At 45.9% G+C, this 142,016-nt stretch overlaps 2 protein-coding genes across 3 annotated transcripts; one reads left to right on the top strand and one right to left on the bottom strand.

The window, feature by feature from the left end:
• The first annotated feature begins 27,407 nt into the window (after window positions 1-27,407).
• Window positions 27,408-75,869, top strand: BMP2K (BMP2 inducible kinase). Of its 2 annotated transcripts, XM_054295950.1 has the most exons (16): window positions 27,408-27,778; window positions 45,779-45,897; window positions 46,232-46,337; window positions 47,992-48,134; window positions 48,422-48,543; window positions 49,535-49,616; window positions 50,226-50,358; window positions 52,521-52,624; window positions 54,053-54,132; window positions 54,927-55,087; window positions 56,369-56,529; window positions 57,131-57,226; window positions 57,901-58,082; window positions 58,870-59,027; window positions 62,026-62,139; window positions 71,364-75,869. In XM_054295950.1, exons 1-16 carry the CDS (start codon window positions 27,631-27,633, stop codon window positions 72,791-72,793), a joined length of 3,339 nt encoding a protein of 1,112 aa, XP_054151925.1. In that variant the 5' UTR covers window positions 27,408-27,630; the 3' UTR covers window positions 72,794-75,869. The 2 variants fall into 2 exon arrangements, with proteins under 2 accessions (XP_054151925.1, XP_054151926.1); XM_054295951.1 differs by lacking the exon at window positions 62,026-62,139.
• A 1,151-nt stretch (window positions 75,870-77,020) lies between these two features.
• On the bottom strand, window positions 77,021-83,537 carry PAQR3 (progestin and adipoQ receptor family member 3). The gene is made up of 7 exons (XM_054295961.1): window positions 83,283-83,537; window positions 83,038-83,200; window positions 82,043-82,198; window positions 81,143-81,340; window positions 79,682-79,772; window positions 79,231-79,379; window positions 77,021-78,810 (listed from the first exon to the last, which is right to left on the bottom strand). The coding sequence occupies exons 1-6, from the start codon at window positions 83,465-83,467 to the stop codon at window positions 79,237-79,239; spliced, it is 936 nt and encodes a 311-aa protein (XP_054151936.1). The 5' UTR covers window positions 83,468-83,537; the 3' UTR covers window positions 77,021-78,810; window positions 79,231-79,236.
• Between the last annotated feature and the right edge of the window lie 58,479 nt (window positions 83,538-142,016).

The following is a 142,016-nucleotide window of genomic DNA, read 5'->3' as shown; positions in this document are numbered from 1 at the left end:
GATATCCTTTCCACAGTCTGAGTGTGATTTGGATTTCTCCCTATGTGCATTCCCTATTGGGGCAATACCTTTGGCTACCAGTATTGCAATTAACTTCAGCTCACAGAACTCAAGATAACAATGCTCATAAAAGAGCCATGAAAGGCAGTGTGCACTGAGCTGCACAGAAACCAAGAGGTCTACAGCAAGTCTCAGACTATTTAAAAACCTTCCACTCCTGCTGCTTTATTGCCTATGCCCCTAAATGTTCACCAACAGCTGTCTTTTGAGCAGTGTTCTTCCAGCAACACAGGTCCATATACTTCCATGTTTTCTATAGCAAGCTCCACTTAGAACCAGCTGCAAATGCACTGCCAAAGAAGCAGTTACCTGGATTATCAGGGCACCAGGATGCAGCACCCAGTTTCACTCCTGAACAGACTCAGTGTTACAGCATTTACAACTGTGTAAACATCAGCAGAATGCACTCATGGAATGATCTAGAGTGAAAGCCAAGTGCTGTAGAAAGATTATAGATGAAGAATCATGCTGGCTAGCCTGCTTCAGGGTAAAAAGGAGCTTCCTTAACAATTAGACATGATATTCTCCAAGCAAATAAATTCTCCAATATTACCCAAGCAAATAAATCCCAAATCTTCCCCCCATCCCTTAAGCACTTGGCTGCTGACAGCCTCTCACAGCAAATGCTCTCTGACAGTAAATCACCCCAGCTTGTGTCCTGCTTAGTGAATACACCAGATTTCAAGAAACTTTGGCCTGTGAGGTAAAATGAATCCAAATTCCCCCTTTCGAATCCTTGGCAAAACCAAAGCTTGATGCCATTACTGAGTGCCTGTCAGCAACTTGTATAAGTGAGCTCTTTAATAAGATGCAGAGCTTCCTGCTACTGTTCAGCATAGTGTGTTCCGTTCTCACAAGGTGAGGGGAATCTAGTGAATTTATCACAGAAAAAAAGGGAATTATTCTGCTTAGTAAATACTTTTGCTCCCTGTAGCCCAACATCTGGATTGTATTATCACTGAAGCCAAACCACTTCACAGATTAGGCCTAGAAAAACATAAGGGAGCTACCAGATGGATGTGTTTTGCAATCCTCTGCTATGGTGTCAGCTTCAGAATTTGTGCAAACCATGTTTTCTGAATGTCACAGACAACCTTTACGTAGATAATATCCATCATTTTCCACAAATTTTCTTTCCATAAGTCATCTGCTGTTTATAGCTCACGCTAAGGGACATACAGCCTATCAATAAACAGAACAACCCACCAGCTATTGCTCTGATTCTCACCATGTTGCTCAACCACATGACTCATCAGGCTCATGTGTACAGCTTTAAATGAAATAAATCAAGGGACTAAGTGAAAAAAAAAATATTGCACCAAACAGAACTGTGAACTAAAAAGCTTTCAATATGTAAGAAGCAACAGGACAGCTAAGTCCTCTGCAGTGATTACAGACTCATGTTGGATGCAGCAGTCACCAAAGTGTGATGACAATTTACGGAGCAATCAAAACCTGCCTTGGAGCTGACCCTAGGCGTGCAGTGTGTTGGTACATGCAGTGGTACCTGGCACTTGGTGCCCAGGACACCCTGGCTCTCAGTGTTTTACTGAAGCCCTCTGCTGTTAGCCCTTGCAGGGAGGGTGGCAGGTCAGCACTCAGCACACCTGCCCAAAGGAGCAGCAGCAGCAGCTGAGCTGGCATGTCCAGCTCCCCATCCACAGGCAGCAGCTGAGCTGGGATGTCCAGCTCCCCATCCACAGGCACGGCCGTGCCCCAGGCATGGGCACAGCGCACAGGGGGCCAGAGAGCAGGCCCAGGGCACAGCAGCCTTGTGAAGGCAGCTGTGGCACTCAAACTGCGCCAGCCATTCCACAGCAGTCAGACAAACCCCGAGGTACAGCCAGGACAAGGACTAAGAACACTGAACCAACTGCACGGCACCTACAGGAGAAGGCAATGCCTGAACCAAAGCAGGATTGCTGGGCCTATGGGCAGAGGGTCAGGGAACCGGGGGTAACTGGTGCCCTCAGTGCTCTGAGAGCTTTCATGTCAGTGTTCTAATGCCAATTGTTATTTTACTTATGAAAAGGAAAGGAAATACAGAGATGTGAACTTGAATCAAACCACCTGACCCAGACAAACGCTTCCTGTACCCTAACAGTGCGCTGCAGAACTCTGATGTGCCATTCTCCATACTTCCTGTGGGAAGGCAGCCCCAAAGTACAGCAGATATACTGCCCTAGCCCTATAATTTAGCCATGCTTCAGGAAAGAAACAACAGGGCTACTGAGCTGCAGTCCAGAAGAATGGAGTAATATTTGCCTCTGTGGAGTTTGTGATGTTCTTTAATGTCTGTCAAGTTTTCACTGTGTGGAAGTAGCCCTTGATTTTTCACTAAAAAGAGATGAAAATGTCTTTATGTATCTTTATATCATCATTAAGCTGCTACATTTAGCAAGAGATTTTCCCAAAGTACCTCAGAGGATTGGGAGATTCAGTTTCTCTTGGTTTAATTGAGTAGTCAAATCCCCAGCCACCTTTCAAAATTGTGTCTTTAAAGCTCCGATCATGCATGGGTGACTCAGCTAAAGAAATGTAACACTTTCTGAACTTAGGAAAAGAAATTACTCTATTCAAACCTCACTGGCAATCCCCTGGGATGAGAAAGGAAGCACAACCTTGTCTAAGTATGAAAAGAGAAAAGGTCTATGTAAAGAACACCAAAAAGCTACCCGTGGCAGAGCAGAGCAATCACAGATTTCTCTTTAAAATCCACAAGTGTAATGCATTTCCATACAGCTCAGACTTCATTCATGAACCTCCTCTTCAGATTCCGTCTCAAAAACAGAGCAAAACCATTTATGGAGCTTCTCTTTTATATTCTTGCTTTAGACATGCAGTGGGTGTTCTTGCTTTTTCACCAGGGAAAGGAAGGTTTGCCTAATATCCCAAATAAGAAAGAGATAATAACATCAACAATTAAATAAAACAGACACGCAGTGTTCTGTTCCAAGATTTACAGAATGAAAAAGAATGAAAAGAATGTGTCCTTTCCTCTTCTGTCTTAGAAGCAAAATGAAAGTGACAGGGGTGAGATTCCCCTGTGCATGAGACAAGTCACCAGAAAGACAAATAAGTGGAGGCTGGAATCATTTGACTTTTCAGGCCCTGAGATCTCTCTCCTCAGAAGCAGCCAGCATAGCAGGGATGGATGTCCTTTTAGCTCCTGCATTTCTCTGACTAGAACACGCCATGACCTCAAGCTAACCACATTCTCAGTAATAGGGAACACAAATATCTCCTTGAGCACGGGAACACCTACCAGGTGGCTCCAGGAACTGCCTACAAGGCCACCCTAGGTGAGTGGGGTTCTGTGCACCACGCTGGCTGCACCTCCCTTTTGGGCTCAGACAGCAGCCACAACCAAGCTGTACCTTTTGCTGGGGAAAGTCATCTCTCTTACACACAAGTGGGCACACTCAGGTAGTTCTGTTCCTAGGTGAAAGTTAGCGTGCACAGACTTCCTCTAGGCCTTGCTGACATGCAGGCCCTGGACAGAAGGTAAAAGCTATCTGAAGTGTCCAACGTGCTAATGCTGTGCTCTCGGGTCTCACTGGCTCCCCAGAATCCCCTTCAGATCTGTTCTTACACAGGGGAAATTTTCTGTGACTCACATCATGTTCTTTCATTTCCTTTTTTCTAAAGGAAATCCTTACTGTCAGTATTTAAGCAGTTTGATAGGGCTCTGCTCCACTCAGGAGGGCTGACAACTTTACAACAAAGCATTTATTAATTGGAAGTCACAGATTAATGGAAGGAAAATTTTGTGTGGGAGGGTTTCTGTGATGAGAAGGATTCGTTCATCACCAGAAGAAAATGTTTCCATCTTGTATTTGGGAACCTGCTCTTTGATCACAAATGAGAGGGTATTACAAAAGCAGAGCATGGTCAGGATATTTGTGTTGAAAAAACATGGGGTTTTAGTAGTCTTCAAAGTGCTTTCTACCCCCTGCCCTAAGCCAGCTACTAAAGGAGCCAGCTGTGCACTGCCTGCCCTGCTCCCTTGGCTGTCTACCCTTGCACAGTGTGAATGCCCTTTCCTCACTGTCCCCCAGCCTGCTTGGTTCTGTTTGGCCTGGGTGTCTTACTGGGTGCCTTTAGTGCCATTCTGTAGCTACCTTGTGGCAGTGGTTCTCTTCTCCAATACTAAATTGTTGCCCCATAGCTCTGGGAAATAAATAACTGGGTTTAGGGGATGTGAGCTTTCCAGCACTGTTGGATATTTCAGCCTTCCCAAAAGCTTGGAAGTCACCAGCAGTGTAGCACATGGGAAGAACTCTTTAGCAGTAGATCCTGTTCTGCCAGTGCAGAGTCACTTGTCAAGGACAATAGCTCTTGGCTGAGCATTAATATGACAGAGTTGGGCGTGCTGCCAAGGAAAACACTCCTTTGTGTTCTACGCAATGTTTCGCTGGCCTGTCATTTTGAGATCACCACTGACAGCGAACTGAAAACTGCCTTTCACCATTATTAGAAAGAAAAAGAAGACTACTCAGCAAAATGGATAACAGGCTTTGCTGAAGCCCCAGAGCAACAAAAGCAGTTTGGGTAGATGATGTGTGTGTGTACGTGTGTGTCTGGGCATGTGTGAGCCTTGCAGCAGCTGCCCTCTGTGCTGGAGGAGCCCTGCACGGGAGGGAAGAAAGCTTTACCCTCTACAGAACGGAGGCTGGAGGGAGCCTCTTTACACTGGCTTCTGAGAAAACTCAGAGATGATGCTGGGTGCACAACACAAAGGGTCTTTCAGCTGCAGAGATGTTGACTACAGGGCTATCTTTGTACTCCGAAATTCTGCCTGTTTGTTGTGCCGTGGATCATGGGATTATCTAAATTGGCTTTAAGAGGCTGACTTGCTTTTGCACAAGAGGCGTCCTGGCGTTTAACAAACTAAGTAGGAAGTTACGACTGAGGTCCATGAGGTTTCAATTATTTCTTGAGATGTCAGAATTAGGAGGAACAGTGCTCATTGATTCTCATCCTGTCATTCATGGAGAGTACCTTCAAATGCTCAGAGAAAGGCTGTCTGAGGGCATAAAGATTGTCATTCACAGAAGGAAGGAGCTGTGTGGCTGCCACCGTGCAGGGCATTAGTGGTATCTGTGACTTACCTGCCACCACAACCTGATATACAAACATTGTTTTGTATGTAGACACTTGCCACTTCTGGCCTTTTCTTACTGCTCACACTTTCCTTCTCCTAGCCCTTAAAAGGAGTCTGCTTCCTCTCTAGTTACACAGGCTTTAAAATGAGGTAAAGCAGATGAGCAGTACATTACTTCTAATTGGGACTGTTCAGAGAGGTTCACGTGATCCCATTGATTCATTTTCTCTTAAAACCTATACATCAGAAGACTTTCTGAGAGTCCTGGGGAAACTAACATGCTGATGAAGTGTTGCTGAGGCCTTTGAGGCTGCTGCTGAACCACATTCCCTGGTGTGGGATCCTGACAGCCAAAAATAGACTGGGAATGATGCTGCATGATGTAGCTGTCTGGTCACCAGACAAGCTGCTTCTAAAGTAGAAGAGCACGTGCTACTGAAGGATTATTAGCATGCCTCATCTACTTCTAGAAACCACCTGAAAGGACACAAGCAGCCTGCACACATGAAATGGAAGTGTCTGTGTTCAGGCTGCTCCTTGGCAGCCTGGTTCCTCTCTCCAGCTGCTCGAACGGGGACAGGGACAAAGGGACAACAGCCTGTGTGTGGCAGCGTGTGACCTTCAGACTGCTGAATCTGCAGAAAGCTGCTTTTCTTTTGCCTCTCTACAGCTGCATGGAGGTTCATAGCAAAATGTTTTTAAGATAGCATTGAAGCATTTCCTCTTCAGCAGGAACTTCCTGTTTTGCCTACGTGGTCTGTCTCCATGCTTCTCACTGCCCCCTCCTTTCCCTTCCCTGTCTGGAATGGATCTTGCTTTTTGCACCTCTGGTGCCCATGTGCTCAGTGCATGAAGGGAAATGCAACTTCCTCTCTGTCATCCCCCCAAAAAAGCCTCTCTCAAACACTGCATGGTTAAATATCAAGGTGGTTTCAAAGGATGAAAATAAAAATTTTCTGTAGCTTCCAGCAGATTTTAAGATTTTGTTGTCAAGCCATTTTCCCCAGATATTTGATTAGATTATGTATAAATATGAAGAGGATGTATCAATATGAAGAGGACTTACTGAGATAAGCAGGTGTTTGTGTCTCTCAGTGCACGTGTACAGAGAGACTCTGAGTTCAGAAAGCATGAAACATCCTTCACCCATGCTTAACTGGGAAACTCTGCTTTCAGAGTAAGTTAAAACACCACTGGATGAGACATAGTATGCTACCATGTGTAACCAGAAGACTGCCAGTGAGGTTTGTTTAGCCATGTCCTGTCCAGAAAACATATAGAGACCTTAGAAGTGAAGATTGTATCACAGTCACAAAGAAAGCTTTGCTGCTCCAATCCACACTATGGCTCAAGAAAGGTGGCTCCCTACGGGATGGAGCCCCAGGTCTGGGGAGGAATCATTTAACTTTGGCTACAGATGCCCGTTCTTTAGTCCAAGCACCGTGCACCCAGTAACCTTTACACAACAGCACTTGGGACATCCAACAAACTGTTGTGGAAGGATGAAAGATAAGGATTTTGTACTGAGAGCCAAGAGCTCCAGGAATGAGAACAGCTGGGACTACCAGTTATACAAGTGTGTTGCACTAGGGGGGCTCAGTGATGTGGTAAGTTCAGATCTGTTCTAAATCGTTAAAAAGAATGCTATTCTCCAGAGAAGAACTAATTTGGGGGAGCACTGCACCTCGAGACTAGTGAGGTGACACCCCAGCCATGGGCTGGGTGACTTGTACTTCCCAGCAGGGTGGCTGTTCATGCTTAGAAGAGATTATGGCATGCTGTTCCTTCCAGGCTGCAGGTAGGACTTTGTAACTTTTCTCTGGCAGAGGAACAGCCAGACTGCACCTAACACGCGAGGTAGAGATTTCCCTGAAGGATTTATGTAAGTGGCGAGCAAATGACTTGCACTTCAAAGTAACAATGCTTCAGGGACAAAGCTAAAAGAGCTCAGAGAGGCAATTGGAGAGTTAATCACACCTTTGATGTATCCTTATCTTATCAGGATATGCAGATATAAGGCCTCTGAGAGGCTGGCCAAGTGGTAAATTTTTGGTTGTGTAAACACTGAGTCGATGGGCCTTGGTTCCTTAAGGTGAGCAAGTTCTGGAGGACTTTAATCCTAGAGCAATAAAAAATTAACATGACGTTTCAAACTATGAACTGTTAACTAACTCCCCCATAAAGCAGCAGACACAAGCAGAGGGGACTAAGGCTTGGAATACACACATGTTGCATCCTTGGGGATATTTCAAGTCCTCCCAGCTTCTGAGGTTCAATGTCACTGTTTCCAAACTCAAGTGGCTGCTCTCGGTACACAAGATCCTGATCCACTTGCTTCAGTTCCTATGGGAGAGCCAGCACTGGGGCTGCTTGCCTGCATTATGCTGTGCTGGAATTCAGCAAAGCACTTTTTCAGTACAAGGAGGCTTGTCTTGTGGTGTCAGGAGGCATGAGCCGTTGCATCTGTTTGCTTGTTTCAGCCCTCCCAGGAAGAAGTGTTTAATGAGGAGATAACCACTGGAAGGCTTGAAGGCTTTACTCTTTTTTTTTTCATTCCTTCTAAATTATCTGCTTAGCAGCTGAAACCAGGATGTACTGTCTACCTTTGCAGCTTGGAGATGTTGCCACTTAATCCGAGCCCAGAGATGGGCATTGTAATCTTTACTGCCACAGAAGCCATCTGCCAAAAGTATAATTTTGACAAATATTGAGGGTTTGTCAGCCTCATGTGCAAGGTGCTATCACTTGCTCTCAGACGTCCTACTTGAGGAAAAGAAAGGATGACTGAGCAGAGCACATGTGAAAAGAGAATGTCCTGGTTGTCTGCATTCTTTCAGATCACCTTAATTTTCCAAGTGCCCTGCAAAGACAGCCCAAGTGACTCTTAAAACAACTGTGTGATCAAGTCCTGAGAGCATACAGTGCTTTCTTCAGCTTCCTTGACCCTTGGCAGCTGAACTGGACCGGCAGCTATCAGTTCTCCTGGGCACTGTGTTCTTGGCAAATCACTAAGCCCAACCAGTTATGGTTCTATGGGGAGCTGAGAGCAGAGGGAAAGGCTCGATTCCTGTTGCAGTGCAAGATTCAGAGTCCCTGTCTCACAGCCTCTAATTTCATTAAAGATTTCTGTCAGCTCAGGCTACCAATGAGCTTCACTAATTTAATTTCACCCCTTTAAATGATAAGGGAAAAGGCCTTTCCTTCCAGTTTGCTGGAGCGGTACAGGCCGAATGGGTGGCGTGGCACATGGGTGGTTAACTGACTTGTTTTCCCATCTGCAGGGGAAAATGGCTGTTCCTCTAAAGCTATTGCTGTGTGCAACAGGCTGCTGTCCTTCCTGACTCTGCATCCAGCAGCAACTTCCTCCCTTCAGATAAAGTGAAGTTTATCTACAGAATTCTTAGCAACTGGAGGAACAAGCGAGAGGGGCAATCATGAGATCTGCTGATAGGAAGCTGAGCATGCCTTCCTTCACAGGGCCCACAAGAACAATTTCCCCTTCGGAATGGCAAATCAGTGTTCTAGCACACAAGGCTGGCATGCAAAGGAGGTTAAAGCAGCCCATTAAATGCAGTACAGCAGAAATGTTAACAGGGTACTCAGCCTTGGCTGGTGTACTGATGGTGGGATAAACAAATAAAGAACTTTGGGGCTTATGTTCTGCTTATGACATTTGAATTTTGTGATACATTGTATAGTCCTTGAACTGCATTAGTTTAACTACATATACAAACTACATACACATGAACCACGCACTCAGTGTCCAGGCCCACTCTTTGGTCAGGAGTCAAAGATCAGGGTTCTGAATGATGGGACAAATTTAGCTTTTAATTATGCTCTCAAAGACTTTCCTCTGTGTGTGTCTCTATTCAGAGGCATTTCAGCACTAGGTAAAGAACACTGGCCTTTTTCCCTTCCCTCAGAAAGGAAAAAACTGAAATGGAAACCAGTTTTGAAATGCTACATAAGTAGGATAAATTGGAAAATGGATTAGAGAGTTTCTGAATCCAGCTTTCTGACTGAACAGTGAAGCTAGCAAGCACCTGTTCATGTGGAGTTCATATGACACTGATGTCTTTAGGAGTAAGACTTTAAGCCTCACTAAGCCAGGAATTTCAGTTTGGTTCTGTATTTCTAGAATCACTGTGTTCTCTTTGCAGATCTTTAACCTATCTTATGTCACTTAGCACCAAACTGATTCTGCCACCTGTGAAGACTTGAGATGACAGTCCTTGAGACAGCTGTTTCTTCTGCTCTGCTAGAGACTCAATGTCCTTCTAAAGTAGTAGTATAAGTTGTCTTGAAAAAGGTAACATAATTTACTTGATGGAAAGAGGATTTAAATCCAGCACTTAGTGGCATTCTGGCCTTACTTTGTCTGTCTAACAGAAAATGAGTGGCTTTGTTCTGACAATAGAGTGCTCTGATACTCATTTTCTCAGACTGGGATCAAGAGTTGTACATGACATTGCTGTTGTGCAGTGGGCAGTCAGTCTCTGCTGCATCAGAGGCTACACAAGGCAAAAAAGTAATTAGGTAGTAAATAGCTCTGAGATTCCTGTGGCTGTGCTCCAACACTATCAAGTGTCTGCTGTTCTCCAGTGTCTGGCAAGCTGAGAGCACTTGGTGGGGACTGTGAAAGGGTCACTCTTCACTGCTCCTAACTGTAACATAAGTGCAGGACCCTAAGGTCTTTGGGACACCTGGAGATGTGAGTTCACCTTTTGAGCCATGTTTCATAAGGACCCACCTCTGCTGCCAGTCGGAGAAGGGATCCTGAGGAGGCCAGTGCAAATTCAAAGTGGGAAGGAATCTAACAAGGAGCTTAGCACTTGTTCTTTCTGTCCCTAGGTAAGATGGATTCGTGAGTTATGGGAGAGGGAGGGGGAGGAGGTAAGACATGCAAGCAGCTCTAACCAGCTGGAACTAGATCTCTTTTAGCTGGACAGTTACAATTTGTCAAACAGAAACAATGCCCAACTGTTCACCCTGTGAGTAAACAGGACCGGAACAAAGCCTCAGCTGTATGTGTGTGTGCTTGTGAACCTCCTTGCACTTACTTTGCTGGCTGTCCATGTGCTGGTCAGTCAGTGTGTGGCTTGTACCTTTAATCAAGGACAAAAGGAGAGGGATGGGCAGGCAGTGACAGGCAAACATAACCCTTCCATACACCAAGGGATCTGCAGTTTGTTTGTGCCAGGCCTATGGTCTGTCTCTGGTGTATATGAAAGATCTCAGTCTGTAGTTCCACATGTTCATAAAAGCAGAGTTGGAAAGCAAGTTCACATGAACCAGGACAAGCTACAATTACCTCATGGAGCTCTCCAAACAAAACATCTATAAGTGAGGCTTATAAGCACAGCTAATTTGGTTTACTAATATGGTCATTAGGACTGCATGCTGAGAGAGAGTGAAATGAGCAGCTTGGTGCTCCCCACACAGCTTAAGTGCACCGCAACGCTGGTCAGCTGCACCGTGTCACCTGGCACCCTCCCTGGAGAGTCACCCTGCTGCCCCAGTACTCTGAAATTCCCTTTCCGTTTTGTACAAGGGAACCTCTCAACTATTTATCTTCAGCTAGCAAGGCATGGAGCTGGGATTGCTGATAGGCAATCCACTCCTGTGCTCTTGGATCACAAGACAGCTCCTCTGTTCAGATTGTGAAAGCTGGAAACAGTGAGGTTGATGCTTTATTTTCCAATGTCCTTTTCAACTGTGGAGTCTCAGAAGAGCAACAAGATGTAACTCATTTGTCACTGCTCCTAGTGATGGGAAGGAAAAATGAGGGGAATGTGTCCCATGGTGCTGGAGTGAATTGGAAATGGAAAGGCGAAATTCTGGTGAAATGAAATACATTAGTCTAATTAGCCTGTCCACTTAATTAAAATTATTTTCTTTGTGTCAGTTTTTCTGTGTTAAATGATATGGAGGGGGAGAGCTGATGTGTGTCTGTTTAAGAGCATCTGGAAGTCTCCGACATTACGAGGGAAAACAGGTGGGATGGTGAAGTATCGGATAGAGAAAAGGAATGCTGGAATTAGAAAAAGTATTGGAGTGATAGGGATTGGACACTCAGTTTAATTTACTTGCAGACAGTGAAGGATTTCTCATCCAGGTAGAGAAAGGATGATGCTTCAGTCTGGATGCAGCACTGAGAATAACAGGCAAAGGAATTGCCCTCCCCACAGGCACAGGGACAGGCTGTGTCATTAAGTCCCCGCAAAGAGCACATTAAAATCCCTGCTCATTTTCTGTCTGCTTTCCAAGGTCCTCGAGGAAGCTGAAGTACTGCGTTCTCTAGTTACACCCTGGCCACACTGTTGCGTTGGAGCCTTTCAGCGCTGAGGTCTCTGTCACAGCAGCAGTCTCCTCCTCAGCTGCCACCTTTCAGTTTGTTCTGACCACGGAAGATGATGCCAAATGGCAGCATAAACTGATCCTTGGCTCACAGTATTTGGCAAACCAACCCTGGAACTGATTAACCTTTAACTTCACTTATCTGTTTAGCAGCCTGGCTCTCTGAAGCAAGAGACTGGCCCTGGCAGCAGCAGGCTTGGGAAGGTGACGCTGTATTGGCCCATACTGAGTCTATACTCAAAAGGTTTCCTTAGGGGTGTAAGGGAAGTGCCTCAGGAAGGCTGAAGAATGTTGCTTCATTGGCTTCTTTTCTGATGTGCATGGGACTAAGTTTGCCAGTATCCAAAGGCAAAAGAGGTTTCTGAGGCCCTATATGATCAAAAACACTCTGGGAACATTTAAATAGCCAAGGGCATGCTTTAATGGACTACAGAAAGTTCCCAGCACAAGTGAGACTAAACGAAACTTGCATACCCTAACCAGGCACCCAAACTTAATACCCTGGACTTAATACTTGGACTTAACACCAAGGTGCTCATGCAGCAAACAAATGGTCTTCACCATGCAAATCCGCCTTTAGATCAGCCCTACCCTCTAAGGCACTCGTGTCCCTTTTCCAGCCTGCGTGTCGCAAGCCTGGAGTTGTGCAGACTGGGGAATTTGCTCAGTTAATCACTGCAGAGAAACCAAAAAGCTTTTGAAAACTTTCAAATTAAAATAAGTTATTGTGTCAGAACTGAGAAACAGAGCACTGCCAGGCTTCTGTTATTGGAGAGAGCAAGAGCAGGACAGGGGAGGAGGGGGACACAAAGAGACAGCACAATGGCAGCCAGTGGCGAGTCCTCCTGTGGAGCAAGACCGTCTCCTGGCAACGTGTGGCAATTGGTGGATGGAGAAAAAGGAGCCTGAATGAGGCGCCAGGGTCCATTTCAAGTGTTTTGGAGAAATTTGCTATTCACTTATTGCAGACCTGCCTAGCTTATTAATAATGCCTTCTTCTGCTGTAACCCTGGCTGCTACAGAAGCGCTGACAAGATGGGTATGCAGGGCACAGATCTGCCCGTGGAAGAGCTGGGCAGTGCTTTTTGCTTGGCCCTCTTCTGGACCAATTCCTTGGCCTTTTGTTGCCAAGTATTTGGTTGCCATGCCAACTTTTTAGCATTAAATCATAATCTAAGCACAGCAGGAGGCCAAAAGCCTTCTCAGGTCTAGCTCCTGTCCTCTCCCCTGTGACTGTACAACTGGTTGTGTGAGCAGGATTGGCTAAATGCTTTGATGGCTTGTCAGCAACAGCCTGGATGAAAACCTACCGACAGGGAAATGACAGTTCCCTTTGGAAACGGGTACAGAGGTTAATGGGAGTTATGCTGGGAAGATTTCTGCCTTCCCAGCTCCGCCACCTGTCTGAAACCAAGCCCTGTGTGTCACTCAGCTTGCAGTGCTCTGCTGGCACAAGGTGCTGGTGAGCTGGAACAGGCTTTCGTGTTTCAGGCTTGCTTTGCACTGCCTCATTCCCTTCACAGCAGGACTGTTTCTGCGCTATTAAAGACATACTTCAGACTGTCAGGATCAAGGTATTAAAACAAGAAATATGATGTTGGTAACAATGTGTATTAGCTCATTAAAGTGGTGAAATATGTTGAATGCACAGACCATGTGTATTATCCTCCCTTAATAGGTGAAAACCAAAGCATATACTGATGCTGAAATGGCCCTAAATAAAAAGTATGATTAGTTAGGCTGTGTTATGCAGAGAAGAGGTGAGGCCTGAGCTCTCCCTCCCAACTGCTTAAACTGTTTTGCAGCAGAAAGCTTTTTGTTTGTCCCTTCAATAAAGCTGAATATCCACAACTTGCAAATTATTATTACATGAGAACACAGGCCAGAAAAATGGAAAGAGAGTTTTGGACCAGTTTTGTCAGGGGAAGGAACTTGACTGATCCTGCCTAAGCCTTAGGATTCCCATCTGAGATGTCAAACATCACTGGGGAGCAGCACTGCTTACAAAGTCTATATTCTTTAAACACTTCAAATCTCACCCTTAATGTTGGTGGATGTTGTCCATAGTTTCAAAAATAAATGGAAAACTTCTCTTTCCCTCCCTCTGGCACTGCAATACTGATGTGAAGAGCATCCCAACAATACAATTACATTAGGTTTTAAATTTTGCTGTAGAGGTTCCTGCTAGTCAAATATCGCTTGGGCTGTTCTTTGCCTGCAGCATGGGGTGAAAGAGCAGGTCTGCTTGCTGCTTTCCTGTGAGCTGCAATGCAGTTCAGTAACAACCAACATGATCCCCAAGTCACTCTGCTGCAGAGTTTACCTGATTTATCACTTCAATTACTTTGCTAAAATGGTATTTGGATCCAAAGACACTGCTAGGCACTGCCTGGGCAAGAAAGAGCAAGAGTTAGTTTTTCTGGCATTCAAGGAATTTTCTTGTTGGTTCGAAGAGAGATGAGCTCTTGAGAAATGAGATGAGCTCTTGTGTAGTGAGGGAGCCTGCTAATGCTGCTGAACCAAGCAGATCAACTTAAGGCTGTGTCCCTTTCTGTGAATGGCTGAGGGAAAACGATCCTACAGCTCAGGTGTCCTGAGAAAATTTCTGTGTGCTTACTGATTTTTTGGCATTCAGAGGGCACATGTATGTGATGCTGCCCAGAGCTGATGGCATTTGTTTAGGTTACATACACATGACCTGCCACCCCATCTCCTGCTGTCCTTGTAGCTGGTCAGAGAGGGGGCACAAAGCACTTGGGCTGCTCTGTTCTCCTCCTGAGCCACAGTGAAGACAACTGTCTTTCCCTGGCATGGTGGAAAGCAATGGAAAATCTGGCCCTTGTGCTGCAGAGAATAATGATCTTTTCTTCAGCTCTCTTGTCCAAAATGTCATCTTAGATGTAAACTGAGAACAAGAGAAGGAAAAGGACTGATGGCTATGCAGAACAGAAGGGTTAAGTGAGTGCATGTTACCACTTTGATCTGGATAAACCTTCTCATCTCTGTGTGCTGGTATAAATGACTGTACAAAGAATAAGATACACCACTAGGGGACAAGCCTGTTAAATAGACATACTTGTGGAAGCCCAATATTTAAGGTCAAATGCAAACTGATAACTTTTTGCCCTGGTCTGCTGCCCCTGGCCACTGAATTTATGCCATGTTTACAATTAATACTGGACTTGCTCCCACATTCCAATTCTGTTCCAGAATACTCCAGCAACTGCTTCATAGAAACGTGGAGCTGTGTTGCAGGTCGCAAAGGAAAGGGAGCCCAGCAATGGGTCTTTCTAAATGGCACCTTTTATCTAAAGTACTGGTAATGCAGGGGTTCCATCTGCCCCTAAAAAGGACATAATCCAGAGTTGTGTAAAATGCAGGATTCTCTGCATAATTCCCACAGCAGTAGATGACAGTGCAGCAGTTGGTTTTCTTTAAAAGACAAACATCATGTCAGTTTACAGGAGCTCTGGTTGTCAACCAAGACCTGTTCTACTGGCTGCTACACTAACACAGAATACAGGCAGTGCTTTGAGTGTCCAATTTCTGTTTGGTTTTGATTCTATAAATACCTAATCAAAGGTTCCAAAATGCACCCACTTTAAGACACATGTTCTTAAAGAAAGTACTAATTTTGTGGTGGATGTTAACTGTAAAGGCACATGTCAGGAAGCTCTGATTTCATGCTTTCTAGATAAGTTCTGTTTAGCAGCTTGGACACAGCTTGCTCCTTTCAGAAACAGAAGCAGTCTAGTGAAGCATAAACAGCAAAAGGATTTGGTAGTTTGATCATAATTGGAAGCAAAACTTGCATGCTAGCTGTACGTATATTTTTATCTCCCTCAGCTTTCATCTGATGTACAGAGGGTCTCAAGTAAAACAGTAATTTCTGTTTGATTCTGTATTCCACCTGTACTTTTATACTGTTAGTCCTGACACATGGGAAACACTCCTGAATTTTTTTTAATGTTGTCTGACCAGTGTCTTCAATGGTAGTGTTCTGAAAGGGATGTGAATGTACTGGCAGTACATGAATACCAGTCCCAGGAAGAGACAGCCTGGAGTTTTGCCACAGCTTTTGGCATTGCCAAGTCAGCTCTTGCCAATGGGTGACTCCTCAGGACCAGGTTTCCTACCTGACTTCATTAATTATTTTTCAGTTATTGAGCAGTACAATATGGTACTGGAAATGTAGTGAGAAATCAAGAAAATACCTGTAACATGGGTAATTGCTGCAATACAAAGGTAGAGACTGTAGAGAAGGAGGTGCAGGGCTTTTCTTACTGTACAGAAATAGAAGCCAGCAAGCAAAACTTCCATCAGAGGAAAAAAGCAAGTGAGAGAGATCACCTTTACGCAACAGCTCTGTTTTGCAGAGATGTTGGCATGATTACACAAGTGTAAGGAGGATCAAAGAGGCAGTCTCGCAGATGACAGCAGCTCTTGCCAAATACTACTTCTTTATAGCCTCTGCTTTAGGGAATTCTGACAGCCATGCTAAAGCTCTCTACTTATCAGGTGGTAGGCTAAAGGGAAACTTGTCTTGCAGGCTTCACATGGTAAATGCAAGTGCTTTCTTTGCATAGGGAGTACGCTGTCTGCCGTAAAGATTATACACTATTGTACACCTGATTACAGGGACAACCTAAATAGATTTTCCTAGAGGATTAGAGCTCCTGGTACATGGGACCTTCAGGAGAAACAAATGACAAGTGAGAGACTAGAGGAAGCAGAAAAACCCTGTGGGACTGGGATATTTGAATGGTCAGTCACTGATAATGTATCACCAACATTAGCTTCAAGAAAAACTTCCATATATTCTGGGGCCAGAGCCAGGCAGACCTGGCATGAGCTTTAGCTATAAATTATCATAATCCTCCGTGTGTGAATGGAAGCATGAACAGAAATGCCACGTCAGTAAGGAATCATGGCTAACCTGGCTCTCCCTGTCTTGGTGAGTGGAGAGGACTGCAACTGGTTAGCTTCTCACCCATCCTGGAATGGGTCAGAAGGCCTTGGTCAAACAGGCCCCAGGAGCTGAGCAGCAGCGTTACACCTTGCATTGCTAACAAGGGTCTGTTACCAGTTGGAGGGATGGGGGTTTTGCTGAAACATCCGCTGTTATGAAACAGTTGGATTACGTGGAGAGGGGATGATTTTTGTTTTGTCAGGCAATGTGGCTGAAAAAAAGACTGTCTCTAGCTGGGTACAAAGTGCTTGCTGTGCATTAAGCTCCAGTAGGCTTTTTGGATAGCAGCTGTTGGAACATGCACCCATTTTTTCTTTTGTGCTTCCCACTGCGTTTGGTAGCAGCTGTCAGTAAAGCCATCATCAGGCACTGGACACAGCCGGACCACAGAACACTAAAAAGGGGCAGCTTCCAGGGCAGGAAACAGACACACTGAAAACCACCAACAGACTGTCAGCAATGCTCACTTAGCAAAGAGGAAGCTGTCCTTGGGCAAGGCTGTGTACTCAGGCTCTGGCTGACGAGCTAGTCTGGTTTTCAGCCCTTGCAGAATGCTGTGTGCACTTGTCTTGATCAAATCAGGTGGGAGCGGGAGGGCAGCGCTGGTTGCTGGTTTAGGCTCTAGGCAAGCCACATGATGTGGAGCAGGCTGCACCTTTATTAAGTGAACTACTATCAGTGGACAGGCAATATTTCAGGGGTAAGGCACACAAGGCTGTGTTCCAATCCTACACAGAAGCAGTAAATTCCAAACCCAAGCAAGTTGCCCAGAATTGCACAGGATATGTAACCTGTCAGGCCCTCTGAAGGCAGCTAGCATAGGTGGGGTGCTGACAAAGTAGTTAAATCCACAGGGAATCAGTGGGAGAGCCCTGGGAAAAGAGACTGCCTGGAGAATAACTAAAAACTAAAATGCTTGCTCTCGAGCACCTTTTGTCTAGGCTGTTCCTCATTGTGCTGGAAACACCACCATCTGCCCTGGCCACTCATTCAATGCTTAATTGTCCTTGCAGCTACACAACTTGTCCATGATGTTTAACCTAAATTTCATTTGGTATGATTCAGGTACCCCTATCTCTGCCCTGGTTAAAGGGAAGGTGACTGTGCAGACTTCCCATTTGCTATTTTTTGTCACTAACAGGCTGGCTCTTTTCTGGGACAAACAACTCCTCCCACTTCATGTTCAGTCACAGGCCATGCGGTTTCCAGGCATCTGATGGTTCTCACTGATACCACCTCATTTTGAAGGGCAGTGTGCCCCTCAAACACAGCACTCCTTTGGATATGGAATGGAAGGGTCACCTCATATCTCTTGGATCCTCTATTTGTGTCTTCAAGCCACACTTAAACCTAGTTCTGCTATTCTGTGGTACAAGCAGGCCTTCTGGCCAGCGTCAGGAGTTAGAAGCATGACCTCTAATTTTCTTTTTCCCCGGGAAGCTGTGACTTTTGCCACACAGTTGTTAAATCAAGTGCATTATAATGTAGTAGACATTTTCTGGTAGACAGAGGTGCCTTCTGTAGCAAGCCTACATTAAGATAATCTGGGCTCCGTATTCTCCCATGTCTTAAAGCATTTTATGTGCAAAGCAGAGAGTTCACAAATGCAAGCAGAATCTTCTCAGAAGGAGTTAAGGCTGGCAGAAGCCCACCTAGAGATTTTGGTACCTTATCTATGGAATTATGTATTCCCAGCTGAACACACATTACAAAAAAAGATATTGAAGCACAGATGCTACTGTCAGTAAGGACCTCTTGCTGATAGAAACAACCAGGAGGAAATGTAGGAAGGTCCTGCTTTCTTAGGTCACAACCAGTGTTTTTCATTTCCAGATAACTCCAGAGTTATTAACTGCAAAGTGTCTGGCTTCATTATGACAGTGAGGCTTGAAAACACTTTTGGAAATGACATTTACTGAGTCAACAAATTCAAAATAAATGAAGCACAACTGAGACATTTTTTCCTCATTTCCCAAAGTGTATCAAACATGAGAAAGCTAAGAAAAAAACATTTCCCTCAACAGAAGCCAACAGGTTTTGCTTTTAAATAAATGGACTGGATTTTTTTGAAAAAATGTTTACATCTTAATACTGCTTAAAAATTCTAGCACACACGGATATGTGTTCTGCAGACAGATGAGCTCTTAGGTAAACCACAGGATTTACATAACAATATCAGACTATACTGCCATGTGAAGTATAATTTGGTAACTGACACTGACTCATCCAGGCTTTGAACGTGCATCACACCAGATGCCAAAAAGGAAAAAGTATACAGCAGATATCGAAATAATAAGGACACCTTTTCCATCACCTGGAATGAAGCACTAAAGTTAATACTGCACTTTAATGACTGAATAATTAATCAGCCTGCTTGAGGTAATTGTGAGTCTTGTTGTTATCAAAGTAGATGTCTCCTTTGCATCTACCTGAGTTATTAAGCTCCATGACCTTAGTGGAAAAGGGTTCTACAGGTTAGTCCAGTATTACGTACATAGATAAAACTGTTCCTATGTATATTTATGTGTATCTGCTGTTTTATAGTTATATCTTTTTCCCAGAGGCAGTTCAAATTGTCTTTTGGGTTTAATTATCCATCTTTTTTTGAATAAAAATACAGAGCAGACTAAATAAATAGTTTTATCTTATTCATGTTTTACATGTCAATATCAGGGTCATGGCCTTATCAACATTGCCCAGTCCAATCTTTACCAGATTTCCTCCTCCAGCCTTTTACAGGGGTTTCATACAGCAATGCTAACAGATAGTAGCTTAACAGATAAGGTGACTTAGATCTGTAAGTGGGACTTGACTGATTTTTTTTCTAAACAGTTGAGTCTGATACAGGGCAGGACAGCAACAAATTAACATGAATGCCCTGCTGCACTCCATGGATACCCAGGGCACACAGGCAGCAGGGAGAAATGATCTCTTTGATCACAGATGAAGCACTTGAGCAGAAGTTTGAATGAAGACTCTGCCCTGGTGGATTTAATTACATCAGTTTAGAAACTGCTTGAGCGGTGTGCACACAGCAGTGATTTAATTAAGCTACGTCTGAACCGGTCCTGCTACGCTGGAGTGAACGTGAGCCCCCAGAGTTTAATCACTACAGACAGTGGCAAATATCTGAGGCATCAGCTGATGTGTACCGTGTTCTCATCTCTGCCAGATCTCACTGCCAAACCTGGACTTGGCACGGTGCACAGCTGGGCTGTCCCTCAAATCGTGCCCTTGCTCCCACAGGGCAATCAGCTCTACCAAACCTCCACGGACTCTCTCCTTCCTGTCTGTCTGTGCTGATGTCCCTCTGGTGGTGCACTTGGACTGGGAGTCTGTAGGAATCACTCATGAATGATGAACCCCTCACCCTGGACAGCCAGGCCCGCTGGGTGCAGCATCAAGTGCTCCTGCCTTGTCAGCAGCAACTGCATTTACAGGGACAGTGCCCCGGTTTTGTTCAAGGCTCACTGGATTGCTTTTACTCATCTCCTCTCAAGGACACTGCAAGTCTGAATTCGTAAAGGTTATGAGCATTACTATGGTTTGTGACAGCTCTGTTTAAACAGTAGTGACTAGGTGTAGGCATTTCCTAGACATTAATCAAAGGCTAGAAGGAAGTGATAAGCCAGAGTCCTGCAGGGAAATTGTTACTGCAGTTGCAAACTGAGAAAAAAACCAGGAAAAATGCAGAAAGGATATTTTTAAAACTGATTACACAATTTTATAGGCAAAACCAATACAATTGGAAAGCCAATGCATGCTCTGGAAAAAAAGTATGTCTTGAAGGCTTGTCAGATTGTTTCAATCATCTTTCAACTTCCTAGTCAACTTAAAAAGTGAACTTGGAAAACATTTTACAGTCTTGCTGGGTTTAGCTCACAGTCACTTTTCCCAAATATATCCTGTCACAAATCCAGATTAATGGCCCTATGCAGGTCCTTCTGCCACACAAGTAGTTTTTTCTTTTACTGTTAAATCTAGTTTTTATGTGCTTTTAAGCTAACCTGTACTGTTTTATTGACTTTGCAACAAAACTTGAAATAATGTCTACGGTAAATTCCACATTATAGCAGCTTGAAGGCCCATTCCAATCAAGCACAGATGAACAGGAGAGTAAAAGAAAGCAGCCAGCACATTGTGGGCTGGAACTATTAGATCTAAAGCTCATAACATCTCTGTTACAGGTTACATCAAGTTCCACTGAGTCACAGCATTTCCTTGTCATGAATGCATATGTATAAATACTGAGTTCAGATGAACATACTCAGCTCCACTATGTGCACCTACAATTCAACTTCAACCTGCTCTGAACAAACCCTTATCTATCAAGCCTTTAAAGAGAATCAATAGAACACGGAAAAATTTAAAGCTTTCACCACCTTTTTGATGGGGATACTGCATTTAATGAGTTTTCTTCTATTGATTCCTTACACTCTAATTACAGGAAAGGCTTCCTCACTGTCTAGTTTAAATTTTCTCTCCTGTAGATTAGGACTAATTATTCCTGTCTTCCTAGTAGTAAACACTGACAAACACTGACCAATTTCTCCTATGTAACAGCCCTTACATCAAAGGAAATGAACAGACATCCAGCATAGTTCTTCCCCTCAGGACCATCTCTCCTATCCAGGACAGAAAGTTACTTCCATCTTGTGCCCAAGACTCCCTCTTGCCATTTAATGTGCACTTGGGCCCAAGAATTTATAACTGTATTTATAAGTGGGACTTGAAAGGTAGGAGTCAGCCAGCAGTGACATCTGTAGTCAGTGTGGTTTCACGTGCAGCAGCACACAGCGTTCACTTGTGACCCAAAAGCCATTTTTTCTTTCCAGGCTCTCAGTTCCAGGGAGCTTTTCCCCCTTTCTGGAAGCTTGTAAGACTATATCAAGAGCTAAGAATTTTTAGTGTAAGGACTAATGACCAGAGATATTACTGCAGCTGTCTACAACTCAAAAAATACATGGAGGGAGGGAGGGAGGGAGGGAGTGAGAGAGGGAAAAGGCCACTGTTCATTTTATAGAACAATTCTCAACAGTAAAATCTACCTCTGCAAACAGTAAAAGGATTTGCAATAAAATTATTTCTTGAACCTCAATGCCTGTGGCTCTTCCACGACTTTTCACTGCTGCAAGTAATTCTGGGATGTATCAATGCCTCTGGGGGTTTTCAGTGACACCTGTATACTTTTTACGAAGTAATGCATTTAGTTCTCAAAAGTACTTAAACAAAGGATGCTGCAGTGAAATTTGAATGCTGCTGGAAGTAGGATACCATTCAGGCTAATCACTTGTGCTTGACCTTCACCTTTTGTCCTTTTTATCTCAAAAGCAGTTGTAGAAGCAGCAAAGCAGTATTAGTGTTGGCATTTGGGCACTTTAGTTTTCTTGTAACAAAGTTTAGCTTTCAGGAAGGGAACACTCTGCCCCGCCCCAGATCTCTGAGTACTGTCAGCAGGCCTTTTGTGAAGTGTATACCACGATTAGGAACCGCTGAGAAAGGCCACGTGTTCTAGTCACGTGAGTAACTTTTTCAAGGAAGAGAACAACTTTGTAAGACTTACTCATTGAATTAGCTGGGATGGCAGCCTTCCTTAAAAAGGCTGCACAGGCCACACTGCATTTCTATAAAATAAACTCCTTAGACATTTTTAGGACTGCAAAAGTAAGTAGGGGGAAGATCAGGCGTTGCTTCTAAGTAAGAATGACAGTAACTAGGCTGATGGTGAGCTGGGAATGACCAGGAACCTGGACAAGGGAAGGCAAAGAGCTCAACTGCAGGAGGCCAAATTCAGGGATCTCAGAAGGCTCTCACACAGTGAGCAGGAACATGTTACCCTATCAAATGAAGCCAGAGCCTGGTCATCAGCACAAACACAGGAGACTGCTCTGTTCCAGAAAGGAAACAGACTATTATTAATGTAAAGCAATTTACCAGGTCAGATGCAAACATTTCTGAGCCCCTCAGAAGCTCTTTGCAATTCCTTCCCTTCAGATTTCTACCAAGGACTCTTACCAGCACATTTGCCTGTTTTCCCCACTTTGCCTCACTGAATGGGCCAGGGGCTGTCATCTCAACAAGGAATTTATATTTTGTTTGGTACAAACGCTGGCTGCAGTACAGATGACCGAATCTCGTGTTGCAATAAAAGACTCTTGACCTCAGTGTCAATGAGAGCTGTGCTGGGTGTCACTCACCACAGCTGATGGCAGCTATTTGCACCTTGAATATTTTCACCAGCTGGCTCCTCAGTTTGTTTCCATTTTAAAGATGGAAATCAGCAGCTTAGTTTTTTCCACAGCTCCATTTGTTTCTGTCCTGATTAGAAGAGATGATAGAAACTGAAAGGAATGAAAATTTGTCTCTCTTCACAAGGTCGCTGCAAAGCCTGCAGGGCTGCTCAGACCCTCTGAACCAAAGCAGCCTTCAGAGGATGCACTTGCTTTCTGACTGATTTGTGCCACCTCTCTGCTCCAAGGGATTCCACTCCTTTTCTTTGCTTTTTATTTCCCCACACATCCATATTTTCCATGCCAAGATATTTCACAACATGCCAAACTCTTTCTGCAATTTTGTGTATATAATTTTATATTTATAATAAAGCAAAGCAAAAGAGCCTTTCATTACTACTCCTGGCTTTAAGTGTGGAGCTGGGATATGACTTCATCCTAGAAAAAATGCAAACCCAAACCCAAACCAGTTGTCTCCTGGGGTTTTCTTAGCTTTTAGCTCATCATAAACATTTTGTGTGGTTTCAGTAACTGTGCCTAAACCAGACTGCATGAGGGTCAGCAGTACAAAACTAAGACACAGGATTTACTGAGATAGAAAGTTTGCACAGCTACTTAAATGTGTAAAATGATGTTTCTCACGGCTGTCAGGGGACCAGAAGCAAAATAGCAGAACAAGGAAGCAGTAAGAGGGGAAAATGAATTAGAAGAGCTTATTGGGCAAACCCCCTCTCTGACAGTGTTTTGCTCGCACTGACTGAATTATTACAAAATAGAAAATAACCCTCACATACCCACATAAGACAAAAAGCCAATTTGCTGCAATAATTGCTGAACACTTGAGATCCCCTATTACCAATTTCTTTCAAAGTTTTAATACATAAAGGACATCTTTCTATAAAACTAGATTTTTTCCGTTTGTTTCTGACACTCAGTTTGGGTATATAGAATGAAAAGAGTTTATCCAGAAGCAGCAAGAGACATTTCCAAAACAACACCCACACAAAGGAAGTTTTCTACTTCTCTTTTGCCTTAATAAATACTTTCTGTAATGGATTTTCAATATTTTTGCAGGAAGTTGTTTTATCCTCATGGGATTGATTTAAAACAAATTCATGTACTGTACAGAGGAAAGAGTTATGAGAAGGGGGAGATGTGAGGAAAGCAATGCTCGATAAACAGTAATCAAGGTGCCAGCATTTGAACTATTCAGTTTAAAGAGGATTAAACTGTCACGTTTCACACTCCGAGCGCACGTGAAATATCTGGTGTTGCATGTTCACACAGTGTTCTCAGCTAGAGCTTTCCTCCACAAACCCTTAAAGGTTTTACAGCGGTCTAGCTAAACACAGCACTGTTTAATAGATGGCAAAGTGCTTCACACAGGGAGGGGAGTCCCTCTGCTCCAAGCTGCCCCACTGCGCTCCCAGGGACAGGACAGCTGTCCGAGCTCTGAGGCGAGGCAGTGCCCACGGCTGGGAACCGAGCTGTCCAGAGCTGGGAAACAACCACAGTTATGGATATGCTCTCTGACAAAGCAGTGCCTCTCGCAGTCCGCACGTGGAGAGCAGTTACTGCTGTACTAAAATCCCCTCCAGACCTGCTCCTGTGACACTAAGTGGGACAGAACCTTTGTGCCAAACGGGGCCAGGAAGTGGGTCATTTATATGCCACACAGATCTGCTGCCACACAACTACTGAAAGTGAAGGAATGTATCTACATTTTAGACCCCAAGCAGTAAAAGGAAGGAAGAAGCAAAACTTTCCAATATTGTGGTGGAGACATACACAGCAGGTGACCAACACTTTGTTTTCATGCAGTGAAAGTTCAGTATTGGCTCCACTGTCATATTGTTTTGGGTTTTTTTTAATGAAATCTGAGTACCTCCTATGATTTCATGATTCATCAAGTTGACAGTTTAAGGAAAAAAACCATTACACAGGCCATCATCCTCCCCCCCACCCCGGCCCCGAATGATCTCTCCTAAATTCAGGATTTGTATTTCTGATTTTTGTTCTTTATCACCAGATTTTTCTTCAGACCATGTACTGTTTTACACCAACCAGAAAATATCTGCTTATGAGTGCTTTCAAGGTATTAAAACTTGTTTTGTTTGTTTTTAAGTAGTGCAAACACCTTTCTGATCCGTTTGTCTTGCTGCCAAACGTGTTGCATGAAGTAGGTGGGGTTTGCTGCACACTTTGCAGATGCAGGAGGCCAAAGCATCCCTGCTGTGACTGAACCAAAGGAGAGGCTTCACCTCAGTACAGAGGGAGCAAGGTTTACCTTGGGTTTCATACCTTCAGTGAAAGACAACTCACAACTCCTCCTTTCTGGACATTAATATAGCTTCTAGAAATGTCACCATGTTGCTCTGCTCAGGTGAGGATTTAAACAAAAGAGAGGGGGCCTATTCACATTTGTAAAATTATCACTCAGTTACCTGCTTGGAGGGCCTGTATTTTTAAGTGAGTTGTCAAAATCCTCCCTATTATTGAACTTCCTTGCTCTATACTTAAAAGGGACTCCTTAACATGAAGACATGCTGGCATCTCACAGGAAAAACCCATTTGGTGCTAAGGCTGAGGCGAAAGGTGCTGTGGAACACTGTGAGGCAGCAGAGATTCCTGGAGATTCCTGCCAGGAGACCAGCCAGCCCTGCAGCCACTACAGGCTCAGCAGTGCAGCTCAGTGTGCACTGCTGACACACTCATGCCCAGGAGGAGACCTCTGTGTCCTCCAGGATGCCAAAACAGAGATTAGCAGTGTTAATCCCAGTGTAACAAGAGGGCTCATTTTCTCTGGCCCATAAATAACTCCTGCAATAATTCAGCCTCTTACTTTAAAAAGAACAAGAACACATGGGTGGGGATGGGGACACCAAAGCCAAATAAAACCTTACCAGGTAACCTAAAAGCCAGTTGTACTCTCAAAGTCACAGCAGCTTTTAGCAAATACATTATTTTTACTGAGCACCACCAAAATCACAGCGGTCAGTGGCACCAAATGTACATGCTCGTAACCTAGCTGCATTTTTTTCTCAAAGAGATCATTAAATGTTTAAGAGGCATAGCCATATCTCACTGTAGGAATGCCCTCAGTAACACAACACTCCTGCTTATGTCATCTCACAGAACTCTGCTCCTTTCATCTACACTGAAAATTCATTTCTCTCCCAAGGAAAACTGCAAATTAATCTCTGTATGCTGTTGAAAAACAGATCTGCTGTTGCAGATCTGCAGTGACCTCAGAAAGGGGACTGCCCATGCAAACAGCTTATCAGTTCTTTCCATACGTGACAGGTTGTCCCTTCAGTACAGACACATTGTCATTTTCTTACCCACTAAAATTGTGGCAACATGGTTAAGTTGAAACGAATTTGGTTACCAAAACATCATCCCAAAGATTTGTACTTCAGACCTCTCCGTTTTTACTGAACCAGTGGCTGTAAGTGATATCCATCCAAAACTTATCTGTTCAGCAAGAAAGGTTGTCTTGTTAAATTACCACTGCCAACGCCAAAAATCCAGCTTCATTCATTCCTATGAGCGACTGACTGTGGAGGGATAGAATGTAAGAAAAAAAATGCAGAAGGTAGTCTCACACCTGACAAGTTGCAGCTGTATTAACCACCAAACATTAGGACCTGGCCTGCCCTTAATAGGCCACAACTGTGTCCAATAATAAGACAAGTGCTACAAAAGGGTGGGTTAGGAGAGAGTTGGAGTTTGCTGGCTGTGCAGGGGTCAGTGCTGTGAGGAGCTGACCATGAGAAATCACGGAGAAGGTATGAGAGATTTGAAATAAGATGGCAACAACTGATAGAGTGTTCTTTACCAGTTTTGGTCTTACTGTATGTTTTCATTTGGTTAGGAAAAAACACAACCACACAAGTACTACATTTTTATTTGTACAGGGTGGGGGAGGGACTCCCATGTGAAATCAGCCTGTGAATCAGTGGTGGTAAATTCCCTGGTTTGTTTTGTCAATGTCAGCATACTTCAATAGAGGGGAAATGTATGTATTAAATTTCATTGCTGATGGCTACCTGTTCAGACCCATCATTTCAGCCCTGTCCCACCCCTTCTTTTCAGTCACCCTCACACCTCTGCACAGAGTATATGGAATTCGTACCCATCATCAACACTTTTCACACGTATTTCACAAATGAAGGGATTTTTAGGTTAGGTTTGTGAGGAACCTCGGGAGATCATCCAGTCAGGGCCGGGTCACCTTGAGCAGGTGACATAGGAAGCAGCCAGGTGAGGAGAGAAGGGGACTCCACCACCCCCCTGAGGTTTCCCTTCGAAGCACTCCACGGACCCAAGAGGCTCCAGAGGCCCGGGAGTGGGGAGCCATTTTTACCGCCGCAATCGTTACCACACCGCTTTGCTTCCCACACACTCCTTCCCGAGGGCACGTCCCGGTCCGTGAGGGCAGCGAGGGAGCAGCCTGAGGGTGGGTTTTGCGCGGTGCGCGTCCCCCCCCCCCGGGGCCCGTTCCCCTCAGCGCCTCCCGCCATTTCCCCTGAGGGAGCGCGCGGCGCCCCGCGAGCAGGAAGCCGCGGGGGGCTCGCGCCTCGCTCCCGCGGCACGTGCAGCGCCGGCCGCACTTCCGGCCGGGCGGGTACTGTCGTGAGGGGCAGGGCCGCGCCTGCGCCGTCAGGCCGCGCGCCGGCGGGGCGGCCGCTCCCGGCACAGCGCGCGGCGTCCCCTCAGCCGCCCCGGCCGCCCGGAGCTGTGGCTGCTCCTTCCTCCTTCCCCCCCCCTCCTCCTCCTTCCTCCTCCCCTTCGGGAGCCGGCGGCGGGCGAGGAGAAGCGAGTGGCGCGGCCGGCATGTGAAGCGGGGCACCCCCTGGCCGCCGCTTGCCTCCGGTTCCTGCCCGGTTCTTCCTGGGGCTCCGCTCGCCATGAAGAAGTTTTCTCGCATGCCCAAGTCCGAGGGGAGCGGCGGCGGCGGCGGGACGGCGTGCAGTGGCTCCGGGAGCGGCGTGGCCCTGGGCAGGGCGCTGGCGGTGGGGCGGTACCAGGTGACCCCCGAGGAGCCGCTTGCCGAAGGTAAGAGCGGGCCGGGGGCGGCGCGGACGGGCCGGAGCCGGGCCCTCCCGGCCCCGCGGAGTCGCTCGCCCGCGGGGAGCGGCTTGCGGGGCTTTGGGCTGAGCTGCTTCGGCCGCTCCCTGGGCCGGGGGCTCGTCGGGGCGCTCGGGGTTCCCCGGCTCGGTGTCTTGGGTGAATGAGGCGCGGTGAGGTGTCAGCGGCGCCTCCGTCAGCTGCGTGTTTTGCTTTTGCCCCCTACGGTGAGGGAAAAGAACGCAAACAAACCCGACAAAATAAAATTCTTGGTCTTTCTTGATGTAAGGCAGCAGATTGGTGTCACGGTCACGGGTGGAAGTGCAGTGCTGGCAGGTTGTGCTGTGGAGCCTCTCCCCTCGCTGCAGGGTTCTCGGCTTGTGCTTCTTGGGGTGAACTTGCACTTGGTGTCGTCGGACTTCCACTGGGACCGAAGGAAGAGTTGTGTGGGTTTTTGTAGCCATGGGGTTGGCTGGACTTTCTCAGCTGTATTGCTTCACTAGGTGCTGGCGTGGGACACCATCAGAAAAGCCATTTTTGAGTTTTGCACTGTGTGTGGGAAACACTGTGGTGTTTGTCTGCCAGAACTGGTAATTGATGTGATGTGTAAAGAGTAATTTGCTTCCCAGGTCACTGAGTTTAGGGCTAGTTCTGTATATTTCATAGTTACTGAATGTTTACAATGCACTGCTTAGGATGTTGTGGGTGAAATAATATATCTCTGTCGATTTCATCAGTGTGTCGCTTAGACTTTGTAAGTATATTTATGTGTAAGTACACTAGTTAACTTTCACTGATTTTATGCATTTCTTGATGGAGATTTAAGATGTGGTTTTAGCAAGTGCATGCAGATAATATCACTAATTGGCATGGGAGCACAAAAGTGACACTTAGCTTTTCATTGCTGTCTAGGAATGATTTTCATAGAAAAGTGGATTTGGTATGCAATATTTGGAATGCAGTGTTTTGTATTTGGGGTATGAAGATGGTGGCAGGAATTAGCCACCTGCATACCTGGTTGGCCTTGCTGGGAGCTACTTCCAAGTCACTGGAAGAAGGTCTGACAGCAGGTCATGTCTTGGCTGGGCTGATAGCAACATGGAGATTAAAAAACAAAAAGACAATGAGCTCTTGAACAAATTGAGGTGGTGTCACAGAAAACGTATGTAGTGGAGAGGAGAGAAATTTTATAGTGCTTTGTTTGGTGTTGCACATTGTTAAAAGTTTTCTCATAATGTTCTGTGTTTAGAGTCACTACAGATTATGGTTTTTTTTTTTTCTTTTCTGTAGCTGGCAGAAACAAATTGACAGCCCTTGGGGGCCAGGGGAAGTCCAAATTTATCATGTGACTGTTGTGTGAATTAACTTCCTACTTTCGAGTCTGAAAGATGTTTTCTACTGCTTTTTTTATTCTTCAGGTTTTATGTGGTGTTTTGAGTATAGATGCTTAGGACGAGAATTGATAAGGGTCGGGGCAGTGGAAATTTGCTGCATCCTGAGAAAAGTCTCCAAGCTTTCCATGGAGCGGGTCAGTAGGGAGGAGCCGAAGGGGCCTGGAGGATCAGAAGGGAACAGGTGGCACAAGTGCAGGGTTGGGGGAATAGGAGGGGCCGGGCTCTCCCAGCTCCTCTGCCTGCCGGGGAGCAGCTGGGCTGTGGCAGGGGGTGTGTGTGTGCCGCGGGTGTGTGCCGGGGATGGGCTCTCTGATTGCGTGTCCCGGTGGCGCTCGGGTGCTCCGAACTGACACCAGGCTTTATGGCTCAGGAGATAGCGCTTTATCCGGGAATAACTCGTTGACGATCAATCCCTTGCCTCAGTAGCAATTAATAGAAAGAATTGTGTGTTACTGCTGCTACATTAGTCATACTGCTACCTGTAACTAATGCTGAACGCTTTACAAATCCCCTGGTTAGTAATCTTTCTCATGGGAGGGCAGAGGAGAAAAGTTTTTTCCTGTCCTCTTTGCACAAGGCATTTTTTTCTTTCAGTTTCTGAAACTGAGTTTAACTGAAGCTTGTGAACTTGTCAGGTAGTTCCTATTACTCATGCTGATGAAATAGCTTTTAAGATGCTAATGCCATCCAAGTTAGAGCTTGTGTTATGAGGCATTAATGATTGATCTAGTTAACGAATCTAAAGATCTTAACAAATCTATTTAATAGGAGATACAGCTCTGTTCTGTTAGCAGAGGTGTGCTATATTGTTTTTATTAGCTATTAGAATTAATAGCATGATATGTCTCTTTTATGCAAGCTGTTTAACCCCCACCCTCTTTCCAGCTTTTGCTCTGAGTAATCTTAGGAAGGCAGCTCCTGGCATTGTGGAGGAATGAGGCTCCTGGGAACTGGAGGACTGACAGTGGTCATACTGAAAAGCTGGGGTTGTAATGACCTTTCTGGGTTGCAGGGCTGGATCTTGGTGCAGATTTCCCATGTTGATACAGGTGTTGCCCTCTAGATGTTTTTCTGTAGTCTTTGACAAAATGGTTTTATTGAAGTGTTCTAAAGGCAAAAGTGTGGAGCATTATTATCCAGTTGTTCTGAATAAAGTGTAATGCTATCTAAAGGAAATGCATCTTTTTGACTAAAGAGGGTGTGAAGTTGAAGAGCTGTAGTCTTCACCTATAGTTAGGCTGTTAGGTGGTTTGTTTTGTTCTAAACTCACCTGATCTGTGATGACTTCTTGGCCTCCATAGCCTAGTGGTCAGTATGCTGTTTGATGGAGGTATGTGTTTTTACATTTTATTTCTCAGAGATGGGGGGAAAGCAGTTAATTTGGCTGAAGGTTTGATGTAGAAAATTAATTCTTGTCCATTTTGAGAGCAAGGTAGAAATATGTGGAATAAATGCCTGATACAGAGTGAAGGCCTTGTCTGTCTTTTTATTGAAGCAGAGTATTTGCAATGCAGCTCAGGTTGGGAAAGTGAAATCTAATGAAAATACGGGGAGTTCTCTGTTCAAAGTTTGAGGTGGTGTTTGGGGAACTGAAGTTATGGGAACTCCAGTATTGAAAAAGACTTTATACCTCAGAGATTGCAGCAAACTGGAAATGATGAGCTATGAAACATGCTTAAAAATGTCAATGCAGAACAGCTTATGTTGTGAAGAGTGAAAATGAAACTTAAATTAGCAAGTTGTCAAAATATTGTCTTACATGGGGAGGAGATGGAAAGTTGCGGCTTGACATAGTGATACTACTTACTTGTTTGTCTTGACTTGGACTTCACTAAGTCCTTTTTGCTTAATAACTGCAGTAAAAGTGATTTTTCTGCCTGTTAGAAAGGTAGGCATTGCAAGATGCTCATTTGTCTTAACTGTCTTGATTGCTTGGCAGGGCTTCAGATGGTGAAACTGAATAAAGGCTTTGCCAGGCTCTAAGTTGTATTTGCACCAGGAGCAGACCAAAGAGGTTATGGGAAGTGTTGTAATTGAATATATGGGTATGTTTTTAACAAGTGCAGATGAAGCAAGGAAGAGGCAGTTACAGCTGTTAAAGAAAAGGCCAGAGGACTCTCCAGCTTCCTTCTCAAAATTGACTAGATTGGTTTGGAAGCTGATTTGTGGATGGGGAAAGATGGTCATCATCTGCTTTTTGTTTTCATTCAGAATTGGTTAGTGGAGTTGTGGGGCATATGCTGTTGTATCTTAGCAAAATAAAGCAGTGCTGTGTAGTGTTCCCCGCAGCGGTTCACGCTCTGTCCAGCCAGTGCACTGCTGAGGAGCGTGGAGGTGAGATGCCAGGCTCCTCGAAGGAGACCTGGGTAGTTCTGCGTGCCCCAACTCTCAGAGGTACCTAGAGGGGATGCAAAGCAGCTCTTCTGCTCTGGACAGCAAAGAGTGAGCACGACACTTGGCTGCTCTTGTGCTCTGACTTTGCTGTGCCCTGGGGTGTGTGGAAAGAAGCGGTGTGCTAGTGGGTACAGTGGTTTATTTTTGTCATCCAGGCTGATAAAGCGGTGAGTCCGGGGCTGTGTGGGGCTGGGCCTCTGCTGCTGGGGCTTGGGAGAGTGTTGCTTTTCCAAGTGACCTTGTGTCTAGGGCTAGAGAGGCAGAGGAAAGGCCACTCAAGTGGTATGAAGTTCATCTGTTAGGTACTTTAAGTATTTATAAGTTGATTAGTTCATCTTTGTGTAGTAGAATGCTTGCTTTTTTTAGTAGATATGGTGGTTAAAGCACAGTTTTCTGTGAAAAAGGGCCTCTCAATAGGGAAGGTAGCTTGGTTCCTTCTAGGTGGTGTGCAGAGAAACAACCAAATTCCCAGGAGGTTCAGTAACAAACTGCTCATTAACCCACAGAGGGTCAGCAGCTCTCTCCCCATCTACCTGCTCTGGGGGTCAGCTTGCCTTTCTCCCAGACAAAACCTTTCAACAGGTCAGGGTTGCTGCAGGCCCTGGGTCAGTCACCGCCATTTTGGGGCAGGGAGGGAGTCAGTGAAACCATTAGAGTGTGGGGCAGGGGAGGAGCAGTGGCTGTCTGACCCTGCAGAGCTCACCCTGTTAGCCCACACAGTTCCCACCTGGTTATTTTGAGCCAGTCAACTGTTCCTCCAGTGTCTTACACCAGTGAAGGAATGAGGTGCTTGTAAGTTCTACTGTCCTACTTGGTGTGTAGTCTTTGTAAGTACTTGACAACTCTTGTGATTTGGTTTGCCTCTTACATTCATACTGTTCTAGTTGAGGCCTAAGAAAAATGTAGCCTTAGTTGAGAGGAATCCAGGTCCTATTTTGTGAGCTCTTGTGCTGTGTTTGTAGGTAGTCACGCTGTTTAAGTTCTTCCAAACCGCTTTTGAAATTGGGGTTGTGTTGAATGTTCTGTTGTGGTTGTTGTTTTTTCTACCTTATGTCTCAGCAACAGCAATTCAGTTGGTGATCCAAGTAAACGAACTTTGTGTTGTGCATAAGTTTCTATTGGCCTTTGTTTACCCCCACCTCAATTAACCTCTTACACCATCATTTTTGGTCTCCAGAGCAAGGTATTGTGAGGATTTGCAGCTCCAGCAGCTTCTGTAAATTTGGAAGCAGGCTGCAGTATGGCTGACACTGCTTCATCTCCTCTCAAGGTGGAGCTTGTTTGTTGTTCTTTTTTCTGGAGAGGTAAATAGAGAGAGATGCCACTGTAATGGATCTGTGGACTTTAGTACTTCCAAGTGTTTCCACGAGGTGTGGCCCCAGTTTTTAACTCTGGGAGAGCTTATTTCTCTGGCAGGTGTTATGAATGTACTATACCTGGTGCAGCGTTACTTCTGCTGGGGTGTGCAGGTGTTCTGTGAGACAAGAGTGACATGTACAGTACTGGTCTTGGTTAGTTTGGTTATTGCATGTGACTTGCTGCTCTGTGGAAGCTGCTGTTTTATTTTCAGTTGTAATCTAGTTGGTTGTTTAGGTGGATTATGAGCTGGAAGGCTGTCTGGAAGGCTAACTTGTGGCATTTGAGTTGGTTTGGTCATGTCGATTTTTTTCCAGAGTGAAACATTTCTGAATCTGTTTGCACATGACTGTAAAGGTCAAGCCTGTTATTCTGTCTCAAACAGTTCTGCTTTGCTAATAATGGAGTAGCAGATATGGTTTGTTCCAGTTCAAGATAGAAGGGAGAAAAAGCAGAGTGAGTACTTGAAACTGACTTTTGTTTTGGCTGAAAGCATAATACAGTACACATGAAGCTCTTCTACACTCCCCAAAATAGTCACAGCTGCCTTACATCAAGTGTATCTGCAGACTGGCAGGTGCTGAGATCCTAGACCAGCTTTTGATTTCTGCGTGGTGAAAGATGGGGAGTCTGTGTTGTGTGTGGGGATTTTCTTGGGACCTCCTGAGCCTCATGAAGGCAGCTTACATGGAAAAAAAAGAGCGTTGTTTGGCTAGCACAGCATGGAGCTGTGCTCTGTGTAATGAGCAGGCAAACCAAAAGCAGTTTGGGGATTTGTATGTGATCCTTGTGTTACACATTCCCTTGTCATGCAGGTAAATGTGTTTTCATATAATGTAGCTCACAGAATGAAGCTCCAACTCAGTCACACATGTGGTGTGCTGGGCACTGTGGTGGCACTTGGGCAGAGCAGTTGCTCTTGCGGTGTTCTTCAGAGCTGCTGTGTGCTTCTGGGACACAGGTGGAGAAAGGAACAGGTTGGGAAACATCTGTAGGCTGACAAAGGCGTCTATTGTACAGCCAGGGCCAAGTTCAGCTTTTAGGGCACGTGGTCTAATGCTCTTTGATTATCCAGTTATTAGTGCTTGCGTGCCCTGCGGACACTCCTTCCTGCATTGTGTGTATGGACAGGTGGTGTTACACCTTTAACTGCACACAGGTATGGTCTTTTTTGAGGATGTTATCCCTTTTTGTGCGGCCTGCAGTAGTTAAGTGAAGAGGAAGTAGTAATTCCAAGCTAAGTTTTCAGGCTAGTGGCTGAGAGTCAGATGGTTACAGGAGAAGGAACTTGGTTTGTAGCAGTGTCATGTTAATATCACTTTCCTGTGCCAAATTTTGAGGGAAAACAGATGTGATGATGTGTGTGCCATCTACTTGCCTTCTTCCTTGCAGATGCATATTGATAAAGAATGTTAATGTTACAGTATTCCTAAGGGGAAGGTAGGGAAGGTATGTGTGCAGATGTGCTGCTGGAGAAAGCTCTTGGACACCCTCACAGGATAAGGCAGCATGGGAGAATGGAGGCTGTGTTAGCTGTGTCTGAGAAGGACATGGCATAGCTTTTAAAAAGGCTATGCAGGTTCTTAATTTTTTTTGGGGTGTGTTTTACTGGTTTAACAGACTTTTTTAGAAATTAAATCTGTGTCTGGCATGTCAGCGTGGAAAAGAAAAATGGTTGGATAAAAGCAGTAGAACTCCTTTTCAGACCTAGGTTAGCTAGGAGCCAGTAATTGTTGGAGGAGAGTATGTGTTTCTCTGGGCTGTTGTCAGTGTGGTAGCAGAGCTGTCAGTCAGTAACCCTTATGTTACCCACAGGGAAGGGTTCCTGAAGTGGTTCTGTGCGTGGAGAACAGAAGTTAATACCAGGGATGGGCTCAGTGTGCCAAGAGCAGCACAGTCACTGGCACACTTGGCTTTGGCAGCAGGGCAAAAAGAATGAGCATGTCGTATTGCATAAGCATGTTAACCGAGTGAGCTCAGCTGCCCTTCCAGCTGCGGCAGTTGGTTGGCTCTGTAAATGTGCACATATGCTCTTTGGATGCCACCTCTGCTTCAGAGGGGAGGTGTTGGAGGTGCTCAGTTGGGTTGTGCTGCTTGTCTCTGGTGTTGCTTTGGTTTACAGTGTTTTGTTTGTCTTCATTCTCCTAATTCCTTAACCTTGTGCTATATTTTGCTTGCTGTAGCTATTTTTTGCCTCTGTGATGTTCTAGCTAAGCAGGCTGCCGCAGTTGAAGGAATTGGTGTTTGTAAGCTGAGCTGTGTCAACTGACACTATGAATGCTCTGTGCCTGCCAGAGGGCAGTGTGAGAGTTGGGTGGTGCCTTGGGGACTAACCCAGAGCACAGGCAGGGTCAGTCACTGGCCTGATTGTAACTTGATTGCGTCAGATGCCGTCCTTTTCCTCAGAAACCGTTAGATTTACAAGCATCTGTTAGGGAATGCAAGCTTTTCCTCATTTGTGTTCATGGACTTAGTTTAAAATCTGTTCATGTGCTGGATGAGCAGCTGCTTCCTGATGTGTTTGGGATATTTGCCTGTTGGTGATGCCTGGAGCTGACAGTGTGAGGGTGGTGGCAGGTCCCAGTGGTGCCAAGCAGCAGTGCCCTGGTGCAGGTCACGTCATCGCTGCTCGGTTGTTGTGCTGAGGCAGGGATGGCTTGTCCTGCGTGTTCTCCTCCAGCGGATGGGGACGTGCGGCGATCCTGAAACCCCTGCTCTCCTCCAAGGGGAGTCTGTGTTTCTCTGCATCACTGCCTAGCTGCTGACGAGAAAGGAGCATGAATTGCTCTGCTCCTGCTTCCCTGGTTGTCTTGGGAATGGATTTCAGTCTCCTTCAGTGTTTGTCTCCTGGTTAAGGAGGTAGGAACCTTTCCCTTCCTCTCCACATTTGCATGTTCCTTGCTCATGCTTGTCTGGGTTGGTTACTTTTTTCTGTTTCCAGTGGGATTGTCTTGGGTATGGGTGGGTTCATCTGTGAAACTGGGTCTCTGAACAGAGGCAGGATGGAAGAAAGTAGACAAATGAAGGTTGCCAACTGGAAATAAAAAAAACCCCAGCTTTGATCCTAGGTGGCTGTCATGATGAAATAAGGAATGCTTATTTTGGTCTGATAGCAGAAAACATGCTGCTTTGTCCTTGAGCATCACATGTTAAAGCACTCTTGTCTAGTGGAACTGAAAATTGGCACACTTGGGAGTGTTCTCCCTGTAAAGGTGGAGGAGTCTTCCCTTAGTGTTGCTGATCATTAGGTCTGCTTTCCTTCTGAGGCTAGTGGTGAAAGTACTGAACAACTGATTATAGAGACTCAGGTGAGGGTGAATGTCTCTGAGCAGTCTTTATCTTGGTCTTCAAGAGGTATCAAAGCTGGTAATGCTGCAAAGAGCATCACATGGCTCTTGGAGAGCCATTACTCCAGAGATGGAGAAACAAAGATGAAGGGATTTGCCCCGAGTCATATGAGTCTGTACAAGAGATATTGGAACGTCCTGGCTCTGTGATAGCTTCTTCCTCATCCCTTCTGTAACACTGTGCCTTAATTGCCACATGCAAAACTAAGATAGGAATTCTGATGTTACAGGCTTGAGGAGATTTTATTCAGAGTCATGGGTATGTTTGGCTTCCTTCCAAACTTGCATGTTATTTAAATGGGTGGATTTGTTCCTGTGGTGCCTAGAAACTTCAATAGGCAAGTGTCTACCAATCATGTGCCCAAACATAGGGATGGTCCAGTTCCTGGTTTGTTTCAGTTCTGTTGAACTGACTCATTTTTAAAAATTTGTTACTCTGGCTGTGATTATCTGTGCATCTTGTCTGTCAGTAGCAGTTGTAATGAGTAATTGTTGCAGCTTCTTATGAAACAAAAAATAGCTTTGGAAGTGAGTGATTAATATGACATTTTCTTATGTTCTTTTGCAATTCCTGCAGGTTGAAAAACTGAATGTGCTTTTATTTAGAGAAATTGTTGCTGAACAAGTTTTTTCTTGTTCTGGATGATTAACTTGCATATAACTATGAGAGTGGTGCAGAGCAAATAGATCATTAAAGAATGTAAGGCACTAAATTCTACTCTGCTGACGTGTCTGTATAAGAACCTGACCTGAACACAATCTGTGTTGATGTGACTAGAACAGGAAGAGTGAATGAAATTTAGTGTGTCAGCATTAGACATGGGGGTCAGGTCTGGTTGTGTGATGTGCAGGAAAATTAATTGTTTGGAGAAAAGCAAATGAAATAATGGTTTTCTTTGGGCCTTGCTGTTGTGTCTCGGTAGAGCTCAGTAGCACAGTCTGCATCTATGGAGTTGAGACCTTTAACTTGCCATGAGTTTAGGTGAATTGTCACTTGGCTTTTACATTGTGAGAACTTGTATAGGCAACAGGAGGAGGATTTGATCCCAGAAAGAGCTTCTAGAGTTGTCTTAGGCAATCTGAAGATAGAAAAGCAAGTTTATGTTGTTTTGGCAACTCAAAAGAAGTAGTTTGCTGCATTTTATTTGGTCTAGTCTTGTAGTCTTAGAGTTCCATCCATCTTGTTGTGACTTTACAGTATTATCCTTCCAGCTTTGTGCTTTTCTTCAAATATTTGATTTCTCCATTAAACATTTTATGCTTTTCTCATGATTTGCTGTTTTGTTAAACTGACATCAAATTGTATGGCTGTGTTTTTAAGAGGAGGCTTTTGCTCAAGGACATCTTTGAGTATAGGTGGTAATTGAGTCCTAGCACTTGCATTTTCTGAGATTTCCCCAAACCCATGAATTTCCAGATTAGTCCATTTAATAAATATCTGTGTTATTCTGAGTTACCACTGTTGACTGGCTTCTCGAAACATGGGAGTTGTATGAGAGATACTAAATGATTTTGATCATCTTGATTCTGCTATTTGTAATCCTGTTACCGTTGCAGCCTAGCATGTTTATTTAAAATTATCAAGCTTAGACTGTTATGAAATTTAAGTGTATTGGTTTTTTAAAATTGTCAAATATTACAGTGTGAAGTTTGAAATCCCAAGCACAGAAGTGCTGCAAGGTCTTGAGAGATGCTTTATATGCAATTTGGAGTGTTCAAATATATTCAGCATGTACCAGGTAGACGTTCAAGAACTGCCTGTCCCCATGCAGGTGCTAAGCAAGTATTATTGCCTAAAATGGCTTATAATTCTGTTCATTGGTGTCAGCAGGTCGGATCTCAGGTATTGTGCTGTTGTTGCAGGTTACTGGTCCCCTGTTGATCTTAGACTGGGTAAGTCTGTATCTCAGCATACACCTTTGGTATGCTGGAGTTTAAACATGCATCAGTATTTGCAAACAGCTAAAGACTGTGAGGTAAGATAATGAAAATCCTTCTTAATTATCCATATTGGGTGTTTTAGCTCGAATTCTAGTCATGCTACTGGAAGAAATGATCAGTGAATTATGCTCTGATGTGAGGGTGAGTGAGACTGTAGGCTCTTGCCAGCGGGGAAGAGATGGTCTTCATCTTGCTCATTTGTATGTGTGAGATGCCTTGGAAAAGGAGGAAAGCAGAGACTCTTGCAGTGACATCTGCCTCAGCCTGAAGTGCCGCAGGCGTTACAAACGGCTTGGTTTGTGTCTGCGTGGCCTGGTGGCTCTCGTCTTTGTGTGGCAGCCGGAGGTGGCACCGCTCCAGGGCGCCGCGAAGCAGGCGCTGGGCCGGGGCCGGGCTCTGTGTGCCGGCCTTTGTTCCCGTGCCGCGGCTCGGGGGCATTCAGCGTGCTCCTAGGCGTGGGGAGCTTGGGGCGCCCTGCTTGGCTGGGCGTTCCTGGCTCTCCGCATGGAAATCACAATCCCAGCAGTGATGGCAAGGAAAATGAAAGGCCCGCTAGAGAGCAAGTTAGCGTTTGGTAGAGATAAGGTGTTTGTTTTCTTAACAAACTTTAAATTACTGGTTGGTAACTATGTGGTATGGCAGTTAAGTTCAGTTCCAAAAAAGTCATGAATATTGTGTTTGCATATTGGCTATGGATTATCTACCTGCTGATTTAAGTAACTTGTAACTATATTTGATTTTTTTGATTTTACTGGACCTAAAATCAAGCTTTATAAAAAAAATTAGCGAATGACATTTGAAATTCATCTAGGAAACAAAATGAGTTTATGCTTGTAACCTCACCATTGTAGAATGGTGAATTCTGTCCAGCCTGTATGCACGGATCATGTCCTTGTGGTTTTTCAGCTCACTCTGTTTTCAGGTCAGACTAAACTACAGCTGGAGCTGAGTTCAGTGAGCAAAGACAGGAGATGGGGAAGACATGCAAAAGATAAAACTGCTGTTCAAATTTTTCAGGTTTTGTGATTTTTTTTGTAAACTGTGCTAGTGGATGCTCATTGCAGGTGTCTTATCAATGTCTTGGGTGAGTTGAAAGGCTTTCTCATGACAAGCACAGGTGAGTAAGTAGATGTTAACAGTAATTTTCATAGTAAATAAATTGAACTGTTGGTGATCTGCTGGCAACCTTCCTTGGTCTTTTCCTTATAGACAGCAAGTATTACTTGACTTAAATACAGACTTCTGTTAAACACAGTTGCAGAGTTAAATGCATTAGTTGTTTGGTTTTTTTCCCAGTGAACAGAAGGAGGTGGTGAGGGTGTAATACATGAAAGTAGTGCAGTGGTTGTGACTAAATCTCAAGCAGCTTGATTGAGGATGGAAATATGGGGAAGTTTTTGGTCTTTTTCCAGCCAGGTATGAGAAGGCATCAGCTTTACCCTAAGAAATAAAATATTTTGTCTTGAGTGCATAAGATGCATTCCTTGCAGGGTGTAGCAAATGCATGGGTTTTTTGGTTTTGTCTGTTTATTTTTTAAAAGTGTGCATTAAGTGAGCTTTGCAGTCCATTTGCTTTCATCTTCCTTAAACTTAGTTTACTGCAGGAATTGCAAATGTGTTGGGGAATTTATCTGCTTTGGGAAATGGGTGTTTTTTGTTTCTCTAGCAGCCAAGTAGCTGAGGCTGTCCAGCAGGGGATGCCATGGAAGCGTGAAGCAGTCAGACATGCTAGCAAGTTGCCTGGATGTGGAGAAGCAGGTGGGGTGGTGATGGCCTGTACTGCAGGGCACAGAGCTCTGTTCCTTTTGCTTTTGCTGTGCTGAATCTTAAGCATCTCAGGGATGGCCCTTGGGCATGTCTGGTGCATGGGTGCTAATAAATACAGAAACTTTTCACAAAAGTCTGTAGCAGACCTTAATTCAGCTTTCCCATCTCGCTCAGTCACTTAAGTGTCTTGGATCCCCCAGGCAGTCGCTGGTGCTTCTGTCAGAGCTTTTTTGTGAGGTTGGCCTCCAGCTGATGCTGGCAGAAGTGGAATCCAGACCTGCAAGCCTGGGGCAGGGCAGCAGTGCCATTAGCAGGGGTGTGTGTGGCAGACCTGCCTGCTGTGGCGGCACAGTGTTGTCCTGCTGGGATGTGATTCACGGCTGCTGTTTTCCCAGTGCTGCTGGAGGAGCGGATGCAGATTTGAGAAAAACAGTGCTACTTGTCTAAACTGGCCCTGATAGTCAGCTTGTTACATGGTGGGAATTTGTGTGGGCAGTGGGAAAGGGAGCAGTGGTATGGCCCTTGGAATGCATTGTCTGCATGCTTAAAATAAAGTGGAGAAATACTGAACTCTGAAATGTGTGTGTAGAAATGGAGTATTTTAGAAGTAGGGAGCTATTTCTGTTCTTGTTTTGGCAAATGCTGAGCTCTTGAGCTTGGGAGCAACATCTGTCAAATCTTCAGGGTGGAGCTGTGTCTCAGCCTTGTGTTCAAGGCTGAGGCTCATGGGGTAAGCTTCACTGAGAATGCCCTTGCCCATGTGCATGCTCACAAAATTTACAGATGTACATGTAGGGAAAGGTGGATGTGTGTCTGTGATTGATGTTTGTTAACGCTGCCTTTATTGAGCTGCTTTCAGCCTCATCCTCTCATGCAGAGGTGCTTCAGCGATGGGAGACAGAACTGTTGTCTCCTTCTCTGGTGGAACTTGTGGCAAAATCTAAACATTTCATCAGAAATTTCTCATAAGGCTTGAAAAAGGCATTTTAAGTTTCTGTTGAAGGTTACTCCCTCAAGAATCACATGGTGTTTGGAATCTGATGAGAAATTTGAGTGTTGGAGTTCTGTGCGTTTTTAAAGGTTTCGCTGTCAAAAACAGGTGGAAAGCTGCACAGCTTTAAGAATTAATATTTTCTATGCAAAACTCAGGTGGGTTTTGTGTCTGCTTTTAGTCTGCCACTCCTGCAAGTACCTGCAATGCACCATCTGTGCTGACTGACACAAGGCATTGCCTCTGGAGGGAAGGACTGCCATCCTTGTGGGGAGGAGAGAGGTTCTGGGAATTGGTGCAAGTGAACCTACCCCAGCAGGGTCCAGTGGACATACAGAGTTATGGATGTTGTGGCAGCACACCACCAGGGAAATGGAGCAGCAGCATGGAAGAGGGGGCTCTGTGGCTCCAGAGCTGTCATGGAAGGACACTTGAGAGCCTGAGTGCTGATGTGTGTTTCACACACCTTGAAGGTGGGAATCAAAACTGAGCTGCAGGAAACAGCTCTTGGTGTGGGTTTGTCTGCAACTCTGGCAGAAAGGAGCAGACTCCAAATTCCTGGTAGAATAGCACATGGTTATATTGTTTGATGCAGGTTGAAACATTTTTTTTCAGTCTTCCATACAAAAGGGGATGGGATATGAAGAGCTGTTTTTCTTGGGGTTGTGCTTTTTTTTGTGGAGAAAGACTAGTTTTTTTTAGACTTTCTTTGTAATGTCCTTTGATTTTGGACACTGATTTCTTTTGTATTGGAGTACCACAGAAGCTATAGAGGTTAGAGTTTGGGGGGAAGGGAGGATGCTTGGGGTTTTTTTGTTTGGTTTGGTGGTTTTTTAAGATTTGGTTTTTTGTTTTATTTTTGGTGGGAGTTTTTGTGGGTTTTTTTGTTTTGGTTTGTGGGGTATTTTTCTCTTGTGGAAGAAAGATGCTTAAAACATTTAATAAAGTCATACTGTTCTCCGTCATTGCAGACTTGCAGTAAAGGTTTTATTAGTTTGTATTGCTGGGAGCCTGTTTCAAGGCATTTGTGCTTGAACTGGTCTTGTTCTGTGTTTTGAATAGATTCCTAGTCCATAAAATGGTTCTTTCCAGTCTGTTGGGCTTGCAGCTCCAGTGCTTGGAAGGCTATGCAGTCCTGGGATGTGTCACTTCTGGAGTGAGTTGGCTCAGGCTGCAGGTCAGCCTGATCTTGAGAATGTCTCTGCAACTAACAGGGAGCAAACATGCACAAATGGCCCAGGCATCAAGTGATTCTCCTAGTAAGTTAGCAGTGGAAGTGTTGAGTGAAGAAATTTATTCAGGACACAGATAAATGTACTGAAATCATCATTGGAGGGAGGAGTATCTGGAATGCCAAAGAGACAGACCTGGTATTTTAAAGGAAATTGGCATCTAGATGGGTAGCTGCTTCTTGCAAAATTGGGGAAGAAGAGGGTATGTGTGGGTAGATGGGTCACAGGGAGATAATTGCACTTGAACCTGTTTCTCTGGCTTTGTGGAGAGGGACACAAGGCTGTCTCCTTGACCAAGCTCATGTGAGGCTGAGGGCCTGTCTTGGCAGTGGGTTTCAAATTAGAAATAACCTATCCTTTTGGTTGTTGTTAGGCTTTGTTAACAACAGCTTTACACTCAACTTTATTAAGAACAGCTTTCCACAGGGAATGTAAAGCCAGTGTGGAACTGTGCTGTGATGGAGGCAGTCAGGTTGGCCTTGGAACCCCTCTTAGCCCCTTCCCAGCTCCAAGGCTTTGTGTCCTCAAAAACTGTCCACCTGAACCCAAGATCATACTGAGTTGTTGAGGAAGTTCCTAAATACCTGTCTGTATTGCATAGGCACATGAGAACAACTAGGATCTGTTGGTGTACACATCTATTGCTTCTTTAATTTCAGGTTTTGAAATGTACAGAAAAAACATGTGTAACTGAAAATATACTTTTGTATACTCATTAGCTTTATCAAAACTTATTTTTCAGGATTTACTTGTCTGAATAGAGATGGATGCTAAAAACTCAGTCACCTCTCCAAAACATCCAAGTTTTAATGGATTTGTAAGGAACCATTTACAGTGTAGTAGCTGCCATTCCTGCTTCAGCTTTTACAGATGTGGTTAGTGGCTGCTGTTTGTTACTGTAGAGGTAAAATCCTTCTATGCCAGAATTTCTGTACTGTTTGTCTGAGATTTGAATACATAGTCAAGGGTTTCACTACTTGGAGAAACAACATTTGATGCTTTTGTATGTTTCGAAAAAAAATCTGCATGATGTAAAAAAAGGTGTTGTCTATATATACACATAATGTCTAACAGTCTGAAAGATGGTAAAGTCGCTGGAAGATTTTTCAGCCTTATTTTGTTCTACCTGAGTAAGCAAATAGAGTGCTTAGAATTCTGACAGCTCCACTGTTTCCTGGTTCGAGTTTCAGGAATGTAACATGATAAAGTGTAAATGGCATGTTGAGGCCTGTGAAATTACTCAAGGTTGACCTTAAATATACATAGAAAAAAACCAAACACATGTGGCTGATGTAGAATTTCATTAAAAACAAACAAACAAAATAACTAGCCCAGAAAAAAGCCCCAATCATTGCTGGCTAGCTGATAAGGTGATCCCAAAAGTGCATAGTTAAGGTGACACAAAGGTAGTTCAAGTAAAGGAAGGTAAGAAAGATGTGTGAGCTTTTTAAAGCGTTTAATTGTGCTAAGTATCTATTGGCTTATGTAACTATAGGTTCTTTAGAAAGGCTTCTTATGAGGCATTCCAGGGAAAAGTGCAATGTGGCTGTCCTTGGGAGGATTTAAACTTCGAGTGACTTTGGAGGAAATCCGACTGAAAGAGATGAAGCTCCTTGTTGTGTTGAGCCCCACACTGCCCCGGTGGGAGGGGAGAGAGAACAGGAAGGGGAGCTGTGAGGAAACCTGTGAGCTGGGGCAGGACAGGTCACCCAGCCTTGCCCAGGGTTGTGCCCCTTGACTCTTGCAGGAAAGGGTTTTTATAGCAGCGCTATTCACTGATGGCAGACCATTCAAGGGCAGGGATCTGCTTCTTGCCAAACCAGGACCAGGTCTGCTTTTTCAGTCCCTCGGGTTCAACTGCTGGCCGATATCGCCACCTGATGGCAAGAGCAGCCTTAGGCTCGGCATTTAGGGTTCTGCTGCTTTCCACTGATGGTTTCTACCTGGGCCTGTCTGCTCCGGCTACATCGGAACAGTTGTCAGGGAGGCTTGAAAATACGGAGTTCTCTTTTGTCCTCCTGCTAGGCAGAGAGAATTTCATGGCTGTAAAACTGGCTTAAAAAGTCAAGAAGTGATTATTACCTTCTAATCATGAGTCTTTTGCTTTACCTGATTACTGCTTTATATTTTTGGTCAGATATTGGTGCTTAAAAACCAGGTAGTTTTATTGTGAGGATAGTACAAAAACTCTTCTGCTAATGAAGGTCTTGCACATCACTCTGGCAGAGCTCCAGGCTGGAGCCCTCTATGATCATTTCAGTGCCAGCTGGAGTTCGGTGTTAAGAACTTGAACTGTTAAGAGTAGGCGTCCTGTGAATTTTTTAAAAAGGCCGTGTGTGAATAAGGATGAGGTTGTTGAATTAAACTTGTGGTAATTCTGCTTTGACAGCCTACCATCTCATTTGGCTAAATGAGAATTAGGTTAAAAAATAAATACTTAATCTTCAAGGGGAATTGATATAACTTAGCTTCTTGAGTGGCAGTGATTATGTGCTTGCTTGCTCAAGCACATGAGACTTGCATCAAATGAGGTGCACTGTACTTAAGCAACATGACTTGCAGATGCTACTGGGTACCACGAAATGTGTGCATTTCAAGTGGCTGCCTGATCATTGGAGTAGTTACTTGTGTCCTGGTGGTGTTCCCAAGCTCCTGCCCTAGTACAGAGTTCCTGTGGTGCTGCTTGGCTTTGGATCAGACAGCACTTCAGGAAAGCAGGGCTTGACATGGGCTCTGCTGCGAGGTGGATTTCCTCGAGGTGTGGGAAAGCTGTGCATGTGGGCCTTGAGGTGATGCCAGCGTGCCTCCTTGAGCAGCAGGCAGGACTAACAGGAGGCAGCTAAAACAACCTGCTGGGTTTCACTTTGGTGTCCTGAGCACTGGGAAGTACTTCCTGTGTAGGTTGTTTCACTTGTGTATTTCCTGCCTCCTTGATTAATCTCTACCAGTGAAGAGAGAAAAAACCCTTCTGGGGAGCGGGCTCGAATCTGTGGTCCCAGTTCATGCTGCTGTTGGATAAGAATGTTTCCAGTGGGAGTGGTTTTAAGAAAATGCTTCATTCCAGTGCGCACATTGAGTGTGGTATAAATAAAAACACTTCTCTAGGGCTGGCTGCTTGTGCTGTTGAGGCTAGCCTGAAAAGTCACATCACTTCTTCAGTGTCTCTCAAGACTTTTGCTAAATATTTTTATGTATTAGAATGTGTGTTTAGGGCATTAATGTACCTTGACTCGATTCAGGTTTTTGAATGACTAAGTACTGCAGGGTTGATGTCTCAATACATGGTGGTTCTTGCTTTATGAATTCATTTGAATGTGAAAGTGCTTTTCTGATGCTTTCATGTAATGTTGTAAGACAGTAGTGAGACTTCAATGGTTTTGCTTTTGTCATGAGTATTTGATTTAAAAGAAATGGGTTGAGGTAACAAATATTTAACTTGGGAAGTGTTTGTTACTAGTCACTCAATGACCGATGTAGTCCTTGTTGCTCATCCTTGGGATGTAGTGATGTTGAGTAGATGTGTACAAGAAGCTCAAGCTGCTGCTTTTTTCACTTGTGTTCTCCAGGTGGCTTCTCCACAGTGTTCCTGGTGCGCACGCCCAGCGGGACGCGCTGCGCACTGAAGAGGATGTGTGTGAATAATGTGCCAGACCTCAACATCTGCAAGAGGGAAATCACCATCATGGTAAGGCCATTGCTTAGAACTGGAGAAAGTGTCAGTTTGTAGTGTACACCCAGCAAATGCCTCTCCAGTGTTTCTAGGCACCTTTTGCTTTTGGTACTTGCTCCTGATTTTCCACCACTACTTACAGAAACTAATGCTGGCTTTAGGGTTGGTGCATGATTAATTTCTCAATATTTGAGTATGTATTTGATACCTCACGTGAAATGTGTGTATTCCTTTTGGTCAGTATGTCTGGTTCCCAAGCAAAAGGATTTTCTTCCAGTGCTGTAGTGGCAACTGAAAATTGCTCTTTGTTTTCTCAGTACTGAAGTGTAATATCCGTTTTCTCTTTCAGAAAGAGTTATCTGGGCACAAGAACATAGTGAGTTATTTGGATTGTGCTGTAAACTCACTAAGTGATAACGTGTGGGAGGTGCTCATCCTCATGGAGTACTGTCGAGGTAAGAGTCATCACCTAGGTATACGGAGGATAAGGTTTGTACTATCACCTGTGATTTTGATTAAAACTGTTCCCTTGATGTAGGGGGTTAACATGTATGTGTCTCAGCTGGAATCTAGGTAGTTAGTTTCACTTTTCTGCTGGCATTGCTACCTAGGCACTGGCCAAAACGTAAAAGTTTTGCAAAGCTTTGTAATTAGATATGGTTACAAACAGGGAAATTAATTCTCTATGTATGAAGTGCAGTTGTGCTGTTCTGCTGGTGGTGCTAAGCAGCAGGTGTCTGGAATTTAACTCAGTAGGAAAGATTAGCAAATTTTCACCACTTTGCTCCCTCTGCTATTTTTGTTCTAGATGACAACACTGAAGAAGCTTTACCTGACAGGTGATTTCCTACAAATAGGCTTAGTAAAGTTCAGGTTGATAGTGCTGTCCAAAAAGATGTCAGCCATGTGTTCCTGCTTGACAATGTAACTTTGTTTAAAACAATACCTAAGTCAGAGACTGGCTGTTCTGGGGTTCTGTTCCCCTCAGTTCACATATGTAGGGTATAAACTTGCCTATGAGTTTAACTTGTGAAGTTTGTCTAAAATCTAGGGAGACTGAGTGCAGACCTCCTAGTATGAGATGGTGGTTAACCCAGGTAATTGGTGATACTCTGCCCCAAGTGCTGCAGCACAAAGTAAATACTCCTGGAAAGAAGCCTCCCATGGTCTGTACTGCTCGACCAATACTTTGAGCTGAGGTGCATGTGGGTTATATTTGCAGTATAAGCAGTGAGCCTTACAGTTTGTGCAGTCTGTACCATAAGGAGCCAAAGACCATGTAGATTAATGTAGATTTTGGGGAATGGATTAAAGAGAACTTGAAAACTAATGGCCACATTTTTGGCCCTTTACCCTGCTTGTATGGATGAACTTCTGTACCATTCTGGGAGCTCAGTTCTGACTCACTGTTGGTAGTACTGTTTCCCTAATGGCCCTGGTAAATAACCCTGTGGATGTCAGCTGTCAGACAGCTTGACAGTGGTAGGCTTCCCGTGCTGTAAGCATCCTTGTTTGACAGAATGCCCACTAAGGGCCTGCTGTGTCTCTGCAAGAATCCTTCTTCATCCCTGTGTGCAGCGAGCATTGTGGTAGGAAGAGCTTAGTGGCGTCTGGTACAATTACTGCAAGGAACAGGGAAGTATTGATTGCCAGTCTTAAAAGAAACCTAGGGAAAGGGAGGTCTTCTTCCTTGGAGGATGAGTTCAGGGCTTTGTTTCCCTGCTTCCCCTTTCTTCCTCCTTTGTCTCCCAGAAAGACAGAGGGTGTTCAGAGAATGAATTCATGAACTCACTTAGCGTTTGGGTTATGAATCCTAATGCAAAAGAGAGTTTTTAGGTGACATATTGGTGTGATGGGTTCTTTTTTTGTGTTTGCAGCTTTTGGTTTCAAACACACTTCAGCCTCAGGGACTTGGATTGTTTTCATTTGTGCCAATAATTTTTCTCTTTAGGGCAATACAAGAGTGTGTGGTTGGGAAATAAGGTTTATTTTGTTCAAATACAGTAACTGAGGAAAACTTTCTTGCATCATATTTGTGGACTTAATGCATATAACTCTACTTCTGTACCTGATAGGAATTACTTGAAAGATATTTCTCCTGTTTTTTAGCTGGGCAAGTTGTGAACCAGATGAACCAGCGTCTGCAGACAGGTTTCACGGAGCCAGAAGTAATGAGGATATTTTGTGACGCCTGCGAAGCTGTTGCCCGGTTGCATCAGTGCAAAACACCTATAGTTCACCGGGATCTCAAGGTATGACCTTCACTGTAAGAAAATCCAGGCTAAAATCAGGGATCTGCTTGAAGAGGGTTGAGGATATGGGAGAGTTTTCTGTAAGACCAGTTTCTAGTTGGGAGCTTGCTGTTGGTGAAGCTATAAACAGACATTAACTATAGGACATCACCTATTGCTAAAACAAAGTTTAGCAGTTGATTTTTGGGAAAACTTCCTGTTTGTGTGTGAGAACATGTAGTAACGCTTAACCTGGAAGTTCATGCTTTTATGTTAACCTACCTGTTGTGTGTTGGTTTTCTTTGAAGGTGGAGAATCTGTTGTTAAATGATAATGGGAACTACGTTCTCTGTGACTTTGGCAGTGCCACTAACAAATTCCTGAACCCTCAGAAAGATGGTGTTAATATGGTTGAAGAAGAAATAAAAAAGTAAGTTCACTTTTAGGTGATCTGTCATAAGCAATGACTGTGCTGCCAGGAAACTCCATATATTATAATGTGGTGTGCATGTATCACTAATGAATTGAAATTAATAGCTGATCTTGAATTCATTTTGGCATAAATGCAGTAAAAGACTGCAAGTATTTGATAAGATTTCCTCTGTTTATTCACAGATTGTTTTTCAAAACTGTGATTCTTAAAAATAAAGTTGTTGGCAAAAAGCATGCTGTTGTGAAAGTCAATTGTTCAGAAATATAGGTCTGGCTCCTGGCCATTTTAGGAGTTGGATATTTTTCATTTGTGCTTTTTTAATACTGCTAAGCAAATACTTGCTAAGATACCAATAACTGATGTAAAGAAGCCCTGCAGTGCATTTATGCTGCGTCTCATTTGCAGAGTATGGTCTGTGTCCATTCTTCTGAGACTGATCAGAAAAATATTTCAACTTTTCTTAGACACACTTGTGAAAACATGTATTATTTTGATTTTGCCCTTCTGGCCTCACTGTGTCAGAGGGATGAATACAGGCTGCTTGTTTTCAAGTCATGAAGTGATCAGAGGCTTTTTCCCTCTCTGAAGTATTTGAACTACCAGCTGAGTTGTTTTGGGGTGTTAGTGTTCTGAAGTCTGCATTCTGCATGTTTCAGTGTGGGATAGGGACAGCCCTTGTAGGACTCAGCAGTCATTCCCCTCAGGTGACTGGCTGTGTCTGCACAGTCACTCCGGCAAAAGTCTGCTTTGGGGCAATAACACTAAAAGCCAACTTAACCTGACTTAATGCTTATTTTTGTGTATGATAGTTCATACTGCTGCTCCTGATATTATTTGTGATGCTGCAATGGGCTAATGATGTGCATCATGCAAGACAATTCCAGGCACATGTCTGAAACTTTGTGCTTGGTATGTGCATCGTGGATCAGGAAAACACCCTCTTGCCTGTGATGCTAGATTTTTAGCTATGTCCTCTCTATGTTTCTAGGTACACTACACTATCATACAGAGCTCCTGAGATGATCAATCTATATGGAGGAAAACCCATTACTACCAAGGCAGATATCTGGGTAAGCAAAAATTTGGATAGTATGATCTATGGGACTGGTAAAGGAAGGGGGACTTAAAACCTGTATTGACTGACTGAAAAACTAATTACTGGAAAATTAAACACATTGGGCAGCTATAGAACACAACAGTAGAAGTGTCTTGGGTACTTAGGTTTTTGTAAATAAAATGAATCCCAGGTTTTTGTTTTTTTTTTTTACTTAAAGGAAGGGGGATGTGATTTAGAACATCTCTTCTTATGTTGGCTCTGGTTTCTCCTTGATAGCCCCCAGTGATTTCTTATGGAAACCTCTTGCCAGAATGATCAAGAAAGGTATTTTTAGTAGTTGATGAGCAGACAAGGAATAAGATAGGAAATTTAGTGCAAAGAGTCATGATATGACGCTGAGAATGCAGCACTTGGTGTGCTCTGGTTTGTACTGGGTGTGCTGCAGGAATCAGAGCAAGAGCAAGTGTTGTTAGGGCACCTTTGTCACATCAGCTGTCTTCCAAAGTGCAGCTCCCACACAGCACGTGAACATCTCTGTGGCCAGGGGCAGCATTGTTAGTGCTGCCTTGTGGTAGCAAGGGCTTGTTCTCATCCCCTGACAGGGCTTGTGTTTCTTTTACAGGCACTGGGCTGCTTGCTGTATAAGCTGTGCTTCTTTTCCCTTCCCTTTGGAGAAAGTCAGGTGGCCATTTGCGACGGGAGCTTCACCATCCCAGACGGCTCGCGGTACTCGCACAGCGTGCACTGCTTGATCAGTAAGTACACAGGCACTGCAGCAGCCCCTCCAGCTCACCAAGCCAGCAAAGCACAGCTCTGAGCTGCTGCTCAGCACCTCTGCTGTCAAACCCTGCCACCTCCAGCTGTGCCTCTCAACTCCCCAAGAGCCCTTGAAGCTCAGGGGAACCCTTGGGTTTCTCTGGGACTCAGGGATGATTTTTTTTTTCTTTAGGTGTTAATAAATCCCAGAGGAATAGGGGGAATGCCAAGACTGCTTCTCTTTATTGTTTAGCTCTGTTTATTAATATTTTTTACCCTTAAGTGTGTGTTTTCTGTGGAATGTCAGACTTTTCTGTCCAAGTTGTGCTTAGATAAATTTGAAGTGCTGCTTTAGCATAGCAACATCAGTGTGCTGAGATTAATTTCACTGGGGACAATTTTAATAGTAGTTGCATGGTTTATACTAGAACAAAAATCTGGGAAGTTTTGTGCAACCCCAAGTGTCAGATTTGAGCTCTGGCAACAGTTTGGAAGCACTAAGTGTGTTAAGGAAAATTTTGGACATGAAGCAGTTCTGAGGCTTGTGATTTATCCATTACCCAGACACAGATGTGGGAACTAATATTTACAGTAATCATCAGTATTGTCCTTGTTTTCAGCTTAGAGTAGGCTCCCTTGAAAGAGTGAGATGGACAGCATATGAAAAATTCAAAAGGTTTGAATAGGAGCTCTTATAACTCTAAGCTATGGATGCGTTGACCACACAGGTTATGCTTTCATGTAATAAGCAATACCAAATCCAAAACACTTTTTTGAGTACACATTCATAATTGAGAAACAGCAGTAATGACAAGTAAGCACTTGCCTTCTGCCAGTACTGACAAAATGAGATGAGTTTTCAAAGGACTTAAGTAGTTTTCTCTGTCGCTGTGTTACTTTTTTTTAAGAGAAGTACAGGTTTTAATCCTTTCTCCTAGGTATGAATGCAATTTTTTTAATTCGATGAATGACTGTGCCAAGATGAGCAGTACTGACATGGAATGTATCTGGGTGAGGCAGAATGTCCTTATGTAAACTTCCCTTCTTTCCATTTGGAGTGGAAGTCATAAAAAGCTGCACTTGGTCATAAAAGGTATTTCAGGGACTGTGGCTTCATCTGAGCTCTTTTACAAGGCATGACTGGGGAGGAAGAAGCTCCTCATGCCCCACCCCATGAGTTAAACATTTCAGAATCCAGTGGCAGGAGTCACTTCAGTGAGTGTTCTGATTCCATGTCATGGTGCTGCAGCTGAGTGCTGGAATCTGTTATTTTGTAAAATCTCTTAAAAATTAAACTTGCAGTGAACTATACAGGACAGGAAATAATAACTTTGTGTAAAATTCTAGGATCTGTCTGATACTATTTTTCAACCTATGGAGGAGTTTTGTAAAATGACATGGTAGGTTGGCTGTTCTACTGAGCATTTGTGCAAGTGTGCTTCTCTTTGCTCATCAGAAGTGAGAAGTTGAATTTTCATAGTGTTCATTTACTTCATAGCAGAATATATTTTTAGAGGCCTAAGTTTTTTAGAAAGTGTATTTCACTGTTTATTTGCTTTCTGGTTATCTAGGCAAGATTGCTGGATTATATATACTGTGTTATATTTGATTTCTTGGGAAAGCAACAAACCTTTTAATTTGGGAAGCCAGTGTTTAAGAGGGAACATAAGGAATTTTGTCTTGTCAGGGAAAGGTCCTTTTATTCATGAAACTGTATTTTTTTTATATGCAGAATTGTTCATAATCAATGAAACCTACAGAGAAAAGCCTGATGTAGTAAGATGTGTCAATCTTGTTTTAGCTACATTGAATTTTGTGTTAATCCTGGAAAATGTTAGTGCAGTGAGTTGGTTTTGTGCTGTTTCTCTCTGCAGTTACTAATTCCTACTTCAGTTAAGTTCCCTTTTGCACAGCTGCGTCAGCCTATCGAGCAGCATGCATGTTCTGCAATTTTTTTTGACTCTATAAACTATTTGACTGGACAAAAAGTATCTTGGGTGTGGGGAACTTGTTTTAATAACACTGCAAATGACTCTTGATGGTAAGCTGATTTGGTGCAAATGCTGGCATTTTTCCTTGCTAGTTGCTGTCTCAGCAGTTTTTTGTGTCTCAACAGGCTTTTTGTGATCTAGCCAGTGATAGGTCTTATCAATTTTTGCAGGATATATGCTTGAACCAGATCAAGAGAAGAGACCTGATATCTTTCAAGTATCTTACTTTGCCTTTAAAATTGCCAAAAAGGAGTGTCCAGTGTCTAATATAAATGTAAGTACTCTTGACTTTACTTGTATTTTCAGTGTGTTATGTAGGTAATATTGAGAAGTCAGGGAGAGGAGCTGAGAGATCACATCAGTTCTGTCACTTGCCTGGTTCCTCAATGGTAACACAGAGCAGAGAACACGTCAAGCTCCTGTTGTGTGCATGCAGTATGAGTAAATAAAATATAAATTTAAAAATCTCTATAAATAAAATGTTCTTAATTGCAAGGGTGTAGCTCTGTGGGCTATATTGATACCATTCCAATACCTGGCTTAGGATTTTAGCCATTAGTAATCACTTAACACAATCAATATGAAATAGACAGATATTACCTTGTTGACAGTAGAAGGCTGAATGCTGTAAGTGGAGTGTCAAGAGCGTGTATATTTGCTCTTGGATAAACCCTTAGCTTAGGCATCCTTAGCAATTGTGGTAGTCCATTGGAAGGACTCCAGGGAGCTGGAAAGCAAACAGAGCAGTAGTTGAGTCAGCCTGCCTTCTTAGCCTTGCTTTCTGCGGGGGTCTGAGCTTGGTCTCAAAGATCACCTGCTTCACAGATATAATTATGTCTGTACTAAAATGGAATTTGGGGACTTTAGCTAATGTTGAATATTATAAAGTGGCTCTCAAGGCAAGCATCAGGAAAAATCCATCTCAAAATTGAGTTTACAGCAAATATTGGTTGTAGCAATCTGTCTTCAGAGGCAGACCAGTGAATTTTCTGAGATCCCTTTGAATTCCTTTTTTCCTTTATCATTGTAGAAGGATGTCTTCAGTAAATTTGAATGTTGCCTTTTGGCAACACAGATTAAAATAAACCAGGAAGTCTTGAAATACTTGATAATAAACTGTCTCTATTTGTGACCAGATTTAGATTTGTATTTATGTGCATTTGTCATGAGAGAGGATTGGTGTCCTCCTTTGCCCCAAACTGTCATATTTCTCATAAAACAGTCTAGGTGATGTGGGATTAATTCAGGAATTTTTCAGGTGGGGGTAAGGTAAAAGCCCATTGAAGCTTTGGTGCTGTATGGTTTTCTGGAATTTGTGTTGTGGTGGAGGAGCAGTGTGTGCTAAAAACAGTTTCCTCCAAAGATTGGTCTTTGCTTTAGAGTATGAGGCTGAAATGAGTCTCTGTGCAGTCACACAAAGTGCTTGGAGACCGTGTTGCACTTTGTTGGTAGCTGGCAGTGTACCTGAAGAGAAGCACCTGACAAAAGAGTCAGACCAGTCAGGTCCCGCTTTACTTCTGCCACACACTGAGAGGATGTAGAGATACTGATAAGGTAAACCCTTTTCAGGTACAGCTCTGAGTTCTGCATGAAGCCTTGGCATGTGGAGGTCTTGAATCCAAATATTCCTCTTGAATATGTATCAAATTTTTTTCTTTCAGGATTTTGGTTTTTTAATTTATTCAAATTTGTTTTTCCCAAGAATTCTCCTGTCCCCTCAAGTCTTCCTGAACCCATGACAGCTAGTGAGGCAGCTGCTAGAAAAAGCCAAATAAAAGCAAGGTGAGCAGGGGGATGTGACTTTTTTCTCTTAATGTTGTTAAGCTACATGTTTGTTTAAAATCTGTTTTCATATACTTATGAATAAATGAAGTATTACCTCAGTAGAAGTCATTAGATAAACTTGTGTTTCTAAGAGCTTCAAGTCTGTTTGGATTCCACACCTTTGCTTTTTTCATTATATTGAAAAAAGAATCCATGGAGGGAAACCGATGTTTTGAAGGTAAATGGGTTTTGTTTTTGAGAAATTGAAATTTTTATGGAAAAATATTCACTTTTTTGTCCTTGTTAATAAAAACAAACTCAAAACCATGGGAATTCTTCTCCATCCTTCTGTTTTCTGCTATGATCTAGTGTGTATGCACATAAGGCTGATGCTGGGTAAATCCTTTACCCTTCCTTTCCTTGTCAATGGAAGGTATTTGGATTTGAATCTGCCAGCACGTGTGACTCAGATATTTCTACATAGTTATAATTATCAGCTTCATTTGCAAAAAAAGAGGAACAAAAACCTAAGACATTCTCAGCAGTAGAAATAATTTGAAGTAAAATAATGCTTTCCTTTCTCTTATTTCTTGTACATATGAACAGTAGTCCTGTTTCTAACTGTGTTGTGGACTCAAGCACAGGACTGGAGTTTTAGGGAATGAATTTTAAGGTACTTACATGCAGTGCTGAAGCAGAGTAGCACATTATTGAGTCATAACTCAGCTGTTAAGAGATGTACTGTGTCAAATTTGAAGTAGAAATATTTGTCTTTTCATCAAGTATCTTACATGGGAAAATTGTCCCTTCAGAATAACAGATGCTGTTGGACCAACAGAAACCTCAATTGCACCACGACAAAGACCAAAGGCCAACTCAAGCACTGCCCCTTCCAGTGTGCTGACGATCCAGAGCTCAGCAACTCCTGTCAAAGTACAAGTTCCTGGGGAATTTGCTAATCGTGGGCAAAAAGGTAACTTCAAGTCTGAGGATGGACCAAAATAAAGAAGCAATTATGCCTTTCTTCCTCTTCTTGCTCTACCAGAGATAACATTTACAACTCAGTTTTATCAGTCTTATTTTTTTGCATACCAAAAACTGAATCTTCAGAAAGATTGACTGTGTGAGCTGTAAATTTGAGGTGCTGCAAAAACTAAATTCAGACTGAGAAGTGCAAGTGTTTTTTCTTTGTGCTTAACACTGGTTTTTCAATCAACTTGCCCACTGCAGACAGAAGTTCACGCTTGTTTTGACTTGTGAATAATTTGCAAAAAGTACACAGCTCTTCTGTATCAAACTGGGTTTTTTGTAGCAGCAAAAAGATTCTCCTGTGCCTCAAGAAGTCATGAGATACCACCAACCTATTGGTGCTGTTTGTAGGCTGGAAACATGTCACTTCTCTCATGACTGACAGATTGATTCCATGTGGCACTGTGGGTGCAGGAGGAGTTAGGGGAGACTCATTTGAGTGAAATGGGCTTTGGAAAAATCCTTGTTTTTTCTCATTCAGAAAGAGTTGTGGCTGTGATAAATACTTACTGAAATAGTTGACCTTTATACCTAGGACACTTTCTAATTGCATTTTATGCTGTTATGTGCCTGCTGCAGAAGAGGAAAGAGTAGTTTCAGGGATGGTATTGGAAAAGTCTCAAAAGGCCTCTGAGAATGTTTTGTCCCAGGTATAAGTAGTTTTTGCTAGGTGGGATCCATGTAACATCCAGCTTGAAAAGCTTTTCCTGTTATGACAAGGAACAGATCGTTCATGGGCACTTCAGAATGTAAAACACATCGTGATAGAGAGAAATTTGTGGTACTACCTGCCTCTTAAAAGGTGCAGAAGCAATTGAGTGGCAAAATTCATCAAGTGCTCTGTTTAAGGGAGTTTGATGGATGAGCTAATAGTTTCCTTAGGGGGAAAAAAAAATCAAAGTATGCCTGTGTTGAATGCATACAAAGCTGCATGCTTTGAGATAAGGGTTTGAGATCCTGCAGTGTGTAACTTAAATGCTGGTAAAGCAAAATTCTGGATCCCAGCTTGCTGTCATGAGACCGGGGGAAGCTCCCAGCATCTTGCATGTAGACATGGTTCATTTGCAGGCTTGGAATTACTTGTAAAGAAGTCAACTTGGTATTTACTGGTTGTCAGACTGGGAAGAGAAGTTGAAAGACAGTGTCAGCTTGAGGTGAAAAACAGCCAGGGACAGCTCTGGCTGAAGCTGGGGTGTCTGGATGTCATTAGTGTTGTCTGTCACAGGAACCACTCGACCAGGGAATGGACAAGACATCTCACAGTCCCAAGGGACCACCCCTCAGCAGCACAGGGTCCTCCAGCAGCTGCAGCAGGGAGACTGGAGACTGCAGCAGCTGCACCACTTGCAGCACCAGCCCACCATGCAGGATGCTTATATCCAGCAGGTACAGTCAGATCTGTTAGGTGTTGGAGACTCATTGTATGTGTTCATAACCCTTGGGATCATTCAACAGTTCTGCTGATGCTGCCTGTACTTTTCCAGCTAAAACAACTCCTGTTCCTTTTTGCTTTTGCTTTGTTCCTTCATTGGCCCTGTAATGTCTGTCCTAGAAAGTTGCTTGCCTTGTGCTGTGTTCTTGCAGTTTGATCCTGAATTCCATCTTTCTTTGCATCACTACTGTGGGATTTCAAAGCTTTACCCATGTGTAAAGGAGCTCTGGATACATGTTAGGAGTGATTATAGGTGATGATGTTGCGCTTGCAGTAGATGCACCAGTTGTGCGGCTGTACATGCACCAGTGCTGAATATGTTGTCTGATTTTTTTGTTAAGAATTGGCTGGGGAGTGGAGGAAGGAAAAAGCTTCCAAACAGAGTGGTTGAAGTGCAGTGACTGAATTGTGAGCTGGCTCTTGATTATGAGATACCTTAATTAAAAAATGCTGTGGAGTCATAGATGTGATAGTCAGAAGAAGCATTAATTAAAATACCAGCTTTTTTCTGAGGGGGGCATCATTACTTTCTAAAGCTATTTTTTGTCTTTCCAGTATCACCAAGCAGTGCACCAGCAGATGGTCCAGCAGCAGCTGTTGCTGCAATCTGTGTACCAGCAGCAGCCTGCCCAGTCACAATATCCTGCCATGGTAAGTCACAGAGAGAGTACAGTCTTAAAATATGGCCTGTGCTTGTAAATCTGCTCTTGTGTAGATGCAGTAAGAGAAGTTGTACTGAGCTGTGGACCTGGTTAATAGCGTGCAGTTTGGCATCTAAAATAATAATTAGTTGGTGGGAAGTTAATCCAAACCAGCTTGTCTGGAGTTGCACTTGTGTATTAATAATAGGATGGGATCTATCCCAAGTTTCATAAGGTCTGTCTGTGCTCCTTTGAAACCTACTTGGTTAATGTTTCCAGTACCAGCCACAGCAGCAAATACATGTTACACAACAGAGTGACTGAAGATGATGACATCCAATTGTTACTTGAAAAGCAGGAGAGTTAACTGCCATAGCCTGTTTTGTAAAGATCAGGAGAAATTGTCCTGAAATCTTGTATTATGATTTAAGCATAGAGTATGATGGACACACAATTAGCAGTGCTGCAGTGACATATATTTGGGTTGCAATAATGACAGAAATGTGAGTGGTAATAGGCTGGAGAAGAGAAGCTGCCTCCCTGAGCTGTTGGAGCAGTTTCTGTGCCCATGTGTTCTGGAGGGTGGAGGTGGCTGTGTGTGGCTGCAAGAGCAGCCCTGATAGTTGGCAGAAGAGTTTCAGCCAGCCCATGCATCTTCTGGTAACACAGTCCTGATCTCCTCAGGTGCAGCAGTACCAGCAGGCTCTCTTGCAGCAACAGATGCTTGCTCAGCAGCGGGCACAGCAGGTGCAGTCCCCTGAGTATATCACTTCTCCACAAGACTTTGCACCAGCCTTAATCTCCTACCCCAGGTCGCTCCCAGTGCATGGTGGAACAGTGGCGGATCCTCCCTACCCTACAAACAGGTGAGAATTGTGGCTCAGCTGAGCCTGGGGGTTACTCCTGGCTTACATTTCTAGTTGTGGTGAACACTGCCAAATCCTTCTCTTAGAAGTTACTTGCTTTGGTAATAAGAGATTACTTAGAGCAGTTGGACAGTGGGTGTTCAGTGGTAAAGGATATTTTGGGAGGAAAGTGAGACAGTTTGTCAACAGATGAGCTGGTATAATTTTTAAAACTATTTCTTCCAGTATTTCTTGTTCACAGATTTAATCCAGGAACCCAGTGCTAATCACTTCACTTGGGGTGGTCAGTGGTCTATGTTGAATGAGGTTATGTGCTTCTGAAGTGAGTTTTGAACACCCTGTTGAGAGCAGCTTTGTAGTTGGCCTTGATGTGCTAGGGCTGCCAACTCCTGTGCTCAGAGGTGTGACCTGAATATGTAACACCAAGTACACCTCAGAAGAGATACAGTCCCTGAGGAGTGGCCCTCAGACCTGCCTTTGCATAATAAATGGTAATAAGTGATGACTTTTGCATTAATTCTTGTGAACAGCGGTGTATGTAATAAAAAATCCCCTTTGACTTAAAAGAACCTAAAGATCTGTCCAGTTTCACTGATGTTAGAAACCAGGTTATATATTTGTCTAGGTTCCTATTAGGCTTCTTTTAAATCAGCCTTCAGCTTTTTTTGGGATGAGCTCTTAATTGCTTGTGTGTAGGACTTGGCATTGTGAAGCATGTCTCAGATTTTGATCCTGATAACCAATCCTGTTGTGTTTCTCTATTTGCTTCCTTGAACTGACTCTACAGGTCAGGCATTCCTGATGCTGAAGCAATTGCCAGTTACCCCAAGCAGAACATCAGTAACCCACCTGATATGTCAGGGTGGAACCCATTTGGAGAGGACAATTTTTCCAAGTTGACAGAGGAGGAGCTGCTGGACAGAGAGTTTGACCTGCTCAGATCAAGTAAGGGACGCTTGAAGGCTTACTTTGCTTCCCAGTAAATGAGGGCTCTGTGGTTGCTCAGCAGTTCCAACACCTGCCTGTCCAAGGACCGTGCAGGCTGTGTACAGAACATTCTTTCTGAGCATTTGAGGGCACGGTTGGGCCTGTCTTCCTTTCCTTTTCCTTTTTGAAAACACGTGCAATAGGAGCTCACCGTCTGAAACTGGTAGTTACTGGCTCAATTACTGCAAAAATGGTAGTATCTTAGCTCTTCTACACTGCTTGTGTCACCTGCATTGCCAAGAGGCTCTCAACAGCAGAGGTATGTTGTCAGATGGGAAGAGAATTTTGGCTGCTTGCTTTATTCCTTTCCAGCTTTTTTCTTGCACACCAGAGCAGAAGATTGTGTGGGTCTGATATGTCCTTTGAAAATGCCTGAAAGAAAATTGATCTATTACATTATGTTAATGTTTTGTACTGTCCTTTTTGAGTGGCTACATGTAAGGGCTGGTTTATTGTACTGATATGGCAATAGTTGAATAAACTTTTTCCTTGTGAAGTCAGTTATCTCCATGGTTTTTACTTGGAATTACCTTCTGTTCTTAATCTCTGAACATGTGCTTGTTTGTTGCTCTTCCTATAACTGGCCTTGTTGAGATCAGATTTATTAGTGGGACTTGGAAGATGTGACAATGTTAAAAAACAGATTGTATATGCTTGGCTGTCTATCAGCAAGTTTCTTGCAATTAAAAGTACAGTAAAGTTGATTTTTGAGTAACTGGAAAAAATACCTTTGCCTTCAGTTGAGTGTTTTTCCTATTGGATGTGCACTTTGCACTTTACCTGTTAATCCTTTAGGAAAGTGACTGGGTGGGTTTGTTTGTGAGGCTCTGATTGTTAGTTTTCCCTTGTATCCTGTGTGGATTGAATCAGATTCCTGTTTTTGAGCTGGAAATGTAGCCTGCACACATTTGACAGTCAAATGTCTCTCTGGTAGCTGGGAAAAATGGCTTATGTACTAGCTGAAACTTAGCGTTCCTTCCAAGTCCAAGTTAAGGATTGGATTCAGTAATAGAATAGAAAATCTGTAAGCAAGCTCCTTCCACATGTGGCCCTTAGTTTTTTGCACTTGTGAATCTGGAGCAGGTCAGTTTGTACCGAAGCACAAGGCCACCCTCTTTTGGCATCTGTATTCTGAATTCAGGACTGCTGGCACTGTTTTTATACAAGTTGGATGAGATTGATTTGGTTAAGCCACAAGTTTTGAACAAATGCAAGGACCAAAGGAGATAACGAAGGTACATTTTGGGCTCAGTTCTTCAAGTTAATTCAGTGCAAAAGAGAGCTGGATGTGATAACTTGCCTGATATGCTGTATCTGAAAAGCAAACCAAACCCAACAGCACAGCTCTGCTCGGTAGTAACCAGCATTAGGGATTTTAGTTACTCACACAGAGAAAATGCAGAAATGACCCCGAGTTGCTCCCTTGCCGGCAGCACACTAGATGGCAGCCTTGTCTGTAGGGATGGGCTACCTTACAGCTGCTCTGAGCTCATGGGGCTTGGTGTCCCTCGGGAGGGGGAGCACTGCTGGTTTGTGTCTGGCTGTGCATGCAGGTACACACGTCACAGCCTTCAGAGACCTTTTAACCTGGCTATTTGTTACTGAGGGTGTCGTGCCAAAGATCATGTGAGCATACGTGGCAGCGTTAATGCCTTTGCTGCAGTCAAAGCAGCAATAATTATGCTCCTTGTTGTCTACTGGTGCTTTCTCAGACTTGGCTGGAATAATGGGAGATCAGGAGATTTATTGTAAAATTAAGTCTTGTACCTATAAAATTGTTTCAAACCGTGTGAGACTTAGTGGAAGTTCCTTAGATATGCATTAAGGTTGAAGGCTGAGTTCTCTTTAGGTGTAGGTTATCTCCTATGTGGGAAAAAGGCTGTTGAGTAATAAGTATCTTCTTTGCCATCCAGAGAAAAGAGAATTGTGGATGCAGAGTTGATCAGTGGTTCTGTTTTTCTTTTACTAAAGCCAGCTGCTGTCCTGTAGTTTATAACTCACATACAGTGGTGTGTAAGTTGGTGGTGCTCACTAGTGTTCAAAACATGAATTCTTTCTTTCTTTTCTCAGAAGCCTAGTTTGTATTGTTGAGCTGATGCTTTTTACATAAAGGTCTTTCTAAATCTGACAAATATTTTTAAAGCTTGCATGTTTGACAGTAACACCTAAGTAAATATGCAAAGCCTTTGTTAGAGGATGAAGATGTTGCCACAATTTGTCAGGCTGGCATTACCATCGGATTTCATGTGTTGAGGGGCTTAATGTCAGTGTGTGCAGTGATGGGTACTGCTGGGGTGATTAATCACTTCTCTCATAAAAGGGGATCCAGTTCCCAGGACAGAACACATTGCTTATACTTGGTGAGGGTTTTCCTAGTAGAATGGTGCTGGTTGCAGTAAGAGGTAATGTGCAATTGGATGGATCTGTCAACTGAGCATCTTTGTGGAGAGCTGTGACACAGAGTGACAGCTTGGAGCTCCTGGCTCTTGTTGTTTCTCTGTTGTTGGTGTTGCTGTGATCATGGGTTAGTGATGGGCCAGAAGTGACATCTGATGCTGCATTTCTGACAGCACTGTGAAGAAGTAGATTTCTTCCACAACTCTTGTAACCACTTAATCATCTGTGTAGAACTGGGAGCCAAGAAAGTGAGTCTGCTTCCTTGCTGAGAAAGAACCCCCAGCCCAGCTTCCATAGCATTGCACAAAGGCTTGGGATCACCCTGGTGCTCCTGCAGGGACCGGTGTGGGTGCAGAGGCTCTCAGGCACTCTGCCTGTCTCCTGGCAGTAGGAAAGAGCTGCCCAGAGCAGCTATGCAGGCAAGAGCTGTGCTGCTTACAAGCATACAGGATAGTCCTCCCTCACCCTGTACAGTGCATAGCTTTGCATAGGTGTAAGTCCTTCTGTTTTTATTTTATTTTACTTTATTTTTTGTTCTGTTCCATTTTGTTTTTTACAGACAGGCTGGTGGACAGGAGAGCATCTTCAGATAAGAGTGTGGAGCCACATGCTGCTCCACAGACAAGTCCTGCTGAAGATCCCTTTGGTTCTGTACCTTTCATTTCTCAGCAAGGCAAGTTCCATCTGTGACATGATTACCTCGTAGCTGTATGCATACATACCTGTAGGTGTATGTATCTGCTGAAGTATGCACAGCAGTTCAGGACCAAAGAATGGCCAAGGGCTCTGCTGCCTCCTAACAGCACTTGGGTTGAAGGGATGGTTTGGTCTGTTCTTTGCCTCCAATTGAAGTCACCTGTGCATCCAGCTCCTGGTGCCTGTGGAGCCTTGGGACCAACTGTGTAGGGTGTGGCTCTCTTGAGCCAGAGCAATGGGCATCACCTGGGCAGAACCACAAGGGCTTTTGCTGAAGGGAAATTGCTTGCTAAGGCCAAATTTTGCCACTTCCCTGTAGTCTGCTTCTGACTCACACTGTTTCTCTAGTTCAGTTGTCCAGCCAAGTGAAGACAGTTGGCATGCTTCTATGCATTTAATGCACAGTTTTGGTACAAGTTGAGTCAAATGCAAATATTTTACATTGTCTATACATGGGGAGGGTGGGCATTTGTTGTTGCTTTTCAGTTCACCTTTGACTATGTTTACCTTGAATGGAAGTAAAAATAACGTGTTATGTGGGCATTGTGAGTGGGAAACTGCATCACTCTGCAACTTAAGCAGCAGTTTTAACATTTGGTTGATCAGCACTTTAGTATTTATTTTGGTACCTTTGACGAAGTAATGTGGTGGTTGAATGGTAAAAGGAGGATCAGTCATTTCTGCAGCCACTTGGATTTTGTTGTGAGTTCTTATGTGATAAAGGTGCCTTAGTATGACATGTACAGACTGTTCTTATGGAACTTCAAAAGCTCAGGTAACATGCCTTAAAATAAATCAGCTGGGGTCAACCTAAGGTAGTATCTGTGTTTTCTTTCACTTCGGTCCTGCATTCTTGGAGATGCTTTGGTAGGGCTGCAAGTGCTTACAAGGGCTCTGGTGCTCCACATGGTGAAGGGTGGGCAGGGTAATGCTCTTGTCTTCTGCAGAGCCTTCGGTGAAAATCCCTGTCCCTGCTCCTGTCCCTGGACCTGCATTCATTCTCCTTGCTGTAGGACTGTGTTCTTAGCTTGTACTGGTGTTTTGCTCTCTCGGGACAAGTTTGCATTCTGTCACCTTGTTCATGGTCAGTAGTTCAGTGCCGTGTGAAAGCCATTTAATGAAGAAGGGTTTGCTCTGCAGGTGCTATTGGGAAAGGTTTCTCTATCATCTTCATTCCAGAGGTTGCTTTGAGTTAGAGGTAAGCCTGAATTCACATGCAAAACAAACAGAAAATAGCTTACAATCCATTTAAGATGGGGGCCATCAGTTATTTTGTATTCATACCCTTGTGTCCAGAGGTTATTGTATTGCCTTCCTCATCTGCCATCCTGGAAGTGCATTTGAATGTTTGCTGCCTTTTTTAGCTTTAGATTGTAACAAATGTCTTCACTGTGTTTTTTCATATGCTTTACTTTTATTGCTTGGAATCCAAGCTCTAATTCTTGATACACTAAAAAAAAAAGGAGTTGCTTCTATTAAGGGGAGGAAAAATCCCCTGAAATTCAGTCATGACTGAAAAACCAGGCTGTTTGAGGCATGTTGAGCTGGTTGTATAATGTTAGCCGTGGCACTGGAAAAAAATTGTGCACTTTTCTATAGCCTTTTCTCCTGTGGACTTTTAACTGGCACTTAAACAAGACTGAATATTGGCTTGGTTTCAAGAAAGGTACTGTTAATGATGTGTTAACTGTGAGTTGCACTTAGTAAACAAATCAGGTAGAAAAAATATTTAAATGTTAATATTGATCTTCTAAAAGCTTATGTTCTCCACTGAACTATTCTTGGTGATGTCTTGAGAAGAGGAGTTGCAAGACATTTAAGAAATGAAGAAAGCTGTTGACTTGGATATATTTTATTTCTAACTGAGGACTTTCTGGGGCCAACTTGACAAATGTCCCTCCCTGATATTTTGATTTCTGCTTGTACTTAACACTGTTGTGTGAATGTTCTTTCTGGTTTGTTCCTTGTGATTGTGAAACGTGTAACTGAGCAGTAAACCACCTGTGTCCCTTTCTCAGGGCATCCAAGGGCAGGTGGTTGCTTGGCAAGTGGAACAGAGGATTCATACCTTGAGTGCAATTCCCGTGTTTACAAGAGAGACTCTGGGATCTTGTTCAAGCACAAATTTCATTTCCTTACTGTAATGTGTCTCAGGCCAAATGGGAGTTGTGCAACAGTGTTTGCCCAGGGCTCTGGCCACTGAGTTCTGAATTGTTGAATAACAATGACATGAAATGGTGACCTTATCAACATGGTATCTTTAAAGTAAATAAAACTGACTTTCTTGAAGAATGACAGTTCTTACTGAAGTTGTGTTCTACTGTAGTTGCCACAGTTCCATCTCAGAGGCTGGGGTTTTTCTGCTTGGTTTTCCTTGCTCTGGCATAGGTCTGATGTATAAATCGTGTGCGTGTCCTGTGGCTGAGTAGAGCCACTCAGAACATCACTCCTGTTTTGGAGGCCTAAGGGTTCTCTGCTGAAAGCAGCTCTTCACTCAGTAATTAACTGACTTGTGTCACCTCCTGGGGGAGAGCAGCAAAATGGTGAATGTCATGTGTCATCTTTGAACCCACCAACATCAACTGCTGGTAATCTGGCTAAGCAGGTGTCACCAGGTATGTTCACCTCTGTCTGGGAAGGTGAGGCAAGGGAGCAGCAGAGGCTGGAACTGGAAACCTTTGATCATCTGTGGGCTGCTGTGACTTGGGATATTTCCTGTGGAGCTGAGAGTGCATTTCAGGCTGTCACTGATTCAAGGGTCACCAGGAGAAGAAACCTGCAACTGGATGGACTGTAGCTGCCTGTCTGTTAGACCTTCTGTGCTTATTTTTGTCCAGTGGGAATGGAGAGCCAGCAGCAACACTTGTGTCCCTTGGTGTGCACAGAGGGAAAGGGTTTGAGATGAGCTAACAGGTGTTGGGTTCCTCTTAGTTTGGGGAATAGAGAACCACTGTGGAAGCTCTTGGTGTCTCTCACCCTTGGTGTGTATCCTACTCTTCTCACAAGTAAACTTGCTACTCACACTACTTTATGCCTGAATTATTGTGGACAATAGTAGTGCCTTAAGACCTGACATGACTGGAAAAGAAACCTGGCCTGGGAAAGAATTCAGTTCTTGATCTGATAGAAACAAACCCTGCATTGCTAACTTCTTAATGAAAGAGAGAATTAACTAGCCAGCACTGGGGCACTTTATGCACTTCACATGTGGAAAACAGGTTCTGGTTCTGGCATGTCTGAACTGTATGGTGACGGTGCAAAAAGCATCTCCTGTGGACAGCATTTTGGAATGGAAATGTTTGATTCAAGTGTGTGAACCAGCTTGTGTTGTAATCCCCTTTGTTATTATCAAGTGTTTCAGAAGCTTGGGAGAAGGATGCTTTGTGGTACTCTCAAATGTAAGAAGGAAGTGTCATGAATATAGTACAGCTGGCTGGTAAGCTGTACTTGGTGCCTTTGGCCATCTTGCATTTATTCACACTAATGATTTGTGGGATGAAGATGGGCTAGGATGGCCTTTTGCTTCCCTCAGCTTAATACTGCAATTCCCAGAAGGAACACAAGAATTGAGGTAACACTCCAGGTTTCATGGATGGGCTGTGTGATAAGTGGAGATGTTGGGCAATGTTGCTTGAAGCTGTTTCAGGCATTTGGCTCCTGTGGAAGAATCTCCGTGAGCTGTCGCCTGGGATCTCAGGATGGAGTTCTGGTTCAGGTCATCTCGTTAACAGTTGTGCTGAATGTTGTACAACTCATGTGTGCTGTAGGTGTGATCAAGTCACTTGGTTTTTGGGTCTCCGTGGTAACCCCTTCCAAGCCACTGCAGGCCTGTTCTTTGTGAAGGGACTGAATAAAAGTGAGTACAGTTCTGTAGCAGCTTCCTTCTGCCTTCCAGACTTCCCACACTTGGCAACCTGGTGATGTCTTCCAATGGTAGCTGCAGGTGTCTGCCTTGGGATAAGAGGGGCTGTGTTGTGTGGCCTGTGTTGTCCCAGCTCTGTGGATCTTGCAGCAAACCAGCTGGCTGTGTGCCAGACGCAGTGCCATAGGAGTCATCCGGAGCCTTGGACAATCCCTGGGAATGCCCTGCTGCAGTAGGTGCTGCTGGATGTGCACAGCATCACAGCAGACATGTGTCATGTCCTGGCAGGAGCAGACATGGGGGATGATGATTTATTTAGTGGTTTTTTGTGTACTGCTTCCAACAGGGTTTCAAACCTCTGCAAGTTCTGTACCATGGCTGTGGAGCCCTTGGACAACTGTGCAGTCTGGGCCTTTCAGTGAGACACAGAACTCAAGAAGAACTTAATAATACCAGACCAGAAGAAACAAAAAAGACTTGAACTGCTTTTAGAACTTGAAAAACTCAGCTGGCAATAGCTCGTGTTTCTTTGGCAACTGATGTTGATGGTTTAAAGGTGCCCAGCCCTGTGTGCAGTGATCTGGGTGTTGTAAAGTGTTTCAGGTTTAGGTAACTTGGCAGAGTAAGTTCTTGTCAATATCTGTATTCATTGAAAGCTTCACTGATGTTATTCTGTACCTTCTTGACTGTGGTTTCAGTTATTCATAGTGCTTGCTGATTGCAGGTTCAGGATATTTCCCTGTATCAAGATCATCTAAAACCTCAGCTATTCTAGATACCCCTTCCAAAGTAACCTGAAATTGTTCACCCATCGAAAGTATAAATGGTATGTCTAAGTTCTGCCAAGGGTCTGCCTTTTCTCTCCAAAATTCTTTATTGGGGATTTTTTTCAAATCTTGCAGCAGTCATGGGCACGTTGCACTATTTTTTTATATTGCTCTTTAATCTCTGGAGTAATTATTTAAAAGAATGTCAGCAATAGTGCCAGACACAAGCGTGGTATTCTTCCATTTTTGTTGCTCTTGAAAATAGAGGTGGTAAGACGTATAAATCCATTACAGTATTGAGCAGCTGCTGCCCTGGCTGTTGTCAGAGAACTGGTGCAGATTTAGTTGCAGCCTGCTGCTAATCCTTGGGCTGACATGTGGCAAATTGTTATGAAATGATGGTGGCAGTATGTTCCCAATTCCAAGGGAGCTTAAAGCTCTTATGCCCCACTCTTGGGCTACCCCCACGATACCCTAAAAAGAAGAACCAGCAGAAGGCATGTAATTACTGCAGTTGTTAGAGGGAATTCATCCTCTTATAATCCTGTGTCTCGAAAAAGAACATCAGAACAGAAAATTTCCTTGAAGACTGGGATCTTCTTATATGATTAAAGATCTTCCACCTGGCTCGCATTTGAGGCAAGAACAATTGTTCCCTACAAGCTGCAAACCTGATTAGAAGTGTGGTAATCTGAGCAGCACATTGCAAACAGATGTTGCCCCCAGTGTGCAGCAGTGCTGTATAAATATGTATCTGAATGTCTCTGCATGGTGTAGCCTGACAAGAGTGCATGAAATCAATGTGACACAACACTTGAGGCTGGAAATCTGTTTGGCCAGAGCATCCAATTGTCATTAAGCGGGGGCTTTTCCCTTTTGGGGGATTGCTTGTGTGTAGTGCTCTCTTTCATTTGCTGATTTCATTAGCAGTGAAACAGGGGCAACTGTAGTGTAGAAAACCAAACTATTCTTAGTTTAAAATATGGTAGTTCTAGTGAGGGTATTTTTGTTTGTTTGGATTGGTTTTGGTTCTTGTCTGATGCGGTTTGATCCCTGTTCCTGGGACTAACATGAAGCCACTGCAGCTGCAAAGGTGGGTGCAGAGATGGTTTGTTCCCTCAGAGTTGGCCAGGTAGGGCTAAAAGTGTGCAATATGAGCATCTTAGAGTAGTTTCTGCTTGGAGCAGGTGGCTCTGGTTGTTTCTATCCTCAACACACACGGGAGGATAAAGGAAGATAGTTGTTCTCTCCTGACACACTGCAGTGTGGGAGCAGTGATATCACTGTTCTGGAAATCCTCTTTAGAGTACAGAAGTTCTCTTCAAATCTACATATCAGGAGCAGTTGCTGTTCACAGCATCATCTGTGTGCCACTTGCCTTCCAGGTGACATGGTCCATGTAGGGTCATACCTGCTGGCTCTGAAACTCTGATAATAGTGAGCTCCTAGTGAGGATTTGAGTTTGTACTCACTGTTGGATAATTTCCAGTCTGTACCTAATGCCTAGACACTGGATTTGTGCTGCAATAACCAAGTCACATTGTTACCTCGCACAAGGAGACTGGACAAGGAGCAATCTCAGTTGAAGAGGTAGAAATTTGGAAGCCTTCTTCAGAAACCACTGAGCTGAGATACAGTTATTGACTGTGCTGTGGTGCTGTTAGAACAGGAAAAAGTCGTCTTGCTGTGTCTTGGAGTGGCCTCAAAATTAAGATATTTTGGACCATGCTTTCTCATGTGCAGGGACAAATATTTACCAGCCTGCACCTAAGGCTTCCCCTTTCCTGCCGACTGCCTCATTCCTGCCTGCACGAAGTCTGGTGTGTGCCATGGCATTGCCCTGAGTGGAGCAAGAGCCCACAGAGCTGACCAGGGCCAGGACACACTGCTGTGGGCAAAGTAAAAATCAACATGTACATCAAACTTCCAGTGTTCTCATTGCTGTTCAAGCTCTTACCCTGTGTCTGCCTCTGTCAGCCAGGAAGGTGCTCAGCTTTTCCTTGAAGAGAGGTTCAGAGCTCCAAGTACAGGGGGAAAGCACCTGGCCTCTGTGTTGCTGTGGATGCATGTCTCCAGCAAGAGGGATGGCTTGGTCAGTTGTTCCTGGTTTCATCAGAGTTCCTCTGGAGGTTGTGCTTGTTAGACTGAAGAGAGGAAACCTTAGGGTGAAAGGCTGGGTTGTCTTGATGCCCAATTCCCAAGATGATTTGCTGTGTGTTGCCAGCAAGAATCGCAGTTGTGAGTAGCAGGTGGGTGTGTTGGGATGCTGGAGCAGCTGGGGTGCCTGTGCATGGTGTGGGCTGTGGGAAATGTCCTCTTTGCTGTGCTGTCTGTCTGGAGAGCTCTGGGGCTGGGAGCTGCACCCTGTGTGCCTGATGCAGCTCAGCTGCTTGGGGAAGAGGTTGTGCTCTGTCTTGTCAGTGCCTGTTTCAGTGTGTTTTCTAGGGACTCTGACTGTGGCAGCACTTCACCAATTATACTTAAACCTGCTGTTAAGTCAGGTGTGTTAGGTAACACTGTGATTCAGTTCTTCTTTGAAAACAAATGCTGTATTAGTTGTTTACTGCATATTGAGATGAAATGCAAAGGTCTAACCATTCTGTGGGACTGTAAACTCTTGTGGATATGGACACAGAGAAAAGGTCTGGGCTTTTTGTTGTGGAAGTGGTATTAACATCTAACCTAGAAGTAGTCCCTTTTTCTTTTAAATCTATTTGCATTTATGCTAACATTAGTGTTCAGTAAATATTGAAAACAGCAGGATTTGGAGGCTAGGGGGGGTTATTTAGTGCCATGTGAAGGCTGTACCTTTGGGAAATCTAAAGTAAGCAGCAGAATAATCCAGATTCTAATTTAGTGGGTAAAGCAAATATGTAGCATTTAAAATTACAGTAGATAAGAAGCAATCTGACACTAGAAGGCAAGAAGAAACAGCTCAAAGCCCTAATCACCTGATGGTTTTAGTCATTCTGGTCATCTTGTTTTTAAATCCTTACATAAATTGTATTGCTGCTGAATTTTGATTATTTTATGTGTAGCTGCAAAGGAGTGAGGAAGCTGATGGATGAGGAAATTGCTGTTAATTTCCTTTTAAAATGGAAGAAGGGGTTCTTGTAAAACTGGAGCATAGAAAGTAAAGATTCTGATTTGACCTGGAAGTTGCGCACTAATTTCCCCATGAAAGAAGGAATTAGCTGAGAAAATATTTGGTATATTGCAAGAACAAGAATTGTGAGGTGAATTCCGGCTGAAGATGACTTTAGGATAAGTAGCAGATGCCTGTAGCCATCCCTGGCTTTTTCCATCCTTTGAGCACATGGAGTGGGTTAAATGTCAGTTTGTGTTACAAAGCCCTAAGTGGAAGTCATCGGTTTTGCTTGGGTGAGGTCAGGGGTGCAGTGCTGTGGGTAGAGCTCTCTAATAGCTGCTTCCACAGGAGCAGCCCTGTCCCCAGCTGCTGTCAGGTCCTGGAGACATGAGAAGCTTGTCCCCTGTGCCAGGGTGCCTGGCAGCCTCTCTGGGCAGTGGCACACAGGCTGTGGGCAGTGGCTCTGGGCCTGCCAGGAGGTGAATTCTCACTGCTGTTGCTGGCATTACATCTGACATTGTGCACCCTGTCTGTGGCCAAGAGGATATTCCAAGGGCAAGTGTGCTTCACCTAGAAGAGACCTGAGTGGTCTGATTTTCCTCCTGCTCTTTCCTTTCCACTAGAAATCACAGTCAGTTACACTCCTGAAAACATCTCCCCACATCATGGGGCTTTTACACAGGGAGAAACTGGGTGTGCCTAGTGACGAGAGCAGTGCCACTGCCACTGTGCAGCCTCCTCTGCTCTGCCTGCTCTTGCCATCTCTTTCTTGTACCACTGCAAAATTTTAACTGTTTCCAGTGTTCCCAAGGCAACCACTCCACAAAAGACTCATCAGTGAATTGTTCCTTCAGTTCTAGTTGTCAGTGAATAGTAGGGGGGAAGATGACAGAGGGAAACAAGTAGATAAATTTCCTTGCCGTAGAGAAGCTGAGCTGACAGGTTGCATTTAGACACCAAGCAGAAAGTGTTGGTCTCAAACTTGAGGAAAAGCAAGAGCTTTTGTGCCTCAGTTTCTACAGAAGTTAGAAGGGACTGCTCTCATGACTAGAGCATTGTGTGTCAGAGCAGACTATCAAAGCAGAAGCACATAAAAAAATAGCTTGTCTGCTTAAAAAAAATATAGAAAACTAGTGTGGAAATTCTGCTGCCTCCCATTTCCCCAGAGGAGAGAGGCTGTGTAATGACTGGATTTGAAAAGCTGTCTCTAGAGATCTGTTTTATCCATTGGCCCCTTCTGTGTGCCCCCCAAATACTGGTACTGTATGTCCAGGCACCTTGTGCTTTAGAAGTAAAGCTGGCAGCTCTGTTGATTTCATGTGCGTTGTTTGAAATGTCAGATGTGATTTTTAGCTTGTTTCGCTCCCTAAGTACAGGATATATGTTTGCATCAGCTCCTGGAATGTGTGGCTGTGGAGTGTGTGGAGAAAGTTTTGCCTTTCTGTGTTTGAAGTTTTCATTTGCTTTTTTCTTTGGACCCGCAGGTTCCCCTGGAAAACAAGTGGATAACTCAGCCAGCAATCAAGGAAATAACTTAGGGACCCCAACAAAGGCTGGAAAACTGAGCCATGCATTTAGAGATCTTCGGGCAGGGAGGAAGAGTGCAGAGGGACACGTGACAAAAGGTGGTGAGGAGTCAGAGAGCGATTTTGAATCAGATCCTCCTTCTCCCAAGAGCAGTGAGGAAGAAGAAGAACAGGAGGATGAAGAAGTCTTGCATGGAGAGAATGGGGACTTCAATGATGACAATGACACAGAACCAGAGAATTTAGGCCACCGACCTCTGCTCATGGATTCTGAGGAAGAGGTGGAAGAAGAGGAGGAAGAAAAGCAGAGCTCTGATTCCGATTGTGACCGAACCAAGCAAAAATGTGTGGAAGGGCTCCTGGGCACTTGGTTCAGAGATGGGGTGGGCAGCAGTGAAATCACAGAGCCCACTTTGGTGCCTATGTCCCCGCCTGAGGTACCGAGCACTCTGATCAACTCTGGCCAAGAATTTGATGTGTTTGGAGCTGTGCCCTTTTTCACACTGCAGCCTCAGGGAAGAGAGAAAGTGGACAAAGATGTTTCTTCTCAGGTGGCTTTTCCCAGCCTAAGCCAAGAGCAGGATGACTTTGATGTTTTCATAAAAGCTCCCTTCAGCAAAAAGGTGCCACAGCGAGACGGCCAGGGGTCAGGGATGGAGCCTCTGCTCTCCCCCAGCTCTCCGCGGAGCGTGGATATCTTTGGTTGCACCCCATTTCAGCCGTCCCTCGTCCCCAAGTCTGCTGGGAGCAGACAGGACCTGTTTGGGCTGGTTCCGTTTGAGGAGATCACAGGCAGCCAGCAGCAGCAGAAGGTGAAGCAGCAGCGCAACCTGCAGAAGCTGTCCTCCCGCCAGAGGCGCATGAAGCAGGAGGTGCCCAAGAACAACGGGAAGCGCCACCACGGCACTCCCACCAGCACCAAGAAGGGGCTGAAGCCCAGCTACCGCACCCCGGAGCGCGCCCGCCGGCACAGGAAGGCCGGCCGCAGGGACTCGCAGAGCAGCAACGAGTTCCTGACCATCTCGGACTCCAAGGAGAACATCAGCGTGGCCCTGACCGACAGCAAGGATCGAGCCAACCCGCTGCAGCCCGACGAGGCGCTGCTGGATCCCTTTGGGGCCAAACCCTTCCACCCGCCGGAGCTGATGCGCCATGCCCAGCACCAGGGCTTTGGGGACAGCCGCGGGGACCACGGCGCGGTGGTGGTGGCTGGCAGGCCCAGACAGAGCTCCTTGCACGGGGCCGTTCACGGCGGGGATGGGCTGAAAACAGATGACTTTGGTGCCGTGCCCTTCACAGAGCTGGTGGTGCAGAGCACACAGAGCCAACCACAGCAGGCACTGGAGTTAGATCCCTTTGGAGCAGCTCCGTTCCCTTCTAAACAGTAGAGGCTTCCAATGGGCTCCCCCCACTGTACCTCTCCAAGTCCCTTAGTAAAGGCTTAGTGGAGTCATTTATGTGGTTGAAATGCTAGGGGTTGTACAGCTTGTTCAGGGTGAGGAGGCAGTGGCCTGCTTGCGTGGTGGAATTGCAAATAATGGCTAATTCTGAATTGGATCTTTTTGAGAAAGAGAAAAAAAATCACAAGCGTTGTTTCCTTATGGCAGATGGCTCCCAGAATGTAATGAGTAATTGGATATAAATCCCTGTCACTGACTTGGGGCCCTGGGACATACTGTTGTTTGTGCACTTTGGTCTTGCCTTTCCATCCCTGTGCCATGTGCCCCATTGGAGTGGAAGAGGCAGGGAGCACATGGAAAATGCTTCCTACATGTACAGGAGGCTGACGAACTGCGGTGCTTCTTTGTGTCTCTGCAGACCTAAGAACCAAGACATACTGATATCCAGATTATGTGCTGGAAATGGCCAAGTCTTTGCTTCCTAGGTGAAAACTACCTTTATTAATCATAAAAATAAAGCAGCCACATCCTCAAGGGGCTGTGGCCCAGAATTCCAGAGCACAGCTCTGACTTGGGACCTTGCAGACGTCTATGCAGCTGCAGAGATGAAAGGCAGATGATTTTTTTTATGTGCCTAAATGGTCAATTTTGAGTTATTTTTTTTAATAGTAAGTGCCGTTAATGTAAAGTAGCAAACTGGAATTGTAGAGTCAAAACTAAAGAAGCAGGTGATTGACTGATGTGTGAGAATGTGTGGGGGAGTGAGCCAGCAGGGACGTGGCTGGGATTGCAGCACTTTGGGAGACTCCTCAGCACACTGGAAGAGAGGGGCTGTCCTTGGGCACATGGATTGCTTCAGATGACTTGTGGAGTTGACTGTGAGGTACAACCTTTGGATTGGTTTGATTACACCTTGGGATTTGTGTCTGTTTTCCTCTTGGATTTTGATTGAAAAGAAAATGTGTCCTCTCTGTTGGTTTTTTACCACAATAGTTTTATGAGATGACTGTAACCTGATGCTCTTTTAAGGGTCGCTAACTGCACTGAGCTTTGGAGATGCTTCCCACCCTGGCTGTGTTCCAGCAGGAGCTGCTGGCTGCCGGACCCCCAAGCTGCGTTTCACCCCTTGGAGCCTTTTGGGAGGGAGCCCTGTCCTGCTGCCCAGGAGCGCCGGGAGGCACCTTGGACGATGGCAGGAGGTGTGACCACTGCCGAGCACAGTGTGTGCTTCCTGTGGTGCAGGAGGTGCTGGTGTGTGCAGAGACAGTCCCTTGGGACAGCCCAGCCTGGGTCCCATGGCCGTCCTCATGGGGACACAGAAGGAGGTGGCTCCTCGGCTTGTCCCACCTTTCTGTCCTGCTCCACTGGAGGCTGAGGAGTTGGTAGCTGGGTGTTTGCACAGGGGGGACATCCCTGTTTGTGTCTGGGTGTCCTCACATGCCCCCCTGTCACAGGTGAAGCGAAATATTCAGGGTTGTGAGCTTTTTTCCCCCCAGTGCCTCCTGCTGGATATTCCGGAGATGATGGGGGCATTTGGTCCCTTTCAATATTCACTGAAAACACACTGAAAACAAATCATGAGACTTCTTTGGGATCAGTTGGATAAAATGTCCCCTAGGATATATGAGAAATTGCTTCCCTTAGCTCTGGAATCTGAATGTAGCTCATAGTGATGGTGTACAGATAGCTACCTTCACCTTCCTCATTTTCACTTTTCACAGGGTCTAAGTGGAGTATTCCAGCTGTGCCTGCTTCAGTGTGCCTTTTCCAGGCTTAGGAGATAAGCCCTTGGGAGATTGAGTAGAAATGTTTCAACACAGGACTTTCCAAACTTTATTACTGCTCTTCTCACCTGTTTGGTGCCAAAGGCTGCAAGAAGCACATGCCAATTTTTGTAGCATTTCTGACACTCAGGTTAACAGTCTTTTTCCCTTTTTTTAATCTCTGTGCATGCTTATGAGCTGCCCTTCTCAATGTCTTTCAGAGCTGTTACCTGCCTGAAGAGCCCTTGGAACACAGCAAGATGACAAATGTGGCAGTGAGGTGGCGAGTCCTCACCAAAGCCAGGCTGTTGCTGTCTTCCCAGTGGGAAAGCAGTGGGAAGGGTTAACAACGCACAAGGCCCTGGAGCTTGGCTCCAGGGCCCAGGAGGAGAGGTGGGGGCTGTTGTACATGCAGGGAGGAGGCTGGACACCAGCAGACCCAGTGTGGGCAGAAGCCATCAGGTAAATTACAGATAGGAAATGTGTTCAGTACTGTTGGTTTACCCTGGGGCTCCAGGTTGAAGAGGGCTGCAGGGGACTTGGGCAGAGGGTCTCTATGCACTTACACTGCAGCACAGCCAAGCTGGAGGGAGAGACAAGGCACAGGCAAACTGCAGACCCCACTGACTTTAGAGCTGGCACAAGTTATGGCCCATGATGTTTGCCTACTAATGGCCTTAACAAACCTGGTTCTTCACACTTGAGACACCAATCAGGTTTTTGATTAAATTTCACTTTTTTTTTGCTTTAGAGTTAGTTATTTTATTCTTTCTCATGGTCGATGTGAGATTGGTGCACCCTGCTAAGCTGACTTTTCCTGGTGTATGTAGTTTAATACACAACTGAACCCAAGCTTGGGGTTGTTTTCAGCCACTATCCATTATTTAAAGGAGGTGAAATGTGTGACTGTCAGGGAATGGGGTATCCTTTGCCTTTTTTCAGGGTGTGTGGAGTGCAACGTGACTTTAGTAGAAATCAGGAAAGGCCTTTTTGCAGTACTCATGTACATGCTGCCTGTGGTAGCAAGAGGGCAAGGTAAGGGGTTGACAGTTCCCTTCCCAGACAGAAATCCCAATGGGTTTTTACAGCTTCTCCCTCTGCATGCTGAGGGACTGAAGCACAGGCCTTGTAGGATCAGCTGCTGGAGAGAGCGTCTGCCCCAAAGTGCTAAGAAGCACAACCTCTTTTAAGTGTTTGTGGTGATGCAAGGAAAAACCAGGTAGTTGTGTTTGCCTGTGGACTCAGAGGGCCCTTAGGTGTGTAATTAATGCTGTGGTGGGGGGCTCTGTGAGCACCAGTGTTGGAGGGTATAATCATTCTGGGTGTCCCAGTTAGTAAAACCAAGTACTGTGAAAATAAGTTGATATATTTGCTACTGTGAGAAAAAGAGTTTATCTGGAGTTTTTTATACTATATGGTGTATTTTTATATATCCAAGGAGTATATATAAAATATACACATGCTCGCACACATCATGTACCCCTTGGAGTTGCTGTAGTGTTGGTAACCCAGCAGCCACAATCATGTTTGTGACTTGAGTGAATATGAGTTAAGCACCAAGGGTGGCTGCTGTGCTACTGTTCCATAGAGCTTATTTTGAAAGGAAATCAAGAAGATGGTGTGTATGGTGAAGTTGTGACTGAGGCATCACCTACTATTAAAGAACATAAAAACTATTTTAAAATTGCTGGCATTCAGCTTTTAAGTGCACTTGCCTGAACTACACTTCCATTTCTTGTTAGACTTGGAGTTTCTAAAGCTTTTTTGTGTACTACTAAAGCCAGAACTTTTAACTTTTTTTGTGAAGCTGATGTATATCATAAAACCCTTGGAGTTGTTAAATAAAGGAACCTGGTAACAGTGCCTTTTCAGGTCTCTTCAACACTGCATGGTGAAGTGTTTGTGTGTAGGCTTTCATTTACTCATTATAAGCAGTGTTGCTGCTGCTGAATGATTTTTTAGCTGCCATGTAAGTATCTGTGACTCTCATAAAACTGTTTTAAGTAGTTGTATTTGCTGCCCAATCATCCTGCTGTGTCCAACTGGTTGAAAATCCCTCAGTTCAGTGTTACTCCTTAAAGCCTTCCTGCAGAAAGGTCATGCATGGGTCCCAATGGCACTGGACTGAGATCTGAACTTGTGGACAGAACTGTAATGTGGTGTGAGCCCCTTCCTGCAGTTGTTTACTGGAGCAGGGTGTTTGGATGCTCCTTGTATTGATTTTACTCTTGCGTGAGATGAAGTAAGAATGGAAATGGTCAAGAACAGATACAGCAGCAGCCGGACTCTGTTAATAAAGAGTACTGGTAGTAGGCTGAAAAGCTGAGTTCATCAGCAAATTCAGCTAGAGAGTCTCCCCCAAAAATCCCTGTTTGTGGCACAAGTTCCATGGCTGAGCCATTGACATCAGCTGTTTTGCTGCATGAGGTGCAGGAATGACGTTAGTCCAAAGAAAAAGCCAATGAACTGGAATTTATTTATAAGTTCAGTATGTACATCAAAGACAATCATGCAGCCTGATAAATTGTGTCAGGTAAAAATGCACAGCTTGGCAATCAGTTTTCTTATCTGGTGAAAACTGCTGGAGAAGTTGGGTTTCCATTATAAAAATACATTAGCAAATGATCAAGTCAGTAATATTACAGACACATTATTGAGATATTACTCTACACATAACACTGGAAACAGACTTTTACACTTGCAAGTTCCTTGTCAGGCTTCAGTAGTAGTAATTAGTGCACTTGAAACTTGCTTGGCTGTCAAGTTAAAAAATTATATAAAAAAATCAGTGTTTACACTGAAAGGCTGAAAACTCTGGGAGCTGAATCATTAATGCAGAGTCAGTTTTGCCAATACTTCTTTCTGGCATTAAAGAAGACCAACAGAAAAGCACCACAACCACCCTCTGACCTAAACAGACAGCATCCCTGTCCAGTACATCAGGAGGAGTTTCCATCCTGCCTTCTCTGTGCCCAAGTGCAGGTGCCTGTCTGTAACTTTCCACCTCCACTCCATGTCTCCTTGGCACACCCTGACCAGAAACCAAGTCCTGCTCCCCTGCCTTAGCTCAGAGGGAGGCAGCTTTGGGCAACTAACAGAGCCTGCTTGCTCTGGGCTAGTCACTGCACAGAGCCAGCCTCTCCCAGTGCATTGAGGGAAGCCCTCTCCACAAGGATGTAGCCACTTAGGATTTGTCCCAACAGCATCCTTGCCTCTAACCCAGAAGTCCAAAGGATTTTAATGCTGTTTGGAAGACTGGCACCCCTGGAGCTTAATGGTGCTGGGCAGCAGCTGTGTGCTAACCAGTGTATTCCATGGCTCCCTGGTGTTAATTTTATAAGGGAAGATTCTGCAACGCATCCTGAAACTCCAAGCAGCCTTGGCACGGTGGCAGGATTGTGAAAGCAAGTCATTTTGGACAGCAGTGTGGTGTGAGTGCAGTATCATCCTGCACATAGGGAAAGGCCAAAAGTCAGGAATCTGCAGCCCCAGCAGGTTCCCTGATTGCAAAACAACAACAAACATGGACACGCAGCCTTAGTGCTACTCCTGGAATACTGATTCCAGATTACTGAAGGGATCTAGAGAAATTTCTTCAAGCAATGGCACAACCATGCCCCTCCTTGGGGTGGGCTATTTTTAAGATCTGCAATGAAGATCTAGGTGTGCAGGCCATCATGTTATCTCCCAGGGAATGGGAAAGGGGTCATCCAGAGCAGGACAGAAATCCACCGAATTCCAGTTCATGCGTTCCTGGGCCAGTGCTGAAGCATAACACATCTTCCCCGTAAAGGCTGAAGGATGCACCACCCACAGGCCTGTGGTTTGGATCCAGGACCAGCTCCCACAGTTCCAACAATTTTACAGGCACGCTGCCAAGAGTATTCTCCTAACGGCACACCAGCTGAAAACCTGGTGTCCAGGCCTGAGTACCCTTGGCTGAGCCATTCATGTCTGTCAAGCAACAAAACATCCTGCTGGGATCTGCGTGCCGAGTGAGCTCAGCCTCCTGCTGTCCTACTCCAGGAGGAGCTGCTTGGTGCCTGACTGCAGGGCAGCACCTGGCTGAGAAGGAAATGCTCCTCCAACCCAGGCAGTGCTGCTGTGTTTATCAAAGCCTGCAGTAACACTCTGTCCCAGCAAGGAGGTAACAGCTCAGGAGTCAACAAAGGAACTGCCTCAGTCCTTGACAGCACAGCTCTTCACGTGAGGCCCCCAGTCACCAATCCTCTCGTGCTGCCTCTGAAATAGAGCAGGGAAACGAGGTAAATCACTGTGCACATGTAATTAGCAACTCATCTGATTTCCACAACATCCAGATCAATGCTAAGCAGACTGAAAACCTGACAAAAGCCTGAGGAAAATGCTACTTAAGGACATGTACTGATGATGGTTTGAGACTACTCAGATTGTGACACAGAGCTGGAAGGGATCTGGCAGGACTAAGTCCAGCCTGCTCTAAAACTGCTCAAGGGCCCAGCAGCTCCCCAGAGCCTCATCCAATGCAGCAGCACAGGTGAGCAGAGTGCCTGGCATCACATCCCTGCTTTTTATAGGCACCAATCAGGACCCAGTCTGGGACAGTGACCTGAGGTTCAGGCCAGCATTCCCAAAGTCTGTGGTTGGGGTATCCTGTTCCCCCGAGGATGGCAGCAGCCATACCTTGGCTCACAGGTCCGCGTTGTACTCGGGGCAGGGCTTGCTGTGTCGGTACTGCATGATGTACACTGTGGACTGGTGCCACCAGTACAGCATCACCACTGCCAGGATGTGCCACACTTGGTGGCTCGAGCCGAGGTAGTTCAGCTGGCCTGTGAGGGAGAACAGGGACATGGAGTTCAGCTGTTAAGTTCCACCACGGTTCCACATTGTGCAGCGCAATCAGTCTCTTGCAGAGCTCCGCCACACCCTGCCCTTGAGGGGTGACAGGGAAAGTTCTTTAACGAACTTGATGGAAGTTGTCTGCCTCTTCCCACTCTTTTACTCTGTATGGGAACACAGCATGGGGAACATGGTCAGCCTGTTCTCTCCCAGGAAGTTCAGGACCCACAGCAAGGACTGTGACACTGTAGGAAGCTTAACTGAAGAAAACAGCCAGAAGAGAATTTCCTACCTGGGAAGTATCTTTCTGGAACTTTGGAAATATAGAAGAGAAAAGCTACAGCAGCGATGAAGTACATGACAAATACCCGCGGAGCAAACTCCTGCAAAAGAAAAGCAAGCTCTCCTATTCTGTTAGAAGGCAAAAACAGAAAAAAAAGTCCCTAGGGATAAAAAAGGAAAAGGCATGACAGCACCGAATCTTCCTTCCCTGCCTGTGTTAGCTATGCACAGATCCAGTGGGGACGCACATGCCAAACTCTGGGAAAGCCTGAGTGGAAAGAAACCTCTTGTATTCCAGCTTCTTGCTTCTACATGCAAGATTCTCTGTTCAGCAGGCACAGCATGTGTCTGTGCAAGGTCACCTGCCACTCCCCTGAGCCTGCACAGAGCAGCCAGGGTGAAGGGACACTGCACTGCACATCCCACTTAGGCTGGGACCACAGCAGCTGCACACAGGACTGCTCACAGTGGGGGATCAACAACTAGCAACTCAGCCACCAGGTGCATCTTGTTAGCAGAATGTTTTGTTACCAAAAGTGGGCCCTTTCCCTGAAGTATGGAAACAAAATGTACGCTAGACACCATCCTGCTATGCCAGGGGAAGCCAGATGGGGAAGTGTGGGGGCACAACTGCTACTGATGATTTTTAGAGGGCCAGTGTGAAATGTCCTGTATAAAGGCCACGTTTATTTCCAAGTGGTGCTCTGCCGCATTCCACAGCAGCTCTGGACCTGGCTGAACCCTCACCCCATGGACAGCCATCCATACAGGCCAGCCCAGGTGTGTGCAGTTTGTGCTCACTATGAAAAGGAAATGTTTCTTTCAGCACCATCAGGTATTACTGGCTAACTGCACTGATTTCAGGGTGCTTCACACTGGTGCACACCAGACTGCCTTTGGCTGTACTGGGCTGCTGCTGTCACAATGTAATTCCAAGGAGTGAAACAAACAGGAAAATAGTAACATGAAAGAGCTGTTAGAGGAGGATTGCGTAGGAGACAGAGGGCTGAGCAGGTAAATGCTGATTTCCGCTGCCATCCTAGGGAACAGAGGAGGAGACAAGTAATCATCCCAGTGTCTCCTGGTTGCCCTCTGGAGCTGTGGAGGCGGCCAGCCCTAAGCATTCCTGCAGCCTGACAGGCTCCTTCCTGCTCCACAGGCACCTCAGCTCCTGCCCCCGGCCATGGTGAGGGTGTGGTCTGCCCGCACAGGCTGCTCCGTGCCCAGGCACAGACACAGCTGGATCCTGCTCCCCTTCCCACCGTGCAGCTTTAGGGCAGCACAGCACAATGAAACTTCCCTCTCAACACAGTTCTCAGTGTTCCCGTTTGGATTGTATTGACCAAAAGAATTCTGTCCTTAGAGGAATTGTAACTCCTCCTGCTTGTCCATTGTTTCCCAAGTGTAAGAGAACTCAAGATGGCAAATGAAAAGCAAAAGGGAATATTATTTCCTTTTTTTTTTTGTTTACCTGTACAATGGATGCCCCAACGCCTCCATTGAGCCAAACCCAGTGGATGGTGGGAATGATTCCGTAGCCAGACACGGAGCAGAAGATGATGGAGCGCAGCCTGTGCCACTGCTGTGTGAGGTAACTGGGGTGGATCTGAGCAAAAAACACTGCCAGGATCATGGCCAGCACAGTGATCAAATACACCTGGCGCCAGTACTGAGGGCACAAAGAAACAAAGGCAAGTTTGTGGTGTGCAGAAGTCAGCTCTGGGCACGAGATTTCAGTGACTGAGCACAGCAGTGCTTCACCCTGTCCCTGCTGTGGGTCTGAGTGGAGGGCCCTGTGCCTGTCAGCTGGCACTGATGGGAGGGGACTGCTCCTGGGGGGCACCTGGCACCACATCCTTCACTCCAAGCACTTCCTGCACCAAATGTTTTCAATACACCTGTGCCTCACCTGTCCAGGTCAGCTCCTGGACAGCCATGCCCAGGGCAGGCCTTGAGAGGGAACTCATTTACTTGTCCTCTGTTAGAAGGAGGGAAAACAAGGTTGTTTCTGCCTCACAGCAGCTATCTTGTGGGCAATACTGTTTGAATAAAGTACCTGTGATGGGACACAGCCCATGACCAGCCTCAGGCACTGGATACAGGTAGGACCTGTAAAGTTTCCCTACCTTGAGAGAAATTTAAATATTTTCCTGAGGCTTGTGCAATCAACAGCTGGAAAGGAAAACCTGCATTTGCCTGTCTCTTCAGCCAGCACAGTTCAGTTCAGGTCAGAGGGACATGTTCCAGTTCCCATCCCTGCCTCCTCGCTCCTGTTCTCTTTGGACACCTGCACAGAACCCCCTTCCTGCACACAGAAACTGCAGTGAGAACACAGGAACCAAGCCCTGCAAGGACATTGCTCCCCACTCACATTACTGCAGTAGAAGGCGTAGAACACGCCTGACACGTAGCAGCCCAGGATCCCGATGGAAATGCCCGCGTAATCCAGCGCCATCCAGCGCCGGCTGGTCTTCTCGGAGCGGTGGCAGCAGAACAGGTGGTATCCTACTGAGCAAAGCATACACACCTACGCAGAGTGCCAGAGGAGGAGGGTTAGTTCCTTACAAAGGAGCAGGGAGCACAGCCAGCCCCAGCCCTGCAGCTGTGCTGTGCAGTGCACCCCAGCGCAGGCACTTGTGATCCCTGGCAGCCGACCATAAAGCTTCTCTGGCACGGGGGAGGAGGAGCAGGACATTGCAAACCATGGTAACCAGTTGTACAAGTAGCAAAAGTGGGCTCCTGAGGCCAGAGAGCTGGCAGTGCTCCAGGGAGACACATCTGCACCAGTACAGGGGAGAGCTCAAAGCCCGGATCTGCCCTGACTGCCCAGCACTGTGTGCCTTGACTGAGGGAACACACAGAAATTGAACTCTTAGGCACAGGCCGCATGTTTGCTCCTAGGCTGCCTTAGTATCTTTTCCCTGAGAAGTGTTTGGTTCTCTGTGGTCTTCTGCAGGGGCAGGGAGGGGCACTAGAGCCACTTGTGGCTGTACAAAGGCATCCTGTACCCTGCAGAGAACACCAACAGTGCCTTGAGCTCTCTGTGCTCTCACAAGGTGCAGGGGCCCACCGGAGACAGGCCTCAAGTCTGCTGTGCAAACACATTCCTCTGACAAGTAACAAGTGAGGCCACCAGCCCTCCTGCCCTTCCCGACCATCGGGCCGCGGCTGATCCCTCGGATCCCAGGGTGCTCGGCCCTAACCAGCAGCACCTGGAGCCGCGTCAGGCCCCCTCAAGCTGCGGCAGCTCTGACACACGGCCCGGACAAACGCACTCGTTTATCACAGCCCCGCGGAGCGACGCCGCCGGGCCCGCGCTGTGCCCGCACCGCGGAGGGCTCAGCGCCGCCGGCAGCCGGCGCCCACCTGGAAGCAGAAGAGGCAGACGGAGCAGATGACGAAGTCCTCGCGGGAGGCGCCGGCGGCCGGCAGCACGGCGGTCAGGTCGTAGATGCCGAGCGTGAAGAAGAGCAGGAAGCCGAGCAGGTGGCTCCAGATGTTGACGGTCTCGTTGGAGAGGATGAAGAGGCTGAGCGAGAGGAGGCACAAGGCGGGGCGGGGGTGAGCGGCGGCGGGGCCGGGGGGCGCCCGGGGCCGCGGGGCGCGCTCACCTCTTGATGCACAGGCGGGAGGGCAGGTACGCGCGGTATCCATCGGTGATGTAGGGGTTGTCCTTCAGGAACACCGGGATCTGCTCGTACGTGTAGAGCCGGATGCCGCGGGGCACCAGCACCGGCCAGTACTGGTAGCTGCCCAGCTCGATGTAGTGCGCGCTGCGCAGCAGCTTCTGGTGCATCCTGCCCGCCGCCGCATCGGACCGCCCCAAGCCGCCCTCACGGGCCGGGGCCGGGGCCGGGATCGGGATGGGAATCGGGATCGGGAGCGGCGCCGGGAACGACCGTGATGACGTCACTGCGCGGCGCGCGCCGATGGCGTCAAGGCGCGGCTCCGCTCCGTCCTGCTCCGGCAGTGACCGCTAGGGGGCGCCCGAGAGCGGCCTCAGAGTTCTCCGATCTCCGGGACGCCTCAGCGGCTTCGGAGCCGCCGGAGCGCCCCGGGGCGCCTCACAGCGCCCTTCCGAGCCATTCGACTCCCGGGACCCCCGCAGGACCCCTCAGACCTCCGGGATCCTCCGAGGCGCCTTGGAGTCCAAGGTTCCCCGCGGTGCCTCAGAACCCTCACACCCCCGGGGCGCCTCAAAGCCCTCAGGTATCTGGGACCCCTTAAACCCCCCGGAACCCTTCAGGCTCCTGCCACCTCTCAGAGCCCTCAGACCCGCGGGACCCCCTGAGGTGCCTCAGACTCCCGGGACCCCTCAGAGCCCTCAGACCCCTCAGACCTGCTGGAACCCCCCCAGGGCATCTCAGACTCGTGTGGCCCCTCTGAGCTCTCAGACCCTCACAACCCTCTGAGACTCCTCAGACTTCCAGGATCCCTTGAGGCACCTTGGACTCCTCAAAGCCTTGAGGTGCCTCAGACCTTCTGGAACCCTCCAGGACTCCTCAGAACCTCTGAACACACGGGGACTCCCTGGGGCCCCCCTCACCCTTCAGCCGTCTGACACAACAGAAATGTGCCTTTGGGCCAGTCAGGCATTCCTCTCAGGTAGGTCTGAGGCTGCAAATCTCAGTGAGGGAGGCCAGGAACACACCTGTCAGGTCAAACAACCCTGAGGGCTGTCATTCTCCGTGAGAATTGCAATTGCACTGTGCAAGAGCAACACCTGGTTAATTGAGGTCATGGTTACTAGCATTTTGGGGGCTTCCCTGTGTACTCTGGGAAGTAACAAAAAAGTCTTAGTAGTCAGTAAGAAAAGTTGTATGGTGTTTACCAGTTGCTTTTAATTTTTTTTTTTTTTTTTTTTTTTTTTTTTGCTAATTAGAAAAAAAAAAAGGAAGAGAGAAAAGAAAAAAGAAAGAAAAAGAAAGAAAGAAAAAAAAGTAGTGGGGGTAAATCACTGATTCCCCAGGTATAACAGTAAGAGTTTTGGTTTCAAAGGTGCAGGCAAGTGTGCCACAGGGGAATTCTGGTTCACTTGGCCCTCCCAGCCAGTCCTGTGCTGGGAAGGCTCCTGCAAAGGTCCTTGGTCTCATTAAACCAAACGGTGTGAAGAGTGTGTGGGGCTGTCCCGTGACAGAGATGTGTCATGTGAAGTAAAAGATGGGGATGAAGGGAGGTTAAAATCCACCCTGACAGTCAGGGCCAGGTGTTCAGCAGAACCAGCTGTGCTGTGTCACTCCCAGATTTGTTATGCCATTTGGTTCCCCAAATTAAGTTGGATTTGGTCAGCAGCAGCTTTTGATTATTTGTACCGATCACTCACTCACTCAGATTTCTCCCTGTTAGTGCCCTTGGAGCGCTGTTGCTCCTGCCCCTGCAGAGCTTCCTCCTCCCTCCTGCTCAGCTGCTCTGTGTGCTAGGTACCTTTTCCCCTCATGTAACCCCAGGAGTTTCTCAGAGGAATCCTGTCCACAATAATAATTGAGCAGGCTTAGCTTTAACATGCTTGCGTTTCAACTTCCCGGGATGTATTTGGAGCCTGGCTCGGAATGGTTCAGTCCTGTTTTACTTATTTCTGTTTCCTGTTCCGTACTGCTGCTCTGGTTCAGGATTTCCCATCCACCCAAGCTTTCTATGATGAGGTTAGTAAGGCTAATTCAGGAGAGAGGCACAGAGAGAAGGCGCTCTCTGGGGGACCCTCAGCCGTAGCTGAGCCCCGGATCTCAGTGAGCTGGGGAAAACTGCGTGTGCTCCTGCCAGCTCCCGCTGACACACCAGCGACTTCTTGTTTGCTCCAGCGCCAGACCGCTTTCACCGAGCCGAAGGGCGGTCAGAAAGTTGATACCGAGTTAAAAACCTTAATTAATCTTAATTGTCCATTGTCTCATTAGCTTACTGGGAACAGTATACCTGCAAAAAGCACTTTGGTTCTAAGCCCAGTGCAATTTAAATGAACTCCCAAGTGCTTCAAGGGGCTCAGTCAGAAGAAATCGGCGCTGACAGCACTTTTTTTTTTCCTAAAGAAACTTTAGTTGGCTGTTAAGTTAGAGCTTTGAAGCTTTGATAGGAGGAGTGTTATAGGTTAAACTAATAGGGGAAATTGAGAAACAATTAGGGCAGCTTTAAATTAATTACTTACACTATTTATTTCGAGTTTATTGAACAATTGTGTGGTATATGTAAGGGATTGAAATTAGCCATCTGTGTGCGGTAGCTTTGACCTAAATTGACCTTCCCGGGTAAGTAAGTAGCTTGCCCTAATTCCTGCACTGGATCTCGAATTGTTCTGGCAGATAAGATAAATTGGGAGGAAAGATGAAAGCGCTTAAGAGGCTCCATACTTTTGTGTTGGGACTGGAGTCAGCTGTGCAGACAGAGGTAGGGAAGGCTTCCAGAGAGGTGGCTGAGGAGATCACCCAGGAGCCGAACTGAGGAGCACATTGAGAGCAGGGAGCTCAGGGGCAGCTGCAGGTTGTGCCCGGGGCGGAGGAGCGGACAGCGCCCCCAGCAAGGAGCCGTGACCTGGCCCCGAGCCTGGCCAAGGGGGCTCGGGGCTCCGCACGGTGACCAGGCGCTCCCAGGCAGGCTCCTCAGCTGGGAGCTCCCAGACTCGGGGCGCTCCGCCGGGGAGCTGACAAACGCCGGGGAATCCTTTGTCCCCGGAGCTTCCCGAGGGACCAGCCCAAGCCCAAATGTGCCTGCGCCACATTGAAATTATTTAGGGAACAAGCGGTGTGGGGCTCTGCTGCTGGAAACCTAGAGCAGAGCCGGTAAGGAAGCCTGGTCAGCCTGTGTGGGATCCCAGGATCTGTTTGTGCCCTGCTCCACTTACGCTGTGGTTTTCCAGGGAGCAACCGGGGGAAGAACAATGATCCCAACCAAATATCTCAAATATTGATGGCAGAATGTGAGCAAATCCCAAAGTGGTTCAATTTTAAAACTGAAAGAGTGGAAATATTTTCGGGGCTGATTTTTGAGGCATTGAAACTGTTTTTTCCGCCCCGCTGCTGCCCAGCTCTCCCTGCAGGTGTCAGCCTTGCTCCACGTACCGCCCGTCCCGTCGCTGCGCCTGGGCCTGCCTCCCGCCGGCTGCGCGACATCCTCACCCTCATTCCATAGAGTTCGGGGCTCTCCCCGGCGGGGCCGGGCCTCTCCCCATCGGGGTGGTGCTAATGTTCCTAAAGTTGCCGTGCCTCCCAGTTTGCCCTCTTCTGAAGTGCCCGGCAAAATGCCTCCTCCCGAGTTTTTTTTGGGGACTTTCCACGTTACAAGTAAGGAAATGGGAAGTGCTCTGGGACTCCTTTCCCCACTGCTGGAATCCACTGCTCTGGGAGAATTCAGCTTACTCTGAGTTTTCCAGAAAGGACAGATTAGTGCCCAGGAATTAAACCTTATATCAGGCTGCCTTAGTTAGGAAAACGCACCTGGGAGTGCTGGCAGAAGGCGCTGCATGTCTTCCTTCGCATTGTGCCTACAGCAGTGTTGGTGGATAGCTCAGGGTTTCTTTGCCTGTGATAAACACAGTTGTGTTTTCCCTGGGGACAGGAAGCAGGAGGGATGTACTGGCATCCTGTGTGCAGCAATTTGGCAAAACTTGTGGATGAAGTACAGGCTCTGCTCTAGGGCCACAGAGACCACCTAGCTGTTCGTGTGCAGGGAGTGTCCATGTGCACTGGGCCATGTGTGACATTGGGAGGGGAGGGATTAGAGCCCCTTGTCATGTACAGCACAGGAATCCTGTCTCCAGTTCTTGAGAGCAGCCACAGCAGCTGTGCAGGGGATTCCTGACTGTGGAGTCACATCTAAGGAACTAAGACTTGTAGCCTCATAGGAGTCAAAGAGGCTTTCACAGAGAAAGTGTCTGTGTGTGCAAGAATAGAAATCCCAGACAGCCCTGCTCCACCAATTCCCTTCATGAGACAACACTAGGAATGCAAGTATCTTGTGTTTGAGAATGACTTTAATATCAAAAAAGCTTCATTTCAAGGTCCTCTTCCCTGAAAGTCTTCTCTGCTCCCACTGCCCCCACTAGGAATTTTGTGGCCAAGTTCTCCGTGGTTTCCTGCAGCTCTTTGGTTTAGCACTGAGCAGCTTCCAGGGGTGCTGCAGACAGACCTGCAGACATCTGCGTGGGGGCTCAGCTCTCTCTTCCTCTCCCCATGGAGAGATGCCATGTGATGTGTGCACTGAAGTGACTTGGTTTGGGAGGGCTCTTCCTATATATATTTTTTTTTTTTTTTTTCAAGGGGTGTTTTTGTTTTTTGAATCAATCCCTTTGGCTTTCAGCTCCAGCTTCTGAATCTCAGCATCTGTCAGTGGTGCGATAAATTCTCTTTGGTGATAAGAGAACAGCTGCCAATAGCAGGAGCAGGGATGGCATTTGGGGTTTTTCCTGCTGCGTGAGCCGCTGCAGTCAGCAGAACCGCCCTGTGCACACAATGGAGAGGGCACCTCTCCTGCCCAGCCTGCTGTTCCGCTGCCAATTTAGCAACATCTTTTCCCTCCACGTTAAGCAGATGCACACAAACAATTGTGCAGCATAATAGAGTCCTGAACTGAAAGAACTGGAGGTAGTTGACAAATGGCTTTTTTCCTGGATGCATTCTGAAGGTGGAAGTGATATGGGGACAATAAAGAAATTTTTTTGAGAACTTAAGGGATTTTCAGGGAGAGAGAGAAGCTGCTTTGGAAAGATTCTTAATCATATGGGTGGTGTTTCCTAGCACAACAGTCTGCTTCTAGTGAAATTGATAGAGGAAAAAAAAAATTGGTAGAGGAAAAAAAGTCCTCCACTTCTGTGGAGTCCTGAATTTTAGACACATCAGATTTGAGGTTTTTTGTTTTTCATATTTAAAGGTCTCTTTAACTCCAGTCTGCCTATAAAATTTTATCACAGCTGGAATTCATGCCACAACAGAAGGCATTTCTAGACCAATTATTTTGACTGAGATGTTTTGCTTCTCTAGCTGGGTACGTTTAGTTGATGTATTTATTGTGAGAGTGAATCTCCAGGAATTGTGGACAACTTTGTTCCATAAGGTAATTTTGGAGAAGTACATGGTTTGGGACTTTGCTAAAGAAAGAACCAAACTGTTCCCTGTGGAAGTCTGGGGCTCCTCTTACGTGGTTGGAGTTTGGCAGCAAATTTACCGAAGAGGATTGTGTTTCTAAGGCACTTAAAAGTCAAACCAGCCTTTTTGTAAAGACATCCTGTGGGTTCTGCTGTAAAGCCTCACTGGTGCTCTTGGATATCTCCAGGTATTTGAGTGTTGCTGTAAGCAGGACCACAGACACACGTTCTCATTTGCTTCTGATGAGGATTTCTATGCTGAAATCAATTTGGCCTTTTCCAAAAGTCCTTCCAAGCTTTTAGTGGGCATTTTAATCTGATCTATGAAGCACTGCTTTAATCCCAAACAAGGCCTGGGTATTGACATTTGGGATGATCTCACTGCACTTCCTTTTGGCTTGTTTTTTCGTCATCTGCCAAGATGAACACATGCGCATCATGTTTTTTTCCTGTGTTGCTAAATGCCACAATCTCTGCTAAGCAGCAGTGGTGTAGTTTGAGAACTGGTAATATCAAAATGAAGATTTGCCTTGCGTCCAAAAATGGTCCAGAAAGATGCAGGAAATGTGGAGGAAATGATTGTTTTGTTTGGCTCACTGCACCTTGGATATTGTCACCTGCCTGCCAGATTGGGGTTTTGCCCTTGCCACTTAGTTTGTCTTTGGATAGGTTTTCCTCAGTGGTTTTCATTACTAAAATTGGAATTCCGTTATCTTCTGAAGATACTCAGGTCATTTTCCCTCTCTTATCCTCATCCTCTGTATAGCTTCATTAAATCATAGAGACTTTTAAGTGTTGAGGAGGAGGCCGTGTATTAGGAAGTGCTGGAAGTTGGTGAAGAGCCAAGTACAGTATAACAAGCCCTGCAATTGCTTTTAATCCCTCATTTGTAAGGTCATGTGTTTGTCCACCTTTCCTGCTAGTAGATGCCCCAGTCCCATCTACTTGTGGGCCTGGAGACCTGGAATGCTGCTTTTCAGCTATTACTTGGACTAAAAACTCTCTGCAGAGAAGAGAGGGAAGGGAGTCACTAACCTGCTTTCCTACCTAATTTTTCCCTTTTGTCATAAAATTATTTGACCATTTCATCTATTACTTCCACATATTTAAGCTAATGTGTTGATTTTTTAAAGTTGTCAAACATTAAGCAAGGTCCACAGAAGATTGTTTCCCAGTCTCAGAAGCATCTGTTGGAATTTTCCTCTGTTCTCCTGTTGCTCCCTCCTTGCCATTTCCTTTCACAAATCATGCTGTGTACTGTGTCTCATCAGTCATACAAAACTCACCAGCGTGTCCCACAAGTGGCTGCAGAGCACTTGGATTTGGCCAGCCTTGAGAATTCTGTTCTGCCTCTGCTCCTCCTTTCTCTGTGACCTCAGAATGACAGTAACCCCGTGTTCTGGGAGAAACGAGGCAGTGATTGAACTCCCTGTCTGTGCTGTGCACACTGAGCCGTGAGGAGTTAGAATTCTGCTACTCTTGCCCAAAGCCCCTCTTGACTCTGTTTCCTGTTTTCCTACAGTCTGCTGAGCTGATGGATGCCTTGTGACGGTGTTCTGCCGTCGGAGTGACTGTTGGAGTGAGAGCTTTGTGCCTCGCGGAAGGCACGGTGCTGGAGCCGCAGTTGTGTCAGCCTGTGCTGTGTCACTGGGAACTGATCTTACCAACATGGGAAGTGTGCTCTTCCCCCGCTGAAATCTGATTCCCGCCGACGTGCTGAATGGCAGGAGTGACTCCTGAAAGCCTGCAGATGATCCATGCTGCCGGGGAGGGGTTTGGAGTGGGAATGCGAGAGCGGCGTGGGGATGTGGAGCTGTTCGCAGCTCCCTTGCCTGTGCTAGGGCCACGTGTCACGGAGAGCCATCGGGCTGGGCTGCTCCGGGTATTCCTGGCAACTGGGACTTTGTTCGGCTGCCTCGCAAGGAGCTGAATGGCCGCAGATGCTTCCTCCTGACTGGAGCTGGGAGTTTGAAGGGCAGCTGAATTTGCTAATGTTGGTGCTTTGATGCAGAGTGTGAGAAATGGTGATGAGGCATGAGGCAGAACAGCTTGCTCGATTGCTGCTGGAGTGACTCCGCAGTGCTGACAGTAGTTAAAAACATGGCTTTGGTGCATAGGCTTAGTTAATATATAGAACTTGGAAGGCTGCTCGGAACAGCTACGGGCTCTCTCTGTCTGTATCTTTTTAATAGAGTCGCTTCCCTGCCCAGAACTGCACTTTAATTTTCAGTCTCTTTAGGGTCATTAGAGAAGACTGACATTTTGGGAACATTTGTACAGTACAAGTATGAATAACAGTATCCATGCTTTTTCCTGCAAGGGGATGTGCAATGCAGTCAGGGTTATTTTCCTGATTGTTAGCAGTGGTGGCATACTTGCAGGTATAAAAACATGGCGTTCTTTTTGCTGGAGAGTTAGTCCAAAGCAAAGACTCAGCTGGGGCTTGAACCAGGACATACTGGACAGGCTGTGCTTCCTTGGGACCACAGGACATGATTGGGTCAACTTCCCAGAAGAATCTCTCCTGCAGTAGGAAAGTGACTTTAACAGCTTGACCCTCTCTTCTGCACATCGAGTAGGAAGAGCAGATAACTCTGGCACCTGTGAGGAGTCTGGCGGGGCCTGATGGGACAAAGACCACACTGAACATGACTGACACCTCACATCCAAGGTGTGATCTTTCTTGTGCTGAGGCAGCCCAGTCTGCCCTCATCCTCACCTCCTTGGCTATCCAGAAGCTGTGTCAGTGGTTTGGGAAGAGAGACCTCGTAGTTCCTGCCTGGCCTTGTTGGTCCTGCTGCTGCAGGAAGCAAAATCCCAAAGGAAGCATGTCTTGCAGTCAGCCTGGAAGGGCTGTGGTTCCTCAGGTCACGGTGAGCCCTGCTGCTGCCAGCTGGAGTGAGAGGGAGCTGCAGGATAGGCAGCAACAAGCCAGGAGAACAGATGACCTTGACTGCACATCCATCTCTCCATATCTGAGTCCTTTCCACTTTTTCAGAGCTTTTCAGATAATTTTCTCAATTAACAATTGAAATTCCAGCTGTTTCAGAGGTGGGATCAGGTGGGGAACTCGGTCACTCATGTTGGTGATCGGTCCCTCCGTGGGTGATCCCGCTGACTCCAGTGGGAGTACTCACTGGGGAGGGAGGTTCACCCTGGGCAAGGGGATCCTTGCTGTGCAGTGCCAGCAGCTCTCCTTGCAGACAGAGTACAGGTGGGGAAATGTTCAAAGAGACAGCAATCTGGAGTTTTGTTTAGCCTCCAAGTAGTCATCCTTGTGTTCTCCAGGTTAAGACATGCATCAGCTCATGGAACTGGATGCCAAATGCCTCTGGAATTGCTGAAAGAATATCAACATTTCTCTCTTCACCACATTTCATTTAAAAAAAACCAACAACCCAAACCAAAAAACTGCAACAAAACCCAACTAAAACCTGCAGCCTCATTATTATTTCAGTGTAACTTGTGCCATGAGGAGATCAAGCAAGCATGTCAGTGTGTGACTGTCAGCGTGAAGAGACCAACTGTAGCTCTGTATGTGAGCGAGTTCTGGGCATGCTACTTCAGGGGCAGTGGTGAGTTTCTTTCAGGCTGCGGGAATGCTTTTTTTAAGGGTTTTTGTTTGCGGGGTTTTTTTTGTTTGTTTGTTTCTTTGGGGTTTTTTTTGATGGACTAGTTAGTTATTATGATGTGGTCTTGTCAAACAGGCTTGCCAGGATTTCAGCAGTCATCCCAAGTGGACTGCCTAAAAAAGGGCTGGCACTGCATCACATGGAATGACCGATGATATGTCATATATTTTTAATGGGCAAAATGTTTTAATAAACATTCTCCCTCCTAAAATACTGGATTTTAAAATAGGTTTTAGCCTTGAGCCATGTAGCTACCCAGCTGTGAATTTTATAAGGCAACAATCTCCACACCATTAGATGTTATGACTGATATGCCAGTGATGGCAATAGCAAGTATTTCCACACATTAAAAAAGTTTCCAGTAGCAGTTAAAGGAAGTATGGCTCTACTTGGAAGATTTTCTCAGCTCAAAATTAAAGCAATTTAATAAAATTATGAAGTCAGCCATGTACTGTCTTCTAGTGAGCTGCAAGTTCTGTGTATTGAAGCCATGCTGATTGCTGCGCCTGACAGCTCTAATCACATCGCCTGACGCTTTTGAACATCAACATTATTTTCTTTTTGTGTGATTTCTACAGCCTTAGCTTCTCAAAATTCAGCTGCAAGGCTGCACAGTGAGGCAGATGAGAGCCCAGCGTGATCTACCACAGTTGTCTTGGTTTGTAGGAAATCCTGCTTGGGTTGTTTGGGTTTTTTTTCTGGGTTGCAGCAGTTACCTTGCTTTATTTAGAAGTGTTTGAGACCACGTCTCAGGTTGAAAGGTGATCCAGTGATCCCTCTTTGGGTAACCCAAGTGCCTCCTGTACAGTGACTTTTGTGCAGAGATCATTGAATCATGCAGCCTGTTGGAGATCTCTTCAGCCTAAACCTACCAGCAAGTCAAACACTGTTCCTCTTGAACATGTCTCACCTCTTATCCACCTCAGAGAGGGACATCTGAGTGTTTGTGTGTGTCTGAAAGAGAGAGATGATAGTTGTGATCTTCTGGTCTTTGTTGTTCTTTCTTGTCTCCCCTGTGAGCTGCAGTGATCCTTTACTTACATACAGGATAGAAGAGTTTATAAAGTTGAAAACAAGTGTTGTCATTTATGGGCTCTTTGTTGTCTGGGGTGGGATAAAGCAGACATGGTTTTTGTGATTAATTTTAATTTAAGTTTGGCACCAGGGCATTTATTTACTTTGCAGAAAATCCCCTTTCTTTCAAACCAGAGGTATTGGTTAAAATTCCAGTAGTCATTCAGAAATTCTGCACAAAGTCATTCTTTTAGTAGTTTAGAATTAGTTTCAAGCTGTAGAAGGTGACAGCAGGCTTTCTGTCATGCTTCTGTAGGACAGAAATAGAAGCACAAACATGGCTTGAAAAATCTGATGAGAACTGATAGCAGGGTGGTGTTAATCCTTTGCAGCCTGCACAGCTCCATCCAGCATTGGTGCTGCCAGCTCTCTGGTGAGCTGATAGAGCTGTAGCAAACTGTCCAATGGCTCAGCTGTGTCCTGTATGGTTTTTTTCTTCTGGTGTCACTAAAAGGTACTCACATTTCTAGCAATGTAGGAAGGATCATTGCTGCTCATGCAGAGATTTGTTTCACCAGCAAATAGGGATTCTATATCATTAGACTTTTCAGATTTGGTATGCCTCTGGTTTTGGTGGCTGAACCAGAAGACCCTTTAAGAGAAGTTTAAAAAGCGCCTGTGCAGTTTGACATGTTTTTTGCATTTAGATAGATGGTGGCCTTCCTTGCACACAGGAATGAGTTGCTATTACTCCACAGCTTTGTCACTGTCTATTGGTGATGGCCATGGAGAAGAGAGCCCAGAGGTCCTGGGTGCTGGCTGCTGTAAGGGTAAATGACACCAAGCAGCCTCTGTCCTCCTGGGCTTTTTGGTCCAGAAGATCCATCACAACAAAGGAATTAAAATACCTCAGACAAAGTCACTGAACCAGGTCCCCACTCAGGAGACTATTGGGTTCACCTGGTGGTCTTGTGGTGCTCTTAGCAAAGGAATGCAAATAAATTTGCCTGATGTTCTGGTATAGGATAAGGCTTTGGAAAGGCACATCCACGTGTACCTTTTGGTGTCTATTTCTCTTGCGGGTAATTTCTGTTTCTCATTCTTCAGAGCAAGTGGCAGCACATCCCCAGCTCTGAAGTTCCTATGGTGCTTATAACTCTCCCAGGGATTTGTGCAGCCTTATCACCTGCACTCCTCAGCAGGCTTAGGGATCTGCAGGACAGGATTTGGCAGTGAGCAGGATAAAGCCTTCCTGCAGGTTATCTGTTGTGAGGGGATCTTGTTTCCTGACACTAGCCACGTGTCACTCACACCCATCCACTCCTCTCCCTGTTCCTCCGTGATGTCTGTAAGGAGCAGTTAGTTAAATGGCAAATAAATCTGATTCCTCTTGGATTAAAAATCGATTCAGGTAAGTTGCTGCTTGTTTTGCTTTGACTGCTGTGTCTATTAGGCAGTGATTTCTGGCACTTTCTCCTTGCTGCTGTCACCCCTCATAAACTCCGTTTCCAGGGGCCTGACAAAGTTGTGTGGCACTGGAGAGCAGCACGGCCTCCCTGCCGAGGGAGGTGTTCCTGCCCCAGGTGCCCGGCTTCCCCCTGGAGCTTGGGGCCGGGGCAGAGCAGCAGAGCTGGGTGCTCTGCTCTGGCATCGCAGGGACGGCCACAGCAGGTGCTGGGGATCAGGGAAGAGGCTGGGGCTCTGCCTCTGTCCCGTCAGTGCCCAGCCGGGGGTGGAGGTGGAGCAGGGGAGGCAGCGCAGTGACCTCACTCCATGTTTCTCTGTGCGCCAGGTGTCCCTGCGGGCTGGGAAGAGCCCTTTGGTCATGAGGACAGGGGCAGAGGGACCCCGCGTGTGTGGTAAGTGTCATCAACCACCGTCTCCTCCTCCCCAGCAGGCTGAGAAGGGGCGGTAATTCGCTTCCTTCCCGGGGGAAGAGCAGCCCGTCCGTTCCGTGTGACAGCACACGGACCCCCAGTGTCCAGGTGCCCCCGGGCAGCTCCGCTGCGACAGCGGGAAGGCAGCGCCGCACGCCCAGCGCAGCGCGGGCACGGCCTGCGCGGGGATCTGGTTAAGTCTTGAAAGACTTTGTGGGTTATGACATTCCCCTAAATGTGCTGAGCTTTCTTTAACCTTTCATAAAACATTGTGATCTTTATGGACTGTATCATATTGTGCAGTAATGTGCTTTATTGTCCACAGAATAAGCTTTTCTTAAAGATAATTGGAAAGCTGGAAATGGCTGCTATCGGCTGATTTTTTTTTTTAACACATTATTTCTGAAATGGGCCTGGTGTAATAATGACCCTATCTGTTCAAGATTTAAGATTTGTCTTGGCAGAGAAAATTGATCCATTTCACCTTTGTCTAATGGAAATTTTTATCTGGGATTATCTGTTTATGTAAATGAATGTTCCTCTGAAAAGAGAACTTGAGGGGGCTGTAAATCTCAGTGACACTTTAGTTTCATGGGGGGAAAATTGGAAAGGATTCTAGTATTTATCTGACTGAAATTGGTTATAAAAACAGAATTATCTTCGTGTACCTGCTGCATCTGATGTTTCCTGGAATTTCATTACCTTTTTGAATAATGCAGCATCACACTGTATACAGGATTCACTGTGATTAGCTCCGAAATTGTTGGGGGGGTGTTTGCCAGCGCTGTAATTACCAGGAAAAGGCAGCATGTTTGGGGCAGTGGGATTCTGATTCCTGCCCTAATGGGTACCAATTAGCACAGCCACATTATTCAGAGGCTCTGAGGAGAGCAGGGGATATATACCACATGACTGTTTTTCCTTACAAGTTATGTGGGGCTTTTTTAAACTGAGGAGTGAACCTAATTACAGAGGAAAATGTCTTCGGGTAATCAGCTTTTGTTTACAGTTTGCAGAACAGGACTGTAAATGTAGCATTTAAACTAATATTTTAAACATCATCTTTAAAAGCAGTTTTGCCATTAAAGAGACAGCCTAGGTTTTTTTGCCAAGTTTCCTCTTGAGCTCTAGATGACACATCCTGGCCGGGCTAGATCATGGCTGGGATTGCCATACCAAACACAATGTTTGGCTTGTGCCTGCTAACCATTTAAATGCTTGTCTGAGATTGCTGCTGGAAGCACTGCCTCTTTTCTGGCACTCTGTGGCACTGACCAGGAATGCACTGTGGGGGTGATGGACCTATTAGTCTGTTTAAAGAGCTGTTATGCAAGAAGATGCAACTTTTAGGATTATTTTAAAATTAACCAAGATGAAAACCCCATGTATCTTCACATGAAGCAAGGCTGCTTTGTACACTTGCCTACTTTGTGATCCTTGCCCTCTGTGGCAAACCAAAAAGGATTTTTTTCATAGGTATAATGACATGATGGTGTACTTTGTCTGTGCCCAGATGGAGCATACACACACAGAAGAATACACATCAGACATAAACACGCATTTAACAGGTGAAACTTTTGGTTGCTATTGCTTAGCATGAAATTCCTGCTCATCTGGAGCAGAGGAAGAGTGATTTGCATCTAGGAGCCATCAAAGAATGCACTTCAAGGTACTGAACATTGCCTCATATTTGTACATCTAACTAAGTGCCCTAATTTTCAAGCATCTTGCAAAGCTTCTGGTTGCTCAGAGCTTTCTGAAGTCACCCCCCTGGCCTAGCTGCCCAAGTGGAGGATAGGAGCCTGATTTGGGGGCTGGATCATCCAAGTCTTCCTGGGCTGATTGCAGTGGGAATTACACCTAAGGAGGATTTCCCCTCTGCAGTTAAAAATCCCAGCTCCAACTGATGCTGTGTAGAGGTGTACCAAGACTTGTTCAGCCTAACACAACAGTAAGCACTAAAAATATTTTTAAGAACTATTGAAAACAGAAAATCAGCACTTAACCATGCTTTTCACTCTTTTATAGTTCCAGGTCTTAATGTTGCTCAATTTATTTCCATAAAACTTCAGGCAGCAACATTCCCTGCCCAAGTTCTTTACTTTTGTGACTTTCTGCTCCACATTTCAGGCAGTCATTTTAGTTGGAATTATACATTATTACCAGCTCATTAAATCCAAAATAAATGAAGTGGAAAATTACAGAACTCCATGGATTACAGTGCACCCAACTCAAAATAGAAGTGTGTGATTAAAAACAAAATGGTCTGCATTTTAAAAATGGATTAATAGTTTTAGGCCCAGCTGGCAAAGTATCACATGAAATGTGTTTTCAGACTAGGAGTAATGTAAAATAAATGTCACTAACATTGCCCAAGGTGGGCCTGTTACAAGCACAGGATTGTGCAATAAACAGGCTCAAAAAAAAAAAGGAAAAAAAAGAAATAGATATATTTGTAGTGTAAAGGACTGAAATGCAGGAAAGGCACTTGAACATTGTAGGGAGGAGGACAAGGCTTTGCTTTGCTTCAGCTGAAGTGTAAAAGCACTTGTAATTCATGCAGAACTGGAGCATGGTTGGGCTCTGCAGTCTTGCTTGTTTGCTTTGAAGGTAACAGTGGCGATAACCATGAAAAATAACCACAGTTACTCTCCTAGGTAAAAGAACAACCACAAATACATTCCTAGACAAAAGCCCTAGGGCTTGAGAACAGCTTGGTTGGCAGCTTCAACAGCCCAGCATTAGGTAGCATTGTACAGGTAAATTACCTCCTCCTTCCAGCACAGGCAGTTTGAAAGAGGTGGGTCTATGTACAAACAGTTGTGTCTTTACTCTCTGCTGTGTATTTCATTTCCACTGGTCTGGGTCCTGTTTCACTAGAGGCTAAGAGAAATGAGACTAAATGAGTGGTGAAACAGCTCTTTTTTATCTCCTGTCGCTGTTTAGTAGTGAAGTATAAAATGAAGAGTTAGGAATGAGGCAATGTGAGAAAAGACCAGTAGGTATTTTGCAGCAGAAATAAAAGTGGATTTCCTCATAGCATTTTCCCAGGCTTTGGAACTATTCCCAGGTTGGGGTAAGTCTTATTGTTCCTCATAAGGTGCAGAACAAGAGAACACTTTGTAAAGTCTGGCATAAAGTATATTAAACACTAAAGGAAGAATCAAGTTTGCACAGTTAAAAACTCAGCAGGATATTTTCCTGGTTTGTCCTGTAACAGCGTTTAACTGCTGCTCTTGGGCTGTGCTTTGTGTGCGAGCCAGACCTGGAGAAAGGGACTTTTGGCTGCACAGTGGACAATTTGCAGGTTCAGAATTGGGGTTTCCTTGCTTGTGTTGAATTTAATGTCTGTCTGGCTTGTGTGGCAGAGCACAGCAATTCTGCATCCCTGCCTCTGTTCTGCAGCCTCCAAGAGCTGCTCTACACAATGGAGAAGGGAGGAAGGGGGAAAAAAAAGGGCCATCTGTAGCTGCAGATGGGGATTTGTGGATGGGGTACAAGTTGCAGTCACTGAGTAAGCAGAGATGCCCAAAATATGTCACCTAAATTGACCAATCAGGCTGGGAAAGGGAGCATTAGCCTGTTTGGATGCGTGGTCGGACAGACCCACCCCAGCAACTGTGCAGCACACGCAGGCAGCCAGGCACTCCATCAGCTTCCCGCTGCGCTCTGCAGCCGGAGAGACGAGCTGCTTTTACCTGGCAGCTTGGCTCAGACCTCCTCCCACTAGCAGGTGGCATTGGGCTCGTTCAGAACATGTTGCAAGAAATCTTTTCCTTTTAATGGGTAGGGTTTTTAAAGGGATGAGGTGAGATCTTTTATACTGTTTGTGAGCTCTGAGATGCAGTTTGGTGACCAAGTATTGTGATGCTGCAGTTGGTGAATGGATTGTGTTTTGTTTGACCAGGTGACAGCTAGACTTGCTCCAATTACCTATGTTTCAGTTCTAGGAGATGACAAATCCCCTACAGTGCTGCATTTATTGGGGAGATTATTTCTAAGGAGAAAAGCTCCTCTGTCCTGTTCTTGGAGCAGGATTTTCTTAGGGTGGAAGCCATGTGCATTGCTGTACACCATATCTGCTCAATATTATTGCAAGCTGGTGAACCTTTTCTTTGCATTCCCTTCAGAGCTCATCAAACCCAGCCTGCTGTCCATAGAAGGGGTTTTTTAAATTACTATTGAGTGTTCCAGGTTGCCGTTGTCCTGCTTCAGGAGAGGATAGTGCTGCAAGGCTGGGAGGTGGTGGTTTGGCAGAGCTTTCTCTCAAAGCAGGCTGGCCAGTGCTGAAGGGACACATGGGTTCCCTGTACACTGATGGACTGGTCTGGATAGGCAGATGGAAATTAGGTAAAAGGAGGAACTTAACTGCGGCAGTATGAGTTCTCTCTATGAGGAAAACCTCAGTGAGGGTGATGAGCTCATGGAGTGGTCTCTGAGGTGGAAATTTTGCAGCTAGGATCTTTTAAAGCCAGGGAACTTCCCATGAGGATCAGACATGTCTCCCTTAGCACATCTTTCATGCTAATATGCTTGCCATAGCTTATGCTTGTGTCAAAAAAGCCAAGCTGTGTTCCCTCAGAGAATGTTTTGAGGCGGCCATTGAGTGCTGTCCAGACTTGCTGGACTGGAGGTGGGACAAGGCTTGGAGCTGTGAAGAGCACTGTGTAGGGTTGTTGGTCGGTCACTGCATCAAAGTCTGTGTCAGCTGGTCATGTCTAGCCAAGCCTGATGGCAGCCCCGTCAGTTCTGCAGTGAGGGATCTGCATCTACTGAAATGGAGTAGCTCAAGACCCCCAGGAGCACAGCTGAGGTCACAGGTGCTCTTGGCATGCCATAAAACACAGTAACTTGTCTGGCCAGTCCAATGCACTGCTCACTGCTCCTCCCCTGGAGGATTTTAGGATGTCAGTGTGTGCTTCCTTTCCTAGTGACCTCTTGAGATCACTGTAAGAGTTGGTGTGGAGCAGAGGGGGAGAGCAGAGCAACTGCTTTGGTTGCCTTTCCTTGGAAGCAGTGGCAGACAGGTGCCACATGCAGCTATAAAGCAGGAGCAAGGGGAGGTTCAGCCACAGGCTTGGGGTCTCTCAGAGCAGCTTTCCTTCAGCTGGGGGCTGAGAATCAAAGTGCCATGACTGCTGCTGAAGGTGCATTTGGGGTTCCAGACCTCAGCCAACCGGCTGCACTTTGGCACACTGCATTTGTTTGCCAAGGAGCCAGAGCCAGGTTTTATTTCAGAGAGGGCAGTTGTGACCGTGGCGGTTCAGCCTCGCCAGCGTTTTCTTCGTCTGTATTTCATGACACTTGTTCTTTGATATGGGCCTGGTGTTTTGTGAGCTGTGAAGTGTGGTGAGCCTGCTTACTCAGGACCACAGAGCAACAAGCCTCCTTGTAATGCCTTTCAGGATGGCTCCATTATGAACAGTGTCACTGAAAATACTCCCTTTTACTTAGAGGAGAGTATAGTCTGCTATATATATATTCACAAATCATCCAGGTAAAAGCTGTATGCACAGGGGGAAGCATCCCCCTGTTACCTTTAAAATTAACACCTACCCACTCTTCCCTGTTTGGGGAGCTGGCACAGGAGACTGGTGTGGGTTCCTGGCTGCTCCCATGTTTGACAGCAGAAGTATCTGTGTTTCTGTGGTTAATACTGAAACTGTGTGACCTGGAGTCATTAAAACTTTATCCCTCAGTAATGTAGGAGCAGTGGAAAGAGAAACTCAGGTACCAGTGTGCGTGACAAAACAGGTCAGGGTGACAGTACCTTCAGTCATATTGGTGTGGCTGTCTGAACACAGAAAATAAGGGCCTTAACTGAAATGCATGTCAGGGTTGTCAGGCAGCTCTCACCTTCCCTTTCCTGGAGGCTTTTCTGTTTTCACAGGACCTGTCATTCCTGAGAGCTGGCACACAGCTGCCACCAAAGTGTGTGCCTGCCCCAGCTATGTTTGGCCCCGCTGTCCATTCTTCACACGCTGACTGCAAGTGGAGATTCTTCCTCCCAGCCCTGCTCTAACTCTGACTCCCTACAGTCACTACGTGTCTTTGCCTCTCTGCAGCCTTTGGCTGTGGGCCCTGTTCTGCATCAGCCAAAGGCTGCATCAGCTTCTGGGTGTTGCTGTCCCCTCCCACTCTTTCCTTTTCCTTTACTACTTGCTCCAAATTCCCCACACCTCCTCCAAAGTCCCCCTCCACTTTCTCCCCCCTCCTCTCCGTCACCCAACAAAGTCTTAGGTTCTTCCCGCTTGTAATTTGTCGCTAATCAGCTGTCAGTGTTGGAGCAATGATGAGAGGTTCATCTCTTGCTGAGGGTAATGGCCTTAAAAGTCACCGAGTCAATGTCAATGGGATCGCTCCAATTCAATCAGAGGCCTGGATGAGGAATGGCCCCCGCTGACATTAGCACTCATTTTGAGCCCAAGCATCTGGGCCCTAGTAAATAACCATCAGTGGGTGGGTCCGGGGGACAGGTCATTAGCCCCACGAAAAATAAATATCGTTTCCCTTGATGGCTGCGAGTAATTTAGCTCAGACGAGGAAATTTCACCCTAGATTAAGTATGATGAGCCAATATCAGTCAGAGGAGGCCAAACAGTGAGAGCTTGATGAGATAGAGGGAAATTTATATGCAGCTGGCTGAATGCAAGATGAGTTTAAAGAAATGATGTTCTCTTCTGCTCCTTGTCCATGGGCAATGCCAGGTACTGTGTTCCCGCGGCTGACACCTCCCCACGCCCTTGGGGTCCCCCAGCGCTCAGGCACACATCTGTGGGCTGCCAGGCCCACCCACCCAGTGCCATCCCTGCCCTCCTCCCAGCAAGCCCTGCTCCTGAGGCTCTGATGTCGATGGCTTTCACTGCCCTGCCTGTTCCACGATACCCAGGGGCTCCATGGCGCCTGCTCCTTCCCTCCTGGCTCCCCCTGCATGTTTGCTGTGTGTGCTTTTTTTGTTTGTTACTTATTTAACCCATCAATCCTGCGCACGATATGCTCAGCAGCTATTAATTCCACCCCTCCAGCCCCTCTTTATTGGGAGCACACACTGGGAGTTGTGTTTTATGTCTGCTGGAAACAGTAAGCAGACAGCGTCTCTCCCTCATTGGCCCAGCTCTGTATCCTGGAGCTGTGGCTGGAGGCAGGCTGGGGTCTGTCCCCCAGCTGTGGCTCAGAATACAGATCAGGCACGCTGCAGTAACCCGTGCAGCTCTTCCTCTTTGCCAGGGGGGACTGGGACACGAGTGCAAGATGACCCCCCATGAGCTGGAATGCCAGAGGAAAACCAAAGCAGAACAAGAGCAGACAGACACCAACAGAAGGGACATGGAGAAGCAGGTTGTTTTGCAGAGGCATGAAGCAGGGAATTAGGAGTGGAAGGAAGCAAGAGGCCTTCTACAGCTAGTGCAGGATTTGGCTCTCTCTTGGGGGCCAGTTTCTTTGTGTTAGAGCTCATTAACTGTGCTAAGAACAGAATTCAGACAAGTTATGTGATACAGTTTGGTATCTTTTTCCTTGATTTTCACCTACCTGGTGCCTTTCCTTGTGCCTGAATAGTCATCTGGTTTCACTTACGTTTTCTGTAGGCCTGGTGAAATATGTTAGTCAGGAAAGACCAAGTATTTAGCCTGTTTGAGAGAGAAAAAAACTTTTTGATGTAGATTGGAAGTAAGTATTTAATTTTGGAAAATGTTCTGAGATCCAAGATTTTATCCCAAACCAGCATAAAAAGCTGTCCATCTCTCTGTTAATTTTTTTTTCTATCTGACTGTTAATATATTTAAATACTGGAAATTCCTGAGGCATGAAAAATCAGATTTTTTTTCCTGGTGATATGATGATGTTAGCTGAAGAGTGAGGCTGCTCATTGTGGAGGGAGTGCAGATGATTTTTTTTTCATGGAGGTGAAGCAGTAAAACCAACAAAAGTAACTGCAGTGACTGACCTGGCATCTGTTTTCAAAGCTGTGAAAAATCTTTGTGTCCTTCTACCAGAACACAGAGGACTTGGTTTTGGCATACAGTGGTTCTTGGTGATGGAGTGAAGGTGAGCCTCTCTCCCCTCTAAAGCTTGTTTTGCATGTTCTTTGCCCCATCTCTTGAACTTCTCCAGTTCAGCAGAGTTGCAGGTTCTCTTCCTATCACAGTACAAAATATAAGTGATAAAATTTGGTGTAGTTCATATACAATGTTTTTTTCCCATCCTTTTCCCTGTTTTGAAAAGATTTGGTTGGCAGGACCAATCAATCTGGGCCTGAGCGCAGATCCCTTTGGAGGGTGAGGGTCTGTGTTTGGAATGACTGACACCACTCTGTCTGTCCCTAGGGTGGGTCTGGCTGTGCCTGGGCTGGGTGGGGAGCAGTGCACTGCAGGTAGAGGTGTGGCTGTCAGCTCTCAAAGGGGCCAAAATTGTGCCTTCTCTGCAGCAGGACAGGTGGAGCAGAATTTGGAGTTCTTTGCTGCATTTTCCTACAACAAATGGACTTTTCCTTACTACTGGCTCTTGCTGGGGTGTTTAAATTTTAAATATTTTCTTTGTGCACCAATTTCCAGCAAACCCCGGTGGGCTAAATTCTGACCTGCATGAGCAGGTGCAAAGTTAGCAGAGTTACAGCCCTTGGGCTAGCCCTGCCTTTGGCCCTGGGCCTACCCTGCTGCCTTACCAAAGCAGAAATTGCTAGTCCTGATGTTTTTTTCCTTTTTTAAAATCCTTTTTTAAAATCCTTTTTTTCCTGCTGTTTGATCATTCTCTCTGACACAGTATCAGTCTCCTGATCTCATGTGTTGGTGCATGAGCAAATTGATGAGCAAACCAGTGACAAAGTCCTGATGGTGGAGGGGCTGATGATGAATTGGGAGCCATTACAGAAGGTATTGTGCACATTCTACCAGCTGACACCGAGCTTCCCTCCTAATGCCAGTTTCCTTCTATCTGGGAAATGGGTTGGATGCCGGCTTCTTCCAATTAAAGCCAGTGAGGTCATATACATCCTAATTATAGGCTAGCCTTTTGTGTTTAAATGTGACAGACATGTGCTTGGGAAATTGCTTTTAATGCCTAAATAAACACCAGCAACTCCATGGCAGATTTGAATTGCAATTGGAAGTGCTCAGCCTCTGGAGTGCTGGGCTGACGAGGTGACAGCCACTTGTGCTGCTGACCCCTGCTTGGGATCTTTGTTCCTGGCACAGCGCTGCTGCTCTGTGTGGGGGCCCTTACTCGCCCTTCCCCTTGCTCTGGACAGGGCTGCTTCACAAACATATGCTGCAGGATCGCCCAAGAGAGCGATGCAGCTCTCCTGGTAGAGGAGGAGAGGACTGGGACAAATTGAGGTTACACCAACATCAGGGGTGCATGGACAAGCAGATCTAAGACAAATCCACAGTAAACTACAGGATGGTTGCACATGGACTTGGAGTACTCTTGAGAAATCCCAAGTGACTGCTGTCACCATCCAGGCTGGGGGTGTCTCCACATGGGCAAATTCTGCTCCCAGGTATTTAGGGGAGAAATCTGGACCGTTTCCAGACAAGCAAAACCAGTCACTCCTCATTCAGACCGCAGGCATAATGTTGCATGAAAGCTTTGAACACAACTGGATAAGATCTATGTAGATATTCAGGGGGAATCTTTTGGGGATATATGCATGTTAAATAATACACTTAACAGTGGACCAAAGGCTGTGTAAGTGTTGTGCTTTATTTGACACTGGAGGCACAGTACTCCGTTTCCCGGGCAGCTTGCTCTCACTTGCATATGTATTAGTTTCTATTGGTAGTATTCCCTGCAGGATTGTTTAAACTGGCTAAAACCGTGCTTGCTATTTTCCTGTATTTTATAATGGTTGGCAATACTCAGTGCTCACTAGCACTCACACGTACCTGCTGTGCCTGGCTCCTCTCATTTGTTCCCTAGGGCAAAGCCTGTGTCTGAAGGTTGGAGCCTGAGCAAGGAAACTGCGGTTTTCCGTGAAAATCAGTAACCCTGTTTGTGGTGTCCAGAATAGTGGCGCTGTTGCAGAACGAGTATGGAGGAGTGGTGACCATAGGTACATCTTGTCCTTGAGCTCTCATGATTCCTGGTCATGATTCAGCCAGGCACTTAGGTGTGTCCCAGGCTGTAGTGTGATAGGAAAGGTGCTTGGGGCTCGGCCTGTGAGGATGTGCCTTGCTATTGTACCACCTGAACTCTCTGAACCAGGTTAGACTGACATCCCACAAAGCCCTGAAGCTTTACCTCAAAGAAGCTGTGCAGTCTCATTGGATCCCTTCAAACCCAGGGATCCTAAAGTGCTTCCCAGGTCCCAGGCACAGACAAATATCCTGCCCATGTGTGTGCTGGAAGGAGACTTGAGCACACACTTGTCTCCCACCCTGATTTTCCAGCAACATGTCTTGCTCAGGGTGTGGATGCCATCAATGGTGTCACCAGAATCACACGGGTCCCTTGAGTTAAACCTCAACAAAATATTTCTGTCACAGCACAGTGGGGTATTGGGGTTTTAAAGTGTGAGGAGCTTCCAAAAGTCAAGAGTTTCTCTCAGGTTAGAGCCCATAAAAAATCTTAAAGGACAGAGAACTTTATTTAAGGAATGACTTATGTTTATCTTGCCTTCTAAGCCATGCTTAGATCAGGAAAGGCTTAGCTCAGGCATGTGGGTGCCCCCATGAGGGCTTGTATCCCAAATTTTTAGTGTCCGGTTACCACATGAGCCTTCAGGACTGTACCCTGTTTGATGAGTGCCATGTATTTGCTGGTTTTGAGTAACAATCTAACCAAGACTCCTGTTGATCAGAAGTAAGCAGCCTTCCCTCGGGATGGGGGAGAGAGGTTTTAAAATCAGTGCAGTTGGTAGTGGGGAATGGGCATGGTGACATTTGCGGTGCAGGGCAGACTGGGCCCCAGGCTGGCTTGGGTCAGGAATGCCATTTGGGCTGCTTGAAGGGCTGTGACGAGTCAGGGGCTGGCAGAGCCTGGTTCAGCCTGCCCTCGTGGATGAACACAGCCTAAGTATGTGCATAAATTGAAATTGCAAGCAGCTCTCTTCAAGTGGGTGCTCGGGGTTATGTGCTGGCATAGGCACCCAGCTGGACTGAGACTCATCCTGACAGATACTTTCCCATGGAACAGATCAGCATATCTGCCTGTGTGTCATGGCCCAAATCCTTTACTGCTGCCTGAGCAGAGAGTGCTGTCTGCCTGCTCTGTGGTGGGGCGAGCGCCCTGATGCAGGGCCGGAACGATTCCCTTGGCAAGCTGTATTTTCTCCTTTGAACTGACGGGTGTCAAACCCACAGTGGTGTCAAGACAGATGTGAAGTGCTCAGGGCTCATGGTAATGTATCATGCCCTGTTGTTTTATGTTGATAGCCCACTGGCACAATTTACGTCAGCTATTCTCCCTTACCTTGAACTGTAAGGCACAGCAGCTGTTGAGTTTATATTTACAGCACTCTAAGTGTTTAGGCCATGCTTCTGACAAAGCACACACATATTTCATGATGCTCTGCAGCCTCATGGGCTCTGACAGACCCTTCACATGGACGGATGGTGAAGCACTGAGTGAGAGGTCTGCCCTGAAGATGGGCTGTAAATTGCTGCTGCAGTAAGATGTTTGTTCTCTCCAACAATCAACCTATTTTCATGGTCCCTGCAGGAGCTGAACTGTCTTAAAATGTGTCAGTGCTCCCTCAGGTTTGGTTACGGCAGACTGGTCTGCACAAAAGTTACCAGAGAAGTGGAAAGTACAGACTCTGAATGGGTTTTATCTTCCTTTTCCCTTTAACCTTTCCTTTCCTTTCCTTTCCTTTCCTTTCCTTTCCTTTCCTTTCCTTTCCTTTCCTTTCCTTTCCTTTCCCTTTGAACCCTGCTTTTAAATGGCATTAAGAGTTAAAAATGTGAATAAAATCTGAGAGCATTCATAGCAAGACTAGGCAGGAGCTGTTGTGGAGTCAGAGCTGTGCCTGGATAGGTTGCTGAATCCCAGCCTCAGCCCAGGTGAGCTGAAGCATGAAATGAAGCCTTTATTACCCTGGGATGCGTGCTATGTCCTGGCACAAGAGAGGGCTGTTGGTTGTAGCTCTGCAGAGGTTTCCTGTCCTCTGCAAATGATGTGACATCAACACCGTTTATTTGGCACAAGGTGGAGATATTAGAGGAATAAACAGGTCTTGCCAGTAAGAGCTTCATTCCTAGGGTGATATGTAATAACATCAACCAATCCATTTTAAATGACCTGGCTCCCACAGGCATGGGGCTTTCTGGAAGATGAGGAGTGCTCAGGCAGCCAGAATAACAGCTCTGAGCTGTCTCTGACTTCTTGGGAGGCTGCAGGAATGCCCTGCAGGTGCAGGCTGCTCCTGTCTGTGGTGGGTGCATTTGTCTCAGCAGCACTGAGAGTAACATTTCCCAGAGAACATGGGAGGTAAGTCTGCCCTGCTGCAGGCTCCTGGTGTGAGCTTGAGGTAGGTAAAATCCTCAGATGTGTTTGCACATTGACTCCCAAGTGATATCCTGAGGTTGAAGTGTCTCAAACAGTCTGGGTCCTGCTCTCTTTGGCTTCACAGATACTTTGCCCTGTCACATTCAAGATCTATGCAGGCAAACCTGTTCCATCTGCAAAGACTGTTTTTCCCTCCCTTGTCAGGGTGTTGTGAGGATAAACATAGCGGAGATTGCCAAGTGCTTATTGATAATAGGAGCCGTATAACTACCTGACATGGACACGCTGCTCTTTTGTTCATGTGCCTGCTAAGAAAAGTATTATTTATCCCTGCAGCATCCTCTGAGAATGGAGAGCTCCTTCTGGGTTGCACCTGATGCCTTCAGGCTGATCACTGCTGTCCCTGCCATCATCCCCTACCTTATTCCCACACCCTGTAACTCACCCATTAGCTCTTTTCTTCACTAGAATTCATTTACAGTGGGCACCACCTTTGCCTCGTGCTTAGGACCCTTCCCTCTCCCTCCGCAGAGCCCTGTTGCACAAAAGGAAGTTCCTGGTAGGAATTTGCTGTTCCTTTTCTGTCCAGATGGCCCTTCTGAGTCCCACTCATCCTCTCACGAACAGGCTCTGGACTCAGAAGCAGGAATTAGCCAGCTTCATACTCTACTTCACCACAAACTGTGAAGAGCTTGGGCAGGAGGTTGGCTTCAGGGGGAGGCAGTGTATCGGAACACATTGGAGAAGCCACTTCATGTGAGAAAATGTGGGGAAGCAAATGAGTGATTGCTGTCATGCCTGGAGCTGGGACTCGCTTTCCAGCAGGGCTGGGGGGGCTCAGAGACCCCCGCTGAAACAGAGAACTCCCTCAGGTGTCTGGTGGAAATGTTCATCCCAGGGGTCCCTTCCTCCGGGAGGGGGCAAGGGGACACTCAGTGCTGCTCTGGCTGTCTGCCCTTGGAGTCTGTCCCTGAGAGCTGCTTCCCTGGGCTGGGTAGCACTGTGGATGTCCCTTGTCACTGTGGCTGTTTTGTCCATGCCAGCTTCCCTGGGCTGGGTGGCACTGTGGATGTCCCTTGTCACTCTGGCTGTTTTGTCCGTGCCAGCAGTGGCTGCTGGTGATGGCCACGGCGGGGACGGGACCCTGATAGGAAGGGTGGCAGAGGCCAAACCTGGCCTGTAACAACACGTGCAGGTTTGGTTGTAATAACAACCTCATGTGCAGGGGTTGAGTGGTCTGTAAGCTCTTCCATCTTGGTAAGAGCTGGTTTGAGACTGGACTCCTTGGAGCATCCCTAAATGGCGGCAGAGAAAAATCATTACTGGCACAGCCAGCAGTGTGTGGGTGCTGGAGTAGCTTCCACCTAAAAGAAATTCTGCTGAATTAGTGTAATGCTACATTATGGTTGGGTGCTCATCTGTTTTGTTTCTCTATTTTCTCCTGCAATAAGTCTTTCAATTCTTGAAAACTAAAACAAAATCAAAAAATGTAAGAAGTCATACAATAGCCTGAAATTTATGGCCACTTGGTAGTCTTTTTTTTTTTTTGTCTCAGTGACAAAGAAAATATTTAAAATTTTTAAATATTAGAAAATTATTATCTGACTATTTCTATAAATATAGTATTTTTGCTCATAGTTACATTATTTCAGCCCTGGTTGTGTGCTGCTGGAGGCAGCTGGGAGGCAGTTCCTATTTGTTCATTTCTCTTCTCTCATCATAGTACAGTTGAATCCTGCCATATCTACTTTTCCTCCTCTTGCTTGATGACTGTTCACCTCAGCAAATCTTCATCAGTGCAAAGTTTTGAAATTAACACTTCAGACCCTACTGTTTCTTTTAGGGCATCCAGTTCCACTGACATCTCTGTGGAATGCTTATCACTGTAAACAGCAAGGTTTCCGGTAGGTATGAGTGTAAATCCCAAATTTGACCGAGTTTCCCCCTAAATCTCTGGACTGGAGTCAGGTACAAACTGTTTATGGAAGCTGTACCTGCCATGGTTCCCAGGCTGAATTTTACCTGAGCAGGTGCTCCTAAACTCTGAGGGTTTCAGCCCTTGGCCCTACACTGGTAGCACTTTGAAAGCGCAGGTTATCCAGCACAAGGCAAAAGCTTCAGAGCAGCCGTCCTTGGATTTCCAGTGTCACTCTCAGCCAGGCAGGATGGCAGTGCTGCCTGTGTATCAGCTGTAGGAGGAGTGTGCCTGTCCCTGAGTCGCCGTCCAACAGAACAGCGAGATCATCCTGTTTGTGAAATGATGGCATTTTAATTCACTGGAAAAAGCAGCTTGAGCTGGCCAAGTTCCTCTTCTTTCTCCCCCTTTTTTCCTCCCCTTTCCAGCTCTCATTCACTGCAGCTAAACTATGGCCAGAAAGACTTTGCCGAGTGCGGTTTCAGCAATATTCTCTCCAGACCTACTGAGACATCCTCTGCTTTTTACTTCTGCCAGCAGGAAATTTTGAGGAGTGATTTATAAAGTTCAAGGCCTGAGGGCTTTGTAATGGACACATTGACAGACCCTTAACTGGAGCATTGTGGAATGCAATACAAGAATACATCAAATAATATTCGTGAATCTGCCATAATGCTGGATATTATCACTCATTATCATTGTAAGAAAGGGGTGATTAAACTAATAGTTACTGAGAGACATTTCTGGTGGCAGGAGGCAATGATGAGAATGAACTGACCTCAGTATACATTTAGAACTGGGAATAATGGGAAGTGGCAGGAAGCCAATAAGTGAACATGGCCCACAGCTCGGATCAATGAATTACTTTTTTTCTGCTTTACAGCAGTACATGATGTTTAATGAAAAATCAATAGCCCCCTGTAACTCAGAGCTGTAATCAATCGTTTGACCTGAAGCTTTCCCTTTTTTCTTTTTCCCTTTCTTCCCTCCCCTCCCAGGAAAGGTGTCCTGGGCTGATGACACAATTCAGTTGCGAGGGGCAGTACATCACCTGGCTCACAGAGGGAACCTGACAAAGCCCTGCTGCAATTGATACAAGCAGCAACATAGATATTTATATGGAAAATCTGGGAAAGGACTTGGCCAGCTGTTGCTGCTGCCTTTTGCAGAGAAGTCAGAGCCATGCTTATGGAGGTAGGTCATGTCACCAGCCTCAGGCCCCTGGTGCCTGCCAAGGATGTCCAAGGGAGTTGTTTGAACATCAGGAAAGGGAGAACATCAGTGTTGGAAATTGGTGGGAAATCCACCCCAGCCAGCAGTGCCTGTTGACTTAAGAAGGATCCATAAGACTAGGTGTTGGGGTGTAGTCTGTGATGTATTCCAGGAAGAAGCTGCTATCTGAGTTTTGCAGTGAAGGTGAGGAGATGCTGCTGGTAGTGCTGCAGGGTCTCTGCAGGGTCTTCCTGGGCTGCACAGACAGCAGGTGTGATGTGGGGCTCATGTATGATTGCTTCTGAGGACAGGAAGAAAAATCAGTAATAAACCCCTGCTCTCAGCAAGTCCCTGGAAAGGTCTGATTTTGGAAGCTAAGGCTTTAAGAGCTACTTGATTGGAGGTGTGGTTGGCTGGGGTTTTTTTTGGTTGTTTGGTTTTGGGTTTTTCATGTCTTTCATCTCCCTTGCTGGTTCCTTGCTCTAGTCTTGTCACCAACTACCAGAACCTAAGAAGGTCTCCAAGGGAAGGAAGTGAAGTGTTGACAATGATGAGGACCTGTTTGCTGCAGAATTGTTCCCAACAGCCTGTTCCTGATGGTTTTACTCAGCCTCCTTCTGAATGCCTCAGAGACAAAAGGGCACCTTTTGCCACGGCAAGGCAGCTCTTAAGTGGGAAGGTTTTTGTTCATAATCTGAGCTCTAAGGCACCATCTCAGTTTTTTGGTTTGGGTCTCTCTTGAAGCACTGGCTAAGCAGTTTTCTTTTTAGATGCATTGGAAAGAGAAATGGGTTAAGCTAACATTTCCAGGATCTCGCTGCCTCCTCACTCGCCCAGCCCCCTGCTCCTGTTGCAGCGCGGGAGGAGCAGAGAACAAGCGTGTCTCCGGGGTCTGACGGCTCCCTTCTGCTCTCCGTGTCCGTGCTGCTGCTGTGCCTGCTGCCTGCACGCCTGATTTCCTGGCACCGTCACAGCGCGGGCCCTTGGCGGGGAGCGCCGCTCACGCAGGATTGCCAAGCTACTCTTTCCAGGGATTGTGTGCGCCACGGCTCTCGCTTGGTGTCACGTGCTGCAGCCTTCTGAGATCTCTTTCCATGCGGCTAAAATGCAGGAGTCAGGGGGTATGATGGGGCCTGGCCAGGCTGAGGGAAATGCTGGGGTGGAGATGGCAGGTTTCCTGAGGGGCACCGAGTTAGTCATACGTGTTTTGGTCTGTTTTGGAGCTTTGGATGAAAACTGGATGGGAAGAGAATGTTCCATGTCAGAGCCATGCACATGCCTGTATCCTTGTCTCCACTGCTGGGACAGTGTCTGTCAGTGCCCTCTCCAACCCTCAGCTGGACAGGCCTTGGGTGGCCCCAAGGCAGGCTGACCTCAGGGGAAGCCATGTGCTCTGAGCAGATCTCCACAGCAGTGATGGGCATTCCCACTCCTTCATTCTCTCACCAGTGCTTTGCCTTTAGTGACTGGTCCTTCCTGTGTGATGTCCTGCTGACCTCTTTGCTTGGAAAACACAGTTCAGGATTGAGGACAAGCTCCTTGTACTTCTAGACTGTTCCTGAGAGGTAATGAGGGAGGAGAAGGCCTTACTGTACTGTTAGAAATGTGTGTGGGTCTTGGAATTCTCTGTTCCAAAAGAATTTACAAGATGATTCCTTGCCCTGTCCTACAGCTATTTTGATTTGGAACAAAGGGAGTGGGTTTCACCCAGAAAGAACATGTTCTGGGGTAGCTGAGCAGTGGTAATTTTGGGGTTGCTCCGAAACTGTTCCTGAATTGGGAGAGAGAACTGGACACAGCACTCAGAACATCTGCACTGGTTTTGTATGTCATGTTTGGCTCTGAAGACACATTTATTCCTATTATTATTGCTTTTATTCCCCTGTGATCCCAGTTGTGACACTGTTGTGCTGCTGTGGGTGCAAGCCAAGCAGTCTTGACCATTCTCATTTTCTGTCCCGTACCTCCCAGACATTCACCTGGTCTGAAAAGAGGACTGTCTGAGGGCTTCGGGAATTGGCTTCAGGACAGATGATCCCTTAAGTGCAAGGAAAATGGAAAGTGAAACTCTTTGCTGGAGAACTTGCCCGCTCCCCACTGCCACATCTGTGGCTCTGAACTGCCTCCGTGGTTGCTGGCACGCTGGGTGCAGCAGGAAGCAAAAATGCTGCTGGTACCAGTGCTGGGAGTCAGAGGGCCCATGAAACTCTCAGTCTGGCTGATGCAAACCTCCTCCTGCCAGTGGAGCAAGTGAATCCTCAATAACCCTGGACTGCTGCAATGGCAGCTTGACAGGTGGCTGCGGAGCAGCGAGGAGCTCTCAAGCTGTGGTAAAACACTGCATGGCAATGATGTAACAGCCACATCCCACCCGAGCCCGTGTGCTGAACAAAAAGGACCAGCTTCTCCACGGGTGTAAATCTGGGGAGCAGCACCAACCAGGGTGGCTGAGGCCTCAGCCCTGGGGCTGCTCACCCAAGTCTCGCCATCAATCTCTGCAGTGCCATTTGGAGATGAACCTGTATTTTTACCTTCTGCTGCTTGTCTTAATTGATTTCTATTTTTTTAAAAGTACTGTTTGTTAATTCACGTTGTGTCTTTGGCCGAGCAATTATATGCATGGCCATATTGTGTGACTGCAGCAGTCTGGTGCGGCGCAAGGAGCGCCACATCATGTGAGACGTTTCATCTCCACCAGTAACCTCGGCACTGTGGCAAATGAATACAGGGACACAGCACAGCCAGGAGAGATGGAACGCATTGACCGCTGCCCCTGCTCACCACACAAATGTCATTCTCTTGGAATTTTTTTTCCCCCCTTTCTTGTTTTCCCGACACATTTTGGTCCCCTCTTCGCTTCTCCCCTTTTCCCTTAAGTAGAGATGACACAGATCAATACCTTTGATGGAAAGTAATAATCAGGCCTATTAAGTGACAAAGGTTTACTCTGTAACAGCTGTGCTGGCGGGAGAGGAGAGCTTGTCTGACTAATGAATCATGAAACAATCAGGCAGTAGCCATTTGTGTTTAGATCTGTAAATATGGTGTGGTTCAAGTGCCAGACCATCTCCAGCACTCCAGCTGGGGGCACAGATGGTCCACATTCAGCACAGCACTAGTGTAAAGAAAAGCCTCCCTCCTTCCCCCTCTCCTGCCTGTCCCACAGTGCCCCTCCCAAAGGAGAGAGCAGCCAGCTTGGGGATCCACTTGGGCTGTGGGCAGGAATCCTGAAGTTGCCCTTCCACACTCACCAGCTCCCAGCAAAATGCCTGCTCCTTGCTTGTCCAAGACACAGAAAAAAAACAGGAAACCCCTCAAAACCTATGTGCTGTATAATGACTCCTGTGTTTTGGACTAAAACATTGGAGTTTATTCCTTCCTTTCTATCCCTTGGATTTCTTCCTTATGTTCTGCTGATACCTTTCCTTCTGTAAGGCCTCATGATGTCCACTTGTTAGGCCTGAAAGGCGAGTGACACAGCAGGAATCAGGAATTCACAACTAAAACACAGAGCAGAGCCTGGTGAGAGAGGGAAGGAAATAAAGTTGTCAGGGTTTTCAGGCTCTTTCCTCTTTCTTGACTGGAGCTGGGAGTGCTACTTCCAGTACTGGGGGTTGAGGCAGCCCCTTCCTTGGCCTCCTATGGGAGACTGGCTGTCCAAGGCACAAGAGTGCCGAAGGGCAGGAAGAGCTGGGTGTGCAGGTAACCCATTGCCTGGGGTTGGTGCTTTTGGGGCAGTGAGGCTGTGCTGCTGAGACATATTTTATTTGCAATGTATGTATATTTTTGTCTTTACTCTGCTAGAATTATAGGGTGTACTTGAAAGCATTTAAGAAATGCTTTGTTGTGTTTTAGTCTCCTGATAGGGAGGTGATTGTGGGACACCATTATCTGGATTGGTCCATGGGAGGAAATGGTGGATTATTAGCACTGTGATCTGCTTTCCAAACCCCTCCAAAGAAAGCAGTACTGCCAGAAGCAAGGGAAGGACTTGCCATTCTTATTTTGGTATTTATGTCTCCCAGGCCTATCCAGTTAGCTACCGTCTCTGCTCCTTGTTGATTTCTTTTAGAGATTGTTATTCCCTCAGTAGCCTCCCACCTTCAAGAAATGCTCTGTCCATTGGTTCTGGCCTGAGGCTCCAGCTCAGTCCTGTGGGGTTTTGTTCTGTGCTGCACCTTCCCTGCTGGTCCCTGCTCACACAACAATGCACTGCAAATGAGAGTCAGGGAACTCATTTCACTGCTTGGTAATTTATGCTCATGTCACTCATGCTGTATAAATAACTCTACAGGACATCAGCCAGTGAAGAGACACATCCCCAGTTTATGGGAAGCACAGGTAGGTTTCTGTGCCTCCACTACCTGCTTCTGACTCCTGCAAGGGCCCAGAAACATATAAACCTTGCTCAGGACAAATGATGTAAAATATTGTGGGATTCCCCAATACTTGCACTCTGTGAGTTGAATTATGCTAAAAGACTATATAGAGACCTGTTAGAATTTCAGAGGTGTCAACAAGAGAGAATGAAGGTTGGCTTTGCTTGTGGTGGTTTTAACTCTGATCCTTTCTCTCTCTCTCTGTGAAAAGGGCTTTGGGACTGAGGTTACAGACCAGCACAGCTCAGTGCAGGCCATTGACCAAAAGTTCCTGAATCTAGAAGCAAATATCTAGTTTTCATGTCTCAATGTATTTTGAGAGGTGTGTAAAGCACTGGAGAAACTACTTGAACTCAGATGACTTTCAAAAGAAAGTAGAATGAGGCCAAGGTGAGCAAAAAGCACAGAAAAGGCAGGTGAAGACTGCCTGAGTGCTACAGCTCAGCCCTCCAGTGGCTGAGGGCTGCTGGGGTGTCTGCAGTGCTGGAGAGGGTGAGCTTCCAGTGCCCTGAGGGCTCAGTGCATGGCATTCACTTACTGGGCTTTTCACAAGAGTTCTGAAGCCCTCAGCCTGGGTAACTCAGGATGACACAGTTTGAAACAGGGAGAAAGGACAAAGAGTGGAGGGAGCAGACTTTTTCATTCACCTTTCATTTGTTAAGCCTTTATTTGTGCAGACAAAGGTGTAAGTTTGCCAAAACCCTAAGAAATAGAGTTTTCGGACTTCTGCAATAGTACCGTTCTTGCCAAAAATCACATTATGTCCCACCTCGTTTGAGCTGTGGAATGGTTATGTCATGCAAGAAGGTGGGTGAGGGAGAAAAGCTCCCAAACTCTTCCAGTTCAATCAGAGCAATCAGTAAACCTCAGAAAGGTAATTATTCTCTGATTTAAGGCCTGCTTCTATGTTTGCAGTGTTATTTGCTTGCAGTGACCAAAATGCCTTTGAGAACTTTGAGAAGTTTGAACTCATGTAATAATGTCTTCATCCCTCTCCTGTCCAACATCTTCCTTTTCCTTTTTTTTTTTATTTCTGGGGAGTAGATTTTTTTTTTCCTCAGAAGCTAGGCTGAATTTTGCTTTTTGAAGGCATCTTCTTAGAAAAAACAACTGGGGCTGTGCACAGCTGGCTCTTGAATATGGAGTTTCTACTGAAACTTCCCTGCTATTATCTTGACAATGTTATTATTATCAAAGCCTGTCAGTATTAGGTATGACAGTGAGTGCTCACAGCAGGGAGGAGCACAGCCTGGTCAGCAGAGGAAGGGGGCCACTCACAGTTGTGCACCCTGTTGCAAAAGCCGTAATAATTTAATCTTCTCATACTGGGATCTGCATTTCCTCTGGCCTGTGTAGAGCTGCTGAGTGCCCAGTTTGCTTTGGCCAAATCACAGGCACCATTCCTTGAGCATTTGCAAGACTTCAAATACAAGATCATGCTGGTAATGACTTCAGGGTAGGATTGGGGGTTATGTTTTTATTTTTTTGTCCTGGAAATAAATTATTTAACTACTAATATAAGGCAGGCTGCTGGCTTTTGATTGTAATTTAGTTCAAGGTTGTGTTGCATACATTGGTAGATAAACCACTGTCCTTCTGTGCCAACCTGCTTAGCAGAAACAAGGGAAGGCAGATCAGTTCAGTGTTGACTCGGTGGATATGAATATCACATACTGTAGTCATTAACTACCAGCTGCATTATCCAGGTATGGATTTTACTTTCTAGCACTGTGTTTGTTCTCCAATCCATCAGCATATAGCAGGATATGTTACCTGTCTCACTGCAAAGACAAGTAACTTGATAAATTGGTCTATGAGATGTTCTCATTTCTTTGCACAGATCTGCTTTGTCATAGATGTCCGGTCGGCTGTTTGTCTCTGCCCGGACACACGTAGGATGGCTCTGGGGCAGCCCGCGCTTCAAAGGATGAGTCTGGACTCTTCAGATTTTCAGACTTCAGATTATTTATTATTTCTTATCTATGGAATTTTCTTTCTGCCCAACAGAGGTCTGACCAGCAAGGCAGCCAAGGGCACTCTGACCTCCCACTGGGCAGTCGTCTCTTTTTATACTAAAAACTACATACGTCATATTTACCTTTATTTCCCAATACCTTTCACCCATATTAGCAAGTGCACCTTCACCATGGACCAATCCCAAAGTGCCAACATCACCACAGAAAATGGATGACAAGAAGAAGAAAGAAGAAGGACAAGACATGCCCTGATCCCTCCATCTTGTCTCCATAACCTCCCTGTACCAAAACCCTAAAATCTGTCTTTCACTCTGTAAATACATCATTCTTACACCATTCATTCCCAAGTGACTCTCATGTCCTCAAACAGGTGGCACATGCCTTGAAGGGTCAAAGTCAAGCCACCAGGTGCTTTTGGCAACATTCCAGGATCTCTGAGCCCCCCAAGGGTTCTCTCGGTAACTCTGGACATCCGGAGTGATATGCTGAGTTCCCACAATAGAGAAGTCAGGACTGCCATCTTCTTGGAAGACTGGCTCTTCCACACCAGTTGTTACATAACCCTCTCTGAGTCCTGTTGGGATATGCAGAGGAGGAGCTGTACAAGGTGAGCTGGTCAAAGTTGGCTACTGAGCATGAATTCTCTGGAGCATGTGAGTTGCTCCCAGCCAACAGAAAGCACTTTACTGTGTTTAAGCAGAACACAGGAAACAGAGCCCTGGGCCTAAGCTGCTGTCTTCACCAAGGCACGGATTTGCCTGCTTGTAGTATGAAGAGGCTCAGTAGCAAGTTTTGGTTTACCAGCTAAACTAAAGTAATACATGAAAAATCACAAGGAGTGGCTGCTCATGCAAAATCTGCTCTGAGGCATTCTGTCTTTCTCTCTTTGTGCTCACGTGTCTGTATCCAGAGTGAGAATATCTTGCAGAGAGGTGTACACCTGGAAGTGTTAGAGCCAGCTTTGGCCAAGCTCACTGACAAACTGTGAATTTTAAATGCAGGCTGGATATTCCCATGACCACAGAGGTCCTGCCCCTTGTTTAGCAGCCTGGTGGTCTGAGGCATCGGGGTCAGAGTGCGTCTCTGGGGCTGTGTGTCTATTGTCTGTCCTTCCAGCTTAGGCTGGAGAGAGGGACAATGGAGTCTGACCAGTCCCCGCTGCTGAGCCCTTGCTGCTGGCTGTGCCTGGTCATGAATTATCACAGCGAGCTGTAACATTGGGTGGCCACCCAGGAGCAAGAGAGGCCTCTCCCTTGGAACCTGGGGACCAGCAACAAGGTTTAGGTTGAGCCAGCTGCAGTGGCAGGGTTAACACCCTTGATCTTCCTTTGTTGAAAGTTGTATTTTTGGCAAGAGGAAAACCAGGGATGGGAAATCCTGCATTTCCCCGGGGCTGACCCGGGTCCTGGCAGCAGGGACACCAGCCCCTGTGTGTACAAGTTTGGCAGTCATTTTTATCAGGAAGGTAGGAGGTCTTCTGCTGCCTCAAGTACATATCACACGGACAGCGGGGAACACAGACGGGCAGGACAAAGGGAGATGGAAAGCGTGGGGAGAAGCAGTCACAGAGATTTGTCTCTTTGATATGCCTGTTGTCGTGGAGACTGAGAAAATATTTTGCTGTTGTTCTTGTGAGTTGCTGCAATCATCCATTCTTGTTTTCCTTTGGAAGTTGGTGAAGCTACAGCTGGGTACAGCTAGAGAAGAGAACAGAACAGCATGGGTTGTTGCAGCCGAATAAGGGGCTGCTTGAGGAAATTGAAAAGCCGTATATTGCTTACAGAAAAAGGAGATGATATGCTCTTTTGTACCACTGATCTCAAGCCCTTGCTACAGTCTGAAAACAGGGCTGCAGGCAGAAGGCAGTTTGTAGCTACAGATGTTTAAGGTAGCTCCAGTGCAGTCTCTGTGGCTGCAGCATCCCCATATTGCCCTGTTCCACCCCCAGCAGAGCGGTGTTTTGGGGTTTGTAGCTGTGTGCAAGCTGTTCATTATTCAGTGCAGGCTCCTTCTGAGGACAGGTTTCTCTTCCAGCCATCACAGGGGATACCTGTACCTTGTGGACCTGTTGTTTCTCACTGCTGTGCCTGGCAGGACAGCAGGGTAAGGCAGCTGCTGCTCTCTACATGGAACAACACGTTAAACTCACAGTGAACTTCCTCCAGAGGCTGGCAGACTTGGCATTGACCATGTGCCTTGCCCAGGTGCATGAGAGGTAGCTGCATTCCTGTTGCTGCCTTTGCAGATCCCAGTTCTGGAAAGGCTCAGCAGGGTCTTCATACTCTCTGGTATTTCGTGTGGCTTTATGATGAGCTACTGTTTTCTGAGCAGCTGCCTAACATGCTGCTGGCATGGTGAGGGTTAACAGGGACATCACCTCCTGGTCCCACTAATTGTGCTCATTTGCCGTGCTGTGGCTTCCAGCACCATTTCAGACACTCGAGGATGTGAAAAAGATGGAGCGAAACCAATGCAAAGTGGGCTTGAAGTGGCTGCTCTCCTAAATGTCAGCTGCCCAACTAAATATAACCCCGAGAGTAGAATTTATGCTTTGCACTCCTTCGCTTTTTATTGTGGGGAGAAAAAAGCCAGGAGCTCAACGGGCTGTAACTTTAATAGGTCATTCCAGCCAGTGCTTACCTTTACAAAATCCTGCTAACGCTGGGAAGACAATACAGTGATCAAAAGCAGTGATGAGATTTTTTAGCAGCATTAACCGTCATGACCTAGCAAAATGAAAGAAAATGGTTTAACAGAACTGTCAGATCCAATATAGCTAATAAAGGCATGGATAAATGTTTATTACATACCGGAGACAGATCATTTCTGTACAGAAATTGAGGATGACCTTTACTGATAACTCTTATCTGCCTGATATCCTGAATAAGAAAAAGATAGGGGTAGAGAGGGCTGTGCTATTGCTGGTGTTTATGAAAGGTGGAGAAAAATTACCATTTGCAGATGATGGCTTTTAGACAAGGCCTCTCAGTAAAATAAAGATATGGAACTGTTCATTCTGTGCAAGGGACTCCAGGCTCTGACCTGGCTGTATCAAATTTAATGAGTGTGTCCAACTGGTGCACTTTATAGAGACTTGATTTCCATACATTTTATGTATGTGCATACACACATTCTTGTATGTTTGTGTATGAGTCCGTGTTTAGGGCTGCCCTGAGCTGCCTTCCCTCTGGTTGGGTTTCTGTGCTGAGCACCAGTAGCTAAAAGCAGACTTCCAAGGGAGGCCAGTTCCCAAAAACTCCTGCTGAAACTCAGCAGCCAGACCTCTGAAAGAAATGAGAAATGGACGCCATTTATTTTGAACTGTAAATGGCATGTAAGCTTCTTGAGGCAATCTGCCTTCTCTGTTCCCATTTCATACAAAGCAGTATGTGAGGATTTGAAACACAGGTAATTGCCAGTGCTGAACCTGTCAAGTGAGGCTGCAGCAGTCCCACCTGACCTGACAGCCAGGTAAACATGGGAGTAAAGGAGCAGACAGGTCAGCAGGCTGCCTGAAGCAACAGGAGTGGGCTAACAGAGTCCTGCTGTCAGGCAATCAAAGAACAAGTTAAATGCAGAGTTTTTCCCCCTCAGCCTAGAGTTCAAGCCCCAAAACCCTTGCTTTCCTGGTGTTCTCAGTGTGATGTAGAATTGATATGCTAAAAACACAGTTGTAGCCATGAGGGTGAGCCTCTTCCAGAAGGGAAACATCACCAGCTACCTGTCAAACAACTGCCTGGAATGAGATGTGAGTGAAATCGGAATCAGGCCTACTACATGCAGTTAATCATAAATAATGCTGTCTCGGTAATGGCTGCAATTAGTTATGAACTTCAATCATTGCTACCGTTTCCATGTTGGCCAATTATGCTGCAGGAATTACCAAGTAACCCATAGCACATTAGCTCTCTGTACTGCCATTGTGGGGAGGGCTCAGGTCACCGGCTCCTCGCAGGATGAATTAGCACAGCTCTCCCTGCACAATGGTGCTGGGCTGATTTACAGGGCTGGAGGCTGCCCCTTTGTCTGCTGGGGGTGTAGCAGCAGCACACTGGAATCACAGCTTTGCAGGGGAGACTTACCCAGCCTTACAGGAACAATGGGAAGTGCCTTTTCCCTGGCTGTGCATGTGACTTACTAGATGCTGCCAGTAGTTCTTAGGTCTGGGGGTGGTTCAGCAATAACCTGGAATCAGATTTTAAATAGTGCAATTTGAAGCTGAGAAACAGAAATAATGGGCTCACCTTACTCTAAAGCATAAAAGATAAGCAGTTTCTTAAACTAGTGCTGATGAGAGGCTTAAAAGTTCCATAGGCACCTGCACTATGGCTGATGGAATGCCTTTTGTTTTGGTTTGCAGAGATCTGTAGGACTGCTGAATTCTGAGGGCAGGAGTGCTTGTAATGCTGTGGGGCATCACCTGACTGTAAGCCTTGGCTGAACAAGGCAGAACAGTTTGTTCCTGCTCACATCGTCTTTGCCTTGATGCTCTTGATGGTCTGTCACTTGATTTCTCCAGAGAACAACTGACTTGGCTTTTTATGAGAACTTTTGTTTGTCAAGTTGTATGGAAAATACTATCCTTGACTGCTGAAAGGCATTTCTGTGTTGGCAACCATAAATCCATGGTAGCTGAAGTGTTTGAATACTTGAAAGCTTCCAGACCAGGCCCGCAGCCACACTGCATTATTTTGGGTGAGAACAGCACTCTAAACGCTCTTCTTGATGAGCTCTCAAGGTTTGAGATCTGTTACTCTCATAGATGCAAAGCCTGTAGTTTGAAGATCTCATACCTGGGGTGCTCTGGAGTTTTAGCAGGAATTACTTTAAAGGAGAAAATCTTGGGGAAATTAATTGCAGTTTTAAAACAGAATATTTTGTCAAAATCAAATTTATTTCAACGAGGAACAATCACTGTAATGGCCGAGAAGAATGCAAAGATTCAATGAGGTATGAATAGCAGTAAGATGGTACAATTACCACCTCAGAAACAATATATTTGTAAAGTTAATTCCTCTTGAACATGAACAATCTCCTTACACTTGACCCCTCTCTATTGCCTCTTCCATGCTTGAACTCTCCTTGAACTTTGTAGATCCATCTTGAGAGTATGATATGGCCATCTCTTTTGCATCTGGTTATTTTAGCTCCAATTTGCAGCCCTAAAATGGCAATTATGGTGATATATTGCTCAAGTCACCCGACATGGATGAGTATCGGGATCAGTGCGTTTATGCACAGGAGTAGTGAATGGAGACTACAGCTATGATTTTAAATGACTTGATTAATTCTGAAACAACACTTCAGAGTCCATTACATCCAGCAGGTGTTGGGGTTCAGGCTGCACTCCCATTGCATATTCAGGCTGCCTTCCCTCAAACAGCACAAGCATGTCATCTTTATTGCCCCCTCTTTTTTTTGTGTGTCCAGCATTCCTTTCCTCCCCCTTGCTCCTCCTTTCAAATCTTCCCTGACTTTTACAGCAGGACAGAAGGGGCAGGTTTGGGCTAGAAGTGTCCCTGCTGAGGCTGCTGGCCTCTGTCAGTCTGTCCCTTGTCCTGTGGGCAGTACTGCCAGGAGGGAGAAAACAAGAGCAAAGCACAGAAATCATCTCAGCTTCAGGGCTGACTGGATCCGGATAAAGCAGGGAGCACTGGGCTGAAAATTCTTGCCATACATCACTCTGTAAGGACAGCCTTTTGTAAGGATCAGTTGTCAGGGGGCTTTATTATGTGCTTGTTGCCTTTATTGGAGTCTTTGTGGCCCGATCCCGATGCGCTCTGTGTCTTGTTTCAGCCAGAATAATTGCTACAGTTTGGGGAGTTCAGCCCAGCAGAGCTGCGGGCTCCAACAGAGAAACAAGACCCTATTCAGGGAGGGCACTGGAACGACTGCTCCATGGCCAGGGTGCTCCTTCCCATGAATAAGGGGACAAAAGTCTGGGGCTAATGAGAAGCGTGACATTGGAGTGTTTGTTTTAAAGACAGTGCCTCATTCTGCAGGCTGTGCTCTGGAAGCAAGGGAAATTCTGTCTGGGGTCAGGAGTCTCCCAAAGGAAGGGGCTCCTGTTTGCCCTGAATGTGTAGCTCTTCCCAGCAGAGGTGACAGCGCATGAACCTGCTCTGGAGTCCATGGAAATCCCTGGGAGCCTGTCTGCATCATGGAATGTGCCCTAATAGGACAAGCACAATGCTTGGCTGAGTTGTATGGGAGGATCTACTCAGAGACATTCATGGGGGATGCAGTGGGTGCAGGGCTTGCCCTAAGGCTCTGCTGGAAAGCATTCCCAGCTCAGACCCACTTGAGGGAGTGGAGGGATGATCTGTACAGAGGCTCTGTAGAAAGCTCCTCAGAGATCAGATGAGAATAGTCCTGGACATCCTGGGGGGGGGGGGGGGGGGGGGGCAGATAAGAAGTAGTTCTGTAGTTCTTTGCCCTAATTAGGGTTCAGACCTCTGAATCCCAGAGCCTGTCAGGGTAATATCTGACATGGCCTAGAAATGCAAAGGATTGAGTTTGAGGAGTTGTGGGATTTGGGTTCCATTGCTTTGGGAAAATACCTAGTTTTTTCTATCTTTTTCTCCCCTTAGTGCTTCATCAGACTTGTATTCCATTTTTAGGGTAGATGGAAAATAGAGTGCCAGTCAGCAGCAGAGGTGACTGCCTGTCCAGAGCCTACTCTGTGCAGGGAGAACCATTCCTTGGGAAGCTGTTCCTGTCCCAGGGAATGGTTCTGTGCAGTCTCCCCACTCTGCACAACCACCTCTCCTCCCACCCATGCCAGCAAGGAGACTCCTGCACAGGGGCTCAGGCAACTGCAAGCATTCTCTGCAACACCCAAACCAGGGGTTATTTATATTCCAAATCCCATTTTTCAGCACTGTCAATTTCTCCCTTACGGGCAAGCGAAAAGACAGTTAAAGGGACTTTTGGTGACATCCCCCCTGTTTAATGAAGCTTGGAGTTATGGGCAAGTGACTCGAAGTGCCGTTATTATCTGCATGAGCAGGCGAGGCCGAGGGTCCAGTGGTGTGCACAGAGCTCCCACAAATGTGCACATTGATCATGGCTAATCAGAGCGCCCGGGTCAGGGGGGCTGCGGGGATGGAGAGTGCTGGAAAAGCTGACAAATGAAGCAGCAGAGCTTTCGGTTAATGCGATACTCAAACAGAATGAGCTATTCAGTTTCTTAGGAGCTTGTCACTTTTCTTTTCCTCTGACATTTTGCTGGAGACTGCAGTGGGGAGACGAGGGGAGAGTGAGAGTGCATGAGAGAGCAGTGTCCTAACTGGGGGGACAGGAGGAATTCGTTCAAGTGGTTCTAAAGACCAGAAGGAAAAGGCATGAGGGAATTCTATTCTCCTGTGCCCTCCTCACTTTGCCAGTGCTTTGCACTCTAATTTTAGAGTAGAACACTTTTCAGTTGTTTTTTTTCAAAAGATGATTCTACTTTGGAACCTTTGTAATTTCTGCAGCCATCTGTTACTCTGCAAAAAACCTGTTCAGGCTGGAGTGTAGCTAAAGAGGAGATGTTTGGGGTGCTTCTCAGGCCAGAGCTGTGCTCTCTCCAGGGCTAAGTTCAGCACTGTAAGAGGTGAGGAGCTGTGTGCGATGCTGATATGGTTGATTGATTGGTTTTTTTTTCCAGAACCACTGCATTGAAGGCTGCAGCCAAAACGTGTGGATCAGATGCAGCATTATTGCCTTACTTGGGCTTCTCATGACTTTCTGGTTCCTTAATAATAAATGCCTCACCTGAGGGCCTCTAAATATCTGTTAAAAATTCCTGTATTAACTTTGCATGCTGGAAGCCCAGCTAGTAAGGCACAACAACTGCACTTTAAGTGGCATAAATGGTATCTGCCAGCTCCTGTGTAGAACTGTACAGACCAGACCACAGGTTTGGGGGTTTGCTTCTGTCACCCCTGCAGGGCAGCAGGGGGGCTGGAGGTCCCTGCTGTCAGCTCTAGGCTCTCACCAGAGGAGGGGTCAGGTTATAGTGCAGTTGAGGCTGGTGTATTCCAAGCAGCACCTCATGCTCCAGGGAACTCTTAGCAAGAGCCTGCCTGGAATTAACAGCTGGAGAGATTTATTTGGTGCTCTTTAGGTTAGAGGGACATAATGCTCTAAGGAGTGAGAGAGGTTTGAGGAATGCAGGGTCAGAGCTCCTGGAAGACCTTTGCCGATTCAGTAATCCCGTGGGCATGCAGTGCTGAGCTCAGCTCCTGGGAGGGGACTAGCCAGGAGAGCAGGAGATCTTGGGAAGTTGCAAAGCTTCCCAGGGAAAGTGCAGCAAAGGACCACATGCTTGTGCTTGACAACTTGGGCCATCCCTTCTCTCTGCAGCTGTTGATCAGAAAATCTGATTAATCAAAAATTAATCAGCTTTTGCTTTTTAGTGGAGTGTCATGCCTCTCAGGCAACTTTGATTTCTCATGTTTTACTTTGGTTCTCCCTACTGTTTCCTAAGAATTTTCTTCTTCCTGGAAAATTTGGAAGTTATTTTTTCCTAACTTGCAGTTACTTAAGCATTTACAGGGGGCTCTGAAATGGTTTTGCTGTTCCAGATGCAAATAACTTGTGAGTGCCCCAACAGACATTGCAGGGCTTGACCAGGAGAGTCTGTGAGGTTGGCAAGAAGAAAACTGTCTCATACCTGCACTGGAGGGAGCAAGGAATTTGTCTTTTCAGGCTGCTCCCTGGAACAGTGTCACAATGAAGTTGGAAGGAGAAAGGCAGAGTGAGAGGAGGAGAGGAAGCACATGGCTGTTTGCCTGGTACTTTTGGAGTGCATGACAGCTCTGGTGAGAGCAGCCCAGTAGTGTCACCAGGCTGGAGGCTCCAGCCTCTAAAGCTTGGGACAGCACAGCTCACATGGAGCTGACAGGAATGTGTGAGAGCAACAATGCATAACATAACAAAGCCCTGAATTTCTTTTTCCCCGCACACTGCAAAAAGCACAACAGATGGGAGGAACACCTTGGGGAAGCAGTCACGGAGCTGGGGCTCAGGACATGGGAATTCAGCCACTGAGGTGGTACAAGACCAGGGACAAGCAGATGATCTGCCTCTCCTTTGTTTTGCAGATCATTTCAAGATGTTTTTCTTTTTCCCCATCTGTTTTTACTCTTGGTTCTTCAGGGCTGGCACAGTTTCATATTATCCTCCTTTTAGAGAGGGGCTTTCTTCCAGCATGAACATGTCCTGAAGTACAGAAGAACAATACAGACTATTTGTTAATGCCAACAGCAGAATTATTTAATCTTTCCCTGCTCTAACCAGTCCTGCAGTCTGCTGCTGCCTGCCGTGTGAGGTACTTGGCAACATTCTTCTACAACAAGCTCTCTTTCCTCATCAAGTTCCTGTCTCAGAGATGCATGTGAAGCATTTCATTTTTTTCACCCTTTAATCAGATGCCTGACCTGCTCTGAACAGTTCTCAGCTTATGACCTCTTCCCAATAAACAAGTTTCAAACAAGCTGCCACATCAGATTTTGTGCAGGAACGACTGTGAGACAGCAAGGAGAGCTGCTCATGCCAAATAGTGCTCTTTGGGCCAGACCTCGCTCTCCTTCCCTGCAGGAATTAATTTACATTTTTGGAAAGGCACGACCGTCTCACTGAAAAGAAATTATATAATTTCTCCAGCACCGAGAGATCTCCTGTTCTGTGGAGAATGGAGTGTATTTAATTATGCAAAATATTTCTAGTGAGTTGTCCTGGAATGAACACTGTCCAGGGCACTTGGTTCTGCTGGAGTTACATGTGATTTCAAATGTGAAGGAAACACCACAGGTCCTTTGGTCAAGGAGAGTGTCAGAAACTCCCTGATACTCTGCCAGCACTGTAGTGCTGGAGTCTCAGAATGAGGCAGTGTGCAAGTCTTGCTGGGGAGCTCAGTAGCTTAGAGCTGGGTCTTGATGTTGAAAGGTCTCAGTGTTGAAATTATTTTGGTTCAGGTTTATTTTTCCTCTTCTTTCTTCCTTTAATCATAATAATCAGTGGAACTGAAAGAGTGAAGAAAATGGTGATTTGATTTTTTTTTTTGTGAACTCAATTATTCTGAGTAAAACTTTTACCATCTTTGGGATTATCTCCAGGTGTGTCACAGCTGGGTGTTGGCATCACTGTGCAGCTGAGCACTGTGCACACTGCAGGGACCCGTGACAAACAGTGACAAGGCTTTATCCCTCAGCTAAATAACCCAGGCTCCAGGACACTGTGTTTGCTGATCAATGTGGTTTTTCAAACTTCATTTCCTATGGCTCTGTTCCCTCATGTTTTTGAGAGAGGTGTTCAAACTGGTTTAGCCCTGAGGTGCCCCCACAAATGTTGTCAAGCAAGTGATGTAATTGTTCTTGTGTAGCCATGGCCTTGATGGCACGTGGATCTGGTCCACTGGTGACAGTCAGTGCCAACAAACATGGCTTTGCTTTCCTCCTAGTCCCTTTAGATTGGAAAACCTTCCAAGATGACTGGTAATAGCTGACCTTGGAACTTTCCTGTGGTTCTTTCTTGAGGAAATCAGAAGAGTGAAAATGTGATTTTTCAGTGAGTACATTTGGTCCTGGTTTGTTCTGTGTGGAAGCAGCTGTGGAAGTTGGAGTGCATCCTGTGACTCCTGGGCAGTACCTTGTAGGACAGTCAGCAAACAGGCAGAGGGAAAGGAGCAGTTGTGTATTGTGTAAAGTGGAGAGAGGACCAGCCTGGGCAAATTCTCCCTGCTCCAGCATTCCTATTTTGGCAAGTTTCTGTGGAGGAGGGAGTCTGCAATGTTCACACAATGCTCAGCACACTCAGGCTCTCCAGACACTCCACGGTGACAATAAAAATGTAAACACAACTTGATTTTTTAAATTAGCCATGAGTACTTGGTGGGTGGGTCTTGAACATCTTAGGCTGTGTTTGCTGTTGGTAAGAGTAGAATAGGATAAAACAATTCTTTCAGACTTCACAGGACTTAAGAAGACTTGGTCTGTAGTGTGCCTTCCCTGGACTTGTGAGCTTAAAAGAGGGAAAATGCTCCCAACCATCTTCCCCGAGTCATAAATATTTTTCCCATCACTTCAGTGTCATAATCTCTCATTATTTCCCTCAAGTGAAATAATATTCCGCAGTGAAAGCCAGGGCCAAGCCCTTTGCTGAGAGGTCAGGGACTATAAGAGCAGCATCCCTTGAAACAGGAGCTAGGGCAGGAGATCAGGATACAGCAGTGTTTGCTCAGTTTTCTTTTTAATTTTTTGTGTGTGAAATGGCTTGGCACCAGTTTATGCTTCATATGAAATATTTACTGTTGTCTTATTTGCAGGAATTTTAAAAGCTTGATCAGAAATATGATCTCTTTTGTTTGTATGCGTACTTTCCAGTAACCCAATTAAACCCCAGCTGCTGTGCAGGAGAGACTGAGAGTGAGTCAGATCCTTTTTCTGAGGACTGTTCTTTATAGATTGCTTTTGTGCCCTCCTTGACTGGTGAGAATTTAATTACATGGAAGGAAAATAAAAAAAATCTGATACTTCGCTTGGGGATGAAAAAATCTAAGAATTCTTGTGGTTTCCCAGAAATGTTTAGGACCCAATCCTGCTCTCAGCTGATGGAACAGCAGTTTTGGTGTGCAGTTCAGTGGGGCACCAGGCTCTACCCTTCTTCCTCCCCTTTCCTCAGACAATGATGGAAGTTAGCTGGAAACCTGATTGTCAGCTGGCCAAAGGAAGTAAACTCCTCCATGCCTTTTGATTGTACAGCTTATGACTGTTCAAATCCCTGAACTTTGAGACTCTAATGATTTTTCCAAAGCTGTTTTGAATAACTATTTAATTCTAGCATTAAAGAACAAAATTGTTGGTCAAGTGAAATATTAGTTCATGTAAAATTGACATCTTCATCTTGATTTTTTTTTTTAATTTTTATTTTTAAAATATTTGGACAGGATTGGGCATTGGAATGTCTGGAATGCACAGTTGAAACTACATCATATGGCATTAGTGCTCAAGTCTCAATCCTAATTCTGATGATTTTAATAAAGGGAATTCAGGCTGTCACTTCTGTCCTTTTAGGAAAATCCTGGATAATTTTTAGGGTGAAAAAACAATCTCCTGGTAAAATTTAAGGCTGCGTCATTGCAGTGAACCCAAAGCAAACTTAATCTACATAACTAGGATATAATGCCAGCTGTGTAAATTCAGCCTTTGTGGCCAGCCTGCAGGATGGGATATGCTTCAGAGAAATGCCTCGGCAGAGGGGGTTGCTGTGTTTTGAGACTTGTGGGTTCTTGGACAGCCTTGGATTGACATTCCCGGTGCTGCTCTTTTCCCCCAGATAATCTGCAGGGAGTCACTTGGGCTTTTTAAAGAGAAAGCACTTCGGAGGATCAAAAAGCCAAGGGGACTGTGTTTGATGTAATGGGCCCTAAATTAGAAAGCTGAAACCAGAGGTGAACATTTCAGATTAGGGGTTCAGAGGTGAAGTAGCTGGTGGAGCTGATGACATTGCTCACGTGAACCTCCTGCATAGCACGTTGTGCTGCCGTGTCTGTCCCTTCCCTTGGCTCCGTTGGTCTCGGCATGCCTGCTGCTGTCTGCATTTCCATCAGCCCTGGCACCCTGCTGCTCCCAGAGTGCCAGGCTGGCTCAGGTGCCCTGCAGTCAGTCACACAGCTTGGCACGGCCAGGCACGCCCTGACCTCCATCATCTGCTCCTCTCACAGGTTTTGGATCTGCACTGGCTCTTGAGAGTGTTCTGCTCCAGAGCTGATCCAGCCGCTCCAGGCACCGAATGTGCGATGTGCTTCAGTGCTTTAGGGGTTACAGTGGCAGTGCTGCGTGCATGGTTGGACCTGGTGGTCTCACAGGTCTCTTCCAGCCTTGGTGGTTCTGGGGCTCTATGGCTGTATCTCTTGCTCAGTCCTTTTCCTGAACCCTTTTGGGAGGGTTCTCCTGGCTGAGGCCAGTGCAGGGCAGGAGGCTCCGGTAGCGTGACAGTGCAGTGGCACCTGCCCTGGGGTGGGAGTGTGTCCTACCCAGCCTGTCACAGCAGCTTGTCCTCAAGCACTGGGCCAGAGGCTGGCTCGGCTCCTGGAGCAGAAGCCTGTCCTGGATCCTGATATTCCTTACTTGAATATTTGGTTTGCAGCACTGTCAGGGTCACTTTACACATGCTTTGTGCACTTTTAAAAATAAGCAGTGTGAGGAGGTACATTTCAATCACTTGAAATGCTGTTTGTGAGAACAAAATGCCCCTTTCCCATGGTTCTGCTCTCTTTTATTAGTGAAATTTTAAGATTGGCATGTATTGAGAATTTCCTCAGTTTTGAAATTCATCATCTGAAGCCAAATGAATATTGGATAAATATGTAGTAGTTTCTTGCTCTTTAATTCCATTTGCGAATCAAAGCCTTAGAGCTTCAAAGCATTCTTAGGCTCCCCTCGTGTCAGTTTCTGTACTGCCTTCAATGGATTTATTGATCTGAATCAATATGTGGTGTGCTGGTTCGTTTGTAGTCTCACATATGAGGATAAGGAGAACGCTGGGGATTTTATCCCGACATTTCCTGGCCCGGCACTCGGCGGCCTTCACGCCGGGAGTGACCAGTGGGGGTCGCCATTCCTGGCTCGTGAGTTGTCGTCCCCGCGCGCCCCTCACGTGGCCCTCGCGCCGCCTTCGGACCGCGGCGCGTGCGGCTCCCCTCACGACGCGGCGGGAAAGGGCTCCCCTCGGGCGCGAGCGGCTCCCCTCAGGGCGCGGCGTGAGGCGCTGGTCCCGCACATCCCCTCATCTCTGCGAGTCCAGCTAAATTCTTTCGGTAAGAAGACTTCACTTACTCGGGCGGGGGTTGTTCTCCGGCATTTTGGCTACCGAGGGGTGCCTGGCCAGGGCTGTGGGTGCCCTCGGGATGGGAGTGCGGATCGCAGTTCTTTAGGCCCAGGTGATGGTCCTGTAACCTTCCTACTGTTCCCAGTCTCACGGGCTGGATTTGAGGAAAATGGATTTTGGCTGTGTTGGGAAACAGGTGGGTTTGTGTCCAAAGGGCAGCACAAGGGTTGCAGGCTCTGTCCCAGGCTCGCTGGGAAAAAAAGGGATTTCTATCCTGTGGAGTAATTTTCAGAGCACGTGTATTTTGCACTGTATTGTGCTAAGAGGATTAAGTCTCAGTTTCTAGAATAGTATGTTTTTTGTTTGTATTTGTTTCTTGCGCTTTTGGTGATGTTTGTTTCAGGAACATTTCCTCTAATGTGCTCTTCAGATATTTCTGTGTTACTGACTGGATTTCCCCTCTTATTATTAGTTCCGTTCATCAGTATGATGTGTGTAGGAGTGCCGGGGAGGGGTTTTCTACCGTGTGTTCTATTTCAGTGTTACGGTTTATTAAGGCAGTGGTGACTCAGTGATACTAATTCGGGGCAAGTGTGCATAGTAACAAATTAATGCTACATTAAGTCTACCGGGTTTGCAACTTGTTTATGAAGCCTATTGTGCTGTGCTATCTGAAGAAAAGTAGTAGTTCATGCGTTTTTGTTGGTGGATATATAAATTGTTGAGGCTCTTGGGTTTTCCTGTTTTGGAGGGTTTTTTGTGTTGTTTTTTTTCTTGCTTTTTTAACTTTTGGTTTTGTTTGTATTTTTGGTGGGGCGTTGGGGTTTTTTGTTTGTTTGTTTGGTTTTTTGTTATGTGCCTTTGTGGTTACTCGTCTGGCAGATGGATTAGTGCATTAAGTGGAGGTCGGGTAGCAGAGTGTGTATGGAGCACCAGCCGTGTTCTGTGCTAACCATTCCCCTCGGCTGTGCCCCATCGGTGCCTCGGCCCCATGGCGGCCAGGCTGGAGGTGAGCACAGCAGCGCTGCAGGGGCCGAGAGCTCCCCCGCCTGCCCTAAGCCCCTGTAATGGCATTCCCTGAAGGGATGCACCTGTGGGAGCCGTCTATCCCAGGCCGTTCACAGGTGTCCCTGCTTGTTGCAGTGTGTGTATAATGTACTCTAACCAGCTCTTAACTGATAATGACCTCTATCTTACCTGTGCCACAACTTGGTTTCAAGGAGGATCAATAACTTTAAACATGTGAGTGTTTACTAATAAAAAAAAAAAAAACAAACAAACCAACCAAAAAATCCCCCAAAAACCTACATCAGAAAAACATCAAACCTGCAATAAGACCCCAACAAACAAAGAACCTAACTTTATCCTGAAAGTATAGCATCTCGTTCTAGGTGTTTGTAGTCTCCAAGGATGGTGCTTTGTGCACTCTCAGGTCTTTAAAAAGAATTGGTTTCTGGCTGACACTGAAAGGAGCAAATGTTTGGGGTTTGTTGGTTTACTTTTGACTTGTTAGTTTCTGATTTCTTTCTTGTTTTTGTGGTGGGGTACAAGAGAACAAAGAAATGGAAGCCCTGGGAGTGCGGAGCTTTTGGGTGATCCTCAGTAAAAGGAGCCGGTGCAAGTTATAAAGTTTGTAACAAGCTCTAAAGATTGGGAAACAGTTGCAGGTGTTCCTCAAAGGGCAGGCCTTCACCTTGAAGGGTTCTTTTACTGTCTCAGTGTCTCCACATGAGGAATGTTTGGGGTCTGGGAAGAGTTACGTTATTGGGAAGGGGTTGCAGTACTGGTTCTTTACTGGCAGGGAAGCAGAGGCCTGGGGAGACAGACAGCAGCATGTTTTGGTACTGAGCTTTGGAGCAAGGAAATAATTATGACTTTATCAGTTAAGTGTCAGTCATTCTGCCTCTCACTGTTTTGACATGTTCAATTCTAGTGACTGGTGGTAAAAGAGATGAGAGTGTTAGGGGGGTTTGAAGGGAAAATTTTAATGGAGGGAAGCAAGGGGAGAAAAAAACCTGTCGAAGACAATTTCTGGCAGGCGGTTGCGTTCTTGGTGCAGACAGATTGGCTGATGTTGATTGTTGACAGCTTCTGCAGCTTGCTAATTACAACTGTAAAAAATTCAGGTGAATGACAGGAACTTGAAATGTTAATTCTGCTTTTATTATTTTGCAGCTGCAACTGTTAGTTGGCTCTTGCTGTAATTGATGGACACTGCCAGTTGCTTAGACAGATGGGAATTAATACCGGTGTTCCCATTAGAACTCACTATCACAGTCACGCTGGCTTTGCACTGGCTTGATGCGTGCAAGAGAGTGCGTGTGGAAGGAGCAAGCGTGATTCCGGCCTGCAGTACGTGTCTTCCAGGGTGTTGGAGCCATCCATCCAACACAGAGCAGATGAGCTGCTTGCCAGGTTAGTACATGCCAAAATAGGCCCTCTGTTTGCCTTGAACTTCTGGAAAAGGTTACATGTTGACAAATGCTGCCATAATAACGTGTGTGTCTTAAGACTTGTGTTAAGTTGTTCTGATTGTTCCTCATCAGAAATGCAGCTGTCGTCTTGGCTGGTGTCTCCTACTGGTAGTCACCTGCACACCCATGTGAATTGGGAACTATAGTGCTGGTTCAAAGCAAAATGCTAGAGGTGGGGTAAGTAAAGCAGTTAATAATGTCAGGTAGTAGAGGAAGGTAGCAACGGGTCAGGGTTTTTCCAAAGCGGAGGTGTGATCTTCTAGGTGGAAGAAATGACGAAGAGAATTATAGTTGTTTGACTGATCTGCCAGTGGGCCTGCTTTGCATACGGGTAATATCCTGGTCTCTGAGTATGGATTTGCTTCAACCTTGCAGAATTGGGTTGCTGAGGGAAGAAATGGCTCAGTTTGTCCCTCTGAGGACTTGTTCCTTTGCAGAGGTTCAGTCTGTGGGAGCGAAGCAAGTCAGCACACGCAAAGAGCCCTTCATATGGGGAGGGAGCTGCAGAAGTGTCGGTCCAGGTTGCTGAAACCTTGGCTGGTTTTTGACCAGCAAGGTGAGTCCATCAATTCCAAGTTCTCAGAACCCTGCTCTTTTTTTTTTTTAGCAGCTTGCAGAACACATAGCTTTGAGGTGATGTGGAAAATGCTTCTTTCCTGGATGCTGAGAGATCGTGGTGAGTGGGACTCTCATCCCGGTAGGCGTTTGTGAGCTGTATTTACAGGCAGGCTGACAGAAGACACAGCAGCTCATGTGGAGGTGCCAGTGTCCCTACATGCTGGTTTGTTGGTTCCATGCAGGGCAGGTCATGCACACACAGTGCCCTCTCCTCCTCCCAAGTGTCCTGCCATCAAATCCATGCCTGATGCTCAGACCCAGCAGGTCTGGCTGCTCGCTCAGCTGAGGGGCTGAGGTGTGAGCAGTGCATGGCAGCCCCTCCCCAAATCCAGCCGCAGAGCTGTGGTGTGCGTGGCTGTGCACTCGCGCGCAGCACAGGAGATATTTGACGCTCCAGGTAGGAGCGTGTTGCCCACTGCTATGCCAATTACTGGATATTAATGGCAGGATAGCACGCATATGCCTAAACTGGGAAGCAGAAGGTTAATAGACGAACAGCACCAGAAGATCCCATTTATCAGTTTCTATTTATCTCTCCTTGGGAGGTGGCAGGTTTACAGTAAATACCTTCTGTCCTCCTAATTTCCTAATGATGGGGATAATGATGGAGAATGGTGAAGTCATTAACTGGGACAGCCTCTGTGCATCACTCTGTCAACCACATCTCTCCAAGACCTGCAATGAAAAGTGATAGGCCCCAGCTGTTCACCAGATTCTGTTCCCTTCCCCCTTCCCCATGCTCAACCCCAATTGCAGGCTTAGCAATTAAAAAACAAGGGGAAAAAATGAGACCCAAGACCTGAAAAACACAAGCCAGTCTTTTTTAATGCTATGGCAATGATAGCCTAGTGCCCTGCACTTGGGTGTGAGTTGGGCCTCATTCCAATGCTCCCAGTTAAATGCAGTGCTGTCCCCGGGCTGGGTGGTGTTATTTGGGCCAGGTGTGCAGTTCTGGAGGGAGGAATATGGGCTGGTGTGAGTGGAAGCTGGAAGAAGATTGTGCTTCTGGCGCACGGGCACTGGTTTTCCTTGGTCCTGCCTCCTATTCCTGCCTTCTGTGGAAGAACCTGTTCAATGCCTGTAAAAACGGCACCAGTTCTTTGTCTGACTCTTGTGTCCCAGGGTACTGATGGATTTTGGGGCTTACCAATGGTCATGTGGTACTGTGGGGAGCACAGGGGATGGGCTCTGGTTCTAGATCCCACTGCTTGAAGTTCACAAGACAGAGAAGTGTTCCTGAAAGATGAACCAAAGTTCAAATGAAGATGCACGTAAGTAAATTATTGCTTTGAAAAGATTGTCTTTTTTTTCCCCACTATGACATTTCTATGTAAATGACTCTTGAGATTTTTTTATATTTATTTCACATTTGAACAGTGGCTGGGAGTGGATGACTGTTTCCAGGGAGTTAAGAGAGGTTTGACATTTATAGCAGCCATGCGTTCATCCAGTGAGGGCCTGTGATTATGGCCAGCCCTATTTTGAGCAGGCTGTAGCCTGAAGCATCACGTGGCAGAGCCATCCAGCTATCCTGCGGGTGGTGCTTTTTGGGCCTTTTTGCTGTGCCTGACAGTCTGACCTTCTGCCTGGGTGTGCTCTGGAAAGAGAGGCCTGCCTGAAGTGAGGTTTTCCTGTGCATCCACGGTGTGCTGGGCTCATAAAAGAGCTCTCGAGCTGTGGGAGCTTTGTGTTAGAAGGGTTCATTAACTTTCAAATGTTTCAATTGAGAAATTTCAGAGCTCTCAGCATAGACCAGGGTGGCTGGCTCAGCCAAGAGTGTCCCCTGACAGTCAGGTACAGATGTGATTGCTAGTCAGAGCACTGTAAGAAACCTAATAGTGTCCCAGCAAATGTCATACTTGAGCTGGAAAGGATTAAACCAGATAGCCCGGAGAGGCTGTAAATAATTTTTATTGGGCTTTAAGAACTAGGGAGACAAGAGGAGCCTTTACCTTGTAACTTGCTAGGAATTGTGCCTGCAGGATTGTGGCGTGTGTGCAGCAGTGAAAGAAAGGGTTCTGGGACTGGTCTTAACCTGAGCAGGTGCTTAACTGTGTTCTTGTTGCAGTGTGTTGCCCAATGTGTTCTGAAGTGCCTTGGGCCAGGGTTGATCATGGTGGTACAAAGGGGTGTTTTTCTGACTGATGTCTCTGGTGTCTGAGCCCTGAGACATGAGAAATGCAAGGCAATGGCAGGCTTTGCCATTTGGGAAATACGATGTTAGCTAGTTAGCACATGAGACAAATGGAGTGTAAATGTTCCCTAAACACCTCCTTCTCCTTTATTTTCAAATTCTAGATGCTTTTCTTTCTGTTCAAACCTACTGAGTTTGAGCTTTGGTGTTTTTTTTGGTGGTTTTGTTTTTGTTTTTTTTTTTTTTTTTTAAATTCATGCTAGTCTTTTAGCTATATGCTAAAAGTCTTCTCCCAAGGGAGGGGAGTTGAGTTAAACACCTCTGGTACCACTTGGTTAATAACTTTGTGCCTCTGGTCACAAATTTTGAGGCTGGGCAAAGAGGAGTTAAATTTCATGTGTAATCATTCAGGACCCTCTGTTTAACCTCGTTAGCTTGGCACAGGGTTAGGGGCTGATATTTGACCTTAAGTCTGTCCTCCAGCTTTGTTTTAGATATGCGAGGATGTACCAGTTCACTGGATTCCAGCCACTCCTAGGACAAGCTGCAGGGACTCTTAGATAGTTTTTCAGTGCTGTGACTCTTGCTGGGTTGTTTGTGGCCGGCTGGCCTTGCCTGGGTTCTCCTCAAGAAAGGCTAGCCCAGTGCTCCCAGTGAGGCCAAGCCTTGTGGATTGCAACCCTCCAGTGTTGCAATGGTTCCTGTAGGAGCCCCTAGCCAAAAGTTAGAATATTGTTGGTTGTTAATGTCTTGACTTGCTCTGGTCTGTCTATTGCAAGCCCAATGGTCCAGGGGTGAACTCCATGCTTTGCTTCTGTGGCCAGCCTGTGTGCTTTTGACAGCTCAAGCTTGACACAAACCAGCCTGAATAGAACATGTGATATTACACAGCTGTTGGCTTCTAAATAAGGAAAATCGTATTAGTACTTCCATAAGCAATCTGTATGGTAATTTCAGGAAAGCATGAGGTGGCTGTTCTTCCTGGGAAGAAAGAACTGACAGATCTTATACATAAACTAACTGTAGAGAAGACTTAAGAGCCTGGTAAGGAGGAAAGTTTTACTTCCTCGAGTAATGTTTGATGGGGAAAATAAAGGCAGGACCAATCACCTGCCACTGGAAATTTGTTTGGGTAGGACAATATCTACAGCACTAAATCTTGAGGAGGATGGCTGCTGTTAGAGATATTGCTGGTCAAGTGAAAGAAATGTCACTGGAGCATTGTAATAGCTATCTGAAATAATTTTCTCAATTATGTGTAACATACAGCAGTCCATGACTTAAAAAATTATCCTATCTGACAGGACAATGGCAGAAAAAATGTTAGATTTAAGATGATTTTTAAAGGTGCAGGATGTACATGCTAACCCTCTGGCTACTGAGGGTTGAAAGGAAACAGGAGTGGCTGTTGGCAATGAGCATTTAGCTCTTTATGACTTGCCTGACTACGTCTGGTTCTGGCTGCTGCACACAGCTATGGCTTCCAGAGGGAAGCGTAGTACTGCTTCTGCAGGACATTATGTCTGCAGAACATTATGGATAAACGTAAGGTTTGCATGGATTTCAGTGGACTCTGGCTTCCAGAAGAATGGTGTAAAAGGAAACTGTCAAGGGTGTTTTGCTTGAGTTACTAAATTGTTCCTGCTTCTGCTGGATGAGGTACTGAAGTTTGGATTCAGTAGGAGGCACACGCTCCAAGTGGCAGTGCTTATTGGGGCTGCTCTGTACTGCTCAAATATGGGAGCACTCATGGACAGCTGTGGAGAAATGTGAAATAAAGGCAGGGGGCTCTTAAATAAGATGATGATGGCTGTTTTGAGGAGAAGGCAGCTGGGTATCCAGTGTATACCACTGACTGCCTCAGCTCAAAAGTGGTGTCCAGTGCTGCATTTGCCGTGGCCCTAGGGTGTTTAAAGAGAATTCCAAGAGCCGTAGAGGGTCCCAGCCATCCACCACTTCTCTCTTCCAGAAGAGCTGTTGTGATTTGTCTTAATATGAAGGAACCTTCTACTCGCTGGTCTCAGAACCTGCGCAGTGTGAATCTGCCCCTGCTGCCCTTGATGCTGGCTCCTGAAAGTCCTATGGTAAAGAGTTACTAACCTCTGGTAAAGACTTAGGCTTTCACTAAGTTGTATTTCCTGTGTAATTTTTACCTTTGATATGATATTTTCCTTATTCTGTGTGCATCTTTCCCCTTTCCATCTTTGCTCCTGCTAGCAGAGGAAACCTCTGCAGTTCTGTCTTGCTCCCATTTTTCAGATAAACCATCCATGATACAGGGAGCTCAAAGCTCAATGGACTGTGCATGCAGCGTTGTTGGGGTAAGCGCTGTAAGAAATAGGCAGCAGCATTGTGGTGCAGAGCTCTGCCTGTCTGTTCCCAGGGCTCTCCATCATGGAGTGTGTGCTCAAATATTCCATCAGCTGCTGTTGGCTTGCCTGCCTACACAGGCTAAATGTAAGGCCCCCAGTGAACATTTCTGTCACTTTTGCTGTTCTGGCCACTTTGCTTAATCAAAGAGCTGGAAGGAAAGCTCTCATTAGAGAGGCTTCCTCAGTTGTACAGAAGCCTCTGCTTGGCTAATTGAGGCTTTAGAGAGCTCGTGGTTCTGGTTGGGGTTGGTCTGCTTGATGTGATCTGGGCCTGAGGCAGAATGAAGTGAGCAGACTTAAATGATGTCTGAGCTAACATGATGGCTGGAGACGAACAGATAACAGTGTTCTGTTAAGGCTGTTGCTGAGAGACTACAAAGTTTCTTGCTGAAGCAGTAAACTGCTGGAATGTGCTGTGGCTGGAGAAGTAGTTGAGAATATGTAGGTAAGAGTCTGCATAGGATGAGTTGATCACTTTCTACTTCTGTGTTCAGTGGTTGGAGCTTAGGCTGCTCATATCACATGTTGGAGGAAATAAGGGCGCAAGGCAAGCTGGGCTGCAGAGTCTGCAGTCTGAAAGGAGGAAGCAGGTAAATGCCAGGGAAAAAGGTGTAGAGGGTAGGGGGACAGAGCTAAGGACTCTAGCTAATATATCTTTAGTGCTCGAGGCTTTTACACTTCTGGAGCCGTGTAGCCAAGTCCATTTTGTATGGACTAGACTAAAATACAGACTCTGTATTTTATTAAAATTTTTTGTGTAGTGCTTAAATTCAAGATCCTAAAAGTTGCCACCTGAGAATGAGTGAACAAGAGGAATTATTCCAAAGGACTTGTTTTAAATTAGATCAATAGAACTTATGTCCTTAATAGTTAGTGTCCTAGAGAAGAAATATGATGGACGAGTTGAAAAAGAGCACTTGCTCTTTCAGGGTATGGGAATTCTTCCTCTGTGCTCAGTCACTTGAGTGAATCACACCTGAGCAGGGTTCCTCTGTTGTGGGCCAAAGGCAGTGGTCTTAATGGCCAGGCAAAATGTGAAGTTGCCAGGCTTGCTTTGGAGGGCTCTGGCTTGTAGGTGGGTATGTCCTGGCTGTTTTGAGTGGTGAAGAATTAAGGTCACATGTTCAGCTGCTGGTGCTGAAAGCCAATCTGCATCCCAAGCAGAGTATCTGAGCAGAGGTTTCAGGCTGTTCAGTGCCTTCTGCAGCTTTTGGAGAATTGTGTGCGAAGGATTTAGCTGTAGTTGAAAGAGTTGGAGGGAGCAGTTGGTGCCGTTTGGGAAGCGTTGATCTTGGTGTCTGGGCAGGAAGGCTCCCTGCTGTCTGAGCAGTGTCTCTGGTCATGGGGCAGGGTCCTCCTTTCCTGTGGGAAAGGAAATGGACCAGCTACCAAGTGCCTAGAATTAGAAATTAAGCTGCCCAGAGAAAGGATGCAACCAGTGCAGGTCAGTTACTGAGCAGGGTAAAGATGGAATCCATTTCCAAGTGGAGATGGAGAGAAGGAAAAAGGGGGAGGGTCAGTGGGATGTCCACTGGATCTTTACCAAATTCCCATGCAGTATTCCCCATTGGGCAGGCCTCGTTCGGTATGTCTCAGTAGGTCTGGCCTGTTGGGAATCTGCGCAGAGACAAAGGGACAGATGGGGAAAGGAGACAGGATATACAGGAATGTACATGATGTCACCCAAGGGACATGTTAACTGTGAGTTTCTTTGTTACCACTTTGAGGGTGTGTTAGTGCCTGACCTTGCAGTGACGATTTGGCCATTCCCTCCTCCTCCCCATTTCTTTTGCTGTTTGCTTTGTATCTTCTTGCAAAGCAATGAAGATGCTGAAATATGGAGAGTTCCTGTGGGAGTTGAACTCTTCAGATACAGCATTGCTCTGTGAAGAGAGATGCAGGAAGTTGTGAGGGTAGGAACAAGGAGGTTTGTCAGGAAAGCTTGGGCTAGGAGCTGAGACGACTGTGAGACGGCACAGTTGGGAACAGCGCTGGGTAGTTGCCTTGCTCGTGTTGTGTCACAATCTTCCCACGCCACGGCAGGTTCCAAATGTGTGACAGAACTGTGCCTAAGACTGAAGGATTCTCTGTCATACATCTGCTGTCTGTCTCCCACATATGGAGGGGACAGGGACCTTTGTTTTGGTGGTGGAGGATCCTCAGGCGAGCTGTCTGTACTGATCTGAACATATGATGTGGTGTGCCAGAGATGAAGGTGTGGCTGAGCAGTGAGGCAGCCGGGAGGGCTCCAGGGAGCAGAGTGCAGGTTTGCTGACTGACTTGCTGAGTGATGGCTTGTCAGGCAGGGGTGAAGTCTGAATGAGTGCAGAATAGAAACTTGGGGATGATTGTTAAACAGAGGAAAGCCATCCTGAGCTCAGGTAGTTCCAGATGTGCACATCGTTAAGGGACTGGGTGTGTGTCCTGAATGAGTGTCCCCGTTGGGCTGCTTTATTCTGTGTCCCTTGACAAGCTGTGTGCTGCTGGTTTCTGTCGGAGTGTGCTGGGCTGGATGGTGTGGGCTACAGCAGATGTTCTTCTGAAAGAAGCTACTGCAGAAATGGTGTGAAACAAAGGGAGCTTAGAATTCTTGAAAGTACATCAATGACTTGTTACTGTCTGAGCTAAATTTGCCTGGCTCACTGGTTGTCGAAAGCAAGCAGAGGAAGCTCTCTGGTGTTTGGGCTTTAGAGAAGAGGGGCAGATGACTTTTTCCCTGTTTAAGGATCGTGGACCCATGGCAGTGGTGAATCAAGGTGATCTCTGCAAGGCAGAGCAGGCTAGTGGAGTTAGTGGATGACTCTGGCAGTATGCAGAAGCTCATAAATATATTTGAGCTAGCCATGAATGAAATGTGTTATGTTTTGATTCCCTAAATGACTCTGAAAAGCTTTATTCAAGACTTTGCTCTTACATTGTAGTTATGGCTTTGTTCCCAGCTTTGCACTGGTCTTTCACTGCTCACCTTTCTGATGAGAGCTGTCTTTTCCCTAGATTAAGTGATTTGTAGCCCCATGAGTCCCAGAGGAGAAGGTGTGGCAATGTCTGTCCATGGAGCCCTGCTCTGTCATACACGTCACATGTGTTTGGTGGATTATGTGGGTGTACTGGCTGCAGCTTTGTGTATTCTTTGTTACCCAAACACTTGGTTCAGAGCCTGGCAATCTCCAAGGAGCAGGCTGCACTAATCACAGCTCTGGGAAAATGAGGAAGCCGTGGGCAATCTTAGGTTTGTCTGGATGGAGCTGCCATTGTTAGTTGTCATCATTTCGCTCATGACTAGGTGAAGCTTCTGTACCTAGAGTAGGACGTGGTCTGTCCTTTGTGAAACCTTGTGTGTGCCCTGCCCCCATGGTGCTTTCAAACCAGAAAAAGGGTATGTGATGGTTTTGTATTGTGCAGCCAACAGGAAGGAAAAT

Source organism: Melozone crissalis, unplaced genomic scaffold (assembly GCF_028551555.1).
Source record: "Melozone crissalis strain CALT ecotype California unplaced genomic scaffold, PUWL_Pcris_2 ptg000006l_1, whole genome shotgun sequence".
NCBI classification, from domain to species: domain Eukaryota; kingdom Metazoa; phylum Chordata; class Aves; order Passeriformes; family Passerellidae; genus Melozone; species Melozone crissalis.
The sequence above is the reverse complement of the archived record's forward strand: the minus strand, read 5'-3'. Positions and strand labels throughout refer to the sequence as shown.

Coding starts and splice junctions, on each gene's coding strand:
- BMP2K (XM_054295950.1), top strand. CDS start 27,631: ATGAAGAAGTTTTCTCGCATGCCCAAGTCCGAGGGGAGCGGCGGCGGC. Junction 49,617..50,225: donor CTACCAAGGCAGATATCTGG/GTAAGCAAAAAT, acceptor TTTCTTTTACAG/GCACTGGGCTGCTTGCTGTA. Junction 58,083..58,869: donor CCTCCCTACCCTACAAACAG/GTGAGAATTGTG, acceptor CTGACTCTACAG/GTCAGGCATTCCTGATGCTG.
- PAQR3 (XM_054295961.1), bottom strand. CDS start 83,467: ATGCACCAGAAGCTGCTGCGCAGCGCGCACTACATCGAGCTGGGCAGC. Junction 83,201..83,282: donor TCCCGCCTGTGCATCAAGAG/GTGAGCGCGCCC, acceptor CCTCTCGCTCAG/CCTCTTCATCCTCTCCAACG. Junction 82,199..83,037: donor TCTGCCTCTTCTGCTTCCAG/GTGGGCGCCGGC, acceptor CACTCTGCGTAG/GTGTGTATGCTTTGCTCAGT.